This window comes from Chelonia mydas, chromosome 23 (assembly GCF_015237465.2).
Source record: "Chelonia mydas isolate rCheMyd1 chromosome 23, rCheMyd1.pri.v2, whole genome shotgun sequence".
In the NCBI taxonomy this organism is placed as follows: Eukaryota; Metazoa; Chordata; order Testudines; family Cheloniidae; genus Chelonia; species Chelonia mydas.
In genome coordinates this window covers 5,498,318-5,635,214 of record NC_051263.2, presented here as the reverse complement: position 1 = coordinate 5,635,214, position 136,897 = coordinate 5,498,318, and the positions used below count along the sequence as shown (strand labels likewise).

Sequence of the window (136,897 nt, the reverse complement as noted above, 5' to 3'; positions counted from 1 at the left end):
CCAGCCCCGAGCTCTCCTGACCCAGCCGCTCCCTCCAGGGGTTCAGACACACTCTTGGGAGGACAACAGGGCAGGGCCCCAGCCCCAAATACCTCGGTGACAACCCAGCCTTACCACAATGTTTGCAGCTCTCATGGCTGGGGAAAAATGCTAGAAAGTGACGCAACACTCCAATGGAGGTTACTGGGGTCCCCCCACCCAGCGGGGAGAGACAGGTGTGATCCAAACCCAGTGGGGGTTACTGGGGTCCCCCCCACCCAGTGGGGAGAGACAGGTGTGATCCGACATCCAATGGAGGTTACTGGGGTCCCCCCACCCAGCGGGGAGAGACAGATGTGATCTGACACCCAATGGGGGTTACTGGGGTCCCCCCCACCCAGCGGGGAGAGACAGGTGTGATCCGACACCCAATGGGGGGACCTTCTAGAGATCAAACCAGGTTATTCTAGACACCCACCGCCCCACTACGCCCCCTGGGGAAGGTGGCCAATGACTGGATGAGGAAGAGCTGGGGCTGGTCCTGGTTCAGTGTGGGAGATGAGCCCCTCCCCCAGCCCAGCCCCACACCCGTCCCAGGCCCGCCATGGGGCCCAGGTCCCCAACTCCCCCCGCCCTCAACACCTTGATGGGGCCCAGCTGCTGCCCTTTCCAGCCCCACTACTGGATCCAGGCCTCACCACCCCCAGCCCCCAAGCACTCTGCCCTTGAATGCCCCACAGCCCCAACAGGTGGGGGGGAGCTGGGCCCTCCCTCCACTGCCCCTTACAAGCCTTGGGCTTCTCCCCAGCAAGCCCACCCACTCCAGATGGGGCCAAGGCTGGAACCACCCAACCCCAGCCAGAGGGAGCAGCCCTTCTCCATCCTGTGCCCTCCATGTCGCCTTGTGCCATCTGGGGACCTTTGTCCCCAGACCTCTCTGGGCCTGAGCCATGACCGCAGGGACAGTTTGCTTGGCAAACAGCGCCCACGCTGCCCCAGTGGGTGGGCGGCCCCTCGGGGATCCGCCCGCCCCAGCCTGTTTAATCACTAATCGCTGGGCACCCCAGCTCGGGGGCGAGATCTGGCCAAGGTGTGTGCTGGGGGAGGGGACGGCGGCTGGCTGAACTGGAGCCCCAAGGCCTAGCCCCCCTGAACCTTCAAAGGGGGTCACTTCTATCTGTGGGGTGGGAGTGACAGGGCCACCCTTTCCCAGCTCCTTGGGCATCTCACCAGAGGCTGAATCCGCCTTGACTAACCCCCAGTCCAGAGTAACGAGATCTGTCGGGGATCTTTACTGCCCCTATCTATCTATCTACCTATCTATCTATCCCCAGACACCCCACCTATCTATCTATCCCCACACACCCCCTCTATCTATCTATCTGTCTATCTATCTATCTAAGATCCGCTCTAGTGCACAGAGGGATTAATTCAGGCAGCTCCCTGGCTTGGCTTACACAGTGGCTCAGGCTAGGTGATGGCTGTGGTCCCTCCTGGCCTTGGAATCTATGAATGAATCTCTCCCCATATATACACCTGCCCCCCCTCCTGCCCCGCCCCGCAGTACTTGGTCTCTGAGTCACTCCCCGCACCCGCTCCGTGCTGGCTGCCCCGTGCCGTGGGCTGGCCAGGGACAAGCTGGCTGGGGGCTGCCAGCAGTGGCTGCTCGGGCCGGGGCGGCTGAATGGAGCCTGTGTGAGCGGGTGCCGACCGCTCTGCAATTCCTCGCAATGCTGGAAAAAACAACATGGCAGCAGAAAGCCCCTGTGTGATGATGGGGCTCCTCTGCCCACCCCTCCCAGCTCGGCCCTGCAGAGACAGGAGCCCCCAGGCTCCCTCCCCATCTTCACCCCCGTCCCCTCCTCCTCAGCTCCCCACACTGGCACTCCAGTGGGCCTGAAGGTGGGTGGAAACAGACCCCTGAGAATCTCTCCTGCGCAGGGGGTCTCCCCAGTCAGTGCCCAGATGGTGTAAGGCTTCTGTTCCCAGTCCCTGGCAAACAGGGCAGATTGGGGGTGTGGCTGGAGCACCCTGCACTGTGGCTATTCTCTTGCCCCCAGGGCCCATGGGGTGAAGCATGTGTTGGAGCAGCCCTGAGCGTGGTCTAACTGACACCAGGAGCTGGGCAGGCCCCAGAATAGAGGCAGGCCCCATAGCACAGGACGGAGGAGCTGGCGATCAGGCCTGGCACTGGCGTGAGCACAGGAGTGCAGAGCGGAGGAGAAAAGGCCGGGGTCTCCAATCCCACTGGGCTTGCAAGAGCTCCCTTGTCATCTGTGTGTCCCCGCTGAGCCCCCAAGGTGCTGCCAATCTGGGTCATTTAACGGGGTCTTTCTGCCACCTGTGGAAACAAATGTCGTTTGCTGCTGGAGATGAAGTGAACTAACTTCCTTTGGGTGACAGCGAGGTCTAGTGGTCAGGGATAAGGATTGGGGGGTTCCACCCTCATCACTGGGGCAGGGAGTGGGATCTAGTGGTTAGAACAGAGGACTGGGAGGCAGACGGCTGGGTTCTATCCCCAGCTTGGCCCCCGTCTTGTGACCTTGCAGCAGCTCCCCCTGCCTCAGTTTCCCCCCCCGTGACCGATGGGGATCCCAGAGCTGGCCTCTCTGTCAGGGCAGCGTGAGGCTGTGCTAATGCCCATGCGCTGTCTGGACAGGATGGGCAGAGGAAGGGATTTCTTTTCTTCCCGAGTAGGAGTCGGAGAAGCCGGGCACGTTTGGCCACAGCCTGAGGAGCCGGGTTCTGTGTCCCAGCCCCGCTGCCATCTAGGGCAGCCTGATCCAGGCACCGCGCCAGCTCCCGGCTGAGCCCCGGCTCGCCTGGAGCTGGGGGCAGGAGCCGGAAAGCTGCGGTTTCTGATGTTCCAACAGTGTGAACCCAGCAGGGCCCCTTAATTCGCTCTCTTCCCTCCCGGCTCTCAGCTCCTCGCTCCGGCCAAGAGTCTAAACATTCTGCAGGGAGAGTGGATTTCCTGGGGCTGGTGCCACTGAAAGGATCATTCATCGCTGTCCAGTGGGCCTGGGATCTGCCGGGCTGGGAGGCTGGGAGCAAGGGCTCTGGGGTAGGGATCGGTGATCTGCCAGCCAGTGGCCAGGCATCTGAACGCTGAGGAGCGGGGTCAGGGATCTGCAGGCTGGGGATCCACCTTTTACTCACGATGAGCCATCAACCCTGCATCTCCTGGCTATATTCCAACTCAGACACTCCGGTTTGGCCTCCCTAAAAGTCTCCCCCGAGGTTTCCGTTGCACCGAGGATCTTCCTTCACCGCCGGTCCTAAGCAGCTGTGTTGTGCTGCTGTGCAGTTGCCATGCCCCACCCCAGAGGTGGCTGCATGCCAGTGATAGGGGAAGCAATCCCTGGACTCATGGCCTGCAGAATGCTCTGGTAACCTGGGGCGGGGGGGGAGGGCGGTGGCAGATGTCTCTCTGACTTTCTAGGCCCTTGCATGGGCCCCGTCACCATGGAAGGATCTTAAGATACAGGTTGCTTTGGTGTTAGAAAAATGTAAAACGGGAGTGTTACCAGATTGTCGGGAACTAGCAACAGTGATTGTATTGCCAAGCTCCCTCAGGGGTCCTGAGTCCTGGATTGGGGCCCCGGCGTTCTAGGCGCTGCACAATCACATCACCAGGAGACAGCGCCTGCCCTGAAGAGCTGACCGCGGAGCTGATGCAGATGGCAGATGAGGAAACCGAGGGTAGAATGAAATGATTCTGGACAGTGTGAGCTCCTTACTGTCAGAAAACCCTGTGTCATTGAAATCCAAATGTTTTGCAGGACTGCATCCACTGCCACGAAATCTTCTAACGGGTAAAAGTCAAACTGGATCATGTCTGCTTTCTCGGGGCAGTTAACATGTTTTGTTGCAATGTGAGATCCCTCCGATTCCTTCCCCTTCGACTTCTGCATCCTCTGAATAGAGCAGCCGGAATATCCCACTCACATGGGTATGACAGCACAGGACGGATTGTATTTAGTAGTCTTTTAGAAGGGGTCGACGTTCTCGAAGCAAAGCGTTTTCACCGAATTGGAACAAAGAGCAGCAATCTGTCAAAAGGATTCGGGGGGTTCGTTCTGCGGGAAATTGAAAATTTCGGCTTTGGGGTGGAAAAAATTTCTCTTCAGAACAGAAATTTCGGTTTCTGACCACTGGTGAGCCTGTTCTATTCTGATCTATCCTGTTCTAACTAGCCCTGGTGAGTCAGTTCTAACGAGTGCTGGTGATTCGATTTCATTCTATTCTGATCTTACCCCACCTTCATCACCACAACCTCTGAGCATGTCTCAATCAGGCACTAAGCGACATGGCCAACATTTCTCCCAGCACATTCATTCTCTCTCCCGCGTGTGCTGGGGAGCAGTTTGTTTTGGTAGGGTTGGCTGTTTTGCAGTGTTTTGTTTCAGTGTGGTGCTGTTCTATGTCCCTATCAGAGCTTGCTGGCCAGAAGGTGGTCCCAGCTCTGGGAGTGGAAGGGGGAAGTTTGGGGTGGGGTTTAGTTCTGGTCGGGGTTTGGTCCAGGATTCCATGCCTGGGGGGAGTGCTGGGTCAGTACTGTGGCAGAAGGGGGGATCTGAGGGAGGGCAGTGGGGGGCTCTGCAGAGGTCTCTGAGGAGCTTCTCCCATGAATGGGAGTTGGGTTGGGAGACAATACAATAGGACTTAAAATTTAGTAAGTGGGTGATGATGGTGCACATCAGCGATTGACACCATCTGGAATCTGGCTGAGCTACAGATGGGATCTGGCCCCATTGACTCCAGTAGAGCTACGGCCGATTGACACCAGCTGGGATCTGGTGGTGATGGACTCCAATGGAGCTACGACCCATTGACACCAGCTGGGATATGGCCCAATTGACTCCAATGGAGTGACGGTCCATTGACACCAGCTGGGATCCGGCCCACTGACTCCAATGGAGCTATGGCCGATTGACACCAGCTGGGATCTGGCCCATTCACTCCAATGGAGTGACGGTCCATTGACACCAGCTGGGATCTGGACCCATTCACTCCAGTGGAGTGACGGTCCATTGACACCAGCTGGGATCTGGTCCATTGACTCCAATGGAGTGACGATCCATTGACACCAGCTGGGATCTGGCCCCATTCCAGGAGTGATGGTCCATTGACACCGGCTGGGATCTGGCCCATTGACTCCAATGGAACTACAGCCGATTGACACCAGCTGGGATCTGGCCCATTGACTCCAATGGAGCTACAGCCGATTGACACCAGCTGGGATCTGGCCCATTGACTCCAATGGAACTACAGCCGATTGACACCAGCTGGGATCTGGCCCATTCACTCCAGTGGAGTGACGGTCCATTGACACCAGCTGGGATCTGGTCCATTGACTCCAATGGAGTGACAATCCATTGACACCAGCTGGGATCTGGCCCATTAACTCCAATGGAGCTACGGCCGATTGACACAAGCTGGGATCTGGCCCATTCACTCCAATGGAGTGACAGTCCATTGACACCAGCTGGGATCTGGCCCATTAACTCCAATGGAGTGATGATCCATTGACACCAGCTGGGATCTGTCCCAATTGACTCCAATGGAGCTACGGCCGATTGACACCAGCTGGGATCTGGCCCATTCACTCCAGTGGAGTGACGGTCCATTGACACCAGCTGGGATCTGGTCCATTGACTCCAATGGAGTGACAATCCATTGACACCGGCTGGGATCTGGCCCAATTGACTCCAATGGAGCTACGGCCGATTGACACAAGCTGGGATCTGGCCCATTCACTCCAATGGAGTGACGGTCCATTGACACCAGCTGGGATCTGGCCCATTAACTCCAATGGAGTGATGATCCATTGACACCGGCTGGGATCTGGCCCAATTGACTCCAATGGAGCTACTGCCAATTGACACCAGATGGGATCTGGCCCACCTTCTCCAATGCAGTGACGGTCCATTGACACCAGCTGGGATCTGGCCCTCAGTCTCTTCTAACTGCTCTGGCCTGGTTCTGTGTTGCCTCAGCCCATCAGTGAGAGGCAAAATTCTACTCCTGGGTGCGTCGGCCTAGTCCTTAGACCTCAGGATGGAGCTGCCTTCAGTGACACTGCCAGCAGCAAAGCGATTTCCTCCGGCTGGAGGGGAGAAGGCAGGTGGTGGGTCTGAGAGCTGCTTAGATACTACAGTGGTAGATAGATAGACGGGGTGTAAGGAGACAGAGACAGAGACATACACCCCTATGTCTCTGTCTCCTTACACCCCGTCTCTGTCTCTGTCTATTGACCCCTGTACACCCCGTCTATGTCTCTGTCTCCATACACCCTATCTATGTATGTGTCTCCACAGGGTGTATAGGGATCAATAGACAGAGACGGGGTGTAAGGAGACAGAGACATAGACAGGGTGTATAGGGATCAATAGACAGAGACATAGACGGGGTGTAAGGAGACAGAGACATAGACGGGGTGTATAGGGATCAGTAGACAGAGACGGGGCGTACAGGGATCAATAGACAGAGACAGAGACGGGGTGTATAGGGATCTGTAGACAGAGACATAGATGGGGTGTACAGGGATCAATAGACAGAGACAGAGACGGGGTGTAAGAAGACAGAGACATAGACGGGGTGTACAGGGATCAGTAGACAGAGACGGGGTGTAAGGAGACAGAGACACAGACAGGGTGTAAGGGATCAATAGACAGAGACAGAGACGGGGTGTAAGGAGACAGAGACACAGACAGGGTGTAAGGGATCAATAGACAGAGACAGAGACGGGGTGTACAGGGATCAGTAGACAGAGACAGGGTGTAAGGAGACAGAGACATAGACGGGGTGTATAGAGATCAGTAGACAGAGACGGGGTGTAAGGAGACAGAGACATAGACGGGGTATACAGGGATCAATAGACAGAAACAGAGACGGGGTGTAAGGAGACAGAGACATAGACGGGGTGTACAGGGATCAATAGACAGAGACAGAGACGGGGTGTAAGGAGACAGAGACATAGACGGGGTGTATAGAGATCAGTAGACAGAGACGGGGTGTAAGGAGACAGAGACATAGACGGGGTATACAGGGATCAATAGACAGAGACAGAGACGGGGTGTAAGGAGACAGAGACATAGACGGGGTGTATAGAGATCAGTAGACAGAGACGGGGTGTAAGGAGACAGAGACATAGACGGGGTATACAGGGATCAATAGACAGAGACAGAGACGGGGTGTAAGGAGACAGAGACATAGACGGGGTGTATAGAGATCAGTAGACAGAGACGGGGTGTAAGGAGACAGAGACATAGACGGGGTGTATAGGGATCAGTAGACAGAGACAAAGACGGGGTGTAAGGCGATAGGTGCAGTGTCAGGCACGGGGGAGATTTCTGGAGCTCTCTTGTATCTCCCCATCGCTGGGATCCTTGCACTGAAGGAGGTGTCCGCAGAGAAGGACCCAGCAGCCCCTCTCCAGTGCCTGGAGTCCGGTCCAGCCCTGCCCCCCACGCCCGCCCGATGGGATGGGGCTCTGGGAGGGACGAGGATGGGACGTGGCTCCGTCTCTCCCTCCCCAGAGCTGTTGGTAGCTGTGTGCGCCCGACCAGAAAGGGCTCTTTATGTGCCCCCGGCTGGGCAGCCAGATGTCATTCCAGCGACACCTCCTGCATGAAAACAAGGCTGCTGGGGGAAGGTCACCGGCCCGCAGTGCACTCAGCTCCGGGCTGCCCGGACCCCCCCGCCGGGCGATTTCCATCAGGGAACGGAGGGGGAGGAGTGTCACGCTGGCACTAGGGCTGGACTGAGGCCTCCAGAGACGGAGGCACCCTGCGTGTGTCCCCGAAGCAGGTACAGCCCCGTGAGTACCCCACCCCCGCATGTGACACAGCCATACCCTGGCCAGGGGAGTTCGGTCCCCAGGGCCCAGATTCCCAGCTGGCAGTGGGAGGTGGCTGTTCCAGCCTGGTCATACCTTGGACCGATTCAAGTGAGATGTCTGGGAAACCCCACAGCCCAGGAAAAGGCCTTTCCTGATGGAGGCAGAAACCTGCTCCCAGAGCCCCAAAATCCGACACTGGCAGGGGCTTCCTGACAACGCAGCATGGAGGCCAAGGGGTTATGGCACCAGCCTAGGCCCCAGGAGACTGGGGTTCAGTTCCCAGCTCTGTGACAGATTCCCTGGGTGACCCCAGCTCGTCCCTTCTCTGCCCTCCACCTCAGTTTCCCTTCCCGAGCTTTGTCTGTTTAGACTGTGAGTTCTTTGGGGAACAGACTGTGTCCCTCCGGGTCTGCGCAGCGCCCGGCGCGACGGGGCCCTGATCTCAGTCAGGGTCTGTGCAGCGCCCGGCACAATGGCAGTCCATATCTCCATTGGGTCCTCCAGCTGCTACCGTAATACACCTCACAACAGACTGTGTGTGGCCAGCTCCCTCTGGGACGAGAGAGCGTCTCTGAGTCCAGGCCTGCCAGCGCCATGGCTAGGGCTGGGGGGAGGTGACAGTCCGAGGATAGCTCTGTAGTTCGGCAGCAAATCCCCAAGCAGGAACCAGCATCCTGGAAGGGCTGGTGACAAAAGGACCCCACCCGCTTTATGGCTGGGGCGTGAGCAGGCTGGAGAGCTGTAGGCGCTCCCCATACAGCAGGAGACCTGGGGTGGGGCAGGGAGAAGTGGCCCCAGCCCAGCACCCCCTGCAGTTCTACAATGACTTTACTCCACCAAAGGCCTCCTGCAGCCCCTGGAGGCCAGGCAGGGGCAATGGGGCCGCACCGCCAGGGCACGGTCCCAGGGAATCCCCTGGCATGGGGGGTCTTCGGCAGAGGGGGCACGGCTGGGCTCCTGGGCAAGGCCTTTGTCCATGGGGCCCCCTCTGGGTGTGCCAAGGAACCAGACACAGTGCCCTCATTTCAGACCCCGGTGTAGCTTTGAGCAGGGCCCGGCTGGTGCTCCATGTGGCCCCCAAGGGGCCCTCAGCCAGCTGGGGATTGCTGGAGCACAGTGCACACTGGCCACCCCCCACCCTGAGATGAGCTGCCCCTACCTTAGAATGAGTCTGTGTGTGTGTGTGTGTGTGTGGAGAGGGGCAGGTGCAGGGGCTGGCTATGCTGGCTCCATGCCAAGTGGGGGACTGAAGTCTAGTGGAGAGAGCATTGGACAAGGATTCAGGACACCTGGCTTCTGTTCTATGCCACTGACCAGCTGCATGGGTCCCTGCCGTTCTCTGTACCTCAGTTTTTCCTCCTGCCCTTTGGCTATTTAGACTTCAAGCTCTTTAGGGAAGGGACTGTCTCTCACTCTGTCTATGCAGCGCCTAGTGCGACGGGGCCCTGATCTCGGTCACTGTGTGTCTGGGCAGCGCCCGGCGAGGCAGGGCCCTGATCTCGGTCACTGTGTGTCTGGGCAGCGCCCGGCGAGACAGGGCCCTGATCTCGGTCACTGTGTGTCTGGGCAGCGCCCGGCGAGGCAGGGCCCTGATCTCGGTCACTGTGTGTCTGGGCAGCGCCCGGCGAGACAGGGCCCTGATCTCGGTCACTGTGTGTCTGGGCAGTGCCCGGCATGATGGGGCCCTGATCTCGGTCACTGTGTGTCTGGGCAGCGCCCGGCACGATGGGGCCCTGATCTCGGTCACTGTGTGTCTGGGCAGTGCCTGGCGTGATGGGGCCCTGATCTCGGTCACTGTGTGTCTGGGCAGCGCCCGGCGCGATGGGGCCCTGATCTCGGTCACTGTGTGTCTGGGCAGCGCCTGGCGTGATGGGGCCCTGATCTCGGTCACTGTGTGTCTGGGCAGTGCCTGGCGTGATGGGGCCCTGATCTCGGTCACTGTGTGTCTGGGCAGCGCCCGGCGCGATGGGGCCCTGATCTCGGTCACTGTGTGTCTGGGCAGCGCCTGGCGTGATGGGGCCCTGATCTCGGTCACTGTGTGTCTGGACAGCACCCGGCGCGACTGGACCCTAATCTCACCGAGGGCCTGCAGGCTCCGCTATAGTAATGTGAGTCCAGTTTATAGCCCCTTTGTGGTGCACACAAGGGAATCTGACCTGCGACAGCCATGAGGGCTCTGGGATCCCTCCCCCGCCCCTGCGCTGTGGGAGGGTCTGTACGAAAGGAATAAAGTTGCCATTTGGATCCCATTTTTTGGGACAGTTCAAAACAGCTCAGCCGGGCCAAGTGATGCTAAATTTATCGGCCAGAGGCGCGACCTGACTTCACCCCCCATTTCCATCCAAACCAAGAAACACTCCTGGTCCGTCTGATTAGACCCGCTCAGCAAAGCGGCGTTTATTCCCAGCCCGCCGGGGCTCACCACAGCCCTGCGCCGGGCCCGCAAATAAACCCCAGTCGGCTTCAGCCCTGGGCCGCGCTGCCCCCTGGAAACAGAGGCAGCTGTCCCGGCAGCCCCACTGGGGCGGGGAGCAGGGCAGGGCAGGGAGAAGGGGGGACGCCCGGCCGGAGAGAGGTGGAAAGGAAAACAAGCTACAGCCTGGAATGGAAAAGTACAGGGGCACCGCGGGCCTGGCTGGGGAGACGCACACCAAGACACTGGCATATGCACCCACATGCACAGCCCCACCCACAGGCCCCCCCCGGTAACGCCCCCTCAGCCCAGATCCTTTCGGTTGGTAGCACAACTCTTCAAAGTGCCCCGCAGTCCACACCCACACATGCGTGCTCACACACATGTGCGCGCACACAAACACACACATGCATACACATGTGCGCCACACAAATATACACGCACGTCCACAAACATGCACACGCACACACGCAGACACTCACACAAACGCACACAGCCTGCAGCTTATCTCGCCATAAAAGAAGCTATCACCTATTCTCCTGGGGGTCAGGGAGGGGGCAGGAGGCTGGGGGGGGGGGGGGGCAGGAAGGGGGAGGGGCGGGATGGCTCAAGGGGGCAGGAAGGGGGAGGGGACAGGAGGCCTATGGGGGGCAGGAAGGAGGGAGGCGACAGGACAACTTCGGGGGGGGGGGGAAGGAACAGGGCATTCAACATCTTAGACCCTAGTTCAAATCCTGCCCATGTCAGCAGTCAGAGGTGCCCCTGCCTGGTTTGAGCCCAGTGCCCAGCAGGGGGATGCCCCCAGCCCCACCCGCTTGCCCAGCATGAGGACTGAGACGGGTCCCCACTCTCCACATCTCTCCAGAGGGAAGCTAGCGTCGGTGGGGGGGGGGGGGGGGGCTGTGTCTGTGAACCCAACACCAGCCTCCTATGAGGAACCACCACAATGAAAATACCCCTCCCCAGTCACGTCTCCCTCCCCACAGCCACCAGGATGCCCCACATCCGGCTCCATGCGCTGGGGCTCACTGGGCCACGGAGGCCGATCGATCCCCGGCGCCCCGGGCCCAGCCCTGCAGGGCTTTCCCGTCATTCCTGTTTGCTTTGCTGCGAAAATTTCCTCCCATGCCTGCGCGAGTGCAAACAACGGATCCTGGGGAACGCCCAGCTACCCGGACTCACCTGCGTCAGCCCAGCCCACGGAGCCCCGGACCTGTGAAACCGGACCCGCCCCAGGCCAGCGCTTCAGGGCGGGGCCGGGATCCCGGCCGGGCTCTGACCTTTCACCCCCATGTTTGGGGCCCTGGAGCGCAGGGAGCCCACCCCAGCTCCACGCCCAGCCGGGCTTGGGACGCTGGCGGGTTTGCAGCTCAGGAACCACTGGACACACAGACACACACACGTACAGAGACGCACACGGAGAAACGTACAAAACATGCGGACACACACAGACTCAAGGGCAGAGACACGTACACACACAGACACACGTGCGGGGTCACAGACACACACACACGTGCAGACAGAGACACACACATGCAGATACGGATACACAGATGTGTGCGTACACGCCCACACCCACAATGCGGACCAGGTCCCCAGAGTGACACTGCCTAGCTGTCACGCAGCCCCGGGGCGATGCTCGGGGGGTTACTCCCAAATAGAGCGACCAGATAGCAAGTGTGAAAAATCAGGACGGGGATGGGGGGTAATAGGCACCTATATAAGAAAAGGTCCTGAATATCGGGACTGTCCCTATAAAATCGGGATATCTGGTCACCCTACTCCCAAACCCCAGCGGATTGTGCCCCAATGGGCCAGCCGTGCTTGGAGGGGAGTGACAGAGCAGCAGTAGCAGGGGCAGCTCAGCCCCCCTACTATCCGTGCAGCCGTCCTGGATCAGGTGAGTTTCCCTTCAGCGGTGGGGGGCGGGGGGGGGCAGCGGCGAAGTGGAATACCTGCCGGCGGTTATAAATAACCTACAGGATGGCCCGGCAGCCGGCTCCGCCTAGACTACAATGGCCCCTTTGAGGCTCCCAGCCCCGTGCCTCCGTCACGGCCACCCTAGCCCCGTCATTGCCCGGCAGACACCTCCTCCGAACGCAGCCTGGTTCAAAGGCCTCCGGGGCTGGCCTGAAAAGGCTCCCCCGATGCCTTCGCCTCGTCCTCCCATCTCTCTATCTCCGCTCTCCCCTCCAGCCTCCAAACAACCAGTCCAGCCGCCCCAGCCTTCCCCTCGAAGTGGGCCAGAGCCAACCCTCAGGGCCCCCGAAACATCAGAACAAGCGTCTCCCCTCCTGCCTGTGCCCCCTTTCTCTCAGTGGGACCTTGCCTTGCTCAGAGGGGCAGGCTGGACGGGGTGACTGCTAGACACAGCCAGAGTCCATAAACCAGAGCCACAATCCTTGCTAGTTACCTTCTGTCTATTCCATGAGCAGCTACAGTCCCCAGGTGAGACCAGGCCCCCGCACAAAAGGGTTACTGTGTTTGTGCAGCGCCTGGCACAGGCATACGGGCACTGATATCAGGGCCCCATTGTGCCGGGCGCTGCACAGACCCACAGTGACCGAGATCAGGGCCCCATCATGCCAGGCGCTGCCAGAACACACAGCTAGAGACAGCCCTGCCCTGAAGGGCTCACAGTCTGAGCAGACAAGACAGATTACTCCCCCATTTTACAGCTGGGAAGCTGAGGCCCAGAGAAATTGATTCATTTGCCCAAGATCCCAGAGGGTCTCAGTGACACACCCAGGAATTGGACCCCAGTTTCCCATACTCCAGCCCAATGCTGTGCCACACTGCCTGGACCTCTCTCTGCCCCTCAGTGTGTCTCTGATAGGCATTACTTGTGAACTGCGGCCAGCACAGCCGGAGACCTCACCCATCAGAGGTGCCAAACACTCACAATTCCAGCCGAAGCCAACGGGTGCCCAGCACCCCTGAGAGTGTGCCCCCCCCAAGCTGGGTCCCCAATATCTGAGGACACTAGTGGAACTGATGGGCCTGTGTTATTGCGAGAAGCCTCCCAACTGCCCAGAGCCCGAAGCCAAGGCAGTGACCCTCAGCCTGACTACGATGGAGGCGGTGGGACACAGCGCCCCCTAGCGCCTGCCATGGGCACTGAAAAACGGGGCATGCGTGAGTGGGGAGCACAGCACCCCCTAGCCCCTGCCATGGGCACTGAGACACGGGGCGTGGGTGGGTGGGGAGCACAGCGCCCCCTAGCGCCTGCCATGGGCAGTGAAAAACGGGGCATGCGTGAGTGGGGAGCACAGCACCCCCTAGCCCCTGCCATGGGCACTGAGACACGGGGCGTGGGTGGGTGGGGAGCACAGCGCCCCCTAGCGCCTGCCATGGGCACTGAGACACAGGGTGGCTGGGTGGGGAGCACAGCGCCCCCTAGCCCTTACCATGGGCACTGAAAAATGGGGCATGCGTGAGTGGGGAGCACAGCACCCCCTAGCTCCTGCCATGGGCACTGAGAAACGTGGCATGGGTGGGTGATGGAGCACAGCGCCCCCTAGCCCTTACCATGGGCACTGAGACACGGGGCGTGGGTGGGTGGGGATCACAGCGCCCCTAGACCCTGCCATGGGCACTGAAACACGGGGCCTGGGTGGGTGGGGAGCACAGCACCCCCTAGCCCTTACCATGGGCACTGAGAGATGGGGTGTGGGTGGGTGACAGAGCACAGTGCCCCCCAGCCCCTGCCATGGGCACTGAGACATGGGTCGTGGGTCAGTGCGGAGCACAGCGCCCCCAGCCCCTGCCATGGGCACTGAGACACGGGGCGTGGGTGGGTGGGGAGCACAGCGCCCCCTAGCAGCCTGCTGGGGAGCTGTTCCATGTATCACGCCCGGCTACGAAAACTAAACGACTAAATCTTTCCGGTCTCCTCGGCTCTGTCCTTCCCAGGAAGCAGCCATAGTGCTCGGCTCGGCAGCCGTGGGCCCCCCGTGAGGCCAGGCGTCGGGCCGCCCCTGGGCACGCCATGGGGCGGCTCGGCTCCGTCAGCCGGGGCCACGGGCGGGTGTGGAAAAAGCAGCCGACCGGCCCTTCTGCCGGGCGAAGCGCTGGGAAGCTGCCGATCCTGCCTTCCTCACATCCTCACGCGGCTTCCCTGAAAACATCCGTCCCCCGGCCTGGCTGCTGGGAGCAGTTTTATATATATCCATACATTCTTAAATCAACACGGGCCCTGTGTGTTTTCCAGGCAGCCAGAGCTGGGCGAGGCGGGCAGGCCGGCTCCGAACACATGGGCCTTTGTCTCCGGCAAGGTGGGCCGGGTGCGGGCACGGCAGCGAGTATAAAGATGCTCCTGTCAGAGCTGCCAGTTTCCTTCCAAGGTGTGAGACAGCGGGACACTGAGACAGGCAGAGGCTGGGGGAGGAAAGGGGGGGAGAAGAAGGCAGCAGTTGATTCCAGGGAGGTGGGTTTCCAAGCCTGGGGGTGGCGGGGGGGTGGGGTGGGGTGGGGGGGAGTTAAACTTGTCGTGTTTTTATTCAATGGACCTTTCACGCGTGATGGAATTAGCTCCTTCCGCTCGGTCGGGAGGAGGCGGCCCCAAGGGGACTGTGCCAGGGCAGCGTTCGGGGACAGCCCGCCACCCAGCCCCGGGGCACAGCCAGCCCCTGAGCTGGCTGCCTGGGCGCAGGAAAAGAGTTGGGGCGGGGAAGGCTAAATATCTCGACCAGTTCTCAGCCTGACCCTTCGCCCACCTGCCCGTCCTCCTGAGGTTTGTAGCTCTTAGAGGCAGGGAGCCTCTGTTCTGTGTTTGTACAGCTCCGAGCGCGGGTGCAGGGGGTTGCTGGGCCTTGCCTGTGATCACAGAAATGGGCTAGGGAGAGGGACACCAGAGTAGATCCAGTCTCTGACAGCGGCCTGCAGAGGCGGGTTATGCTGCCCCCCAATCTCCATCCTAGGTCTTTTCCTAATGATCCATCTGGAGATGGGCTTGAACCCCTAGCCTGGGGGTAAACAGGGGAGGAAGATGCGAGGCCCTGGAGGGAGGCGGTGGGCACCTCCCAGCAGTTCGGCAACCCCAGCGTGCCCCTGGGTGCTGGCAACGCCCCCAGCCAGAGCTAACCGCAGCAGGGTTAATGGTTAACCGGCAGCCGGGGAGCGTGAGCCAGGCTGGAGCAGCCTCGCCCTGCGGAGGGTGATGGGAGAGGAGCAGCTGTTTGCCTCCAGCGAGCGCCGGCCCCGCCGGCTCCCCCTCCATTGCCCCGCGGGGCCAGCGCTCGGGCACACAAGCAGGGGACAGGGGAGGAGGATGGCCAGTCCCCGGGAGCTGGGCACAGGAGCTAACTGGGTACAGAAACAGCCCCTTTGGCAAACATGCCTCAGGATTGGAGTCCCCGGGGAGCCCCCAAAGCCGCCCACACTTGTGCAGCCGCTTTCACCTGCCAGTCGGGGACAGGCCAGGGCATTGGCTCAGGAGTGTTGGGTAGAAACCCAGCCAGCGCCCAGGGTTCGTTGGGTCATGGGGTGGGCGTTTTGTTTCAGGAAACCCAGTCTATTCAGCTCGATTAATTCTTGGCTTATGGGGCTGCCATCGTGTTTTGGGAAAGCCAGTTAACTCCCATGATTCCTTGCCCCATGGGGCAGCCATTTTGTTTTGGGCAACCCAATCAACTCCCATGTTTCCTTGGCTCATGGGGTGGCCATATCTTTTGGGGGGGAAACCTAGTCAACCCCCATGATTCCTTGGCTCGTGAAGCAGCCATCGTGTTTTGGGAAACCCAGTGATCCGACATGTTTTTTTGCGTACGAGATGGCCATTTATCTAACCAAACCCAGCCAGCTCCCATGATTCTTTGGCATGAGCAGTGGCCAGTTGATCAGAATAAACACAGTGGGCACCCATATCTCTTGGCTCAGAAAACGGCCATTTTCCTTTCAGAAACCCAGTCACCTCCCCTGATTCCTTGGCTCGTGAGGCAGCCATTGTGTGATAAGGCGCCCAGTCAGCGCCTGTACTTCTCGGCTTGTGAAGTGGCAATTTTGTTTTCAAAGCCCGGCCATTTCCCATGAGGCCTTGGCTTGTGCGGCAGCCATCTTGTCCTTCCCCTGCTGCCCTCCTAGGATCACATGGGTGATCGTTTCGTTACTGACACTGCTGTGTGACGATGGGGGGCAGGCCCTGGTTTGAGGGCCGCTAGGACAGGCCTGAGGCACGTTGGTAGAAAGTGGTGGGCATGTGGGGGTGACCCGGCTGTGCCCACCATACAGGAGCCTGGGCTGCAAGGGACCGAGAAAAGGGACCTTGGTCGAGCCCTAAATTCACCGGGGCCACAATAGGGGCTGCACCTTCCCCCAGGAGCAGCACCAGCCCCAAGCCTCCAGCCCTGCCGTGGGATGGCCCCCTTTGCCGCAGGAAGCTCCCCGCCTGCTATCAAGCCTTTTATATCAGCAGCTGCTGTTTGTTCAGGGGGTGGATCCCCGGCTTCCATTAGCTCCTGGGAGCAGGATCCAGCCACCGCCACAGCAAAACCGGCCCCGGGCAGGGCCCGCCGATGGGTGTAGGCTGCAGGGTCCCGGTGCCCAGCAGCTGAGCAATGATCTGGGGGGCTTGGGCTGGGGCTGCGCCCTGCGACCCATCTCCCCAGGCCCCTGCTGGAGATCGGGGGGAAGCCCAGCACAGGGAGAGCTTTGCAGGAGGAGGCGTAGGAGCCTGTCCCTCCCCAGGGGATGCTGCATCGTGCTGTACCCGTCCCATCCCTCCCCGCACCCCCACAAGCCCAGCCTCTCCATAAACACCTGGGAGACATTTACAAGCTGTTTGCGGATGGCTTTTATAGGTGGTCATTATGCTATAAAGGGCCAGATCGCTGCAGACAGGAGCTGCCCATCACTATGCTCATGGGCACCAGCCCTTCCCTGCAGGAGCATCGCCCACAGCCGGGCAGGCTGCTACATGGCGTGGGCATGGCAGAGGGGCTGCAAGTGAGGATTCTGGCACTAGTGCCCAGGAGTGTCAGGCATCTGGCAGCCAAATAGCCCCTGGACCCCACGCCAAAGGCAGCTGCATCTCAGTGCCAGATGAGGGGTCCCTGTCTAAACAGCTTCCATGCCCCGCCCCAGAGGTGGCTGCATCTCAGCGCCAGGTGAGGGATCCTTGTATAAACAGCCCCCCTGCCCCACCCCAGAGACAGCCGCGTCTCATTGCAGGAGAGAGCATTCCCTGTAAATGTATAGTTTGTCGTTTCAAGAGGCACTCGGAGGCTTTCTGTAAATAATAATAATAAATAAATAGTTGACTTTAATGTGATGCTTTCCATCTTCAGAGAGACATTAACGCGCCCTTCATGCTCCCCTGGGATCCTTGTGACTATTTCACCGGGGGGGGGGGCGGATGAGGCCCAGTCTGGGGGAGTGGCCTTCCCACAGTAACAGCAAGGTGGGATGGCATTAGAACCCAGGTGTCCTGACTCCCAGCTCTAACCACTTAATCCCACTCCCCTCCCAGAGCTGGGGCTAGAACCCAGGAGTCCTGACTCCCAGGCCCTCCTGCTCTAACCACTAGACGGGGTGCTGCCCTCTCTCCCGCTGCTCGTTGCTGAGCTCTCCGTGTTGGAAAGCTGATTTCCCCAATGACTCCGCCATGTGATCGTATTGGCAGAAACCCCCCGCTTACCCTACCCCCACTGCCATGAGTGAACCTACCCCTCCATCCCTCGTGTGCTACCCACCTGGCCAGGCTGCTGTTTCCAGGCAGAGACGCAGAAGCCACGTCCTTTGCGAGAGCCGGCTAGGACCGCTCTGCACCTGGTCCGCAGCCTCCCCCCTCGCCCCGAGCCAGCACACCTGGAGCAAAGGTTAGCGAGAGGGAGAGGCCCTGCCCTTCCCTCACTCTGGCCAGACAGAACAGTGGAGGCTGAATTCCTGCCGAGCTCCGCCCGAGCGCCGACACCACCACAATGGCACTGAGCATTGAGAGGGCGCTGCTCAGCCCTGCACTGTGTGGGCAGGGCCCATTATCTCTCTGTTACAGGTGGGGAAACTGAGGCACAGAGCAGTTTTTTTTTAAGGCAAAACCTGCCCCCCTTGTGTTTGGGTGTCTCTTTATTCAGGGGGCTCCTCCGTGGGAGGACGGTGAGCTGCTGCTGAACACCCTGAATGCCAGTGGGAGCCGTGGGCACTCAGCATCCTCGCCCTCCCGGGGGGGCAATCTGGGCTCCTTTCAGGGGCTGCAGCTGTGTCCATGCAGCACCTCACACATCTCACCCTGAGGTCTATTCCCAGCACCTCCCCTCCCAACTGGGTGAAGCTGGGTGAGCCACCTTCCCCCGTGCCTCGGTTTCCCCATCTGTACAACAGGGCTAACAAGGTCCCTTTGTAAAGTGCTTTGAAATCTATGGATGGAAAGCCCTAGGGACTGGTACTGTTGCTGCCAGAGAGCTAGCGTGAGTTGGGGGCAGCAGCCAACTTCTGTTGCCCCTTAGGCTGAGCGGAGAGCCGACATGCCAGGGGAGAAGCTGGGGAGTGAGCTTCCAGGAATAGCGACGGGGCTCTGGTTCTCTGGCCAGTAGGCGGCATGCACAGCCCCCAGGTGGGTGTGGAGCTCCAATGCCTGTCTGTCTCTGAGCCCCCTGGCCACTTGCTTCTCCTGCTAGGCTCCTGCGGACCTTCAAGCCAAACCGCCTCCTGCAGCAGAACTCCTGGGCCCTCCCGTTCTCTGGTTACTTAACTCCCAGGTTTTAACACACCAGCCCCTGAGACACACGGTCTGGACCTCCGTGGGACTGGACACACCTTTGTAACGCAACCAGTTGCAATCAGCCGGTGTAAGACCCCTTCCGGGTCTGGAACGCCACCGTCCGACTCAGTTCTCCAGTCCTCCAGGGAGACTTCCAGGAAAATCAAGTCAGATGAGGCCTGACTAATGAACAGGACAGAATAAGCGCAGAGGGGGCCCCTCGGGGCTTTGTGAACCACCCTAAAGATTAAAAAACCCAACAACCCAGGGTACGAACTCCATTTTCTTTCCCGGGGCAGGTCCCCTTGAAAGGTGGGGACACAGTTTCCCGGCTGTTCATGGCTGGGTGTGAGCCCAGGCTTGTCAGGTGTTTGTTACCCTCTGGCCCAAGGGGTTGGATCTCTCTGCTCAGGGCGCTGGCGGAAGATTTAGCCCAAGGATGTAGGATGCCCCGTGCGCTCGGTCCCTCACGCTGAGCAGTTAGGACGCAACACAACCCTGGCCTGGGGGACACGATGGAATCAGGAAAGCACCTCACCCTGAGGAGAAGGTTGGCTGCACCTTGTCATTACAAGGAGCACCCAGGAGCCAATGATACTCCCTGGAAAACACTCCTCCTGCCTAGGAGGGAAGTGGGGTCTAGTGGTTAACACAGTGACGCCTAACCGTCAGGACTCCTAGGTTCTATCCCCAGCTTGGGGAGGGAAGTGAGGTCTAGTAGTTAGAGCAAGGCGGCTGGGTGTCAGGACTCCTGGGTTCTCTTCCCAGCTTTGGGAGAGGAGTGGGGTCCAGTGGTTAGAGATAGTTTCTGCCCGGAAGAATTTATGGTTTAACTAGAAAGCCAGAGAAAGGGTGGGAGGCAGATGTTAATATAATTCCATGCTATTGACTTGCAACAAGAAAGAAAATCAGAGTTGTAGTCTTTTGACTCCTTTAATTTTTTTTTTTTAACATCTTGCTGACATGTGGTGGATATGTGCTAGGAAATATCAGGACTGTCAAGTCTGTTCCTTCCCTGGTTTTCCAGCCAGGGTGGGCTGAGGAATAAGCAGTGAGAGATTGGTTGAATCTTTCACAAAGAACGTGTTTCTCCAAAGAGTTTCTCTGGCATTTGAGTTAAAGAACAGAGTTTTCAAGCAGACTGACTACAAATGAATACAGTCCTTCCTGTCTCAATGGTTGGCAGTTCGGTGGCGTGGCGTCTCTCATGCCAGTTCTCCAGTTGTCCGGACAGTCTTGTGGGGGAAGCAGGGCAATCGTAACAATAATTAATACCTAGCTCTCATGCAGGGTTTATTTACAGCTCAAAGCAGACAAGCCCTGGGGAGCGAATGGCAAACACAAGCAGAAAAAATGATGAGAGAAAAATATATGTGTTCCGCAAAAGAGGGCACTGAGCCTTTTCGTAGCATCACTGCTCCCTTGGCAGGCTCTCCCTGTTCGTGTGGGAATCACAGATCCTCAGGGAGATACCTAACTCCCAGGGGAGCCTGGCCTCGAAGCACTAGACCCTGAACACACACCTGGAGGGAGACAGCTCCTGCCCCGGAACAGGCAAGCGAGGATCACGATCCCCATGGGACAGATGGGGAAACTGATGCCCAGATCTCCAAAGGTGTTTAGGCACCTATCTCCCATTGGCTTCAGTAGGTGGGGAGCTGGGCCTAAGCAGAGAATCTGGCACCAAGCACTCCTAAGAGGCCAGCCAGGGCTTTCCCTGCAGCCCCACCCCTCCCGGGGAGGGCTCTCTCACAGCCAAGGGGGGCTGAGGGTTGTAGATGGAGGGATGGGAAAACTGGCCCCCACTGCCTTTCTGTCGGACCCCAGCCCTGCCTGAGGGCTGGCGGGGGACTCAGTGCCCAGGCTGGAGGCTGGCACAGTGGGCCCCGCTGCTGATGGGGATTATTTGGAGCTGGGCTGAGACCCAGAAGACTAGTTCCACCCAGAAGCCATCGCGTGGCCACTGCGTGGGACTGGCTCTGGGTGCCACCCACTGGGATTCACAGCTGGGACGCTCCTGGTCCCCTTCCTATTTCGCCAGGAGGCCTGGACCCAGGGCTCTGCTCTCCGAAAGGGTTAAATGTCTCTCTGCCATGGGATATGCCACAGCACGCCCTGCCCAGGGCCCTGGGCGAGTGCTTAGTCACGGCAGGGCTGGGTGGAGTACTGTGCGGTCAGCTCTCCTGTTCCCAGCACAGGCTGGCAGCCTGGACTCTGGGGTTCTGCCCCCAGCTCTGGGACAGGAGTGGGGTCTAGTGGTTGGAGGGGCTTAGGAGCCAGGACTTCTGGGTTCTGTAACCAGCTGTGGAAGCCAGTGGTTTGAGTGGGGGTGACTGGGCATCAGGACTCCTGGGTTATGTTCCTGGCTCTGGAAGGGCAGTAAGGTCTAGTGGTTAGAGCAGAAGGGATTAGGAGTCAGGACGCCTGGGTTCCATGCGCAGCTCTGTGACTCATTGGCTGGGAGGCCTCAGGCAGGTCACCTCTGCTCTCCGTTCCTTAGTTTCCGCTCTCTGAAGCAGAGTGGATTGCCCTGACCCACAACCCCCCCGCCCCCAACCCCGCACACACACACCTGGCGGTGGTGGGTGGGGTTAGCGAGCGTCCTCAGAAGGCTTTGGCCAGAGACAGGGCTGTGGATATGCAGGTGTGCTCCTGGGTGGATTCACAGCCCCCCGCCCAGTCCCTGAGTGGAGCTCCGTGAGCCGGGACACCCCGGCGCCCCCCTCCTCCGGCCGGCTCGGGCGATCCTTGGACACCAGCTATGGGCAGTTCTGCTTTTGTGCCACGCTCTGGCTGCTCCTCCCCTCTTATCGCCGGCGGGGATTTGCATGGACACAGCAGCCCAGTGTCTCACGGACCTGCTGCCGGCTGACCAGGAGGGCTGGGACATCACAGCCCATACTGGGCCACACGGCCGCTTGTGCTCTCACATGCAGGGGGCCAGGTGTGAGCTCCTGGGGCCAGACTGGGGGCAGTCACAAGCGGGGCTGCCATGGAAAGGCACTAGGAGCTAGTGAATAGAGCACTGGCCCAGGACACATGGGTTCTATCCCCAGCACCACCCCTAACTTACTGTGATACTGTGGGTATATTATATCCCCCTCCTGTCTCTCCTGCCACCCGTCAACCAGTTAGATGGTGAGTTCTACAGGGCAGGGACCATCTCTTGTGATGTCTGGGCAGCACCCAGCGCAATGGGGCCCTGATCTTAGTCACTGTGTGTGGGGGCAGCGCCCGGAGCGACGGGGCCCCAATCTCAAGTGAGGTCTCTAACCATTGCCATAATACGAATAATAATAACAACCTGCTAATTCAGTCAGTGTGGCACAAACACCTTGGCTTGAGGAGCTCCCCGACCAAGACTGGGGCCCTTCCATGCCAGGCGCTGCAGACACCCAGCAAGAGACAGGCCGTGCCCCAAAGAGCTTCCAGTCTAAACAGAGAGCCATAGGAAGGGCAGATGAGTCTGCCACAGGTGGGGAGGAGTCTGGGGAGAGCAGGGAACTGACCCCTGGACTCCTGAGTCCCAGCCAGTGCTCTAACCACAGGGACACGCTGCCTGTTCCCTGTATCTCTGCCTCTGACACCTTTCTATTTGCTTGCCACCAGTCTCCAGCTGGCAGGCTTGTGTCCATGTCTCCAAGCCCTATTACAGGGCATTATGGAAGCCAGTCCCTGGGCCAGTGATGCCAGCAGGTGCCACCCTGATAAGCGTCCCCTCCACCAGCTTTGTGTTGGCCTTTCTTCTCCTTTTTCTCTTTCTCGTTCCCCTGTTCGGTCCTGCTGCGTTTGGCGGCAAACAGGAAGTCCTGGTTAATGGTTAACACCGGCGGCACCGCACTGACAGGTGCGGGCCAAGGACATGGAGAGATAAGGGAACAGACGGTGGCAGCGGTGGGATCGCTGTGGGGACCCGCCCCTGCGATAGCACGGCGCTGCCCCGGTTAACTCTTCACTTCCCTGCGCCGAAAGGGCTGAGAGTGGGGAGAAACGGGCGCCCGGCTGGATCCGGCCCTAGCACTCAGGGCGGGATCCAGCTCTAGCGAGACGGGCACTAGCGCCAGGCTGGGCTGTTAAATGCATCAGATGGGTTAGCGGGTGGCCCCCACCTGCCCACATGCACCGGCTCAGCAGCTGTCACCAAAGGCTCCTGCCCTGCAATGGGCTATCGCCCCCTGGTGGAGTCAGGAGGGAACTGCATCCCCACACTCATTCCCTCCAGGGGAGCGGCCACCCCAGATCCCAATGTGCTCAGCTCACCCAGGCAAAACTCCCCCCGCCGCACCATGGCAAAAGCCGGCACAAGAGCCTGATGCTGCTTAGGTCCCATTTAAACCAGACGTGCCAGAAAGTCCCATTCAAGCAGTCTGCACCAGGCTGCATTTCCCCCCGACGCTGGTTATCTCAGCAAAGGTCTGAGTCCCCGCAGCACACAGCCCTGTGCCCAGCGACCAGGGGACTCAGCCAACCATCCTGCCAGGGGCCGCATCCCCGACTCTTATGGGTTTCATGGCTCTGTTACTGGGGGGTTGTTGAAAAGCCCCAGCTCCCGGATTCCTGGGATCCTGGGAGGGCCTGAGTCGCCCCTTTTTTAACGAAGGAAGTTGAGCAGCTCGTCAAAGTCCTGGGCCCTGGGGAGCTTCCAGCTGGCAGTAGAAATTGATGGAGTCTTGGATTTTCTTTGATGCAGCCTTGTTTTCTGACCGAGAACGTACACAGGCCTCTTTAGCGAACACCAGACCCAAAATCGCTCTCTCCAGCTTTTTCCAGGGTCTCTCTCTCTCTCTCTCTCACACACACACACACTTACCCCCGCCAACCTCAATGGGCGTCTAACCCAGCCCATAACAAGGATGCACCCAGCTCATAAGAGAAGATTCTAGTCTTGAGGGCTGCCAAGAAATGGGCAAATGGGAGGCCCCCGAAAGCTCAGATGACTTGGATCAGCTTGGGCAGCCCTGGATTTTGTTGTTACTCTCCTGAGGATTTTGGGGTGCAGCTCCAGAGTGGGGATGCCTGCGCCAGGCTGTGCTCTGCCTCACCCCGCCGGAGCTGGATTCGCCCTGTGGCGCTGACGGGCGGAAATGATCATGGGTGGAGCCGGTGGGTCTGGCTCTGGCGGGCACACAGGGAACAGAGCTGCCGGGCAGGGGTCAGAGTGGGCATCGGCCCCGCCTCGGTTGTCTCAGATTCCCGGCTGCGCGCCCGTGGAAGACTGAGGACTCACCTCTCTAGGCCAGCCAGAGGAACTCTGCTGGGCCGTCCAACACCCAGGCCTCTGCCGGCGAGCCGGGGGGAGCGTGGAACTGCGGGGATTTTAAAAACAGCCCAAAAGGGACAGATCAGGGAATGGAGCAGAGGAATTGCCCCCGAAGCTCTGTCCGTTCCCTGGCGGGGGGCCAGGGGGGGCTCGTATCCCACAATGCCCTGCATAAATCTCCCAGAAGGCAGTGCACCGGACGGCAATGGGGTGGCGACCCACAGGTCAGAGCAGCTTTGGCCAGCGAGGACGCTCAGGCTCAGCAAAGACGGCCGAGTGCCCTGCGTGCCAGGCACGTGGCAGTGCCAGTGCAGGGCAGTGATAGTCATTCCTCCGAGCCTTCCCTGCCCCGACTGTGTGACCCAGGGCTTCAGGCAGTGGCAGGGGAGCCAGGACTCTTGGGTTCTACTCCCAGCTCCGCCACTGGCTTTTTGCTCCTATGTGCCTCAGTTTCCCCTCTGCCCAGTGGAGGCTAACGCTCCTGGCCTGGACGCAACGCTGTGGGTGCTGCGTGGCTGAGCCGAGCAATGTCTACGCGGGGGGTTACGCTGGCCTGGCTAGAGCTGTGTAATGACTGTGGTGGATGGTTTCCCCCTGTGGAGCAGCCTTTCCCAATCTCGCTCCACCTCCCCACCCCCCCGCGGGGAGTGACCGATTGGCTGCCAAGTCCATTTCCAGGCATCAATTGTGCAAAAGATCAGAGGTGCTGATACCCACGGGGGTCTTCGTGCCTTAAGTTGGGGGGGGTCCTAACTGACCTTTGACCTCATACGTGTCGGTTGCCCAGGAGGGTCACCTCCAGCGGAGGTCAAAGGACAGCTCGGTTTCTGCCCCGTCGCTCTCCTGCCCCAGTAGATCCCTCCCCCTCCCACTTCAGTCACAGCCTCTCAGGGGCTCTGCAGCCCTGGGGTCGTGCTGGCCTATGGGGCCAACCAGACACAGATCAGGACCCCCCTTCCCTTGGTCAGGCTAAGCCAAACGGGTGCGGTTCAGGTGGGTGCTGGAGCTGGTCAGCGTATATCGGCTTCTTGGTGTCTAGTCACGATGTGGGGCAGTTGGTTTGTTATTGTAGGGTCTCGCGGGAGCCACGGGGGTGCTCAGGGGTCTGAGGTCTGTGCCTGCTGAATTGTTATTGTAGGGCTGCGTGGGGGGCTGGTTGTCGTTGTAGGGCAGCAGAGGGGCAGAGTACACTGATTTGGGGAGGGGAAAGGCTGTACACACTAGCTTGTTACTCTGGCCTTGCTGAGGGTTATGGAGGCTGCACAAAGCAGATTGTTACTGTAGGGTAGCTTGGGGACCGTTGACGTTGTAGGGTTGCTCGGGGGCTGTTGATGTTGGTTTGTTATTGTAGGGTTGCTCGGGGGCTGATGACGTTGGTTTGTTATTGTAGGGTTACTCGGGGGCTGATGACGTCGGTTTGTTATTGTAGGGTTGCTCGGGGGCTGATGACGTTGGTTTGTTATTGTAGGGTTACTCGGGGGCTGATGACGTTGGTTTGTTATTGTAGGGTTGCTCGGGGGCTGATGACGTTGGTTTGTTATTGTAGGGTTGCTCGGGGGCTGATGACGTTGGTTTGTTATTGGTTCACACACACTTCACACACACTCTGCACAGCTCCACCCCGCCCTTCACGCACACTGACATGCACCCATCCACAGGCCAAGAGCCCGAGCCAGCCCCGCTGTGGTGGGCCTTTGGGGTGGGGAGGGCAGGGGAGGATCATTCGCTCCCTGAACTGCCTGCCCACCAGGGGCTGCCACACAGTGTGGAGCAGCCCTGAGAAGTGAGGAGGGGTGGGGCAGCTGAGGCATGGGGCAAGGAAGTGACTCATTCATAGTCCCAAAGGGAATCTGTGGCAGAGCCGAGGGCAGAACCCAGGAGTCCTGACTCCAGCCCCCCTCTAACCACTGTACCCCACTCCCCTCCCAGAGCTGGGACTAAAACACAGCCCCTCCCCATCCCCGTTCTGCCCTCTAGACCCCACTCCCGCCCCTCCCAGAGCCAGGACAGAACCCAGGAGTCCTGCCTCCCAGCCTGCCCTGCTCTGACCACTGGACCATGCTCCCCCCACGACTGTCACTTTAGACAACTGCTTGAAGAAGCTAAAAGATAGGAGTTGGTTCAGCCCTTGGGGTGCCCCCCACTCCTCATGCCAAGGGAGGGATCTTATCTGGCGGGAGGCACCTTTCCCCTACTCCCCAGAGGTGAGTGACTGATTAGGAGGCTGGGGCTGGACTTTGGCCCCCCAGCCCAGGGGACGTGGGCTTCGTGTTTGCCTTCGACCCGTGCAGGGGTCAGCACCAGGAGCTGAGCCATTGGGAAAGAGGAGATGGCTGGGGGGGGGGGGGGGGCTACCCAGGGCACAGGGGCGAGGGGGGGTGGGGGGGGATGGTGTGCATGTGCACACATGCACGTGTCCCTGCTGCCCCCTGCTGGAGGGGAGGAGCCCTGCTCTGTGTGTGTGTGTGTGTACATGCCCGCTCTGTGCGTATGTGTGTGTGTCCCTGCTGCCCCCTGCTGGGGGGACGAGCCCTGCTCTGAGTGTGAGTGCACGTGTGATTGTGTGCACACGCTCTGTGGGTGTGTCTCTCTGTCTGTCCCCTGCTTTGTGTGTGTCTCTGTGTGTGTAGGCAGGGTTGCTGTGGCTGTGTCACTCCCAGGATATCAGTGGTTCTCCACCAGGGGTACGCCTACCCCCGGGGGTACACAGAGGTGTTCCGGGGGTACATCAACTGACCTAGGTATTTGCCTGGTTTTACAACAGGCTACCTAAACAGCCCTAGCGAAGTCCGTGCAAACGACAATTTCATACAGACAATGACGGATTTATACCGCCCTATGCACTACGCACTGTAATATAAGGACAAGATTTATATTCCAGCTGATTTATTTTATAATTACACCTCTACGCCGATATAACGTGACCCGATCTAACACGAATCCGGCTATAATGGGGTGCAGCAGCGCTCGGGGGGCGGGGCTGCATGCTCCGGTGGATCGGCGCGTCAGCGTGACTGGCTCCGACACGCTGCTCTGAGCGGCGTGTTAAGGGTGCTGGGCCGGGGCCGAGGGGTTGGATAAGGGGCAGAGGGTCTCGGGGGGCGGTCAGGGGACAGGCAGCAGGGGGGGTTGGATGGTTCGGAGGTTCTGGAAGTGAGGCGGTCAGGGGACGGGAAATGGGGGTGTTGGATAGGGTGTGGGAGTCCCAGGGGGCCTGTCAGGGGGCAGGGGTGTGGATAGGAGACGGGGCAGTCAGGGGACAAGGAGCGGCGGGGGGTGGGGGTGGGGGTTGGATGGGTCGGGGGTTCTGAAGGGTCAGTCAGGGGGCGGGAAGTGACTATTAATAACGGAAATGCTCGAGGCCAAAGCAAGTTCGATATAACAAGGTTTCACCTATAACGCGGTAAGATTTTTTGGCTCCCGAGGACCGCGTTATATCGGGGTAGCGATGTATATGGTTAAAAAATGAGAAAGTCAGCCATTTGTCCGTAACAGTGTGGCTGGGACACTTTTGCCTTTTTAGGTCTGATTTTGTCAGCAAGTTGTTTTTAAGTGAGGTGAAACTTTGGGGTACGCCAGACAAATCCGACTCCTGAAAGGGGGACAGTCGTCTGGAAAGGTTGAGAACCACTGGACTAGAGAGACAAGGTGGGGGAGACAAGCTTTCTCTGTTGGCGAGGGAGTCAAGATTTCAAGCCACACAGAGCTCTTCTCCAGGGCTGGGAAAGGGGCTCAGAGCGTCCCAGCTACATACAAGGTAGAACAGATGGTTTAGCGTAAGGAGTTAACACAGATTTCAAGGCAGATTTCAAGGCCCGTTTACACCCCTGCAGTCACAGGGACACAAAGAGGAGTGGGTGGGTTACTGATTGCTGGAATAAGCCAGTGTCTCTGCTCAGTCCAGGATTTCTAGTGGCTAGCTGTGTTAGGAATGTCAGGGCCTGTCTACACTGCACACTGAAGTGGACCTATGTTACTGCAGTAATTAATGTGGTGGGTCACGTCCACACTGCTCTCTGTCTGACGTAAGAGGGGCAGTGTGGGGGGCTGAGAGCCCAGGCTGTCCCCTGGGCTCTCGCCTCCCCACTCCCTCCTGGCGGGGAGCTGGGAACCTGGGGAGCAGCCGGGCTCTAGCTGGAGCCCCCCCCCACCCTCTGCGGGGTGACAGCCGGAGCAGTGAGCAGCTTTCTTGTCAATTCCCGACACAGAGCCGTGATATTGGCAAGAATGCCAGCCAAGGGCCCATGAGAGTAAGGCCCTGTCTACACAGACGCTGCGTGGCGCTAACGCCGATGGGAGCCCTACGCCTCTCGTGGCGGGGCAGTTATCAGTGTTGTAGGGCGCTGACGTCGGCGGGACACGGCCGTAGGGTGGACGCTGACATCATTAGGCAGCTTACGTGGCCCGAATGCTGGGGTGCAGCCCAGGCCGGAGCTCCCGGGCCTGCCGTTAGAAGGTGTTGTGCAGGTTTATTGGAGGTCGAGGCCGGAGAGGGCAGACGATCGCTGTGCGGCCAGGGCTCAACCCCAGGGGCAGGGGTCTGGCTGGTATTAGCCTGGGGGAGTTCACTGGAGAACGCAGGGGCTGTCTGGTTTCAGGGGCACTGATTGCACTGGCTGAGGAACACCACACGTTGGGGTAGGCACGGGTAAGACCCATGGAACTGGAATGGTGCCTTGCGTGGGGGGGGGGGGGTCGTAGGCATGGGGATATGGCTGTGGATTTTGCATCTGTTATTCTACCAGGACGCCTGGGTTCTGCCCCCAGCTCTGGGAGCAGAGTGGGGGCTAGTGGTTAGAACAGGGAGGCTGGGAGCCAGGACGCCTGGGTTCTCTCCCCAGCACTGGGAAGGGAGCAGTGGTTAGAGCAGTTACTGACTCCAGCTGAGACTGCGCCCCATGTTGCTGCTGCCCCTGCCAGGGCACCTGGTTGGAGGGGTCTGGGACATGTCAGGGAGAGGGACAACCCTGAATCCCCTCCCCCATCCTGCTGAGGTTCCCCAGGAGCACAACGGCCAGGAGTGATGGGGTGTTGGGGGCCTGGGCACTGGGCGTGGGATCCAGCCAGCTCTGACCAAGAGGGAATCACAGCTCCCCAGGGTTTATTGGGCAGTAATGGGGGGTGGGCTGTGGGCAGGGGGTGCCTCCATCCTGGCTGAGACCGCTTGGGGCTGGGGTGAAGCAGAGACTGGAAGGGCCTGGGGGCTGCAGGGGGAAGGTAGGGCAACACTGGTTCACGGGGGCTGAGGGTGGAGAATCGGGGAGACACACCGGCTCACTGGGAGAGGGCAGGGGGACACACTGGCTCACCGGGGGAGGTCGGTGGGGGACACACTGGCTCACTGGGGGGGTGAAGTGGCCCAGCCCCCTGTGCACTTTGGCCAGCGCTGTCATCACTGAGCCCCCAGGCAGCACAGCCCCCTCCCTGCCCCCGCCCTTGGCCAGGCTGGGGACAGGGAACCCCCACTGCATCCCCATGGCCTGGCCCCTCTAGCCTGCTTTGCACCGACAGCCCATGCCCAGCCCTGCCTAACAGGGCGCAGCCAGGGGAGAGGCGAGCACAGGACACTGCTCTGGCCCCCCAGGCAACACCCCCCTGCTCCCAGCCCCCCGGACAGACTCAAGCAGGGACACAAGGAAACCACCACATGACAGCCCAGTGCTGGGATCAAAGGGGGTTTATTGTCCCCCCATGACACAGGGCACACCCGCCACACAGCAGATATCCCAGGACTGGGGGCAGCTCCCCCATAATCAGGTTCCCCTTGGCAATCAGGCTCCTCAGAGCAGACCTGGATTTGACAGAAAGACAGATTCTGGTGTCTGTGTCAAACCAGAGTGACTCCATTTACTTCAGTGGACTGAGCCCAGATTTACATGGCTATTTCTGACATCAAACTCCAGCCCTGTCCCCATTGCAGTCAGGGGTGACTTCAGATTGACCACGCGGGGGCTGAAATCTGAATTCGGCCCTGACCCCATTGCAGTCAGGGGTGACTCTGAATTGACCCCACTGGGCTGAGATCTGAATTCAGCCCTGTCCCCAGTGCAGCCAGGGGTTGACTTTGGATTGACCCCGGGGCGGGGGCTGAGATCTGAATTCAGCCCTGTCCTCATTACAGCCAGGAGGTGACTCCGGATTGACCCCGGAGTGGCTGAGATCAGAATCTGATCCCTTGTGTGTCACAGACACAGGTTAGTCTAAGCCCCTGGCTCACCCCAGGTGGGGGAGACTTGGGAGGGGGTGTGTGGCAGGAGAGGGTAACGCCCGCTGAGTCCGAATCCCTTCAGTTCAAGCCAAAACCTTGTCCCTGGCTGAAGACTTGGCAGAGGCTGAAGGTCAGAGGCAGGGGCCGGGGGGGGGGGGCAGGGCGGCATCCTGCCCTTCCCCCACCCCTCCCCCCTATGCTCTGCACAGTCATCCTTTGCCCTTGAACGGAAGTTCGGGGCAGCGCTGGGGATGAGGCCCAGCAGGGGGCACTCCAGGGTAGAGGGACCCCAGGGTGGGCCATGGGAAGCCCTCCCCTGGAGTGCTAATTGCGTGGCTGGTTTTGAAAGAGAGTCGAGGGAAAGGGCCAGGCTGAGACCCCCGCCCCCCCCCCCCAGTTCGTTGCACAGAGGAGGCACCAAGCAGCCGGGCCAGATGGCTCCTGTGTCTGCAGGTGTCAGTCCTGCCCCCGCAGGCTCAGTCAGAGTTTGAGGTACTCATCCCAGCTGGGGGAGGGGGTCAAATTCTGGCTGAAGATTTGGGGAGGGAGGGGGACTAGTTTGCAATTGGGGGGGGCTGGAGTTTGATGGGTGCCCTGTAACAACAGGGTGGAGGAGGTGCACAGCCCATAGGGGGACCATCACCCCCAATCTGGGGGCCCCCCCAATGGCAACTCCAGGCCTCTTTGCACCACAAATGGCTCCGTTGCGATCAGAAGCCCGAGGCCACGGCGGCTCAAGGGGGCAGCGTCCTGGTGCTGCCCGGGCCTGGCGTTGGCGCCAGTCCGAGGGGGGCAGCATGGGCCGGCTCAGCCCCCTCCAGGGCAGTGCTGCTGGTTGGCTGCTCCTTCAGAAAGTCCCGCCTTTCCCGTGCCCGCCGGTTCTGGAACCAGATTTTCACCTTGGAACAAACAATAGCAACAGTCACCGCGAACGTGGCCCCCAGACAGACCGGACCGGACACCTCCCTGGGTGCCATCGGCCCCAGCGCACAGAGAGGGAAACTGAGGCACAGAGCCAGGGCCACACAGCAAGCCAGGGGCATAGTTGCGAATTCAGCCCAGGAGCCCTGATCCCCAGAGGCTCACTCGGGCCTTTTGGAGACCCTCCAGTAGGAGGCGCTGCGGGAGCAGGAAAGCTCATGCCTGCGAGTCACCAGGATCCTCTGACAGGGGTCATGGACAGGCTGGCTGCCCCAGGGCGCCCCCTGCTGGGGGATCCCGCTCACCGATGGGCCGGCTGCCCCCAGGGCTCCCCCTGCTGGGGGATCCCGCTCACCGATGGGCCGGCTGCCCCAGGGCGCCCCCTGCTGGGGGATGCACCGCACAGAGGGGCCGGCTGCCCCTCTGGTGTCCCTTGCTGGGGGATCCCTTTGCCGAAGGGCCAGCTGCCCCAGGGCGCCCCCCCACCAGGGGATCCGCATCGCCAACAGGTCGGCTGCCCCTCAAGCACCCTCCGCCAGGCCATCCCCCTCACCGATGGGCCGGCTGCCCCAGGACTCCCCCTGCTGGGGGATCCTCCTTTCAGAGGGGCCGGCTGCCCCTAGGACGCCCCCTGGGGGATCCCCCTCACCAACGGGCTGGCTGCCCCAGGGCACCCGCTGCTGGGGGATCCCCCTCAGTAATGGCCCAGCTGCCCCAAGGACGCCCCCTGAGGGATCCCCCTCACCGACAGGCCAGCTGCCCCCCGCTCTAACAGGTGCTGATAACTGAGAGGATCCGTCTGGGGTTAATTCCCCGCCCAGCTCCCCCAGGCCCTGCCCGAGGCCGGAGCCTCCTACCTGGGTCTCACTGAGCCCCAGCAGCGCCGCCAGCTCCCCCACCTGCCTGCTGCTCAGGTAGCGGGTCTGCCGGTAGCTGCCCTCCAGGACACCGATCTGGGCCGCGGAGAACGGGACGCGGGGGCGGCGGGGGGCCCGGCCGGGGCTGCCCCTGCACTTCGCTTCTGCGGAGAGGGGAGAGGGGAGAGGTGAAGCGGGGCCTGCACAGCAGCCGGAAAGGAAGGACCAGGGCCGCCAGCCCCCCTTGCTGTTAATATCAGCCCCACACCTTTCCTTCTGGAAGCCACAGCCCCAGTGCGGTGCTAGGGGGCGCTGTGCTGCAGGGGACGGGGGGCTCGGCAGGGGAAGCTCTCCCCTGGCACGCAGGGCTGGCCCCAATGGGGCACTAGGGGGCGCTGTGCTGCAGGGGGCGGGGGGCTTGGCAGGGGGCGCTCTCCCCTGGCACGCAGGGCTGGCCCCAATGGGGCACTAGGGGGCGCTGGGCTGCAGGGGGCTCAGCAGGGGGCGCTCTCCCCTCGCACTCTGTGTTGGCCCCAGCCTGTTGTCGGAGGGGCTGAGATCCTGCTCACTCAAGCTGCTGGGGGTGTCAGGGGGAGCCAGGGTGAACCCTCACCGTCCCGGCCATGCCCGGTGCCTCGTGGCGCTGCCATTCGTGGATGGCTGCAGGGCTTAGCCAGGGGCCCGGGCCACAGTGGGGCTCACCCCAAGGGCGCAGGAAGTGGTGGGATCTTACTTGCCAGACGAGGCGGCTTGAAGCGGGAGCAGTGGATCCAGGCGTAGCCCGGCGGGGTCACCCCCCACGCTGCAGCCCCCTTGCTGAGCTCCTCCTGGCGCCCCCCTTCCCCCATCCTCTCCGAGTCGCCCAGGGCCAGGAGGGAGCAGATGGAGAAGTCGGCCACCCGCCGCAGGGGCTGGGCTGGCTGGGCTGGGGGGAAGCCTAGGGCTGGATCCAGGGGTCCTGCTGGGGGGGCAAAGCCGGGGACCCCCTGTCTGAGGAGGAGGGGCCAGGAGGTGAGCACCCTGAGCTGGGCATAGTGCTCCAGGCTGCTGATGCTGAAGCTAGCCATGGCCCCTGTGAGTAGGACAAGGGGACGGCAGAGCCCGGGAGAAGGAGGGGGGGGGAGTAGAGACCTGGGGGCAAGGGTGTAAGTTGGGGAGTGGAGCCCTGGGAGCCAGAGGAGTGTGCACTGGGGGCAGGAGGGCCAGCCAAGGGAGTGCGGGGTAGGGGGGTAGCAGGGGGAGTGTGGGGCAGGGGAAGCAGAGCCCTGGGGTCAGGGAGGCCGGCCAACCAGGGGAGTGGGGGGCAGAGCCCTGGAGGATGGGGGGCCGGGAGGGGGAGTTGGAGGGTGCTCGAGAGGCACTGGCTGAAGCCCCGGCCCCTATTTAAGGGCAGAGCGCTGGCCAGAGGAGCTTTAGCGGGATTTACGTGGGACCAATCAGGGCGATAGGATCACCTGGCAGCAGCGAGGGGAGAGGAGGGGCCAGGGACACTGGGTTCCCAGTGTGGGGCTCCTGGGAGCTCTGGGCCTGAGCCCACGGGGAATGTGGTTCCCCCCCAAACCTCACAGCTGAACGCTTCCCCGGTGAGGGGGGCTGTGACAGCACATGGGGAAGGGGGCTGCTGGCATCTCAGCGCTAATGAGAGTCGAGCCCTGCAGTGAACTATGGATGGGTTTCAGGGATCCCTCGCCTGGCGCTGAGATGCAGCCACCTCTGGGGTGAAGCGCAGCAGCTGTTTAAAAGATGCAGCAACACCACACTGCTGGTTGGAACCGAAAGTGAAGGAGGATCCCATATCCCAGCTCACAACCCCCGCCATGCGTTTCTAGCCCTGGGCTCCCCGCGCAGCTGTGCCAATGAGCTTCACTCCCAACCCGCAGCCCCCTGCTAGCCCAGCCCTGGGTTCATCGGCTGGCATGTGGGGCAGGGGGTGGGGGTTGATAATGTGACAAGCTTTCTCCCATGAGAATGGGCTGAGAACTGTAAACTCATTGCCCCTCTGCCCCTGCTCCAACCTGAACTCCAGAGCTCGGGGTTCCCAGCACAGGCCCCCAGCCCTGGGGCCAGTGTGCTTCCCCCCTCCAGCTCCCACCTGCCCTCCCCTGGTTGTTTACCTGCCTTTGGCTTCGTCTCTCCCCAAAGGCTCCTGTTACTCTGCCACTTCCCCGGTGCCCCGGCCGTTGTCAGGAGAACGCTTGATCCAGCTGCTGGTTTCGGGATTAAGAAGAAGCACAAAAGAGTCTGCGAGCCGAGGGGCCACAATTGACTAATTACCTGCTCGACCTCTAATCCCCGGCGGGGAGTGCTGGGGCGTACGTAACCCAATCGCACCCCCTTCCCATTATACAATGGGGCTCCTGGGAGACTGACTGACGCAGGCACAGTCGCCCCCCCCCCCCCAGCCTCTCGGCAGGGAGAGATTTGCTGAGAGCAGAGGGCTCCCTAATCCAGCAGACAAAGGCAGAGCAAGATTGGATGGCTGGGAACTGAAACGAGAGAAAATCTGGCTAGAAATAAAGTGCAAATTGTACAAAGGGAGGGGAATTAACCATTAGACAGAACCCAGGAGTCCTGGCTCCCAGCCCTGCTGCTGTAACCCATTAGACCCCACTCCCCTCCCAGAGCTGGGTTCCGGGAGTCCTGGCTCCCAGCCCCCTTGCTCTAACCCACTAGACCCAACCCCCCTCCCTGAGTTGGGGGGAGAACCCAGCCCCCCCGCTCTAACCAATAGACACCACTCCCCTCCCAGAGCCCGGGTTAGAATCCAGGAGTCCTGAACAATGGGATGGCAGCAAACAGCATCTTAATTTGGGGGGGTGAGTTTAGTTCAGAAGGGATAAGTTAACTGCAAAGAGAAGGGAAGGGGTGAGGGGGCAGGGATGGGGGTGGAGGGGACTGAGATGAAGAAACGCTGGGGAGTGGGAAGGTTGGAGCAAACACCCAATCCACCCAGGGCAGAGAGAGCAACAGCAAAACTGCAAAAAGTTCTTTAAATCACAATTGGACGTCTCTTTGTAAAAGCGCCTCTCTAGCTCAACCACCAGATCTGGGCTGGCTGCAGGCCTGGCTGGCTAGCTGGATTCCCTGACCCTGGCCAGGAAGGCCTCAGGCGGGATGATCAGAATGATCCCTTCTGGCTTGAGAATCTCCGAGTCGTCCCACGCGCTGTGACCCAGGGAGCTGCTGGTGCCGGCTGGCCGCGGATCACAGGGTTCCCTGGGCTGGTCTCTGCATAGTTCCTCAGAGGGTGTGGTGTGAGATCTCTTCTCAAAGCCTGCATCATGACAGGTGCCATACTCACCGCAAAACCTGTGTATGGCTAATGCGCAGGGAGTTACGCGTCTGCAGTGAGTTGGGGCTGATCCCCAGAAGGTGATGAACAAATTTCTTTTGGGCAGGAGATGCTGATTTGTCTGCCTGGCTGCATGTAGCTTGACCTTCACCGTGAGCGCCGGCGTACAGGCTGAGCAAAGTGCGAATCAAGTGATGGCAAAGTCTACAAAGGAAAAAACAAGCTGCCCGGTTTACAAGTGAAGACAACAAATTGTTGGAACTACATCCGGGGGTGCAGAGGTACACCTCACTATTCTGCCCCTAGCTTGTCTTCTGAACAGAGGATCGCAGCTGGCCTGGTGGTTTAATGCTGGGAGAGACAGAAAAGCGGCTTGTTATGTGCAGGCTTTAGAATGGGGGTTATGATTTTATTTTATACGTACCCATTTGTTTCCATTAATTCTACTTGCTTCTTCTCAAATCTCTATTCTGCATTAAATAAACATATACCTGTTTTCTCTAAGACGTATCTAAGTGCTAGGCACAAGGTGAGGGAGGTAATATCTTTTACTGGACCAACTTCCATTGGTGGAAGGTACAAGCTTTCGAGCTGGTGGAATCAGGGAGCTGACCCCTGGCAGGCACACATAAGGTTTCCTCGCGCTAAGGACAGGTGGTAGCGAGGTGCCTCGCAACGCTGCGTACCCCCGGGAAGCATCAGACATGCATGTGGCAGAGATTGGCTGCAAAGCTGATCTAATACGTGGACAAGATTCTCGGGCTACAAACTGCTTTAAACTTGGGAGGGGAATATCTATCACTTCAGTGATTAAAAAAAACAAAACGCAAATCATCCAGAGGGGAATGTTTACTGTCCTCCGTAATCACCAACATCTGGACAGCGGGAAATTCAGTGGAAATTAAAGTGGAAGTTTCTGGTTAAAAAATAATAAAATTAGAAAATTATTTTTAAAAATGTACAGTTGAGGTCACCGCATTAATCTTAACTCCACCCCCAGGGTCAGGCAACCTTAACTCCATCCCCTCCCATGATACTTTCACCAAAACAATGGCAAGTATCAGATACACACAGCTAACTGCACCTGATCAACCTTAGCTTTGTGCTGCATTGAGTCAACCAGCCTTAAATCCACCTCCCTTCCCATCTCATCAAATAGCCTTAACTCTGCCTCTACTTCCTGTCTTATTGGAAAATATAAACAATGCACAGATCACCAGATCAACCTTAACTTTGTGACAAAACCCCTTTACTCTGTTCCTTTCATCAAACAGCCTTATAACTTTGGGGGCACTGTACGCAATAACTGAATTAACTTCCAGAATTAACACCCTCAAGAATGGCAAAGACGCCACTCTAGACGACATTTGTACTGAACAAATTAAACCTGTCGGACCAGCAACAAAAAACTAGTTACTTAAATTGTTTAACACATGCTCAGCCACATACAAAGTACCCAAGACCTGGCAACAAACACAGGTTGTGGCTCTCCTGAAGCCGGGGAAGGACGCAACGGAGCCGAAGAATGTCAGATCTCTTTCACTACTATCTCACCTCTACAAACTGTGTGTGCTTCTTATCCTAAACCGCCTATCATAATTTGCTGAAAAGCATCTAATCCCAGAGCAAGCTGGATTCTGCCAGGCAAGTCACGCACTGGTCAAGCACTGAACATCTCTGACTACATCACAGATGGCTTTGAAACGGGTCTGGTAACAGGTTCCATGTTTGTCGACTTAGCAGCGACATATGACACAGCGAATCACCGAAGGCTCCTCACTAAATACACAACATGACAAAAGATCACGCCCTCGCCTGAATGATACAATCTCTCCTAGAGACCCAACGTCTTTACATTGAACTATGCGGGAAGCGGAGCCGATGGAGGACAACAGAAAACCAGCCGAACTTGTCCATGTTAATGACACTAACATCGGTGCTGTCTGAGCTCTCAGTCTATTACACCAAGACCCAGTAGTGTGCCAACCCAGCCAGAACACAAGTGAGTCTCTTCCATCTGTGCAGTTGTGAGGCCGGTAGACAACTTAACATCTGGAACGGCGTATCACTTGCCCACTGCTGGACTCCTGTCTACCTTGGAGTGACGCTAGCCTGCACTCTCTCCTTTGAGGCACACATGGAGAAGGTAAAAGGCACCTGGCACAACATACCCAGGAAGTGTGCCGATTCAAACTGGGGAACCAGCCCAGCAGCAAACCACTGCGCTTGCACTTCGCTATTTAATGGCTGAATACACCTGTCCGGTTCTGGGCAAGATCGGCCCACGCACAGAAACTGGACCCTGCACTGAATGGGATCATAGGAGGCTAGAACCCACCAGGGTGAACAACCTTTATGTGCCTGCTGGAATGGCTGCTCTGGATGTCAGGAGAGAGGTTGCAAGCAACATGGAATGATTACGATAGGTCGACCTGCAGCCTGGAGAAGCTCGAAAGTCAGCCTGCTATTCTAGCGAGCCAGACGCAGGGGACTGCGGAGGCCCACGGACCAGCTGTTGACCAGAGGAGCCGCACACCATGGAAGATCTCGCCAGGGCTACACGCCGGGTCGTGTCAAAGTTTTGTTTTCTGGAAGGACACGAGCCAAAGACCCAAACAACCTCCTGCCCCCTTATGGGCTGGGCCCAATGGGGCCGCCCGCGCCGGGGTGTGAAAAGCTTTGGGAGGGGGCCGTAGCCCTGGCCTGGGGGATGGGTGCAAAGGTGGAGGAAAAACATCCGGGCCACGGGTGGGGTGAGATCCAGGGTCTATGTCCACTGGGGGTGGGGGTGGGGGGAGATCACTGAGATTGGGGCTGTGTGGTCAGGGATCAAAGGGCATTGGGGTGTTGCCGGCACCCAGTGCTGAGAGGCTAAACAACAGCTGAGGTTGGTTCGCTACCCGGTGTGCTACACCCAATAATCACAACGGGGTGGAGAAGCAGAAAAGTTTATTTGCAGCTGCAAAAAGGTACAGGGAGAGTAAGATCTCAAATCCTGCACACAGAACGGAAAGTTACACAGGCTTTTATACATCCTTTTCCCCAGCATACTTATCCAATAGCAAGCTGCCCTAAGTATCCATATAGCCAGCCAATCCAGTTCCCAGCTAGTTCCCTTGTTCTCTGTATCATTTGTTAAACCATACATAAAGCTGCTTTATTTAGCATTGTTCTTCCATATCTGCCCTGTTTGGCCTTGCTTAGTTTCAGGCAGTCTGACTCTGCAACATATTGTTGCAGATCCTCAGCATAACTGCTGCGAGTGCCTCCAGGCAGGGGGGCCAAGGACACTTGGGCCTAGTATGCAGAGCTGCTGCGAGTTCCTCCAGGCGGGAGGGGGGGCCACGGACACTTGGGCCTAGTGCGAGGGGGCTTCATCGACACTCGTGGTCTTCCATCCCCTCGAGTTACCTAGTGGCCATGCCCCAGTGTCCCCAACAGGGGAGTAGGGTGGCCAGACGCCCCGATAAAATTGGGACTGTGCCGATAATTAAATCTTTCTCCCGCGTCCCGACCAATGTATGACCGGGACGCCATTAGTCCCGATAGTGCAGGGTCATCAGGCGTCCGGTTGGTGCGGAGCCGGTCGGCTCCCTACCCGGCTCCACGCAGCTCCCCGGAAGGGGCCACATCTCCCTCTGGCTCCGAGGCGCAGGGGCGGCCAGGGGGGCTGTGCGCACTGCCCCCACCATGAGCACTGGCTCCGCAGCTCCCATTGGCCAGGAACTGGGCCCCAATGGGAGCTGTGGGGGCAGCGCCTGAGGGCGGAAGCAGCACGTGGAGCCCCCTGGCCGCGCCTCCGCCTCAGAGACTGGGACGGCTGCTGAGGTTGGGGTCAGGGGTCAAAGGTCATCAAAGGGAGGGTGCTGCGATCAGGGCAGTGGGGCCAAGGGTCAAAGGGCACCAGGAGAGGTCGCTGTGGCTGGGGTCATGGGTCAAAGGGCAGGAGGGAGCTGTACCATCCACCCCACCCGGCAGGCAGCCCCAGGCGACGGACTCGGTTACCCAGCACCCCCCGCGGCGGCCCCGCCACGGCCCCCCTTCACGCAACAGAACTACATGACCCAGGCGGCCTTGCGGCGCGCGCCTGCGCAGTGCGCACCGCTCGGGCCGGGGGAAGATGGCGGCCGGGAGGAGGCCGCGCGGAGTGTGAGGGGCCGCGGCTTGGGGCGGGCGGGCGAGTGAGTGAGTGAGCGCGGGGGAGGGGACCGGCGGGGGGGTTACAATGGGGAGGGGGCCGGCGAGGGGGGGGGTTACAAGGGGGAGGGGGCCGGCGAGGGAGGGGGGTTACAATGGGGAGGGGGCCGGCGAGGGAGGGGGGGGTTACAATGGGGAGGGGGCCGGCGAGGGGGGGGGTTACAATGGGGAGGGGGCCGGCGAGGGGGGTAGCGAGCCTGGAGGCTAAGGGGGGGCTGCCCTGAGGTGACGTGATCCCTGGGGGAGGCCTGGGGCGGTGATAATGGGGGGAGGGTGGGGCCGATAAGTATCCCATGGGGGCAGTGGGGCAGGCTGGGGGTCCTGTGGGGTAACAGGGCATCCAGGCCGGGGTGGTGTCAAGGAGGGGCTGGGGGGTATCTGGGTGTGGGGATGTTAGACTGGGGTGATGGGTGGCCTGGGCTTTCATGTGGGGGGGGGGGCTGGGGATTGTGGGGGGCAGGGTGCTAATTAGTCTCCTCGTTAGCAGCTTGAGCTGAGAGCCCCTGGGCCGGGAAGACAGAGCTGCCCTCTTGCCCGTCCAGTGCTGGGCACAGACCCCTTGGCAGGGGCATCCCGCTCTCGGCTGGGAACGGCTCGCGCGCCGGGTGCCCGCGTCACCATGACCAGCCGCGCAGGGGAGGGCAGCAACGCCCGCATGAGCATCGCCTCCCAATTCTTCACCCAGGAGGAGGGCAGCGGCACCGACAGCATGACCACCTCGGAGCGGGTGCGTGGGGCGGGGAGCGGTCGGTGAAGGCTGAACATTCAAGTGGGCTGGGAGTCAGGCCCTGGTCCCTTTTAGCCCTAGACCAGGAACAAGAGAGGTGGCTCTGATCCGGCCCCAGGTCTTGGGCACTGGCTGCCCAGGGAATGGGATACAGGGCCTTTCCCCTCTAGGGGTCACCAACCCCACACAGGCTCCATGGAGGGTGTCATGACTAGGATAAGGGCCTTTCCCTCTAGGGGGCAGCAGCTCTGTTCCAGCCTCCGGGGAGGGGGAGTGGCTGGCGCTGGGGTTTGTGGAACAGGTTACAGTCTGCTCACCTCTCTTGCCAATTACAGTCCAGTTTCAATGGGTGTCCTGAAGGGCTAACTGTTGGGGCCACGTGCCGTGCCCCTCAGTGATCCTTCTGTACAGGGTGTTTACTGGCTCTGTCTGGTTCTTGCGAGGCAGCGTAGTCTGGGGGCAGGGCTGGGACTTTGCAGACCTGGCATCTATCCCGACTCTGCCACTGCCCTACTGGGTGACCTTTGGCACATCCCTTCTTCTCTCTGGGCCTGGTTCCCCTCCCATCTTTTGCGTGTCTTGTCTGCACGGCTTTTATCCCAGGGTCACTAATGCAGGGTCAGGATGTGTTACTTTTCCTGGTATATTGCACTGGTGCAACCTGGCATGGACTCAGTTACTTTGGCATCAAAGAGCCTTATCCTGGAATTCCCCTTCCCCATACCAGTGTAAGCACCTTTATACTGGTACACCGGCATCCGCGCTGGAGGAAACTAGGTGTGGGTAAAGTCCTGTCTAGCTAAGGGTTTAGATTGGAAGCTCTTTTGGGCAGGGACCATCTCTTGCAATGGGTCTGTACTAGCACAATGAGGCCCTGATCTAGGCACTACCATAATGCAAGTGGGACAGGTGTCTGTCACCAGGGCAGCTGTCGCCATTTGTCGCGTACCCCTCCTGAGCTACCTGTGTGGAGTCCCTCTGTACCGGGCAGGACTTCTAACTTCATTGCCGTCCCTGCTTGTGGTGCTGCTTTGTGCCGCATGAGTGGTTAACTTAGGACTGTCCTGAGCTCCCAGCCTAGCTTGGCCCTTGGGTGTTGCCTCATTCGTCAGCTTGATCTGTCTTGTGAGAGGAGCCAGGCCAATCTTGAATTACTTGGTGCCTCCTCTCTCTGCAGGTGGTGGATCTGTTAAACCAAGCTGCCCTGATCAGCAACGACTCTAAAATCAACCTCCTCAAACAGGTGAGCAAAAATGCTGCTCCTCCCTGCAGCAATGGGATGACGGTGGGCTGGAATGCAGGGAGCTGGGAAGAGCTGTAGAGGGGCACGAGATCCCGTGCCTGCCTGTCAAAGGTGTAGACAGCAGGGCTAGGGTCAAATAGCATCAGCTTTTTTTTCATGCCTCCCAGATTCCTCCCTGGCCTTCTCATAAGGACCCACACCTTCCCCGTCTCTCTAGCCATTGGGCCCTCTCTGGCTTCCCTGGGATTCTCTGATTCCACCTGGCTCCTTGCAGGAACAAGACCTGCTGCTAGGCTCACATGGCTCTGTGTGGAGTTTTTTGGTGTCGCAGAAATGCTGGATAGCGGCTGGGTCCGTGGAGCAGGGTGCTGCGCTGGGGGGAGGCAGATGGGCGATGGCTGATGCTACAAACCCCTCCATCCGCCCGAGTCTCACCCCCTGCCGTTCCTCTTTCCCCACAGGTCCAGGAGCTAATTATAAACAAGGACCCCACGCTGCTGGATAACTTCCTGGATGTGAGTAGCCCTGGGCGCCACTTTGGGGTGCCGGGAATGACTCTGAAAACAGCCTGTCCTGACTCTCCTCGTGCCCATGCCAAGGGCCGGTGCAGTACGGTGGCGCTGCAGGCCCTTCACTCAGTGGCCCCCACAACCCTGTGACGGCTGAGTGAGGTGGAGAACTCGTCTGATTGACACAGAACATTAACTCCCTGCTCAGCAGGCCCATGGCTTGGGGGGCAGGGGGTGAGGTATGAGCGGCTGCCCAAAGGCTGCCTGGGTTTCCAGCTGGAGCCCCAGATGCCCCTCAAGCCTGGCGTGTCCTGGGCAGTGCCAGGGCTGGCGGCTTAGACTGCTCAGTGTCAAACACAGGCCCGTGGAGTGTGAATATTCTCACCTGGGCCTAACCTAAAGCTTTCCGCAGCCTCCTCCCTGCCCTGACTCGGGGGCACCCTAGCTCTGCCATGGCCCCGCTTCCCCCTCTCGGCCAGCTCCGCTGCCCGCTGGGCAGCTGAGGCCGGCCCTGACCGCCCGCCTCTCCGGCTGCAGGAGATCATCGCCTTCCAGGCGGACAAATCCATCGAGGTGCGGAAGTTTGTCATCGGCTTCATAGAAGAGGCCTGGTAAGGACAGATTGGCTGCTGCATCCCAGAGCCACTGGGTGTAATTCTCCTTCCCCCACAGCTTCCAAGCCCTCAGGGTGCTACAGGTCTGTACAGCACCTAGATGGGAGCCCCAGCCAGCCAGCGCTCCTGCCCCACGTCCCACAGGCCGCAGCCGCTGGGACTCTCCCACCCCGCTCCCTACAGCACCCCCTGCTGGGAGGGGCTGAGTCTGGGAGCTCCCTTCAGCCAGCACAGGAGCGTCCCAGCAGCAGCCTGCAGAAGGGAAGTCGGCTGCCTACGGACCGGTGGGACTGGGCTTTTCCCTGAGGCGGGGGGTGTCCAGGGTGGGGCAGGCGCTTATCCCTTGTCTCCAGCTAAGATCCCTGTTGTGAGCAGGGCCTGGTAGGTTACAACAGGGGCTGAGAAGAGTCAGGACTCCTGGGTTCTATTCCTAGCTGTGGGAGGGGAATGGAGTCAAGTGGTTAGGGCGAGGGGGCTGGGAGCCAGAACTCCTGGGTACTGTGCCTTGATCTGCCATTGACTCCCTGTGTGACCATGGCAACTCCCTCCCTCTGCCTCAGTTTCCCCACTTGTACAAGGGGTGAGGTTTCCATAGAAGCCAATTGCTCTGGTCCTGGATGAGGGTCTGGTTGCTGCAGTAGCTGCTTGCCCCACCTCCAGCCAGCTCTGTCTGTCTCCTCCCTCCCCCCCCCCCCCCAGCAAACGGGATATCGAGCTGCTCCTGAAGCTCATCGCCAACCTGAACATGCTGCTGAAGGACGAGAACGTCAACGTGGTGAAGAAGGCCATCCTCGCCATGACCCAGCTCTACAAGGTGGCGCTGCAGGTGAGCGCCCCTCGGCCAGCCTGCGCAGCCCACGCCTCTCCCAGCAGGGGGCACTGGCTGGGGGAGGAGCGCCTGGCTGCTGCAGCCCCAGCTTCTCCCAGCAGGGGGCACCGTGGAGAATGGGGTGGGACGCTGGCTGTGTGGGCAGTGACCGGCTACTCCAGGCCCGGCCTCTCCCCGCAGGGGGCACTGTGCTCCCCTCCCCAGCTGTCGGGGGCCATCAGTGCTCAGCAGCCGGCCTGGGCTCTCACCCCTCCTTTCTGGCTCCCGGCAGTGGATGGTGAAGTCCAAGGTCATCAACGACCTGCAGGAGGCCTGCTGGGAGATGGTGTCGGCCATGGCCAGCGACATCATCCTGCTGCTGGACTCGGACAATGACGGCATCCGCACCCACGCCATCAAGTTCGTGGAGGGGCTGATCATCACGCTGTCGCCCCGCATGCCCGACTCGGACGTGCCCAAGCGCCACGAGAACGACATCAGTCTCGACCGCATCCCCAAGGACCACCCCTATATCAAACACAGTGAGTGGGGGCCCAGCAGGGCTCTAGGAGCCGGGTCGGGTGATCTGTTGGGGTCCCACTGCCTGTCGGCACGCAGCCCCTCCACCACTAACAGCCGTCCCCCACCCAGCCCACGGCTTGCGGCCCGTGCCGTGACCCCACCCACTCCTGCCTTTCAGATGTGTTGTGGGAGGAGGGCAAGGCGGCCCTGGAGCAGCTGCTGAAGTTCATGGTGCACCCGGCCATCTCCAGCATCAACCTCACGGCGGCGCTGGGCTCCCTGGCTTCCATTGCCCGCCAGCGGCCCATGTTCATGGCTGAAGTGATCCAGGCCTACGAGACCCTGCATGGTAAGCACTGCCACCTGGCCGGGCTCTGCCTTGGAACCCTCCTCCCTGGCCTGAGCCACTGGGCGCAGCAGTCGGCCGGGGGCTTCAGCCAGGGAGCCCAAAGGGCTTTGTGTGTGTTAATGAATGAAATCCCAACACTTGTCCTGGCTCCCAGCCACCCCACCACTCCCTGTCCAGCAATAGAACCCAGGAGTCCTGCCCTTCCCCCACTCTGCACCCCGCTTCCTACCCAGGAGTCCTGACCCTCTGCCCTGCCCTGCACCCCACTCTCCACCCAGAGCCAGACCCCAGGCCTAGCCCAAGCCTCCATTCTACAGCGGGTCCCTTCTGGGGCAGCCCCCCTCCTGCATACCTGATGCCCCTTCCATGTCGCCCTCCCGCCAGCCAACCTGCCGCCGACACTGGCTAAATCCCAGGTGAGCAGCGTGCGCAAGAACCTGAAGCTGCACCTGCTGAGCGTGCTGAAGCACCCCTCGTCCTTCGAGTTCCAGGCGCAGATCACCACCCTGCTGGTGGACCTGGGCACCCAGCAGGCCGAGATCACCCGCAGCATGCCCAGCCTGAAGGAGCCGCGCAAGCGCCCGCGGGACGAGAGTGACCCAGCCTTGAAGAAGATGAAGATGGGTGAGCGGGCAGGGCAGGCCTCGCTCCACTGGGAGGCACCATTTAGCAGCAACCGTTTCTGGGGGTGGGGTGCCTTGGGAGATGAGGTGCAGGAAGCTGAGAGCTGTCTGGGTAGCCCCCTGTGCAGTGAGTTTGTCCCAGTTCCCAGAGGGAGGTGATCAAGGGAACAGCTCAGTTACTCCAGTCCCAGCCTCTCCCAGCAGGGGGCGCTGTGGGGAGCAGGGCAGGAGCTGGCTGTGGGGGGAGCTCCTGGCTACTCCAGTCCCAGCCTCTCCCAGCAGGGGGCGCTGTGGGTGCATGGGAGCACTGGTGTCCCAGGCATCATCTGAATTGGGCCCCTGGGTGCAGCCTGTGCAGCAAAGTCGGGGATCCAGCAGGCCAGAGGCCTGGAGCAGCCAGCTTGTCCTTAGAGGTCGGGTTTCTAAGGCAGTGAAATCCCTTCCCAGGGCTGGGTAAGGTTGGCAGGGGGCAGCGTGTGGGGCGGAAGCTGCCTCCCCTCTGCTGGGGCCGTACCAGCTGTGGACCCAAGGTTCTGGTCCCAGGGGCTGCTGGGAAAGTGAAGCTCTGTGTGCACACGGCATCTGCTCTGTGGCACCTGCCAGGAGCCTGCTCTCCGCTGCCAAGCCCGTGGTGGAGATGGTGCCAGTCCTGGCTGACTGGGGCTGGCAGTGCCCCTCGACTCTAACCCCAGGCCTCTGCGGCACAGAGCCACCCCTCGGGGAGGACGATGAGGATAAGGATCTGGAGCAAGCAGCTGCACCACCACCCAAGCCTTCTGCCCAGACCAGCACCCATTCGGACACGGACATCACGGCCGAGTTCCTGCAGCCCCTGCTGACGCCGGACAATGTGGCCAATCTGGTGGGTGAGGTTGGGCCCTGGCTCGGTGCTGGTGGGTCCCCGAGTCCCCTGAAATGCACTCCCCCCCCGCCCCCACGCTTAGACACGCTGCCCGGGGAGGGGTGTGTTGGGCTGCAACCGCCAGGCCTTGAGCAGTGGCTCCTGTTACAGCTCACAAGCTAAAGAGTGTCAGGTCTGCTGGATGGGAGACCTGTGAGGAAATCCAGGGGGATCAGGGAGCGGGACAGGGCTCAGCAGGGGGCGCTCTCCCCTCGCAGTCAGTGCTGACCTCAGTGCGATGGCGCTAGGGGACGCTGTGCTGCGGGGAGTGGGGCAGGGGGCTCAGCTTGCAATCCATCTTGCCTTGCAATCAGTGGTGACCCCAGTGTGCCACTGGGGGGCCCTGGGCTGCAGGGCGGTTGGGTGGGGGCTGAGCAGGGGGTGCTCTCCCTGCAGCGTGGTCTCTAACCTGCTGGCCTGGTGGGAAGCCGGAGAGGCCTCGCTGCTGGAAACGGCGCTGGGCCTAGAGCGCAGGGCCTGGGGCCCATAAGAGCACCGCCCTCTGCGGGGCATCCCCCGGCGGGCTGCATCACGGCCATGTCCTGGCTCTCCTGCCTCAGGTGCTGATCAGCATGGTGTACCTACCCGACACCATGCCCGCCTCCTTCCAAGCCACCTACACCCCCGTGGAGTCGGCTGGCACGGACGCCCAGATCAAGCATCTCGCCCGCCTGATGGCCACCCAGATGACGGCTGCAGGGCTTGGGCCAGGTACGTCTGCTGGGGGAGCGGAGGTCTCCCTTGTAGCACAAATAGAGCTCTGGGGGAAGGGGAGCTAGCGTCGGGGAGACCTCAGACTCAGTGCCATCTCCCCTGCTCGTCGGCTCCCTGCCTCTCCAGACTTCGGGAGCCCTCCCCATCCACAAGATTCCTCGCTGCCTGCTGGGGGTGAGTGGTTTCCAGTGGGTGGGGGCGCTGCAGGTCGGGAGTGCGGGGTACCAGCAGAGCTGGGGGGACTCCAGGGCTGGGCTGGCAGGGAGCTGTGGGTCAGGAGGGAGGGGCACAGACAGAGCTGGGGGGGGGCTGGAAGGGGGCTGCGGGTCAGGAGGGAGGGGCACAGGCAGAGCTTGGAGGGGGCTGGCAGGGGGCTGCGGCTCAAGAGGGAGGGGCACAGGCGGAGCTCGGGGGGGGGGCTGGCAGGGGGCTGTGGATTGTGTTTGAGGGGCCTCGGCAGAGCTGGGGGTAGCTGCAGCTCTTGTTTCCCGGCTCCTCTCTCCTTCCTCTGGGGCTGGTGGCCGGGGGCTGAATGGCTCTGCCTGGCCTCGCGAGGGCACCGTGAGTGAGTCGGCTCCTTGGCACAGGCTCCTCTCCCCGTCCCCCAGGCGTGGAACACACCAAGCTGCTGAAGGAGGAGCCGAAGGAGGAGAAGCTGGTGAAGCCCGAGAGCGTGCTGATCAAACGGCGCCTGTCCTCACTGTCTCAGGGGCAGGCCATCTCCGTGCTGGGGGCGCAGGGCTGCGTCACCATCCTCCTGGAGCAAGAGGCCCCCCAGGCCAAGCGGCGCCCAGAGCCCATCATCCCGGCCACCCAGACCAGGTGAGGTTTTTCAGGGGTGGGCCCTCAGGGTCTGTGCTGTGCCTGGGGTTTATAGTCTCCCAGGAGGTACCCCAAGAGGTCGTAGCCCTTTCCAGGGCAAGCTGGCGCCTCCCAGGATGGCTCTTCTGCAGCACCCCCTGCTGCCCGCTGGGAGCTCTGCCCAGCCAGTCTGACAGGCAGACTCCTGCTCAGAGAGGTTTTGCCCCATTGGGGATCAGTGCCCGTCAGTCAGTATCTGCAGCGCCACCAGGCAGCCCTTTACAAACAGGCTCCGAGTCCCTGCACCAGAGCATCATAGAATCGCAGGCTTAGGAGGGACCTCGAGAGGACAACTAGCCCAGCCCCCTGCACTCACGCCCGCCCCTGCCAGCTGTTTGTCCTACCTGCTCTTAAAAACCTCCAGGGACAGAGATTCCAAACCTCCCTGGGCAATTTGTTCCAGGGCTTAACCACGCTGACAGGAACTTGTTCCTAATGTCTGACCTAAACTGCCCTGGCTGCAATTTAACCCATCGCTTCTTGTCCTGTTCTCAGAGGTTAATGAGAACAATTTTCACCCTCCTCCTTGTAACAGCCTTTTATGTACTTGAAACTGTTATCATGTCCCTACTCAGTCTTCTCTTCTCCATACTAAACAAACCCAGTTTGTTCAGTCTTCCCTCATAGCTCATGTTTTCCAGACCTTTCATCATTTTTTTCATAGAATTGTAGAATATCAGGGTTGGAAGGGACCTCAGGAGGTCATCTAGTCCAACCCCCTGCTCAAAGCAGGACCAATCTCCAATTAAATCATCCCAGCCAGGGCTTTGTCAAGCCTGACCTTAAAAACTTCTAAGGAAGGAGATTCTACCACCTCCCTAGGTAACGCATTCCAGTGTTTTACCACCCTCCTAGTGAAAAAGTTTTTCCTAATATCCAACCTAAACCTCCCCCACTGCAATTTGAGACCATTACTCCTTGTCCTGTCCTCTTCTACCACTGAGAATAGTCTAGAACCATCCTCTTTGGAACCACCTCTCAGGTAGTTGAAAGCAGCTATCAAATCCCCCCTCATTCTTCTCTTCTGCAGACTAAACAATCCCAATTGTTGCTCTTCTCTGGACTCTCCAATTTGTCCACATCTTTCCTGAAATGTGGCGCCCAGAACTGGACACAATACGCCAGCTGAGGTCATATCAGAGTAGAGCGGAAGAATTACTTCCCGTGTCTTGCTTACAATACTCCTGCTAATACATCCCAGAATGATGTTCGCTTTTTTTGCAACAGCATTACACTGTTGACTCATATTTAGCTTGTGGTCCACTACGACCCCAGATCCCTTTCCGCAGTACTCCTTCCTGGGCAGTCATTTCCCAGTTTGTATGTGTGCAACTGATTGTTCCTTCCCAAGTCCAGCACTTTGTATTTGTCCTTATTGAATTTCATCCTATTTCCTTCAGACCATTTCTCCAGTTTGTCCAGATCATTTTGAATTATAATCCTATCCTCCCAAGCACTTGCAACCCCTCCCAGCTTGGTATCGTCCACACACTTTATAAGTGCCCTCTCTATGCCATTATCTAAATCATTGATGAAAATATTGAACAGAACTGGACCCAAAACTGATCCCTGTGGGACTCCACTCCATGTGCCCTTCCATTTTGATTGTGAACCACAAATACCATTGGGAGGGCTTTAGGTCAGCGAAGAGGATCGGAGGTTATGGCAGTTGGTCCTGGCGGGAGCCAGGCCAGGCTCCTGTGGGGTCCCTCACGGGGTCTCTGTGTTCCCATTGTCAACACACCTCTCTGCCCCCTCAAGTCTGTTGTCCTCCACCTGCCAAGCCCTGCTGAGTTTCTGGTCCTGCCTGAGCCCCCTGCGGCCGTTAACGCTCAGGCACTGATTTTCCCCAATCCCACATGACGTATGTTGAGTCCAGCCAGCTCCTGACGGCGCGTTCCCACCGCCCAGATGCCTGGGGCCTTCCCGCTGTGCCCGGTGGGTAGTGCTACCAAGCCAAATGGGTACCCTGAGGCGTGGGTGGTTCGTGAGAATGTTACACACCGTGTCCGCCTCCGGCGCTGAGCCACACTCTAACTCCCTGCTCCAGGCTGGCGGGCGCCGGCGGACGCAAGAAGGTTTTCCGCCTGAGCGACGCGATCAAGCCACTGACGGACGTGCAGATGGAGAAGCTGAAGCTGGGAGCCGTGAAGCGGATCCTGTGCTCGGAGAGAGCCGTCGCTTGCAGCGGGGCGGCCCAGGTAGGCACCGGCTCAGCCGCAGAGGGGCAGGGCCTGGGTACCGTCCGTGCCTGACCCTCCCCTCCCCTCTCCCCTCCCCACCAGGCCCGTGTCAAGATCCTCTCGTCCCTGGTGACCCAGTTTGACGTGCCCCTGAAGAGCGAGGTCTTGGCCTTCATCCTGGACGACATCCGCAACCGGCTGGACCTGGCCTTTGCCTGGCTGTACCAGGAGTACAATGCCTACCTGAGCACGTTCCCCGCCGGCTCCCTGGACAGCTACGACGAGTGCCTCATTGGCCTGCTCTCTGGCCTGCAGGAGAAACCAGACCAGAAGGATGGGTGGGTGTCCCCACTATGGGGGCTGAGCTTCGGGGGGGAGGAGCTGAGAGGCGGAGCCGTCCTGGCCTGAGTCACTGGTCTGGACCCAGACTAGCCTGGGTGGGGGGGTGAGCTTAGCCTGTGCCATGAGCTGCGACCCTGCTGGGATGTCAGTGCTGCGAGCTTCCTCCCAGTAGTGCCTAGCTAGGGCTCCAGTGCTGTGAGCTTCCTCCCAGCAGTGTCCTGCCTGTGGCAGCTAGGGCTCCCATCAGCATCACCTGCCTTAGACCAGCGCCCAGCCCGGATTCCTGTACCATAACTAACGCTCCTGCTGGGACCAGCTCCCTGCCGTGTCGTGGGGCTGCCAACCTGGCCTTCCCTGCCACGCTAGGAAGGTTTTCCAGGGGACAGGTGTCCCCATCACACAGCAGTGAGCATCCTCGCTCCATCCCAGCAGGGGGCACAAGGGCTGTGGAGATGGGACTCTCAGCTGGAGACATCTGCCTGCACTTCCTGTCCTAAACATCTCTTGCCCAGCTGAGGAAGTGACTTGGATAATGTCATGGGGCAGGGGTTCTCTCCCTTTTCCATCCCTGGCCCACCCCAGAGGTGGCTGCATCTCAGGGGCAGGCGAAGGGCCCCTTTTCAAAGGGAATGTTGGGGCCACAGCCTGGTGGTAATGGTCTGTGTGTGTGCGCCCCCTACAGGATCTTCACCAAGGTGGTGCTGGAAGCCCCACTCATCACAGAGAGCGCCCTGGAGGTGATCCGCAAGTACTGCGAGGATGAGGTGGGTTCGAGGAGCAGAGTGGGGAGAGCAGCTATTCAAGAGGCACCGTCCTTGCCTAAGAAGATCCTAACTGATCCCTCTTGCAGGGGGGCAGGGTGGGGCTGGTATCTCCCCATCACATGGTGTTTGCACCCAATATCTGCGGGCAGGCTCCTGTGATTCCTGCTCCACCGCCCGCGTCCCTCACCTGGCACTTGCCTGTCCGCCTTAGATCGAGCTCCTCCGGCTGAATGCATGGAGCCGATTCCCAAGCCTACAGTGGGGGGAGGAGGGATGCAGAGCCGAGCCCCTGGGGGACCATCTGCTCACTGGGGTCGTCTGTCGCAGAGCCGCACCTACCTGGGGATGTCCACCCTCCGGGACCTGATCTTCAAGCGTCCGTCCAGGCAGTTCCAGTATCTGCACGTGCTGCTGGACCTCAGCTCCCATGAGAAGGACAAGGTGCGTCAGGCAACCGGGGGCCAGTGTCTTGTGGTATCGTCCAGCCCCTCTGTGCATTCACTCAGCCCTGCTCATCCCCCCAGATACTGCATCAGGCCAGGCTCCCACCGCTCTGGCCACAAAGGCTCAGGAATCCTGCCGATGAGACCTGTAACTCAGCTCCTCACTGCTCCCCCAGCGTCCTGAGCGAGACGGAGGGTTCCCAGTGCTGTCCTAGCCAGATCCCAGGCCTCTGTCCCCCAGCAGCTAGCCAGGGGTATGATTCCCGGCCTGGAGCACTCGTGTGGCGTTGCTGTGCAGCTGTCTTGAGCTGCCCCTGCCCCAGAGGTGGCTGCCTCAGTGCTGGGTGAGCGCTCCCCTCACATGCCGCGTCTGCCCTGCAGGTCCGCCAGCAGGCGATCCTCTTCATCAAGCGCATGTACGAGAAGGACCAGCTGCGGGAGTACGTGGAGAAGTTTGCACTGAACTACCTACAGCTCCTGGTGCACCCCAACCCCCCATCTGTGCTCTTCGGCGCCGACAAGGACACGGGTAACAAGGCAGGGCCGTGCATGGCCGGGGGACAACCAATGAACGTGGGCTGCTGTCCCTGGGGGGCAGTCCTCAGTGTCGCTAGTTGGTGGGTCAGATCTCCCCTACAGTGCTGGCACCAGTCCCAGCCTGGTGCTGATGGCTGCTCCCCGCTCGGTGATCGGAGGAAGGAGATCTGTGCTCGTAGCCGCGGGGAATTCCTGGGCATCTCAGGCCCGTGGCTGGGTTCTGCCCGCGAGCTGGCATTGCCGTGGTTAGCACTCCAACCCCGCTGTGCTGGTAGCCGTCTGCTGCTTCCGTAGCCGCGGATCAGAGAGCCCCTCCTTAGAGTTAATCGGGCCAGCTGCTGGCTCTTCCCTGAAGTCTGAGCCTGTCCCTTGTCTCCCTGCTGGGCTGGCGCCCTGGGTGCGGGCTGGCGCTGGAGGTTGGGGCGGCTGCTGCTCTTCCCCGTGGTTCTCCAGCTGCTGCTGTTCGCTGGGAGCCCCACGACCGATCTCCCCCTCCCCCCCCCCCCCCCCGCCCTTGTCATGCAGAGGTGGCTGCTCCCTGGACCGAGGAGACCGTCAAGCAGTGTCTGTACCTGTACCTGGCCCTGCTGCCGCAGAACCACAAGCTGATCCATGAGCTGGCGTCGGTCTACACAGAGGCCATCGCTGACATCAAGCGCACCGTGCTGCGGGTCATCGAGCAGCCGGTGAGCAAGCCGGGAAAGGCTCTGCGGGGACCCCCTGCTTAGGGTACAGGGCTGTCTGTGCAGGTGGGGACAGCGAAATGTGGCTGCTGTAAGGCCGACCCCAAAGCAAAGGGGCGCTGGGGCCCGATGACTTGGAGCTGTCTGAGCCCAGGGCTGGAGACGGAATTCAAAGCTAGGCTCTTGGGGCAGGGGCCATCTGTACAGCCCCTAGCACTGTGGGGGGGCTGCTCTGTGACTGGGACTCCTAGATGCTCCCATAATACACCTAATAGCAAAGCAAAAGTACAGTGCCTAGCACAATGGGATCCTGGCTGTGACTGTGGTTCCTAGGCGCTACCGTAATACACCTAATAATGATCCAGGCTGATGGGTCACACTTTCTATTAAGGTTCAGGTTAGAAATAAAGGGTTAATGGATGATTGACAGCTGGCTTAAAACTGGGTCGATCAGCATGTTCTGGAGTCCAGAAATGTCCAGCTGGAAGGAGCCTCGAGCTCACCAAGCCCAGCCCCCTGCGCTGAGGCCGGGCCAAGTAAACCTAGACCAGCCGTGCCAGGTTGGTCAGCCTGGTCTTAAAATCCTCTCTGGACGGGGATCCCACAGCTTCCCTGGGAAGCGTGTTCCAGAGCTGAACTCCCCTGAGAGTTGGAAAGTTTTTGTCCTAATATCTCACCTCAGTCTCCCTCACTGCAGATTAAGCCCATAGCTTCTTGTTCGCCATGTCCACTGAAGGTAGGATGCTGGATCTCCATCCTCTATACCAGCCCTTAACGAATTTGATGACTGTTCTCCACTCCCCGCTCAGGCTTTTCTAAAGGCTAAACGTACCTGTTTTTTTTAACCTTTCCTCCTAGGCCAGGTTTTCAAAACCTTGGAGCATTTCTCTTGCTCTTCTGTGGACTCTCTCCACTTTGTCCGCATCTTTCCTGAAGTGCGGTGCCCAGAACTGGACTCAGCCCTCCAGCTGGGGCCTTCCCCGGTGCCAAGTACAGCAGGGTAGTTATGTCCCGTGTCTTTCCTGCGACGCTTCTGTTAATACACCCAGAACAATGTTCGCCTTTTTCACGGCTGCATCACGTTCTTGGCTCGCATTCAATTGGTGATCCACTCTAACGCCCAGCTCCTTTTCAGCAGTACGACCCCCTAGCTGGTCCTTGTTTTGTAGTTGTGCATTTGATATTTTCCTTCCTAAGTACCAGTACTTTGCGCCTGTCTTGATGGAATTTCTTCTTGCGGAGTCCTAACCCTCCAAAGTGCTCGCAGCCCCTCCCACCTGGGTGTCAGCTGCAGATTTTATAATCACACTCTCCACTCCGATCTCTGGGTCAGCAATGGAAATACTGAACGGTAGCAGACCCAAGGCCAGCTCCTGTGGGACCCCGAGAGACACATCCTCTCAGTTGGGCAGTGAACCATTGGTAACGGCATTTTGTGCCCCCACCTTAGAGCAATTCCACGTAGAGCACATTTCCCTAGTTTGCTCTGAGACTGTCAGGTGGAACTGTTCAACCCGACTAAAATCAAGCTGGATCCTGCCGACTGCTTTCCCCTACCTCTGAGATCAGTACCCCTGTTGGAGGAGGAAATGAGGTTGGTTTGGGATGATTTGTTCTTGACAAATCCATGCTGGCCATTCCTTATAACCCTGTTATCCTCCAGACTGCTCCTGCCTGTGGCTCAAAGCCATCTCTGGTGGGCAGCCAGCCTTGGGTCTGTGATCTTACAGCCTCTGTCCATCTCCCTTTGCCTTTTCTGAACAGAACCTAAAGCTGGAGTGTCCCATGCAGACTCCAACCTCTGGTGGGGGGGGGGGAGGTGCAAACAAAGAGCATTACCTGGCCGTGCTGCACAGATCGGGTTAGCCGGCTGCTGGGCTACCTTGCAGCAGGGTGGGGAGGGTCCCAGGAGCATGGGGGTTTGGAGTACTCGGCTGCGTTCCACTAGCTGGGTTCACTTGGGGCTTGGTGGGGAGGCCACGGCCCTGTTGCGTGTGCTGACTCGGCACAGTTGGTTCTTTCCCCCCCGCAATCCATGGTGATTCTGCTCTGAGACTGCCTCTTCCTTCTCTCCCCTCCTTGCCCAGATCCGCGGGATGGGGATGAACTCCCCGGAGCTGCTGCTGCTGGTGGAGAACTGCCCCAAAGGGGCTGAGACCCTGGTGACCCGCTGCCTGCATAGCCTGACAGATAAAGGTATCCCCACCCCATGCTGCCACTGTACCCCCCCCCCCAGTGGGCACTGCCCTCCAGATGGGTGGGCATTCGGAGGGCTAGAGCAGGCCTGCTGGCTTTTCTCCCTGGCTGTCTGTCCTGCCCTGTGCCTCAGTTTCCCCTTAAATGGGAATATTGCTTCCTCAAGCGTTCATCCTCCCCCCACCCACCCACACACAGAGACCAGCGCTGGGCTTCTCCAGCTGATCTCTAGTCCCTCCCCTGGCCTTGACCTGTGTCACGGAGTCCCCAGGCAATGCTCTGGAACTGCTCCCTACGAAGCCAGTCAGGACTCTGGGGAAGTCTCCTTTCGGTGAGCAGCCTGTCTTGAGGACACACAGCTCACACAGCTTCCACCTTCCTGGGTCTGACCTCGGAGAATTCAGCATCCTCTGCCCCTCCGTGCACGTCCCACAGCAAGTCCGTCCAGGCGGGGCTCCTGGGGAAGCCAGAGGGTCCTGCACCCCAACTTTGCAGTCAGACATGACTCTCAGCTAGCCAGTAAAACAGAAGGTTTATTAGACGACAGGAACATGGTCTAACACAGAGCTTGTAGGTACAGAGAGCCGGACCCCTCAGCTGGGTCCATTTTGGGGGACAGTGAGCCAGACAACCACGTCTGCCCTTCACTCCATGTCTCCAGCCAGCCCCAAACTGAAAACTCCCTCCAGCCCCTCCTCCGGGCTTTCCCCTTTCCGGGCCAGGAGGTCACCTGATTCCTTTGTTCTCCAACTCTTTAGCTCTCACCTTGCAGGGTGGAAGGGCCCAGGCCATCAGTTGCCAGGAAACAGGGTGTCGGCCAATCTCTGTGTCCAGACCCCTGCACACACCTACCCTCTAGGTGATCATACACCCTTACCCCACCCCCTAGATACTTAAGAACTGCCTAGGGGAAACTGAGGCATCCCCACACTATTCAGAGGAAACATTAAGAACAGTCCCACTTCGTCACAACCTGCCCTTGCTCTCACAGTGCCCCCATCTCCCGAGCTGGTGAAGCGAGTTCGCGATCTCTACCACAAGCGGCTCCCGGACGTCCGGTTCCTCATCCCCGTCCTCAACGGGCTGGAGAAGGTAGGACCCCATGGGGCCTGGCGGGTGCTGCTGAGCCAGGCAGGGCTCCTGGCAGCTTGCCTGGCCCAGCTGCTGCTACGGCCGGAGTGGGGGTAGTGGCTGGACAGCCACTGCCTAGGGGAGACTGTTCTTATGGGAGGCAGTAGGCTCTAGTGGTTAGAGTGGGGGTTGGGAGGGGGCTGGGAGCCAGGACTCCTGGGTTCCATTTAGAGTGGGGTCTAGTTGTTAGTGCTGGGTGAGAGGCTGGGAGCCATGACTCCTGGGTTCCATCCTCGGTGTGGGGGGAGGAGTGGCATTGAGTGATTAGAGGGCTGGGGCTGGGAGCCAGGACTCCTGGGTTCCATTGGGGGAGTGGGGTCTAGTGGTTAGAACAGGGCGGGGGTGGGGGGGAAGGCTGGGAGCCAGGACTCCTGGGTTCCGTTACTGGCTTTGTCACTGGCTCAGTGTGAGCCCCGAGTCAGCCCTGTCCCCTTACCATGCCTCAGTCTCCCCTGTGTTAAATAGGCTGGAGGGTCGTGTGGCATAACCAATATCTGCCAAGCTCTCCCTCTCTCTCCCCCAGAAAGAGGTGATCCAGGCTCTGCCCAAGCTCATCAAGCTGAACCCCATCGTGGTGAAGGAGGTGTTCAACCGCCTCTTGGGGACGCAGCACGGTAGGTGCTGAGCCGGGAGCTGAGCCGAAGGGCTGCGATTTCCCCGTTCTGCGGGGCTAGCTGCTGACATGATGCTGGGAGATGGGCTGGTGCCAACGGACCCTGTGGGGGGCAATGGTGCCATAACACTCAGTGGGAGGACAATTGGGGGTCAGTCCTGCCACGTCCATTCCAGGCGGGGGTAGGAGCTTCACGCCCCCTGGCCCAGCCAGGGAGAAGCCTGAGCATGGGAAGTTTCAGGAGCCCCATCTTGTCTCTCGTTGGGAGCCTGGGGAGAAACCGATCTGGGCAGCAGGGCCCTAGGCCGCCCAGTACAAGCCTCCCACTAGGGCACAGTGGATCTGCGCAGACAGCCCAGCCTCCCAGCTCAGCCTCCCCCTCTTTGCCTTGTGCAGGCGAAGGGAATTCGGCCGTGTCCCCCCTGAACCCTGGGGAGCTGCTCATCGCCTTGCACAACATCGACTCCACCAAGTGCGACATGAAATCCATCATCAAAGGTAAGGGGGTGCCGGAGCCCTGGGCAGACTCGGACAGCGGGGACGGCTGCGTCTGCTGGGCCAGCCCTTTGGCTGCCTGCGCCACTGTGCTGCCCCTTTCTCCTTCCCCTTAACTGGCCCACGGGTGGAAGCCAGGACTCCGGGGTTCTCGTCTCGTGCCCACTGGTGACCTACCCCCTGCTCTCTTCTCTGCCCCTCCGTGTGTCTAAGCCGCACCCCCGAATCCCCGGCAGCCTTGGCTGACGTCATCTCTTCTCCACCACAGCCACCAACCTGTGTTTCGGCGAGAGGAACGTCTACACGTCGGAGGTGCTGGCCGTGGTGATGCAGCAGCTGATGGAGCAGAGCCCCCTGCCTATGCTGCTCATGAGGACGGTCATCCAGTCGCTGACCATGTACCCACGCCTGGGTGGCTTCGTCATGAACGTCCTGTCCCGCCTCATCATGAAGCAGGTGGGAACCCGGCCCCGCGGCGCAGCCTGGCCAGGCAGCCTAGTGCTGGGACCCCGGCACAAGCTAAGTTGGGTTGGGTTAGCCCCTGGAAATCCCAGGGCTCCTAAGGAGTGGAGCGGGGCGGGGGTGATCCACAGAGGGCGCTCTTATTGTTGAGGCCCTGTTAAGCTAGTGCCCCGGAGGTAGGGGGCTCTGGAGCTGGCATTGTCCTCTCCCGGCTGAGCCATAACCCTAAGATCCCGTCGCTGGCTTCTGTTCAGTCCACTGTCCTGGCCCGTTCCCCCTCTCCTTTCTTCGGCCTCCCTCAGCCCCCACTCCTTGCACTTAGTCTGCACTTCCTGTCCTAAACTGCCATGCGCTGGTGGCGTCTGGCTGTTGACTGGCCGCTGGGTTCCTCCCCAGAGGTGGCAGCATCCTAGCGCCAAGGAAAGCGATTTTCTCCAAAGTAGCTGGGGGCGGGGCAGCTCTTCACCTGTCCCCCAGACAGCCCAGGTCTCTTCATTTCTCAGCCCTGCTCCCCCTCGGGCGTGGGCTCCGGAGGTGCATGTGACAACGCCAGGCCTCTGCCCCGCTCCAGGTGCACCTTACCCCCTCGCTCCTCCACCAGCTGCCCTGGCTTTCAGCACTGCCTCTGGGTGGGCTTCTCCACCCCCAGTGTGACCTGCTGACACATGGAGGGCTGGCTGAATTCACTGCCCCTTGTGCCCATGTGTGGGTGTGCAGGGGAGGGCATAGTGAAAAGGCCACACTCTTAACCATCCCCCTTTGCCCTCCCAGGTGTGGAAGTACCCCAAAGTGTGGGAGGGCTTCATCAAATGCTGCCAGCGCACCAAGCCCCAGTCCTTCCAGGTCATCCTGCAGCTCCCTCCGCAGCAGCTCAACGCCGTCTTCGAGAAGTGCCCCGAGCTGCGGGAGCCCCTGCTGGCCCATGTCCGCTCCTTCACTCCGCACCAGGTACTGGCCTGCTCCCTGGAGGGCGGGGGGGAGTCATGCAGGAGATTGGGGGCTGAGGATATTGGGGGCTGAGTGTAATCTGGGGAGGGGGGGCACAAGTGATGGTGGAGTATGCAGCTGTCCTTCCCTTTAATAATGGGGACAGACTGCAGGGCCCCAGCATGCAGTGTGGGCCCCAGAGACTGCAAGTCCCCAGCATGCAGTGCTTCCCGTCAGTCTAACCAAGGTGGGGGTGTAGGGTACGGAGCTTTCTTTAGGGTTTGTTCTTACCCAGTTCCCTCGGGGCTCCAGCATCCCCCCCTTTACTGGGGCAGGTGGGCAGTCAGGCAATGTGTCACCAGCCCTCAATGGGAGGAGGAGGATGGCCCTAGTCACAGTGCCCCCTGGAGCCTGATGCAAGATTGCTCCCTAGTGTGCTGGGCTCTGCCCCTGTTTGGCTGTGTACCCCCAGCAGTGGGGCTCCCAGCTCTCCCCTAGGGGACACCACACCCCAGTCAGCCAGCCCGTGCTCAGCCTTTAAACTCACCTGCTGCGACTAGTGACTGCTCCCTAGGACAACTCTGCCCCTGTCCCAGGGTAGGTCCTTACGGGCCAGCCTCTCTCTCCAGTTGGGAGGGCAGGGGAGAGGCTGGAGCCCCGGACCCAGGGCAGCTGGCTCCCGCATGCCTCGCTCACCCGGCCCCTCTTTCCCCTCCCCATCCCGCACAGCAAGCGCATGTCCCCAACTCCACCATGGCCATCCTGGAAGCCAGCAGCAAGCAGGAGGTGGAGGTGAAGGACTCCCAGCCGCTGGAGGAGGTGAGCGGAGACGCCGGGGAGGGAGTAAGCCGGTACCTGAAGGTGCAGAACAGAGCTGTGGGCTCAGGAAGGTGCTGGGGGCGGGACTCTAGCCACAGGGCTGGTCTGAATGCTCTGCTGCAGAGGCCCAGGGTCTGTGGGACGGGCCTCATCTATTTCCCCTGCAGGCTGGCAGGGAGCGGGGTCCCCAGCCCAGACTCTCTGAGCGGAGTCCTTTGCTACCCCGACTCGAAGGGATGGGGAGGGGTCCCTTCCCTGGCTGACGGTGCTTTATCCCCGGGCAGGAGGAGCTGGAACCCGCGCCCCTCCTCCCACGCATGTCCCAGGACATGATCGCTCTGCGGCTGGCCCAGGAGAAGGCACTCAAACGCCAGCTGGAGGAGGAGCAGAAACTGAAGCAGCCAGCCAGCCAGCCGCGCCCTGCCCATGCCCTGGCACCGCTGCCTGCTGAGGAGCCTATGGACTTTCGGGAGGAGGGGCCCGAGGTGGAGACGCCCACCATCTTCATTAGTATGCAGGAGGAAGAGGAGGGTTCAGGCGGAGATGGGTCCCTGTTGGACTCCAGCATGGAGGGGCCCCTACCTGCGAAGGTACGTTCTGGGCACAGACGGGCGCTTGGCAGAGCTCGTGCATAGAGTCAGGGCTGCACACAGCCAGGGTCCCATTAACCCCTCGCTGGCCTTAGAGCTTCCTACTTCTTCTTGGCCTCCCAGTGTCCCCTCGCACAGAGGGGGGTACGGAGAGCTCTGCCGGCCACCAGATGGCGCTCCCCAAACACTGCAGCATCAAGGGCCCTGCCCCATAGTGGCCAAGGTGGCTCCTGCTGCCGAACCCCTGTGCAGCCAGTGACCCTGCCCTGCTTGCCGCTTGAGCCAGTCTGCCCTGGGGGCAGGGCTGCTCCACCCCCACTGGTCTGATTGACCAAAGCATGGAACCAAGGGCCAATCCAGTGCCTTTGGCTCCTCCCCTTCCTGCCTGAGGCCGGGAAACCAAGGCTGATGTAGAGATCTTGGGGTGGGAGTGCCCCAGGATAAGTGAGGGGCCGTTGAGATCTCAGTTAGGGACATGATCCCCTCTTGCGGGTCAGGGTGGCAGTTAAAGCTAGAATCCAGCTCCGCAACGGGTCCTGTTGGTCTGTCCGGCTGCAGGGCTGGGGTGTCTCCATGAGGCATCTTGTCTGCCCCCTTTCCCTGCCCCCTACCAGGAAGCGAAGAGCAAGGAGGCGGGAGCCAGCAGCGCCGCGGACGAGGGAGCGGAGAGCAAGCCCGAGAGCCTCACGCCCGACGAGCCGGCACCCGGCGGGCCCCAGGCGGTCAGCCAGCCTGAGGAGCTGCCAGAGCCCGGCGGTGGCGGCGCGGAGCAGGAGCAGAAAGCAGAGAGCTGATGGGGCGGGGCAGAGCCGGCCCCTCGAGGGCAAAGACACTCAGGGGGGAGGGGGGAGGAGCAGAAACTGCACAGCTAAGGGCCTGGCTCTTGGCCAAATAAAGAGGCCAAATCAAGAGTCGCTGGTCCTGGGCCTTTCTGCCTCCCTGTCTGCGTGGGGCGTGTCCCTCCCTGGGGTGCGGCTCATCTCCCTGACCCTCCAGAGAAACCTTCTGGTGGGGGGGTGCGGGAGGGAGCAGTGGGTGCTGGAGGGGAGGGGCAGTGGGTGGGGGGGTGAGGAAGGGGAGGGGCTGAGGGGGAGGGGAGGGAGCAGTGGGTGGGGCCTGAGGGGGGGCTGGTGGGAGGCTGCTATGGGTTGGAACCTAGGGAGGGGCGGAGCCCGGTTGGGGTTGATAAGGGGCGGAGCCTAGAGGGAAGTCCGTGGGGGCGGAGCCTATGGAAGGTCAGGGAGGGGACGGACCCGGGTTGGGGGTGGCTAAGGGGCGGAGCCTGGAGGAAGGTCGGTGGGGGTGGAGTCTCGGTAGGGGGCGGAGCCTGTGGCCAGTCGAGAAGGGGGCGGGACCGTGTGTGGTTGCTACGGGCCCAGCCCGCGTTGCTACGGCCCCGCTTCCGGGGGCGGGGTCAGAGGTGGCTTCCGGCGGGAAGATGGCGGCGGTGGCGGCTCCCGACGGGCCCCCCGCGCTGCTCCCCGAGCTGAAGAGCCAGTTCCGGACCCGCGAAGGCTCCTACCGGCTCCTGGCGCCGCCGGGGCCCGAGCCCCGCAGCCGGGGGGGCCCCGCCGCCGCCGCCGCCGCGCCGCCCCCCGGGGGCCCCTCCCCGCCCGGGCCCCCGGCCGCGCCCCCGCCCGGCCCCGCCGCGCCCGCCGCGCTGCCCCCCGGTGCGGCTCTCGCTGGTGCGGCTGCTGCTGCCGCCCGAGGGGCCCGAGCCCGCCGAGCCGGGCGAGCCCGCCGAGCGCAGCCGCCTCTGCTGCAACCTGGGCCGGGAGCTCTACTTCTACTCGGGCTGCGGGCCGGGCCCCGGCGGCCGCGGCAGCAGGCGGGTGAGGGGGGGGCGCGGTATTAACGGGGGGTTGGGGGGCAGGACGGGAGCACCCCCATGTGCGGGGTACGGGGGGGGCTGGGAAGGGGACCTGGGCGAAGGAGGGGACTGGGGAAGTGGGTGGCCCCGGGGTGAGTGGGTAACGGGGTGTGGGGGGGAGCCCCGAGCAGAGGGGGCTGGGAAGCGATCTCTTGAGGGGTGGAAGAAGGGGTCGAGGAGAGGGAGGTAACTGTGGGAGGGGCAGGGGAGTAAGCGGATGCCAGGGGCCCCGGGGGGGGGGAACTGGTACAAGGATTGGGGGAGCAATTAGGTCATGGGGTGCAAGTAAGTTGTGGTTGGATCTGGGGGGCCTGAGGTGAGCACGTTGGTAATGGGGAGAGTGGGAAGAGTTGGTTTTTAGGGCTGGGGGGGGGAGCTGGAATCAGCAAATCCCCAGGGAAGGAAGAAGGTTCCCTCCAGAAGCAAGAGCTGCAGGGACCCCCAAAGTGAAGAGGGAATCTGGGTGCTTGTAGAGGAAGGGAGAGGGGGAGCCTGAGGCTGGAGGGGAGGGAAACCCCTAAGGAGAAGAGGGATGGAACCAGGAATCCTGAGGGGGGCTGGGGAGTGTGTGGGGGTCCTTCCCCGGGGAGGGGAGGGGGTTAAGCTCCTGCAGGGGAGCATGTGGGGTTGGATTCCAGACAGAGGGAAGAGCCTCCACTGAGGGGGTGCTTGGAGGCCCCAGTGTTCGTGCGCTGAGAGGCGTGCAGGCAGTAAGAGTTTAGGAGAGAGTGAGCTGTTCAGTTCCAGTGAAGGCCAAACATGGCAGCGACAGGCGTCTGTCCTGTTCACTTTGGGCATCCGCCCTATGCTGTTGCTTTCAAACAGCTGCACAAACAAGCTACGCAATCAACCCCTGCCGAATTCTGTGTTGGTGCTGGGTGCCGCTTCGCTGCTCTGCAGTCCCCCATTTCCACAAGATTTAGCAATAGAGATGTTGCTGCCGTGAGTCTTTGTACTGCCACTTCTCTGACATACACTCCAGTGCAAATATTTGTACAGCAGCAATTGGGATGTACAACCCTGGGAGGAGGATGCTGACTTTAGATCTCTGAGCTTTTAGTTGACCGTAAGGTTGTTGGAGATGTGAGGGGTCTGGGCCCATTTCCAGAGAGATCTTGGCAGTTGGGGCCAAACTGTGGTATCAGTTACTGAGCCTGACCAATCAAAGTATATTTAATGATGCAGCATCCTTGTGTGTGTTTGCAGCGTGTGTTAATGGGCTGTCTCCAGCTGTGCACACAGGACCATGGGTGAGCATGGTGCTTCAGACGGATAAGATGATTGTACACCTGAATTTAGCATCTTAGCTGAAATTGGGAGCACTAAGGTTCTCGATCTGTCACCAGGGCAACTAAGGGAGGCTGTGTGGAGACTGGCACTTACATGGCTGGCACTCTTCCACATCAGAGCCCTCGCTGTGCCAGTTCTCTCTCGATCCTCCCGGGGGAGGGGCAGGGAAAGCGGAGCCACTTGAAAGGGGAAAGTTTTAGCCTTCTTTAAAAGGCTTGTTTGGCATCTTGTGTGGGTTGAAGAGGGTGGCGGGGGGTGTTGTGGAGAAGCCTTCTGGGGGTTAGATGTAACTGGGGGTTCTCTCTAGGGGTTGTGTAAGCAGTTAGGAAACTGTTCGAATCTTTACTGAAATGTGATTGCATCACTGGAGATGCAGATCGAAATGGTGTGAGAGCAATTGCTGCTTACAGCGAACAGTTGGCTGCTTAAGCCTTAAAATAAGTTTCAGAGTAGCAGCCGTGTTAGTCTGTATCCGCAAAAAGGAGGGGACGTGTGTTAGTCAGGCACAGCTGGTTGTAATCCCTGTCGCAGTCACGTCAAAAATGGTCAGGCTTGGGCAGGAAAGAGGGGTCTAGTGCTTAGAGCAGGAAGGAGCTGAGAATCGGGATTCCTGGGTTCCATCTCCAAGCTCTGGGAGGGGAGAGGGGCCTTGTGGTTAGAGCAGGAAGGGGCTGAGAGTTGGGATTTCTGGGTTCTGTTACTGGCTCTGTCACTTCTTGACACAGAAAAATCGCTTCCCTTCTTTGCCTGAATTTCCCCATCTGTAAAGTCAGCAGGATGGTACTGTCCCGGGAGGAAGGGGCTGGGCCTCCGTAACCGATGTCTGTCCACACTCTGAGACCCTTGGCAGTAGGGCGCGGCAGGAGGGAGGGGATTCGCTGTCCTGAACAGTTATTGAGTTCAGTTGCTTGCCTTGGGGATCCTACCCTGAACAGGAGCAGCAGCGATATCCCCTGTTCCTGCCAGCACCTCCCACCGTGCCATAAAAACTCCACGGCCCACCTGGGCCACAACAACTCTTTCTGCATATAAAAGGCAGGGACGGCGTTAGGGGGTAGCAAACAGGGGGCCACGTGAAGCTAAGTTGCTGAGGCTTCAGGTGGCGGGGCTCAGAGCCTGGGGCTTCAGCTTTGTGTCCTGGGACCCAGTGAGTCTAATGCTGGCCCTGCTTGGTGGATCCCCTAAAATCTGCTGGTGGCCCTGAACCCCTGCTTGAGAGTCGTTGCTCTAGATCCAATTCTGCAAAGTGTGTAGGGTTACCGGGGGGGATGTAACTGACATTTCCTCTTTCAAAGCCAGCGGCTTCTCACCCCTCCTGGTGTTGTTGAATTCCAGTCCCTCGATCTGAACAAGCCCATCGACAAGCGCATCTACAAAGGCACTCAGCCCACCTGCCACGACTTCAACCAGTTCACAGCCACCACTGACAGCATCTCTCTGCTGGTGGGCTTCTCTGCTGGCCAGGTTCAGTACCTGGATCTCATCAAGAAGGACACCAGCAAGTTGTTCAATGAGGAGGTGAGATCCCCGCTAACGAGCCTTTTGCTCCCTCCTTAGCCTGGGCAGGATTTCATCCAGCCTCCTGAGCCCTGCTGCCATTATGGGTCTTGTAACTCACCACCTTCCTGTTCAGAGCCCAGCTGTGCTGGTCCCCAGACTGGCCGCTAGAGAGCAGTGCAAGGTTTCCCATGCTCCTGGCATCACTTCACATTTCACAAGCTAAGCAGGGTCGGGCTGGGCCAGAGTTTGTGGGAGGCTCTGTTAGGCAGTTCTCTTCCCTTTGATTCGTTACTGAGCCCTGTGTGTTTCTAGGGGTCACTGGGCGCTCAAGGGGAGCCTGTCATTATAAACCGTCCTCTGAGGTCGTTAACGTTCTGTCGGTTACCTGAAATAACCCCAGTAGCAGCAGCAACCAGAGGGGGACTTCACAGCTGCTCTTGTTTGTGTGGGTGATGTACTTTGCTGTGGGGGTTGCGCCTGACTCTCAGCAAGCAAAACACTCCCCTGCTGCAGCCTGGGCCTGCTAAAGACTTCCTGCTGTAGATGGCAAGTTTCTTGTTTAGCTGCAGGGGTTTTCAAATGAGGCTGCGGTTTGCACGGGGAAGGGTTAATGGTGAAGCAGAGGGATGGGAACGGGATACAGGCCCTTCAGCCTGGAGGCTTCTGGTTCAGGTCCAGCCCAGTTTGGGACGCAGTTGCCATCTGTCCCTTGGTCTGTATGCAACGAGTTGGGGAGTTCTCAGTCTAGGGCCCAGCAGGCCACATCACAAGCTACTGTCCCGACCAGCCCCAGTGGAACGGCCGAGGACTGGACAGGCCCCTAACCTGAATTCCCCTCTCCGCCCTGGGGGGCTCCCCCTAGGGAAGGTCACCTCAGTCTGATACCTGCTCTCTGTTTCACATTGCCCCAGCGGCTCATCGACAAGACGAAGGTGACCTATCTGAAGTGGATCCCGGAGACAGAGGGCCTCTTCCTGGCCTCCCACGCCAGCGGGCACCTGTACCTGTACAACATGGAGCACCCGTGTGGCTCCGCCTCGCCCCAGTACACCCTCCTCAAGCAGGGCGAGGGCTTCGCCGTCTACGCCTGCAAGAGCAAAAGCGCCCGCAACCCACTGGTGAAGTGGGCGGTGGGCGAGGGGGCCCTCAACGAGTTCGCCTTCTCACCCGACGGCCGCTACCTGGCCTGCGTCAGCCAGGACGGCTGCCTCCGCGTCTTCCACTTCGACTCCATGCTGCTGCAGGGCATGATGAAGAGCTACTTCGGGGGGCTGCTGTGCGTCTGCTGGAGCCCCGACGGGCGCTACATCGTCACTGGCGGCGAAGACGACCTGGTGACCGTCTGGTCCTTTGCCGAGGGCCGGGTCATCGCCAGGGGGCACGGGCACAAGTCCTGGGTCAACGCGGTGGCCTTCGACCCGTACACCAGCAGCGTGGAGGAGGAGGAACCGCCGGAGCTAAGCGGCAGCGACGAGGAGCCCCAGGAGCCGGCCCACTTTGGCCGGGTGCGGACTAGCAGCACCCTTTCCCGCCTCTCCAAGCACAGCACCCAGAGCTCCCCCTCGGTGACCTACCGCTTCGGCTCGGCCGGCCAGGACACTCAGTTCTGCTTGTGGGACCTGACGGAGGACGTGCTGTACCCCCACCCCCCGCTCTCCCGGGCCCGGACTCTCACAAACACCTTCAGCTCTGGCATCCCCTCCTCGGTGAGCGGCGGGAGCAACCTGGCTGGGGAGCCGGGGGTCAGCAGCGGGGGGTCCATCCTGCCCCGCTCGCTCTCGCGCTCCAACAGCCTGCCCCACCCGGCCGTTACCAGCGCTGCCAAGAACCACGTGGCGGACAGCGCCGTGCCCTTCAGCATCGGCAAGTTCGCCACGCTCACCCTGCAGGAGCGCCGGGACAAGAACGCCGAGAAGGAGCACAAGCGCTACCACAGCCTGGGCAACATCAGCAAGAGCAACGACAAGATCAGCGGGGCGCCCCGGAGCAAGCTGGACACGGCCAAGGTCTTGGGCACGGCCCTCTGCCCCCGCATCCACGAGGTGCCCCTGCTGGAGCCCCTGGTCTGCAAGAAGATTGCCCACGAGCGGCTGACGGTGCTGCTCTTCCTGGAGGACTGCATCATCACCGCCTGCCAGGAGGGGCTCATCTGCACCTGGGCCAGGCCTGGGAAAGCCGTAAGTACAGCTGCAGGGCTGCCCTGGGAACGGGGAGGCCTGCACATACTGATCCCAGAGCGGCCAAGGCTTCTGCTTCCCCTCTGGCGCTCGTGGAGCCCTGCAGCCTGTGGGGAATGGTTCCTGGCTGGGGGACCACACAGGGGTAGTGCTCTGAGGAGAGGGGAGGGAAGTGGGAAAGGCTGTTGTACTCAGGGGGGCATTTGGGACAGCAGCTAAGAAATTAGGGAGTGGGGTCTAGTGCCAAGTCGTGTCAGGACCTCTGGGGTCCATTCCTGGCTCTGGGAGGGGAGTGGGGACTGACTATTGGAACAGGCTCCAGCTTCTATTCAGTGCCCCAAAACTTTTTAACCCAGAGTGAGGCTGACTGCTGCAGAAGGTCAAGTGCCTCGACGTAAACCCTGCAAACGGGCCAGCTCAGCCCCCCAGCTCTAACTCTGCTCTCTGCGAGAGGGCCACCACGCCACCCTGCCCTTCCCGACGGTATGCAGTGATGTGGGGACGCTGCACATGGGACAGAAGGAAGCTGTCTGAGCGTGTCCTCACTAGGGGAATAGGGCTGGCTTACGACCACCAGCTATGCCGGGGTTGGACTTGCCTACGCTGCACAGACCACTCCGGATGCTGCTCCCCCGGGCCTTCGTCCGGGGGATTCTGTTGGGCACGTCCCCTGAACGGGGCCTAGCAATCTTCCAGACAGTCTGAGTGAGCAAGTGGATTTTAGAGCTCTTAGAAGAATCAGCTGTTAACAAGAGTCAGCCTTTGCTGTAGGGATGCTGCTGGCCCAGGTGATTCCTGTCTCTGCCGCTAACTCGCTGGTTTGGTTTTCAACCTGGGCGCAAATCACTTCATCAGCCTCCGGATTGACTCTGTTCTGGAGTGGCAGTGCGGCCCTGCCTCAGAAGCATTGCGGGAGGTGTCCAGCAATTGCTGGGTGCCACCTGCTTTGAGATCCTCTGTCGAAAGTTACTCCAGCAGGGGACCCCAAAAGGCTCAGACACCAGGAGGCTAATGAACCCCTCCCACACTGTTATTTTAAAAAAATCTCAGGAGGTTGAAGCTAATCTCGTGATTTGTGGGGGCAGGTTTCTGAGCACTTGGGGTTAACTTTGCCCTTCCCTGTCTCCGCAGTTGGGGTGGCATGTCTTCCACCTTCCCCCCCACCCTTTAACTGGTGCCTGGGAGCACAGAGGTGTGAAATCAGGGATACCTACAGTTCCCCCCCCCCCCCCGCCGACACAGCCACCCCCAGCGGTTCTGTGGCAGGAACGCCCAGCTGCTCACGCTGACTCATCTTCCAGCTCCCCTTGGGGCGCTCCTTCCCCGCCCCCGCCACCACACACACACTTTGTGCTGCTTGCTCTGAGACAATCCGTGCTATTTGCCTTCTCTCGCTTCTCAGGCTGTCGGGCCTGAGACAAACCATCCTCGCTGCCCCCTGCAGCCGATTTCAGGAGCGACCCCGAGACGCGGCTAGTCCAGAACCAGCCCGGTCCCGTGCGTGGCAGAGAAGCAGAGACCAATGGGGGGGTGCCTTTGGGTACGTCTGGACTGCAGCTGGCAGCGAGCCTCCCAGCCCGGGCTGACATTCGCGCCCTGGGGAGGTTGCAGCTCCGGCAGAGACTCAGGCTCTCCCGACCTCCTGGCCGGCCCAAATCACCGCTGGAGCCGCAACATCCGCAGTGCTGGGCATGAGCCCCACTAGCTCAAGTCGTGTGGAAGTGAGGCCCTGCTGCATGTTGGCCCTAGTGCAGTGTGTTCCCCTCTGGCCCAGACGGGGCTGGGTCCTGTCACTAGTGTGGGAGGGGGTGCCCCTTTCCACCCATCTCCATGGTGGTTGTAGCCTGCAAGCAAAGGGTTAACACGCCAGGCTGCTGGCCTGTCACTGACTGTGCCGGGAAACAGGACAGATGAGTGATGCGCTTAAAACCCAGCAGGACCTGCCTGTGTGCCCCGGCTCTGCCTGCTGTCAGTGAGGGCATCGGGGTTGCATGATCCCAGGGGCACCTGGCCCCTCAGCTGCCCTTCTTGAAGTTCTTTAACTTGCTCCTTGTCGTCCCTCAGCCTGAGCCTTGGGACCCCCGTCGGAGCCGGGCACCCTGTGTCCCGGAGACTGTCGCTGGCTCTGAATCAGGCACGTGGGGGGGTCGTGTGGACTCTCGTTAGTGCTCGGAATCCCTTGGGCTGCAGCTGCTTCTCTCTGGAGCCGCCTGGCCCCTCTGTGCTGCGGGGTTGTTGGCTTCTCCCCAGATCTTGCCCCAATGGGATCCTGCGGCTAGAAAGCTTTGGGTGCACAGGGCAGCCTGGGGGGCCGAGCCCCGTTAACAGGATGGGGGGTGGGGGAGGGGATGGTGAGCCCTGTCCTGCCGATACAACAAGGGCTTCACAGCTGCCAACTCAGCCCTGATTTCACCCAGATGTCCCAGCGGCTGGCGTGTCCGCTGCCTCCCCGGTAGAGGTGATTCCAGTGGCTTTGTGGTGCCTGGGACCGGAGTGGGGGCTTGTTCAGCAGAAGAGCTTAGCCTCTGGAAGGCAGTTTCCATCCAGCCCCGCACCTCGTAGTGCCCGCCCCCCCCCGTGCTGGGACTCCAGATGGGCTCACGAACAAAGGCAAGCAATGGGATTTGATCCCTGTCACCAGCCCTGACAGCTGCTCCAGGGCTCGGCGAGGGGAGCAGGGGGCTCTCTCTGTCTCACCTGTCTCCACCAACGGAGGTTCTTCCCCCTGCGTCAGCGCCGCGCTGCCGCCCGGACGGCCCCCACCGCCTTCAGTGGATACGCCCCTGGATGGGGGCTCTGGGCTTCGCTGCCGGGTGCCCTTGGGCAAGATACTTCCCCTCCCTGTGCCTCAGTTTCCCCACCTGTGCAGTGGGGCTAATGACACTGACCTCCTTCGTAAAGCACTTTGAGGTGGATTGCTGTTGTGGTTTGCGGGGGTGGGCATGTTGTGCCAGGTGCTGTGCAGACCCAGACAGAGATTGGGGGGGTGTGCAGGGGGAGAGACTCCCTGTCCCAAAGAGCTCACAGCTGGAAAAAACGTAGTACCCAGGCAAGCTCTGCACCTGCCCACTGCCTCCAGGTTAGAGGGTGGGGGGAACGGGAGCAGGTCTGTGATGGGCTGGGCTGGCAGACATCTGCTCTTGTAGGCCAGGAATCAGGTGCAGGGACCGGCCCCTTCTGGCTCCGCTGCTGCAAAGGGAACCAAAGAGGTGGGGCCCAAATCCTCCAGCGTGGTTTGGTGCCTAGTTTCTGTTGGTCCAGGTGGAGTTTGGTACCTCGATCCCTTTGCCGGGCTGGGCCCTGGTTGGTGCCTGTGTTTCAGGCCCTGGCGACAGGGCATCAGCCTGGGGTCCTGGGACTGGGGAGGTGCAAAGTCTTCTGACTTTTGGGGCCCGGTTTGCCCCGTTGCAGCCTCTCGTCCCTATCTGTTATTGTGTGCTGTGTGTGTCCCCCACCCCCGGTTCTAACTATCTCCCCCTTCCCTTTCAGAACCTCCCCTCTCAGAACGGCAGCTCGCCCAGTGGCACTGTGGTATAACCCAGGGACCGCCTGCCCCCCACTCGGTGCCAGCTTGGCCGCCTGGCACTGTCCAGACTCCGGGCCCTCGTTATTTAACGCTAATTGACGCTGCGTGGACAGACACTTCCCGTGGTGGTGAGCCGCTAACAGAGGTTTAATATATAGATACCCGTCTACAGAGCACAGGCCCCTCCACTGGCCTGGGCCACCCTGTCCCTTAACGTATTAATGGCCCCTGTTTAAAGCTTTGTGGAACTTCAGCCCTGGAGTGATGGGTGCAGAGCCGGTCTCCCCAGAGCCCTCACTTTGCACAATAGCCTGGAGCGCTGGAGCTGCGAGCTGCCCAGGGGTGGGGGGGGCTTTCTGCGGCTTCAGTTTCCCCAGAACACACTGGAGTGGCCAGAAGGGCCCCTACAGGTCGGCACTACCTGCACTTCCTCTGCCAAGAGACAACCACCCTGGAGCATACGCAGTCCTGGAGGCAGCCGGAGACCTGGCACCCTGCCCCCACATGGGCACAAGCTACCGCCGGCGTCCTCGGCACCACCTGCTGCTGTCCTAGATTCCTTGCAGGCAGGCTGGGCTTCGTCCTGAGCCAGCAGTCGCTCTCATGGTCGAGCTGAGGGGGGGCCTGCCTGTCTCTGTCCTTGCCCCGCAGGGCTTCTGTGCCCGCTGTTACTACTGATCCCCGGCCCCAGAGATGGCAGGGCTGAGTGGAAAGGTGCCCAGAGGGCGGCAGTTTGGCAAATGCCTCCCTCTCCCCTCAGTGGGAGCGACCCCCAAAGAGAAACTCCCAGGCTGCTGTGCCAGTATCCTGCATTGTACCCGCTCTGGCCATCTGCTCTGTGCCTGGGCAGAGCTGGGAGCCAGCCTAGTCAGTCCCCGCCCTCCTCAGGGGCAAGGGCACTGCCATGCACCTTAGCTCTCCCCGGCCTCCCTGGAGCTGTGGGTGCTCACAGCACTGCCTGGCTACCGGCCCCTTCTTCCTGCAGCTGGCCACAGCGACTACCCCTTCCAACTCTTAAAGTCTGGGCCGCCAGCTCCAGCTGGGGTTGGACACAGCTGCCCCTGTGCTCCGCTGAGCCCCTCTGCCTGGGAACGGCCACCCTGGGCTCATGTAGAATCACAGCGGGGGATGCTGGGTGGCACTTGGCCCCAGCTGTCTGAGCGACTGCCACTGCCTCCCGCCCTGGGGGAAGGCTGCCAGGAGATGCACCTTTCGCTGGGCCGGGCCCGGGGAACTCTCCACCTCTGGAGCCGCCGACCCTGGGAGCTGACCAGAACACAACGTGCATCCCTCCGGCTTGACTTGTGCTTGCCCCTGCTCGTTCCCATACCTGCTGGGATGGGGGAGAGCCCAGCCTTGTACACCCAGCGTGGGCACTGGGAGAGCCCGGTCCGCACAAAGAACAGTATTAGCCTTGGTATCCCCTGCCCCATGGCCACTCACCTGTGCCCTCTAGCCCACTCCCCTGCAGGCAACCCTCTGGGGCTCTGTGCAGGCACTGCGTCGCCCTACTACTGCTGGCCCGAGGGTGCCTGCCCACTGGATGCCCCCCAGCAGCCCACGCCCCTTGTCCACCCCTGCGTGGGGGGCAGGGCCCGCAGGGATTGGGTACCCCTCTGCCGTCTGTTCCCCTTGTGGCTGAATGTCTAAGTTATGGAGCTGCGGATCTGCAAGTTCTTATTTATACTAAAGAAACGATTTTCACACCCCTGCCCCCCTGCCTCCACTCTGTCTGCGCCTCCAGTTGGGCTCTGCGCTGCCCATGGGGCGACACCAGCATGGGGCAAAGACAGGGCTGCTCCTGCCAGCCGTAGCATGCACAGCCCCAGCTCCTCTCTTGGTACCAAGGTGGGGAAGGCTGGTGCCATCTGACCACCTTGCTGCTTAAAATAATTCACTGTGTGTCTTTATAAGCCAGCTGCCAACCAGGATCAGGGCCCCTGTGTACCTGGCTCTGCCCAGACACACAGTGACCGAGGTTGGGGCCCCATCATGCCGGGTGTGGCCCAGACACACAGTCACTGAGATTGGGGCCCCTCAGGCCAGGCGCGGCCCAGACATGCAGTGACCGAGATCAGGGTGCCGGGCGCGGCCCAGACACACAGTCACTGAGATTGGGGCCCCTCAGGCCAGGCGCGGCCCAGACACACAGTGACCAAGATCGGGGCCCTGTTGCACCGGGCGCTGCCCAGCATAAGAGCATCCCAATCCCAGAGCTCCGGCTGAGCAGGGGGCAGGGACTGGCCAGCCCATTGCACTGGGTTAGCTCCAGTTGCTGTGAAGTGAGAGGGGGCAGGCTGGGGAACAAGGTTGGCGCCATTTCTAGCAGGGCAGCCAGCACTGGCACGAACAACCATTGTGCCCACGTGTGAAGTAGTCTGAGGGGGGCCACAGCGGCCTTAGCACCAGCTGAACTTAACTGGCTTTCAACCCCCTGCTGGCTGCAACCTGGCCAGGGCGACTGGGGGACCTGAGCAGGGATGTGGGGTGGGGGTAGGAATCGAACCTGCCTCTGAGTCCCAGGCCAGGGTCTCCGCTGGGCTTTGGAATCGCAAAATGCATCTATGGGGTTTTTTCAAGTGGTAGGACAGTGCCTAGGGATCTCTGCCCCAGCCACTGAGATGCAGCCACCTCTGGGGTGGAAGACGGCAGCTGCTGTAACAGTCACAAAACAACATGGCCTGCCAGGCCAGGATGGGCAGTGATAATGTCTGCGCGTGTTCAAAGCCATGGGGGCCGTGAGCAGAGCTGGAGTTCAGCCAGGCCTCAGGGTGAAACGGCTTAGTACAGGGGCAGCATGTGTCCTGGGCCCCCCCCAGTGCTGCCAGCCCCTCCCAACCTGGTGCCCCCTGCCAGCCCAGCCGGTGCCCCTCACTCCTGACCTGCAGCCCCCTGCTAGCCCAGTTCTTCTCCAGCATCACCACCCTGCTCGTGTAGCCCTGCATGGGGCTGGCAGCGTGGTCCGTTCTGGCTAGGCTGCACTGCAGTGGCTGCTGCGGGGCCCGGCAGGGGCAGCTGCAGGGCACCCCTGGGCTCACCCCCCCCCCCCCCCCGTGGAGCCTGACTTTGGTCTCGGTAGCCTGTGCCAGGCAGGGCAAGGGGTGATGTGACCGGAGCCTGTTCATGGTGGGTGGGTGTGCGTGCTGGGGGGGGGGGGGGGGCAGGGTGGCTGCGTGCTGCAGGGGGAGCTGAGGGGGTGCCTGGTGGGTGAGTGGCAATTGCAGGTGCATGCGTTGAGTATCAAGGGGGTGGAGCATATTGGGGTGTTGGGGAGGGCTCAGTGTGTGCACCTGGGCCATTCGTGTCACTCAGCTCCTGGCTGGTGCCCGCTGCCCATGGGCCTGGCCCTGAGGCCTGTTGCCTGCCCCATCTGCCTTGCTCTGTGTGTGGGGCGGGAGGGGGCGGTGAGTGCCCCTTGCTGGCCTGTTCCCTGCCCCCTGGCGCAACCTCCACCAGGCCGCATTTGGCCTGCGGGTAAAGCCCCATCATCCCAACTAGGCGTCGCTTGCTTGGGCAGCCTGCTGGGGCGTCAGCCCCTCTGAGCGGAACCCCCCCAGTGCAGGGCAGAGCTCGGCCCCAGTGGTGTTGGGGCCCCAGGGGCTAGAGCAGCAGCATCGCGTTCAGCCAGGAGGGGGCGCCCCTGGGCCAGCCAAAGGTCCGGTCGCTGAGCCCCCACAGTGACTGGCCAGTGGGGGCCATGTGGGGCCCGGCTCCCCAGCCTCTCACCACATCCACCATGTGGGGGCGCCCCAGGCTCAGCTCCCCCCGTTGGTGCTGCGGTGGGCGGCGCTGATCTCCCCCCCGGCCCCGCTCATACACGAGGCTGGCGCCGGGCTCCCCGCCCCGGGCCTAATTCAGCTTTTTTATTTCCTCTCCACAGTTCAGACAAAGCCTCCAGGCTGGGTCCCTCGTCCCGCCTCCGACCCCCGGGCCCGGCTGGCACCGAGGGCCAATAAATACATGGGGGGGCAGCAGGTGGCTATAAATTAACCGGGTCAAAGTGCAAAACTGCGGGATTCCCCGCCCCGGGCAAAGGGGCTTCACCCCCTAAGAGCCTCCGCCCCAGATGTGCACTGGAGATGGGTGGTTGGGTGGGGGAGCCGGTGGGCTGGGTGTGGGTCAACAGGGAAGGGGAGATGTCAACACTAGAAATAAATTACTAGCTGGGGGTGTTGCGGGGGGGGGGGAGTCACTGGGGCCCCCCCATGGCGGAAGATGGAACGGCAGGTGATGGGTGATTTTAGCAGCATAAATTCAGCCTTTAACAGCGGTGCCACCCCTGTGCCTGGGGCTGGCACCCGCTGGGGGTCCCTGGTGCTGCCCGGAGCCCTGCTGAACGGTGCCCGGGGCTGGCACTGTGGAGGGAGCAGGGCACCCTGGGCAGCAGGCCCCCACTGGCTGTCGCCACCTTGCGGCTCCCTTCGGGCAGGGAAGGGCATCTGTGGGCTCCCTCGGTTGCGTCTCTGCAGGTCCCAGCCGGCCCCTCCGCTGGGCCCCTTTCCCCATGGAGTGGGGCGGGTGGGGACAAGGCCCGTGCCAAGGACCCAGGATCACCGGGGCAAAGGGAGCTGGGCCTTTGGAGAGGCAGGGTGCCAGGGCAGGGGGCACTAGGTAACACCAGGCTCCTGGGAGGCGGGTGTAGAGGGTTGCCCAGCCTGGCACCACCCCGTGGCGTGACCATCACTTCACCCCCCAGGGACTGGGGCCCAGTTCCAAAGTGACATGCCTCTTAGAACGACCTGGGGGCTAGTGGTTGGGGTGGGGGTGCTGGGAGCCAGGACTCCTGGGTTCTATCCCCAGCTCCGGGAGGGGAGTGGGGTGTAGTGGTTACAGCAGCGGGGTGCTGGGAGCCAGGAGTCCTGGGTTCTATCCCCAGCTCTGGGAGGGGAGTGGGGTGTAGTAGTTTAAAGAAACAGGGGCTGGGAGCCAGGACTCCTGGGTTCAGTTGTCAGTTCTGCCCCGACTCACTGTGTGCCCTTGGGTGACACTCTTCCTCTCGCTCTGCCTCAGTTTCCCCAGCTGCCAAACGGGGCCATGGGGTGGCTACGTGGGAAGGAGTGGAGCTGGGGCCGGGCAGGGCAGAGGCAGCCTGCCCCATGCAGAGGGAGCTGGCAGGGGTCCACGATGGGGAGGCCAGAGGGCTGGCAGGCAGGAGCAGATGCACCCAGCCAGCAGCCCAGGGCCAGGGCAGGCCCAGGAGGGGACTGGAGAGATGGTCCCCTGACGGCGGGAGGGGCCCGAGCCACACAGCCTGGCTCCGGGTGGGAAGGGGCCCGTGGGCCTGGAGTGCTGTCATCCAGGCGTCCCCAGCTCTGGTCCTGGCTGGGCCCGGGGTGTGAGGCCTCCCGAGGAGGAGGGCTGACGGGCACCCCCGCGGTGCTGGCCAGGCGGTGACAGGGATGGCGGGCGGGGGCAGTGGGGCGAGCGCCCAGCCTCGCTCAGGACGGCTCGCCCGGGTCCTGGCCGGGCACCGCCAGCCCAAAGCCGCCGGTACAAAGGAGCAGGTATCCCGCCTTGGTGATGCAGGGCCTAGGTACCTGTGAGGAAAACGCACCGTCAGCAAGGGCACCCCCAGCGGGCAGAGGGGGCTCAGGGGCTGGGGGCTGCTCAGCAGATGCCCCCCCGCCCCCGGCTCATTTTTCCCCATTCCCCACTCTCCTGAGCCAGCTGGTCCCTGCCATGGGTCCAGATCAGAGCCAGCGCCCCTAGAGGGGAAAGGCCTCATGTCCCATTCCTTGCCCCCCTCACCATGGGGCCAGATGGGAGCTGGTGCCCCGTAGACGGGCCCTCGCCCGCCCCCCACAATGAGACATGTTCACTATAAACACCCGCCCCACGGGGGCCGAGCAGGGCTGTTGGCAGATGCCTGGCGGGAGGCCTGGGGGTCCCAGGTGGGAGGGTCACACTAGGGTGGGGGGGCTGGAGCTGATGGGGAAGAAGCCCCCAGCTCTGAGGCTGGCTGCAGGGGGAGCTGGTGGCCAAGTGTTTGCTGAACCCCATAGCCTTGGGCGCCAGGTCTTTCCCCTGTCCCGGCTGGGACGGGGGGGTGGGGGCACAGTTGTAGGTGCTGGCAGACCAGGAGCCGTGACCCTCCTGCTGGGCGAGGACTGACCTCCCCCGCCCCATGTGACATGGGGCACCAGGGGCACCTCTCTTGGGGTGGGGGGGGTCTCAGTTTCTCCCCCACCCTCCCTCCAGCTGCAGTCTCCAGGACGCATATGTCCCATCGCCCACCCCAGTTCTGTCCCTTGGTGGGGGCTCTCCAGCCCTGGGCTGAGGAGTGGGGGGGGGCTCTTTGTCTCCCCCCCCCAGCTGTGTGTCTCCACAGGTCCTCCGCAGGGAGGAGAGGTGGTGAGAGGGACGGGGGCGGGGACAGGACCAACCCTCACGCAAGGGCCATCTCGGTGCTGTCCAGCAAGGGGCGCTGGCAGGGCCCAGCGGGGTGACACACGGGGTTAGTTGGGCGGGGGGGGGGGGGGCAGGAAAGCACCTTAAGCAAAAGGTTAAGCAGGTGGGGACCTGGGGGGCAAGCGGAGATCAGATTGTCGCGGCCACCAGCACAAGTTGGCTTGAATCATAGAATCACAGAATATCAGGGTTGGAAGGGACCTCAGGAGGTATCTAGTCCAACCCCCTGCTCAAAGCAGGACCAATCCCCAACTTTTGCCCCAGATCCCTAAATGGCCCGATCAAGGATTGAACTCACAACCCTGGGTTTAGCAGGCCAATGCTCAAACCACTGAACTATCCCTCCACAAACCCCAGCCTGAGCCCCAAAGGTGGAGCCGGGCAGGGCGGGCACAGAGCCAGGCACAGAGACCGAGGCACAGAGCCAGGCAGCCGGGACAGAGATTGGCACAGAGCCAGGCATGGGGCATATATCTGGGCACAGAACTGGGCAGGAGGCACAGACGGCTGGGCACAGGGCAGGGTGGGTGAGGAGCCGGGCGGGGGGCAGAGCGGCGGGTAGGGCAGGTGAGGAGCCAGGCGAGTGAGAAGCCGGGCGGGTGGCAGGGCAGGTGAGGAGCCAGGCAGGGGGGTAGGGCGGGGGGCAGGGCAGGTGGCAGGGCAGGTCAGGAGCCAGGCAGGGGACAGGGCGGGTGAGGAGCCAGGCGGGGGGCAGGGCAGGTGGCAAGGTGGTTGGGGAGCCGGGCAGGTGAGGAGCCGGGTGAGGGGGCAGGGCGGGTCGCAAGGCGGGTGAGGAGCCAGGCGGGGGGCAGGGTGGGTGGCAGGGTGGGTGAGGAGCCAGGCGGGGGGCAGGGTAGGTGAGGAGCCAGGCGAGTGAGGAGTCAGGCTGGTGAGGAGCCGGGTGGGGGCCGGGCGGCTGAGGAGCCGGGCAGGGGCAGGGTGGGTGAGGGGCAGGACGGGTGAGGAGCCGGGTGGGGGGATAGGGCAGGTGAGGAGCCAGGCGGGTGAGGAGCGGGGCGGGGGCCGGGCGGGTGAGGAGCCGAGCAGGCGGACAGGGCGGGTGAGGAGCCGGGCGGGTGAGGAGCCGGGTGGGTGAGGAGCCAGGCAGGAGCCGGGCGGGTGAGGAGCCGGGCGGGGGGCCGGGCGGGTGAAGAGGCGGGCGGGGGCCGGGCGGATGAGGAGCCGGGTGGGGGGGCCGGGCGGGTGAGGAGCCAGGCAGGGGCCGGGTGGGTGAAGAGGCGGGCGGGGGCCGGGCGGGTGAGGAGCCGGGTGGGGGGGCCGGGCGGGTGAGGAGCCAGGCAGGGGCCGGGTGGGTGAAGAGGCGGGCGGGGGGCTGGGCAGGTGAGGAGCCGGGTGGGGGGGCTGGGCGGATGAGGAGCCGAGCGGGTGAAGAGCCAGGCAGGGGGGCCGGGCAGGTGAGGAGCCGGGCGGGTGAGGAGCCGGGCGGGGGCTGGGTGGGTGAAGAGGCGGGCGGGGGGCCGGGCAGGTGAGGAGCCGGGCAGGGGCTGGGCGGGTGAGGAGCCGGGCGGGTGAAGAGGCGGGCGGGGGGCCGGGCGGATGAGGAGCCGGGCAGGTGAGGAGCCGGGGGGGGGGCCGGGCGGGTGAGGAGCCGGGCGGGGGGCCGGGCGGGTGAGGAGCCGGGCAGGTGAGGAGCCGGGTGGGGGGGCCGGGCGGGTGAGGAGCCGGGCGGGGGGGGCCGGGCGGATGAGGAGCCGGGCAGGTGAGGAGCCGGGTGGGGGGGCCGGGCGGGTGAGGAGCCGGGCAGGTGAGGAGCTGGGCGGGGGGCCGGGAGGGTGAGGAGCCGGCTGGGGGGCCGGGAGGGTGAGGAGCGGGGCGGGGGCCGGGTGGGTGAAGAGGTGGGCGGGGGGCAGAGCGGGGGTAGGGCAGGTGAGGAGCCAGGCGGGGGGTAGGGCGGGGGGGCTGGGCGGGTGAGGAGCCGGGCGGGGGGCCGGGCGGGTGAGGAGCCGGGCGGGGGCCGGGCGGGTGAGGAGCTGGGCGGGGGCCGGGCAGTTGAAGAGCCGGGCGGGGGGCCGGGCGGGTGAAGAGGCGGGTGAGGAGCCGGCTGGGGGGCCGGGAGGGTGAGGAGCCGGGCGGGCGGGGGGCCGGGCGGGTGAGGAGCCAGGCGGGGGCCGGGCAGGTGAGGAGCCGGGCGGGGGCCGGGCGGGTGAAGAGGCGGGCGGGGGCCGGGCGGGTGAAGAGGCGGGCGGGGGCCGGGTGGGTGAAGAGGCGGGCGGGAGGGCTGGGCGGGTGAGGAGCCGGGCAGGTGAGGAGCCGGGTGGGGGGGCCGGGCGGGTGAGGAGCCAGGCAGGGGCCGGGTGGGTGAGGAGCCGGGCGGGGGGCCGGGCAGGTGAGGAGCTGGGCGGGAGAAGAGCCGGGCGGGGGGCCAGGCGGGTGAGGAGCCGGGCGGGGGCCAGGCGGGTGAAGAGCCGGGCGGGGGCCGGGCGGGTGAAGAGCCGGGCGGGGGCCGGGCGGGTGAAGAGGCGGGTGAGGAGCCGGCTGGGGGGCCGGGCGGGTGAGGAGCCGGGCGGGGGCCGGGCGGGTGAAGAGGCTGGCGGGGGGCCGGGGGGGTGAGGAGCCGGGCGGGGGCCGGGCGGGTGAGGAGCCGGGCGGGGGCCGGGTGGGTGAGGAGCCGGGCGGGCGGGGGGCCGGGCGGATGAGGAGCCGGGCGGGTGAGGAGCCGGGCGGGGGCCGGGCGGGTGAGGAGCCGGCTGGGGGGCCGGGCGGGTGAGGAGCCAGGCGGGTGAGGAGCTGGGCGGGGGGCCAGGCGGGTGAAGAGCCGGGCGGGGGCCGGGCGGGTGAAGAGGCGGGTGAGGAGCCGGCTGGGGGGCCGGGCGGGTGAGGAGCCGGGCGGGGGCCGGGCGGGTGAAGAGGCTGGCGGGGGGCCGGGCGGGTGAGGAGCCGGGCGGGGGCCGGGCGGGTGAAGAGGCTGGCGGGGGGCCGGGCGGGTGAGGAGCCGGGCGGGGGCCGGGCGGGTGAGGAGCCGGGCGGGGGCCGGGCGGGTGAGGAGCCGGGCGGGCGGGGGGCCGGGCGGATGAGGAGCCGGGCGGGTGAGGAGCCGGGCGGGGGGCCGGGCGGGTGAGGAGCCGGCTGGGGGGCCGGGCGGGTGAGGAGCCAGGCGGGTGAGGAGCTGGGCGGGGGGGCCAGGCGGGTGAAGAGCCGGGCGGGGGGCCGGGCGGGTGAAGAGGCGGGTGAGGAGCCAGGCGGGCGGGGGGCCGGGCGGGTGAGGAGCCGGGCGGGGGCCGGGCGGGTGAAGAGGCTGGCGGGGGGCCGGGCGGGTGAGGAGCCGGGCGGGGGCCGGGCGGGTGAAGAGGCTGGCGGGGGGCCAGGCGGGTGAGGAGCTGGGCGGGTGAAGAGGCGGGCAAGGAGCCGGGAGGGTGAGGAGCCGGGCAGGTGAGGAGCTGGGCGGGGGGCCAGGCGGGTGAGGAGCCAGGCAGGGGCCGGGTGGGTGAGGAGCCGAGTGGGTGAAGAGGCGGGCGGGTGAGGAGCCGAGCGGGTGAAGAGCCAGGCGGGGGGCCGGGCAGGTGAGGAGCTGGGCGGGGGTTAGGGCGCGTGAGGAGCCGGGCGGGTGAAGAGCCGGGCGGGGGGCCGGGCGGGTGAAGAGGCGGGTGAGGAGCCGGCTGGGGGGCCGGGAGGGTGAGGAGCCGGGCGGGCGGGGGGCCGGGCGGGTGAGGAGCCAGGCAGGGGCCGGGTGGGTGAGGAGCCGAGTGGGTGAAGAGCCAGGCGGGGGGCCGGGCAGGTGAGGAGCCGGGCGGGGGGCCGGGCGGGTGAAGAGCCGGGCGGGGGGCCGGGCGGGTGAAGAGCCGGGCGGGGGCCGGGCGGGTGAAGAGGCGGGTGAGGAGCCGGCTGGGGGGCCGGGAGGGTGAGGAGCCGGGCGGCTGGGGGGCCGGGCGGGTGAGGAGCCAGGCGGGTGAGCAGCAGGGGCCGACGTACCCTAGAAAAGAGCAGCAAGTGGCGGTACAGAGGTACCACAAGCGGGTATTCACAGAGTCGCGCTGCCATGGTGCCGCCTTGCTGGAAAGAGAAAGCAGAGATGCCCCGATCAGCGGAGTCGGCCGGGGGGGCGGCACTGGGGCTGGACCCAGGCCAAACCTCCTCCCAGACCTGCCCCGGCAGGGGGAAGGGGACCGGGCCCTGCTCTCCACCCCAGCCCTGGCACAAGCGGGCAGAGCCCCCCCTTGGCTCCCCGGCCACGCCCCCTGCACATCCAGGCTCCCCGAGCTGCCCACAGCCGTGACCTATGCTCCATCCCCCCACCCCCTGGGTGTGGGGCCCTGAGTGTCACAGTTGGGTTGTAGCCTGGTGACCAGCCCCGGTGCTGAGCCCCAGGCAAGCCCCACTCCAGACGGTGCCCCCAGGCCAGGCTTACATCAGCGGGGTGCTCCGTGCGGCACGGCCAGGGGGCACCGCAGCCGGGGGGCCGCCCCACAGCAGCTGCAAGGAAAAGAGAGAGGTGGGACCGTGCGCGGCCCGAGGAGGCCAGCCATGCAGGAGTCACCGCCCCACAACCCCAGGGCAGACGGGCCCCCACCACCCAGCCATGCAGCGGTGACCCCCTCCACCTGCAGGGCAGACGGGCCCCCACCACCCGGCCATGCAGAGCCACAGCCCTTGCCGAGCTTTGTGGGCACCAGAGTGCCCGCCCCAGCCATGCACAGACCCCTGTCTCACAGCCAGGCTCAGCCCTAGGTGAACCGATGCCCCCACCCGCGCGGGCACCAGGGGGCAGCACATCAGCTCCCCAACAGGTCTGGCCAGGCACGGGGGCTGGGTGCGTGTATCCTGCCCCACGCGGGGCTGTGCCCAGGGCTCTCGGGCCGATTCCCGGCTCACACTCACTGCTGCAGGGGGCAAAGCCCAGGCTAGCGCCGGGACAGCCGGACGTCACCAACCCGGAATGGTCCCTGCTCCCCGTCCCGCCCAGTTAATTACAGTCCTGCCCATCTCTGGCCCCTTGCATCAGCCTCAAAACCCCCAGCCCCCCCCAACCTCCTGGAGGTCAGGCTGCTTACAGGGGGACCCCCAGCCAGCACCGAGATGTGGCCGCCTCTGAGGAGGGACATGGCAGCTGATTAAGAGCCACACGAGGCGGGCACAGGGGGCCTGCCACAGGCCGATTTCCCCAGCACGGGGCTGGGGCAGGGGAGGGGAATCGAGGGGAAAGCGGGGGGGCTGGGGGAGGAGAAAGAGGAGGGTGCAGAGAGGGGAGTGAAGGGGAACGGGGTGCAGAGCAAAGGGCGTGACACGGGTGGAGAGGGAGAGACCCTGGGGGGAGGGGGGAAAAGGGTCCAAGGGGACAGGCCTGGGGCAGGGCAGGGGGGCAGGCGGCGAGTCAGTGGGGGCAAGGGGGGTAGGGGGCCCGGGGAGGGCAGGGGGGCACTTGCCTTCCTCCCCGGGTGGTTTCATCCCCTCGATTTGTGCCTCCAATCGCTTGATTTGAGCTTCCAGTTCCAAGTTGCGGCTCTCGGCCTCCTGCAGGCGGCTGGGGGGGTCGGGGGCACGTCAGGGCAGCCGAGTCCCAGAACCAGCAAATCCCCCCACCCCCGCCCATACAGGCCCCTTCACAAGGGCACCGCTAGCTGGCAGGGGGCACTGCCACTCCTCGGGGGGGGCAGCATTGGAAACCCACCCCCCAGGCAGTTTCAGGCCTCTGACCGCCCTGCCCATGCCCCCAGCTCTCCCCAGGGGTCCCTGCCCCCCACTGCCCATGCCCCCAGCTCCCCCTGGGGTCCCTGCCCCTCACCTGGCGAAGGTCTGGTTGGCCACCTTGACCATGCTGAGCTCCTGGCGCAGCCCCTCCCGCGTGTGCAGCTCCGACTCGAAGGCCGCCTGCAGCTCCAGGAAGGCGGCGAGATCCAGCTTCTGCCCGTCGGGCGCCTTGCAGGCCTGGCCGGGGGAGGGCGCCCGTGAGGGGGGCGAGGCTGGCTAGCAGGGGGCTGCGGGTCGGGAGTGAGGGGCACCCACCGGGCTGAGGGGAGCCCAGGGCTGGGCCAATGCCCCTGGCTCTCCCCTGGGGTCCCCCCCCACTGCCCATGCCCCTGGTTCCCCCCAGGGGTCCTTGCCCTCCCCCCACACGGCCCATTACATTTTTTAAAAAAAAGTCCTCATGATTTTTAAGCATATCTCGTGATTTCGGGGGAGTGGCAACACTGAGAAGTTAAGGATTATTATTTAGCATTTACATTACGGTAGGTTTTGGGCCGGGGATGGGTGGGGGGGAACAGGACTGGGACCTTGTCTTGAGCTTTACAAATCAAGATACATGGAACGTAGACTGGATGGGGAGAAGTCTACGTAACTCATGTAGTTGTTGATACACGTGTGGCCTCAAATATTACCAACCCCCCCCCCCTCCCAAAAAAACCCCAAGCATTTCCCCAACAGACCCACAGTCTGGAAAGCATTCGTCCCTCATACTGTTGAAAAGACTGACAGCAGAAAGAAGGATCCCAGCTTCTCAAACAATCTTCTAGCACAGGGGTTCTCAAACTGGAGGTCGGGACCTCGCGGGGGTCACAAGGTTATTACATGGGGGGGGGGTCACGAGCTGTCAGCCTCCACCCCAAACCCCGCTTTGCTTCCAGCATTTACAATAGTGTAAAACTTATAAGGGGGGTGACACACAAGAGCCTTGCTGTGTGAAAGGACCCGCCAGTACAAAAGTTTGAGACCCACTGCTCTAGGAAGACAAAGAATCTCTCATCTAGAGACTCACAAAACACTCCCAAGAAATTGTAACCAAAGGGCCCGCCAGAGATTTCAGATTTTTCAACTAAATCAGCTTTAAAGAACCCTCATCCCAGCAAAACTCTTGCTGTTTTTCTGACCAGAAGATTCTCCCCAGAGAGAGTCACTACAATACAAAGTTGATGCATGAGGTGGGTAGAGCAACCTCCTAGCCCAGCCCCCTGGTCCAAAACCCAATTTAACGCACAGTCCTAGGACAGGACTGATCCAAGATTACACCAATAAGACCAGAAACGATGCTTGACCTCAGAGAGCGGAGAAACAATAGTGAGACTCTGTGACGCACGCCCATCCCTGCACCCCATGCTCTCTACCTCACCGTGACCAGCTCCCAGCCCCGCAACAAACACCATCGCTAGGTGACTCCACGTGAGGTCACTCCCCCGACATGACTCCAGGGGCAGGATTCAAAGCGAGAACCCTGAACACACAATTCTGTTCAAAGACAGACAAGTCTTGCAGCTGCCTTCCTCTGGCTGGTTTCTCTGTATGCTCCTAATTTGCATAACCCCGCCCACTGCCCTGTTCACGCTTACAGCAAACCAGGGCAAAGAAAGCCCATGCCAGCGTATACCGCAGCCCCATGCTCTTTTCTGCTCCTTCAGAACCAGCACCGGGTTGCCAAAGGGGCCCCAGCCCAGCCTGCTCTCAGGGCAGGGGGCGGGGCAGGGGGCCGGGAGCACCCCACAATTCCAGCCCACACCCCCAGCCCCCTGCCTTAACTCCTGCACTGGCGCACCCCCTCATCCCCCCAGCCCCCTGCCCTCCCTGACTCCTGCAACCCCCCCAACCCCACCTGCACCCCTCGCACCAAATGGGAGTTGCCCCAGGTAAGCGTTCCACACCCCAACCTCCTGCCCCAGCCCTGAGCCCCCTCCCGCACCCTAACTCCTGGTCAGACCCTGCACCTCAACCCCCAGCCTGCTCCTGCACCCTAACTCCCTCCCAGACCCTGCACCCCCAGCCCTGAGCCCCCTCCCGCACCCTAACTCCCTCCCAGACCCTGCACCCCCAGCCCTGAGCCCCCTCCCGCACCCTAACTCCCTCCCAGACCCTGCACCCCCAGCCCTGAGCCCCCTCCCGCACCCTAACTCCCTCCCAGACCCTGCACCCCAATATTTTCTTAAGGGCTCTTATCCAAAGTGCTTTAAACTAGTTAGCTAACGGTACAAACAATATTTGGAAAGATCATTAAGTGGTTCGCCGAGACCTCCAGCGATTTTCAAGTGGTCTGTGGAGAAATAAATTAGACTAGAAAAACTGTCAACTTTACTTTCATTTACTTGCTATTACTTATAGGAGGAGGAGGAGGATGAAGGAAAAAGGGGGGCCGATAAGAGAGAATGTTTTTTTTCTTGGCTGGCCCCCAAAATGAAGCTGAGCACAGGGCCCCACTAACTCTGAATCTGCCGCTGGGGGGTACTAGCAGAGCTGGGGGGAGCCCAGGGCTGGGCTAGGAGGGGGCTGTGGGTTGGGACCCCACAGCAGGAAGTCGATTGCGCCCCCCAAGTGTAGCCACTTACCAGGTCTCCGGGGGGCAGGTTGGGGGGCTGCTCCTGCGGGGGGCGGCCCCGGTCGCACTCCAGCTCCATGGCGATTTCCCGCCCCCTGTCCCCCGGCTCATTCTGTCTGAGAGGAGGGAGAATCTCACGGCCCCGCCTGGAGCCCCAGGGCCAGCCCCCAACCCCGCTGTGCCCCCTACAGCTGGCCCCAGCCCCCACTGCACCCCCTCAGGGCTGGCCCCAGCCCCCAACCCCACTGTGCCCCCCACAGCCGGCCCCAGCCCCCAACCCTACTTCGCCCCCCCTACAGCTGGCCTCCCAGCTCCCCCCAGCCCTGCCAGAGCTGGCCCCAGCCCCCAAACCCAATGTGCCCCCGCCACGGCCGGCACCCCAGTACCCCCAGCTCTGCAAGGGCAGCTCCATCCCCCTCCCCCATGCCTCCCAACTTCCCCCAGCTCTGCCAGGGTCACCCCCAGCCCCCAACCCCACATGCTCCCCCCACAGGTGGCCCCTCCCCCCCCGCGCCAACCCGGTCCTGCCAGGCCAGCCCCAGGCTTCCACACCACCCGACCCAGCCTCCTGCGCCCCACCCCAACCCTATCAGGGTTTCCTGCACCCCTATACCCTGACAAGCAAACGCATGCTCTGCCCACCCCCAGCCCCCACCATGGCTCCCCCCACCACCAGGCCTCAGTCCCGGGGGGAGGCCCCATCACACCCCCCGGCCCCGCCGCACCCCCTAGAGGGGACAGGCCCCATGTCCCCCTCTCCCGTACCCCAAGCACCCCCTTACTTGAGGCTGGTGCTGGTGTAGGAGAAGCCCACGAAGGGCAGGTGCACGCCCAGCGGGGAGCTCTCCAGCACGTCTGACAGCGTCTCCTGGGGGGCGATACCAAGGGGGGCCCTGAACTGGGGGGGGCCGTGGCTCCGCACCCACCCCCGCCAGGGCCTGCCCCATGTGCCTCCCCATAGCTCCAAACTCTGTTGGCCGACACGGCCCTGCCTTCCATGCCCTCTGCCGGCACTGGGCCAGCTGTGTTAGCCATGCAAGCAAAAGCCAGACACGTGTGCAGGTGATTCCTGTCTCCATGTGGACACACAAGAGGTGGGCGGGGGTAGGTTTGAGGGGCAGGCAGGGGACGACTGGGGGGCTGGCGGGCGGTAGGTGGGAGGGGCTAGTCGGACGTGGGAGGGGTGGTGGATGGGGGCCTGGTGGGCTGGAGAGGCGATGGGGGTGATAAGTGGGGACTGGGGGGGCAGGGGTGGATGGGGAGTAGGTGAGGGCTGGCGGACCGGGGGGCTGGTGGGTGGTAGGTCGGGGCAGTAGGTGGGGGCAGGGGGTGGATGGAGGCAGTAGGTGGGGGCTGGGGGGCACAGGGTGGATGGCAGGCAGTAGCTGGGGGGCTGGCGGGCAGATAGGGAAACTCTATGCTGGCTCAGTGGGGAAAGAGACGGGGGGGGTCTGGGAGTTCATGTTATTTTGCCCCCTGGGGCAGGCAGCGAGGGCAGATCTCAGCCTGCAGCAGGGCAGGGGACCCCCCTTCCCAGGGGGCACCCAGGGTCTCCTGGGCCCAGTCCTCTGGCACTCGGCCCCTGAGCACCAAGGAGAGAACGAACCGCCCTGGGAGCCCCGCCCCCGCCCCACGCCGGGGTCAGAGCCGGCTCCAGGACGCGGCTGGCGACTTTCCCACCCGCTTGGCACGGCCGCAAACGGCACACGAGCCGGGGCAGGTCGCCCCTCCCTGTGCGCAGGCAGGAATGGGGGGGCTCAGTTTATGGTGGCAGCTGCCCTCAGACCCTGGCCTCAGCTCCTGCAGCCTCAGGGCTGCTCTAACTCATGCTCTGCCCACTCTGTGCCACCCCCACCCCCAACCTCCCATCCGTCCTCTATGGGCCCTGGGGGGCAGGGAATAGCCACAGCGCAGGGCGCCCTGGCCACACCCCAGGGGCTGGGAGCAGGACCCTTACGCCAGCTCCATGCTAGCCAGTGGCGGGGATACTCAAGGCGCGCTTCCCCCCACTTTAGGGCCATTCTGCAGTGCCAGGGGGCCTGAGCGATGCCAGGCCGAGGGCGCTGCACCGGCCCGCGGGCACGTCCCACCATTGCACGCCCAGACCAGGTGGCCCAGCCAGGGGGCATGCAGAGACAGCCCCCGAGTGACAGTGGGGGCAGCCCAAGGTGAGAGGGGGGGACGCAGCGGGGGAGGGGCGGCAGCCATGCGGGGCGCGGATGCGGGGTGGGGGGCTGAGAAATGAAAAGTCACGTACCCCGCCCCCGCTCACCATGTCCGTCAGGCAGTCGTCCACCACGTCGAAGTTGGAGGTGTCGGTGGCATTGGCGAACTCGGGGGCGAAGGGCGGGGTGAACGCCCGCAGCCCCTCCCAGTCCACGCCGGCGAAGAAGGGGTGCTCCCGGAAGTCCCGCACCCCGTTCCGGCCCAGCCGCGTCTCCCGGGGGCAGAGCAGCCCTTGGATCAGGGCCCGGGCGTCGTCCGGCACATCCGGTGCCGAGAGCGGGAAGCGAAAGTGCTCCTGAAAGGCAGGAGGCGGGGGGCTCAGGGGCGCGGGGTGGGGGCACACGGGGGATGCTGGGCGTGGAGATGGGGGACAGGGTGGGTGGGTGGAGATGGGGAGAAATGGGGGTGCAAAGCACTGGGCAGTAATGAGGGGCAGATCACTGGGGGTGGAGATGGGGGGCAGGGTGCTGGGGCAGAGATGGGGGGAGCGGGGAGCTGGGGTGGGGCTGGGGCAGAGATGCAGGGCAGGGCACTGGGATAGAGATGGGGGGCAGGGCACTGGGCCAGAGATGAAGGCAGGGCACTGGGGTGGAGAGGGGGGGCAGGGCTGGGGCAGAGATGGGGGCAGGGCGTTGGGGTAGAGATGGGGGCAGAGATGGGCAGGGCACTGGAGTAGAGATGGGGGGCAGGGCTGGGTTGGAGATGGGGGCAGGGCACTGGGGTAGAGATGGGAGGCAGGGCTGGGTTGGAGATGGGGGCAGGGCACTGGGGTAGAGATGGGAGGCAGGGCTGGGGCAGAGATGGGGGCAGGGCACTCAGGTGGAGATGTGGGGCAGGGCACTGGGGCAGAGATGGGGGCAGGGCACTCAGGTGGAGATGCGGGGCAGGGCACTAGGGTTGAGATGGGGACAGGACACTGGGGCGGAGATGGGCAGAGCACTGGGGTGAAGATGGGAGGCAGGGCACTGGGTCAGAAATGGGGGGCAGGGCACTGGGGTAGAGATGGGGGGGCAGGGCTGGGGCAGAGATGGGGGGCAGGGCGTTGGGGCAGAGATGGGCGGCAGGGTTCTGTGGGGAGGCGAGGGGACGCCTGGCAGTGGATGGGGACTCCTAGGGTTCCAGGTACCGGTGCCGCCTCCCCGCCCCACTGCCCCCCCACCTTGAAGTGGATGATCTTGCCGTAGGTCTCAACGATGGAGTCGGCGAAGAAGGGCGTGTGCCCGAAGAACATCTCGTAGGCGAAGACGCCCAGGGACCACCAGTCGCACTCGGTGCCGTACGAGTGGCTCCCGTCCTCCACAGCCTGCAGGATCTCGGGGGACAGGTAATCAGGGGTCCCCACTGCCACCGACGAGCAGATCTGTCGGGGAGGGGGGGAAGAGGATTCAGCAGGTGGGGGGCACCAGTTTGGACCCTCCTCTTGTTTTCGGTGCCGCAAGGCCCATGGCATGGCAGGGTCTCTTAGCCCACCGCACACCGTGTGCTCCCTGCATAGAGAGGCAGAGCCCTTCCTGCTGACTCACCCGGACTCCCGGACCAGCTGTGTCCTAGCTGCTCAGTCCGGGAGCATGGCAGGGTGAGGCAGCGTGAACTAGAAGCAGGGAGTGAGGACAGGGAGTCCCCCCACCCCAGCCGTGGCAGAGAGGGGTTTGCCAGTCAGCAGATCTCCAGCTGGAAGCTGCGTCGTTTGCCCCGGCGCTGTCGCCCGACGCGACCAACTTTGGGGGGCGGGGGGAACTGCACTCACCGTGCCGTCCTCCCGGAGCTTGAGGCAGGAGCCGAAGTCCCCCAGGCGGATGTGCCCACAGCGGTCGAGCAGGATGTTGTCGGGTTTGATGTCTCTGGGGGGGGGGGGGGGGCAGACAGAAAGAGGGTGTTGGAGCGGGAGTTAGGGAGTCTCCCCGTCACTCCCAAGTGACATTTGCTTCCCCCAGCCCTGAGCCCCGGCAGCTTTGGGACAGCACAGCAGTTTGAGACAGGAAGTGGAGGAGCACTCCCACTCCCCGCAAGAAGCCATCGGGGCCCAGGCTGCCACATAGCCGGGACGCCGGGAGAACGTTCCAGCTCCTGCCAACAGGACCCCGGGCTCGTGAATACTCCCGACGGCACGTTCAGCAGCACGGCGCCCCCTGGTGCCAGGCTGGGGCACCACTGACCGAGGGGAGAGCGCCCCCCTCCTGCGGCTTCACCCCGCTCCCTGCGGCACGGCGCCCCCTGGTGCCAGGCTGGGGCACCACTGACCGAGGGGAGAGCGCCCCCTCCTGCGGCTTCACCCCGCTCCCTGCGGCACGGCGCCCCCTGGTGCCAGGCTGGGGCACCACTGACCGAGGGGAGAGCGCCCCCTTCTGCGGCTTCACCCTGCTCCCTGCGGCACGGCGCCCCCTGATGCCAGGCTGGGGCATCACTGACCGAGGGGAGAGCGCCCCCTCCTGCGGCTTCACCCCGCTCCCTGCGACACGGCGCCCCCTGGTGCCAGGCTGGGGCACCACTGACCGAGGGGAGAGCGCCCCCTCTGCGGCTTCACCCCGCTCCCTGCGGCATGGCGCCCCCTGGTGCCAGGCTGGGGCACCACTGACTGAGGGGAGAGTGGCCCCCTCTGCGGCTTCACCCCGCTCCCTGCGGCACGGCGCCCCCTGGTGCCATGCTGGGGCACCACTGACTGAGGGGAGAGCGCCCCCTCTGCGGCTTCACCCCGCTCCCTGTGGCACAGCGCCCCCTGGTGCCAGGCTGGGGCACCACTGACCGAGGGGAGAGCGCCCCCTCTGCGGCTTCACCCCGCTCCCTGCGGCATGGCGCCCCCTGGTGCCAGGCTGGGGCACCACTGACTGAGGGGAGAGTGCCCCCTCTGCGGCTTCACCCCGCTCCCTGCGGCACGGCGCCCCCTGGTGCCAGGCTGGGGCACCACTGACTGAGGGGAGAGCGCCCCCTCTGCGGCTTCACCCCGCTCCCTGTGGCACAGCGCCCCCTGGTGCCAGGCTGGGGCACCACTGACCGAGGGGACAGCGCCCCCTCCTGCGGCTTCACCCCCCTCCCTGCGGCACGGCGCCCCCTGGTGCCAGGCTGGGGCACCACTGACCGAGGGGACAGCGCCCCCTCCTGCGGCTTCACCCCGCTCCCTGCGGCACGGCGCCCCCTGGTGCCAGGCTGGCGAGAGCACCACCTCACTCCGCTCCCCTCCCCGCGGGTTCTGCCTGGACGTTTCCCATCCCAGGCCAGGCCCATGTGCCAAGGTCCCTGCAGGACACCAGGGGCCCAGACGCTCCCCTTCAACCAGCGCTAACGCAGGGTCCTCCCCAAACCCAGGCCCCGGGTCTCCCTCCCCGGCCGTCTCCAGGCGCCGGCCTAGGATCTGCCTGCCTGTCTGTCCATCCACCCCGTCCGTCTGCCCATCCATCGTGCTGGCCGGGAGCTCTCTGGCCCCTTCCCATCTCTCCAGCGCGCCTCCCCCGATTCTCACCCTCTCCCCCTCCTCGGGGGCCTTCCCGGGCCCTCTCCCTGGGCCCTGAACCTTCCCAGGCCTCGGTGGCTCATGTGATTTGGAGCCGGGCCCAGCCGAGATGAGTCTGAATCTAGGACAGTGTTTATGGCTGGGGGCAGAGCCAGCATCAGGGGCTGGGGGGGGGCAGGGGACAGGGGTTGTTGCAAAAGCCAAGAAATCCGACCTCGTTTGGTACCCTGGGACGCTGGCTGGCTGGCCCGGGCCCTGTGCACCCCACGGGGGAATGAGAGAGCTCCCACGTGCTCCGGCCCCGGGGGCTGCAGGTTGGGGAGCAAAGGGCTGATCTGATGCTCTGTCCCGACAATTAGCAGCCCCCCGGGGTAAGGGCCAGGGGGTATCTGGCTGGAGAAAGGGATCTGGAGAGACAGGGGGTGTCTGGCTGGAGAAGGGGGGCCTGGGGAGGGAGGGAGTATATGGCTAGTGAAGGGGGGCCAGGGGCAGCAGGAGGTGTCTGGCTGGAGAAGGGGGCCTGGGGGCGGCAGGGGGTGTCTGGCTGGAGAAGGGGGCTGGGGGCTGGAGGGGGTGTCTGGCTGGAGAAGGAGGCTGGGGGCTGGAGGGGGTGTCTGGCTGGAGGTGGGGGTGGGGGAGGCAGGGGGTGTCTGGCTGGAGAAGGGGGGGTTGGGGGAGGCAGGGGGTATCTGGCTGGAGAAGGGGGCCAGGACTCTGTCTGCCTGAGGCTCTAGGCGCTCTGCTGCCCTCCCCACAGCGCAGGTTGCCCCCTCTGCTCGCAGTGCCCCGCTCTGCCCCCCAGGGGCACCCTACCTGTGCACGTAACCCAGACGGTGGATGGAGTCGATGGCCATCACCATCTCGGCCAGGTAAAAGCGGGCCATGTCCAGGGGGATGCGGTCCCCGAATTTGCTCAGCAGCGTCAGGAGGTCACCCCCCACGTAGTACTCCATCACCAGGTACTGCGGGAGTGGAGACGAGGTGTGACAGCACTCCCGACAGGCCACCTTCGAGGGCAGCCCCCCACGGGGGGGGCAGAGCAGCAGGGGAGAGACTGTGCTGGCAGCATGGGGAGCTCCAGCCCTTGGCATGACCAGCACCCGCTGTGTTAGCTACACTAGAGCCCCCGCCCCTCCCAGAGCTGGGGATAGAACCCAGGAGTCCTGGTTCCCAACCCCCCCATTCTAACCACTAGACCCAACAGCCCTCTCTGAGCTGGGGATAGAACCCAGGAGTCCGGGCTCCCAGCCCCCCCCCCCCCCCCGCTCTAACCACTAGACCCCACAGCTCTCTCTGAGCGGGGGATAGAACTCAGGAGTCCTGGTTCCCAGCCCCCCCTCCCCCGGACCCCTCAGGGTGCTCTAATCTCAGAGCTGGTGGCAAGAGGTCCAGGAGATGTCTCATTCATAACATCCCATGTCAGGACACGGGGTCTCCACTCTGTCCCCTATAGACATGCCAGGCTATAGGGTCTATAGGGCCCAGAGTGGCTAGCCCCCAGTGTGTCCCCCTATCGAAATGTCCAGAATGGCCCTTTCCCTATGTGTACCCCCCATAGAGATCACAGGCGAGGTTTCTATATGGTCTGGAGTGGCTGTTCCCCAGTGTGGTCCCTATGGAGACCCCAGGCTGCCCGATCTATAGGGTTTGGAGTGGCCCATCCCTAGGCAGATGGTCTGTGAAGGGGGCAGGGCGGGAAGTGCTGGCAGAAGTGTCCTGCCCTCCCCTGGGTGTGCCCCCTGCCCCCCCCATGTGCCCCCTGCACCCCCTGTGTGTGCCCTGGCCCCCCCCGTGTGCCCCATGCCCCCCACCCGCAATGCCCAGCACCGACTGCTCACCAGATAGTTCTCGTCCTGGAAGGCGAAGTGCAGCTGGGTAATCCAGCGCTTGTCTCCATTCACCAGCACGTCCCGCTCCTCGCGGAAACAGGACACCTGCCCCCACAGGAGAGATGCTGAGCCTGGCTTGGGGAGGCCACCTGGGCCCGGGGGACCGGGGGTGAGAGGGGCCAGCCAGGCTGGGCGAAGGTCTGGGCCCCACAACAGGGCCCCCAGCTCCTTGGGACCCCACAGCGCAGCGAGGGGCAGCTGGACAGAGGTAACGGAGATGGGGAGATGGGCCCAGGGCCCTGCCACGGGCAGGGGGGAGGGCAGTTGAAGAGACGGGGCAATGCCACGGGGAGGCGTGTGCAGAGAGAGGCTCGGGCCAGGGGGGTGGGTAGATCGGGTGCGGACATAGGGCTCTGATAGGGCAGGACTCAGAGAGTCTGGCCTGGAGAGCCCGAGCCCAGAAGGGACCATTGTGATCCCATCTCATCTGATCCCCTGGATACTCCAGGCCACAGACCTGCCCCCACTGTCATTCCCAGGGCAGGTTGTTTACAAACACCCCCAGCCTTGACTGAAATGTGGCCAGTGCTGGAGAAGCCACCGCGCCCCTCGGGAAGCTGTTCCCAGGGTTAATGACTCTCCCTCTTAAAAACTGATCCCATATTTCCAGTGTGAATTTCTCTGCCTTCAACTCCCAGCCCCCTGATCGTGTGAGACCTGCCTCTGCTAGGCTGGAGAGCCAGGGTTCAATATTCGTTCCCCACGTCGGCTCCGATGGACAGGACTAAAGTCCCCCCTTAACCGTCTCTTTGTTAAGCTAAATACATTGAGCTCCTGGCATCTCTCGCTGCAAGGCAGGTTTCCTAACCCTTCGATCCGTCTCGTGGCTCTTCTCCGAGCCCTCTGCAATTTGTCAGCATCTCTCGAGCTGTGGGCCCCAGAACTGGTCCCAAGATCCCAGCAGCGGTCGCACCAGGGCCACACACAGAGTAAAGTCACCTCTCTGCTCCTGCTGGAGATTGCCCTGGTCATGCTGCTGGGACACAGGGGCAATGCTGGAGGGGGCAGCGCAGAGCAGATGGGGCAGTTCAGGGGCTCTTACCCTGCAGGCGCAGACACAGGGCAGGCCCCGGGGGTGGAGGGCAGAGGATCTGGGACATAGTGGGGGTGGGGGTTATTGCTTGGGGGCAGACAGATGAAGACACTGTCCGGAAGGAATTAGTAAAATGGCATGCCATGGGTGCGGGATGACAACTGGGCCATGCCATCATGGGGGCAGGAATGGGGGTGGGTGGCTGAGCCATGCCATGGGGGGCAGGTGGGGGCACCCTTCCAGCCCAGGGTGGCCACGGATGGGCACCGGGGAGAGGCACTGGAAAGGGGGCATCCGAACCTTCAGGGAAGCCCGAGGCCCGTTTGGGATCAGCCCCCGGCACCCAGCGCCCCCCAGCTCCCCCACGTGACTCAAGCCTCCGACTCACCTCGCCCCGCTTCAGCATGTCCCACTTGTTCATGATCTTCATGGCGTACACCTGCGACGTCCTCTTCATCTTCACCACCGCCACCTGTCGGGGGGAGGGACATGGCCCATGGCTGGCACAGAGACACCCCAGCGGGCGGGGGCAGACTGGCTGTCTCCGTGCAGCTCCCAGCGGGAACAGTGCCCACCCCAGCACCAGCATCCACAGCCTGGGATGGTCACAGGGCCGGAATAACGCCCCTCCAGGAATCCAGGGTAGGGCTGGGGTGCAGTGGGGTGTAGGAAGCAGGGGTGGGGGGCTGCAGTGCCACCTCCCTGGGGGCAGGGAGCGAGCAGGGCAGAACCTGCCAGCTCCAGGGGGAAGGTTATGAAGTGGGTCACTGGTGGGAAATGGGGCTCCCCCTTACCAATCGGCCAGAGTGGCACTGACCACTCCACGCTGCCCAAGCTGCAGGGCAGAGACTTGACACCGCTGGTTCTGCAGCACTTGGTCCCTCTCCATCCCAGCAAACCTGGGGACTGAACCCGTATCCTTAGCGGGAAGGACAGGCCCTGACGCCCTGGCTCGGAGACCTTCCTCCCTGAATTGGGCAGGCTAGAGAGAACATAAGAGTGGCCGGTCTGGGGCAGGCCAATGGGCCAGCTAGCCCAGTATCCGGACCCTGAAAGTGACCACTGCCAGATGCCAGGGAATGACCAGAACAGGGCAATTACCAAGTGATCCATCCCCTGTCATCCAGTCCCAGCACCCAGCAGTCAGAGGCTTAGGGACACCCTGACCATCTTGGCTAACTGAGGGGCCTATCCTCCAGGAACTGATGGGCTTATCCTCTCATTCTTTTCTGAACCCACTTGTACTTCTGACTGTCCCAGCATCCCCCAGCCGTGAGTTCCACAGATTGACTGGGTGTTGAGTGAATGAGTCCTTCCTTTTGTGTGCTACTGACAGTTAGAGCTGGACAAACTTTTCCACCCCGAACCGGGTTTTTCTGTGAAAAATGCAGATTGGCCACCCCAGGACACACGGTGCATTTCAAGTGGCGGGGGGTGGGGGGGGGGGGGAATCAAAAGGTTTCGTTCCACCGTTTCCAAAACCAAGCGTTGCCCTTGGAAGCGACTTTACATTCCCAACTGGCCTTTTCTTTCATTTCAGGTTTTAAACATCAGAAAAGCGCCAAAAAAAACGAAACATTTTTTTTGGCCCAGAACTGGCGGGGGGGGCGGGGGGTGGGGGTTGGTGGTTTTTTTTTTTAACTTTGCAAGTCGCCAAAACAAAACAAAAAAAAACAAATTTGCCTTTTCGGCTCGACACAAACCCATTTTGCCTGGATCCCTTGGGCTCGCCAGCGACTGGTCAGCGCCGGCCCTCCTGCGGCTCCCTGGGGCAGCCCTCGGCACCCCGCCCGGGGCTGGCAGCAGGGGGGCCCGGGGTCCGGGCTGTGTTGGCTCAGCCGGACACCTGGCAGCTGCCCCCCGCCCGTCCCCCATGCACAAGGCCAGGGCTGGGATCCCCGTGTGACCCTGATGAAGCGTTACCCGGCTGCCTGGCGGCTCTGCAGCCCTGCCAGCTGCTGGCCCGGCTTCCCGGCACGCGGCCCCGTCTCACCTCGCTGAATGCGCCGCGCCCGATCACCTTCAGGATCTCAAAGTCATCTCTCTGCAGCTGCAGCTCCTTGATCCGGGCGGTCACTGGCTCGGCTGCAGGGGCACCGGAGGGACGCGGGTCAGTAAAGCTGGGGGGGGGTCACACTGCAGTTGACCCCTTGTGCCTTCCTCAGCACTGCCTTCCATCGGCCCCATGCGCCCCCCTCGCCCGCCCCCCACAGCCCTCGGTCCTGCACCTCCCCATCCTTCCCACAGCCAGCCCTGTGTACCCCCCTCGCCTGCCCCCCACAGCCCTCGGTCCTGCACCTCCCCATCCCCCCCACAGCCGGCCCTGTGCGCCCCCCTCGCCTGCCCCCCACAGCCCTCGGTCCTGCAGCTCCCCGTCGCCCCCACAGCCAGCCCTGTGCACCCCCCTCGCCCGCCCCCCATAGCCCTCGGTCCTGCACCTCCCCATCCCCGCCCACAGCCAGCCCTGTGCGCCCCCCCTCGCCCGCCCCCCACAGCCCTCGGTCCTGCAGCTCCCCATCCCCCCCACAGCCAGCCCTGTGCACCCCCCTCGCCTGCCCCCCACAGCCCTCGGTCCTGCAGCTCCGCATCCCCCCCACAGCCAGCCCTGTGCGCCCCCCTCGCCCGCCCCCCACAGCCCTCGGTCCTGCACCTCCCCATCCTTCCCACAGCCAGCCCTGTGAGCCCCCCCCCCACTCGCCCCCCACAGCCCTCGGTCCTGCAGCTCCCCATCCCCCCCACAGCCAGCCCTGTGCACCCCCCCTCGCCCGCCCCCCACAGCCATCGGTCCTGCACCTCCCCATCCCCCCCACAGCCAGCCCTGTGAGCCCCCCCCACTCGCCCCCCACAGCCCTCGGTCCTGCAGCTCCCCATCCCCCCCACAGCCAGCCCTGTGCACCTCCCTCGCCCGCCCCCCACAGCCATCGGTCCTGCACCTCCCCATCCCCCCCACAGCCGGCCCTGTGCGCCCCCCTCGCCCGCCCCCCCACAGCCATCGGTCCTGCAGCTCCCCATCCCCCCCACAGCCGGCCCTGTGCGCCCCCTTCGCCGCCCCCCCCAGCCCTCGGTCCTGCACCTCCCCATCCCCCCCACAGCAGGCCCTGTGCGCCCCCCTCGCCCACCCCCCACGGCCCTCGGTCCTGCACTTCCCCATCCCCCCCTCCAGCCAGCCCTGTGCACCCCCCTTGCCCGCCCCCAACAGCCATTGGTCCTGCACCTCCCCATTTCCCCCACCAGCCAGCCCTGTGCGCCCCCCCTCACTCGCCCCCCACAGTCATCAGTCCTGCACCTCCCCATCCCCCCCTCCAGCCAGCCCTGTGCAGCCCCCTCACCCGCCCCCCATAGCCATCAGTTCTGCACCTCTCCATCCCCCCACAGCCCCCATTCCCCCCACAGCCAGCCCTGCGGGGGAGGGTAGAATGGGGCCCTGGCACTCACAGGGATCCCCCATCCATGCACACCCCTTCTGGGGCTGGTCCCCCCCGAGATTCCCCTCTCAGGCCCCTCAGTCTCCGGGGGCTGATTGCTTGGTCCTGAATGCAGGCCAGGCTCGGGTCTCAGCGCCAGCCCCAGCCCGCTCAACACCCGCCTGCAGCCTGCCGGCATCGAGTGCTTTCGTTTCTCCTGGGTCTCCGGCCTTGCCAGAGCCCCAAGCGCGCCGGACAAATTCAACCGCAATGCAGCCACCTCTGGGGCGGGGCGCAGCAGCTGTGCCGAACGCTCACGAGGCGTGACAGAGAAGCCAGCGCAACCCCGAGAACGTGTCCAGTCACAGCAAAAAAAAAAAAAAAAGGTGGGTTTCTTGGCCCGGCTACCTAGCCAAGCAAGGGTTGTTTTTACCTGGCCGGCATGGACGGAAAGCAGCCCTGTCCCTTCCGGCCAGAAGGGCCTCTGCTGGCTGCCTCCAGGGAAAAGCCACAGCCCGGGTCCATCCCAGCACGAGCTGGACAGGCCACCAGGGCTCTGCGTGCGCACGGGGGTGAAATCCGGGCTGCCGGGGCAGCGCCAGGGGCCGCGGTGCCATCTAGGTGTAGTGCAGACAGCCCCCCAGGCCCACAGTGCACCGGCTGCTGGTCCAAGGCCCTAGCCGGCGTTTCCGATCCACACCCCCCTTCCGCGGGCGTTCTGCTGGGGGAGTGCTTCCCTGTCATTTTTCACTGGGGTCAGGGACAGCACCAGGGGCCTGGGGATCCTGCAGCCAGGAACAGCGTGCGGTTTCACCCCACGTTCGCTAACACCTGGTAAGACCCGAGTGTGGACAAGGCAGTTTGGTTCGCACCCGTTAGCCAGCTGCGGGAAACACAAAGGGGTCTGTCTACACTGCAGTGGCAGCCCTGGGCTCGTGGAACTGGAGTGAGCAGCCATCGGGTTTGTTACCCTAGGGCTTGAGCGTCAACACTCGTTGGTAACTTCTTGTTAGGAAGTGTTGAACCCGGGGCCCAACCTGGGGCTGCAGCATCTACACTGCCCCACCGAAACCCGAGCCCCACCACAGGTATCCCAGGCTTCCTGGCGTCCTCCCAAAATGGGGCCGCTCTAGCCCTTTGTGGTGCAGAGTAGAAAAACTTGACTGCCCAGAGTCAGTCGGCCCGGGGGATTGTGGGATACTTTTGGTGGACTCCCAGAACACAAGTCCGGGGGGGCCGAGTCTACACTGCAGAGCAACAGGACTTGAACCCTGGGTCCTGGCTTGACTCAGGCTTGGACACGCTGCCCTGTAGGGTCGTGGGAGGCCAGGTCCAAGTCCTGCGTTAGCACAGTTGGTGTGTAGATAGAAGGTGGTTTAGTTTGGAGCCTGAGTTCGAATCCTGGGCTCACGGGGCAGTGTAGCCCTACCCTGGGAGGGGAGCCTGGAGCAGCTAATGCATGGGGAAATTACAAGCTGCCCTTATCCATGCAGAGACTTTACCGCGTGTTCCAAAAAGCCCTTTGTCCCTAGTGTGGACGCAGCACTGGAAACGGTGCTGAACTGGGGGCAGTAATAACACCGGATCAACCCGGGGCTCCATGGACTCCAGTATCCTGCCTCCGGCCACACCGGATCTACCCAGGGCTCCATGGACTCCAGTATCCTGCCTCCGGCCACACCGGATCTACCCAGGGCTCCGTCTCGGCCGATATCCCACCTCCGGCCACACCGGATCAACCCAGGGCTCCGTCTCGGCTGGTATCCCGCCTCCGGCCACACCGGATCTACCCAGGGCTCCGTCTCGGCTGGTATCCCGCCTCCGGCCACACCGGATCTACCCAGGGCTCCGTCTCGGCCGATATCCCACCTCCGGCCACACCGGATCAACCCAGGGCTCCATCTCAGCCGATATCCCGCCTCCGGCCACACTGGATCTACCCAGGGCTCCATCTCAGCCGATATCCCGCCTCCGGCCACACCGGATCTACCCAGGGCTCCGTCTCGGCCAATATCCCACCTCCGGCCACACCGGATCAACCCAGGGCTCCATCTCAGCCGATATCCCGCCTCCGGCCACACTGGATCTACCCAGGGCTCCATCTCAGCCGATATCCCGCCTCCAGCCACACCGGATCAACCCAGGGCTCCGTCTTGGCCGATATCCCGCCTCCGGCCACACCGGATCAACCCAGGGCTCCGTCTTGGCCGATATCCCACCTCCGGCCACACCGGATCAACTCAGGGCTCCGTCTCGGCCAATATCCCACCTCTGGCCACACCGGATCAACCCGGGGCTCCATGGACTCCAGTATCCCACCTCCAGCAGCGGCCATAGGAAGGTCTCACACATGCATTCCCCTCCCAGCTGCGCGGTGCTATTCCATGGGAGCAGTGGCCTTCCTGACCCTGCCGGTGAGCAGCTCTCAGCTGAAGCACGAGGATGGGGAGCCCTGGTGCTTTCATCCCTGCCGAGCCGCTGGAGTCAGTCTACCCGCACCTGCTGCTGGCCTCGACCCTGCTGCCCCAGAGCAGGGCTGCAAGGGGGTCCCGGGGGATCCAGACCGAGACATACACCAGCCACCCCAGCTCTCCGGATCTCTGCTTCCCACGTCCGCCCTGGGGCCCGTCCCTGCCAGCACAGGACGGACAACCTCTGTGTTGTCCCATCATGTCTCGCATGGAGCTCCGCAGGGTGCGACCGGGGCGGGAGCCATCCGGAAGGTGGAACCTCTCCTTCCGGCAGCACTGATCCAACAGCCCATCGTGTGGCTGGGCTCGCCATCTTCTGGATGGAAAACTGAGCCCCTGACTGCCCCCGGCCCCTAAAGATCCCGGGACATTTCCAACAGGATAACGATAGTCCTGGCCAAAATCTATCATCTCCGTAAACTTCTGCTGTGTGTTAGCTAGGCCCCCTCCACTTCTGTGCTGCATCGTCGACAGGCAGCTCTTTAAACAGCTGCCGCGTCCCACACCAGAGGTGGCTGCCTTTTGGTGGTGGGGCAAAGGGAATCGAGGTGAGAAAAGATTATTAGGAAGCACAAGCTTTTGGCCCCTATTCTCAAAAAAGCCTGTAAGCAGAGGGGTCAGATCTGTCTGCTTGTTGAAGAGGGGATGGTGAGTTACGCTCCGTCAGTACGAGGAGAGGGCACCACTCCTGGAGAGGAAGGCAAGCAGCCACCTCGCACACAAAGTCCCTTGCCTACCATCACCAGGACTTCTGAAGCCGAGCTGGGACCAGACCTCCCACCCCCTGGCTCGTAGCCATGGGCATTAGCTCCTTGGGTCTCTCACTGTCAGGCAGGTTTTCTAATGCTTTGATCATTCCCATGGCTCTTCCCTGACCCCTTGGCAATTTATCAGCATCCTTGAATTGTGGGCACCAGAGCTGGACCCCAGATCGCAGCAGCAGTCGCACCCAGGCCCAATCCAGAGGGAAAATCACCTCTCTGCTCCTCCGCAAGACGCCCCTGTGGGTGCGTTCGCCTGTTCGGCCCCAGCGTCGCACTGGGAGCTCGTGTTCTGCTGATCATTCCCCGCGACCCCCAAATCTTTTCAGAGTCGCTGCTTCCCAGGAGAGCCCCCATCCTGTGAGCACCGCCCCCATTCTTTGTTCCCAGACATTTAGCCGTGTTAAAACGCTCTGTGTCCATGATCGGACCCCTTCCTTCCAAGCTGCTGGAAGCTTCCCCATCTCTGCCAGTCTCTCAAGGCGCCTGTCGCTGCATCTAAACATGGGTGAGGCGCTAATTCCCCTGTGCAGTCAGCCTCACGTTCCCCTGGAGCGGCTGCTTTACTAAGAGGATAACGGCCAACTACTGCTGCCAGCTGGCGCTCCTTTAGCTCAAGGCTCGGCAGGCTCACATCCTGCGGATCCCCCTGGAGGGGGAAGAGTATGGGAGAGTTGCCCCAACTCCCACATGGGAGCAGGCCAGGACTACCACGGAAGAATGGCCATCAGGCAAGCGGTGCAGGCCGGTGTCTTACCGGAGTCTGGGTCTCCCCCTACCCCAGCTCTCTGCCAGCAATTGGGGGCAGGAATCAGCCTGGGTCATGTCGGCTCCTTTAACCCCAGATGGGGAAAGAAGCTGGCAGGGCAAGTGTTGAAAGGCAAGGACAGGAGCTGTGGCCCAGCCCCTCACCGGAGCCCCCCAGCCCCTCTGGAGCGAGCAGGGGGAGAGATTTGGCCAGGCTGATAGGTGATGGATGAAGATTAATGGGAGAGGGGGGAATAGAGAGAGGGAGGGAAGAGACCACGGCAAAGGGGCAGGGCCCCATGCATGAAGGGGGCATATCACCGATGTCTCCCCCCCAACCCTGCATGGGACCCCCAGCCCGGGCATCTGCCCCCACAGCTGGGCAGGGAGAGGCCGTGACCCCTTACTCCCATCGTGTGTGCGAACAAAGGGGCCAGCCTGGGCTGAGTGGGGGATGGTCAGAGGGTGCTGGGGTGGGGGGGTAGCTAGCTGGATGTTGGGGGCCATTAGCCCCTGTGCAGGTGGGGGCCCCTCTGCTGGCAGTTCAATCACCTCAAGCCTGGGCTTGGCGGGGCAGGGGATGGTGGGTGCCAAGCTTACAGAGGCTCTCAGCCCCGGGGCGGGGGGCACGGCACACTCCTAACAAGCTTTGGGGGTGGTAACGATCGCTCGCTGCTAACACTCGCCCGTGCTCCCTGCCCGCAGCTGGGACAAGAACCCAGGAGTCCGGACTCCCCCCTCCCCCATGCTCTGACCACTAGATCTCCTAAGACCCAGTTCCCTCCTCCTGCCATGCAGCAAGCAAGGTCAGGGGGCCGAGGTGCCCTGAGCCCGGCACTCGGCCGCCCGCCTTCCCCGCCAGATGATTCTTTGGACACAGAAGTTTGAAAATAGCCCAAGGTCTGAACCGGGGGTGGGGGAGAGAGGGGAAGATGCAGCCAGGCGCGATCCAGAGCTAAATCCGTCCCCTTTGGCTGGGCAGCGGGCGGGCAGGCGGGGGCAGGTCGTGACAGTCTATTCATATCAGCGAGTGTAAACACCGCAGCGGGCAGGGAGGGGGCATTGTTTGGGGAAGTGGAATGGGGAGGGTCTGGCACCCTGGCCATGCCTGGCACGGTGGGAGAGACAAGGCAATGCCAGCTGTGTGGATGGGCAGCCCTGGGGCAGACGGACAGCCAGGAGCTGTCTCCCTCTGGGGCACTGCCCCAGGTGGGCAGGAATCTGGGCCGGATCAGAGCTCAGCGAGCTCAGAGCCCCACTAAAACCCCTGTAGCTCAGGCTGACTGACCCAGCGCCCACTCCTCCGGCCACCTCCCTCCGCGTCCCCCGGGTCCTTCTCCTCCTCCTGGCCAATGGCAACGCAGCAGCCCCCTCCCTGGACACCCCGAATCACCCCTTCCTGCCACGCCCCAAATGCCCCTCCACCCCCCCAGTGCCCCGCACACCCCTGTCTCTGCCACACCCCAAATCCCCTCCACCCCCACAGTGCTCCAAATGCCCCTGCCACGCCCTGCACGCCCCTCCATCCCCGAACGCCCCTGCCATGCCACACCCCAAACACCCCTCCACCCCCGCAACACCCCGACCACCCCTGCTGTGCCCTGCACACCCCTCCACCCCCGCAGCACCCCGCATGCCCCTCCACCCCCACAGTGCCCCAAATTCCCCTGTCCCTGTCATGCCCCCCACGCCCCTCCACCCCTGCAGCACCCCGCATGCCCCTCCACCCCCACAGTGCCCCATATGCCCCTGTGCCTGCCATGCCCCCCATGCCCCTCCACCCCCATAGCACCCCACATGCCTCTCCACCCCCGCAAAGCCCCAAATGCCCCGTCCCTGCCATGCCCCCCACGCCCCTCCATCCCCACAGCACCCTGCATGCCCCTCAACGCCCGCAAAGCCCCAAATGCCCCTGTCCCTGCCATGACCCCCATGCCCCTCCACCCCCACAGCACCCCGCATGCCCCTCAACGCCCGCAAAGCCCCAAATGCCCCGTCCCTGCCATGCCCCCCACGCCCCTCCACCCCCACAGAACCCCGCATGCCCCTCAACACCCGCAAAGCCCCAAATGCCCCTGTCCCTGCCACGCCCCAAATGTTTCACAGGCCGCAGCTTCCTAGCGAGTCGATGAAAAAAACCTCATGGAAAAATGGAGCAGAGCCAGCAGGCGCTGGGTCCGACCCGCTCGCTTTAGAGACACCTAACAAATCTAGTGGTTAGAACAGGGGGGCTGGGAGCCAGGGCTCCTGGGTTCTCTCCCCAGCTCCGGCAGGGGAGTGGGGTCCAGTGGTTAGAGCAGGGGGGGGCTGGGAACCAGGACTCCTGGGTTCTATTCTCCGCTCTGTGACAGCCCCTCCCTGTGCCCCACTCTCCTGCTGGTGGCAATGAAGGGGGAGGGCCAGGAAGAGGAATTATGACTATCACGCCTGCACCCCTGAGCCCTGGTGGGGATCAGCGTGCCAGGAGCTGCACAGGCCCTGCCCTGCGCTGCAAGGGCTGCCCCCCACCGAGGCCTGGCGCTGGGAGGAGAGCAGTGGCCAGCAACACTTTAGTGAAGACGTGGGGCTATTTTTGGACACTTCAGCCCCCCCCTCCCCCCCGCTCCCTCGGCGGGGGTGGAGGCAGCTTTGCGGGAGGCCTTGGAGCTCTGACAGGATCCCCCCCCCGCCCCTTCCTCCAGCTCCTATTTCGGGCTGCGGCCGGGTTGGGAATCTGGGCTCGCTGCGATTCTCAGATTCCAGCCGGGCCTAGGCGGGGCTCGTGCCCGGGCGGAAATTCCTGCGCCTGAAACTTTCCATATACAAGCTACGCCCCTCCCCCCGCCCGCCCCCCCCCGCGCGTGCCCTGCCCCCGCTAGTGCCCCACAGCACCCCCCTGCCCCACCCCCCCACTAGTGCATGACAGTGCCCCCCAGCTCCCCCTCCACCCCCTCTTCCCACCCCCGCTAGTGCCCCACACCACCCGCCGCACCCTGCCCCCACTAGTGCCCCACAGCATCCCCCGGTCCACGCCCCCGCTAGTGCACCACAGTGCCCCCAAGCTCCCCCTCCACCCCCTCTCCCCAGCCCTGCTAGTGCCCCACAGCACCCCCGCTCTACGCCCCCACTAGTACAACACATTGCCCCCCAGCTCTCCCTCCACCCCCTTGTCCACGCCCCCGCTAGTGCCCCACAGCACTCCCCTACACCCTGCCCCCGCTAGTGCCCCACAGCACCCCCCCCAACTCCTGCTCCCCACCCCTGTTAGTACACCACAACACGCCCCAAAGTATGACGGAGCCACTGACTATTGTAGCCACACGCTGGCCCCCAGGCCTGGTGACCAGAGCCCGGAGAACCGGGGGGTGGGGGGGAGCTGAGTCTACAGCAAGGGATCTAGTCAGAGCCTGACCAGAGCAGCGGTTAGATCACGCTCCCCTCCCGGCGCTGAGACAGAACCCAGGAGTCCTGGCTCCCAGCCCCCTGCTCTAGCCACTAGACCCCACTCCCCTCCCAGAGCTGGGGTTAGACCCCAGGAGTCCTGGCTCCCAGTCCCCCCCCGCTCTAACCACTGAGCCCTACTGCTGCTTTGTAAATGTCATGGCCCGTCCTTATTCCCTCCCTTCACTGAGAAGAGGAGACAAATCAGCCCCAGCCTCTCCCAGCAGGGGGCGATGTGGGGAGCGGGGCAGGAGCTGGCTGTGGGGAGTGCTCCCGGCTACACCAGCCCCTGCCTCTCCCAGCAGGGGGCGCTGTGGGGGGGCAGGGGAAGGGAACGCTTCTCCCAGGCAGGAGGCAGGGCATTGCTCTGATATTAAGGCTGCAGAGGGGGGGAGGGGGGGCTGGATCCCGCTCCCCTGAGATGGGCTTTTCTGGCTCCCCGTAAGCAGCGGGGCCTGGGCCTGTGTTTAGCCTGGCACTGAGCTCCCGGCGCAGAGCGACGGGGGGTGGGGGGGCAGTGGTGAGAGCCGCTGGCCTTTTATGGCATTGCACAAACTCCCAGCATGCAGACAACAAATCCCCCTGCGGCAGCGCGTGGCGCAGGCTGGGCCCGGGGGCAGGGGCGGCTCTGCCAGCTTGTCCACATAAGGAGCGGATCCAACGGGCCTGGCGGAGCGGTCGGGGGCCTCTGCCAAAACCCAGTCTCTTCCCGCCGGGATCCCGCTCGGGGACGAGGCTGGCGGGAGCAAGCACCGATGGGGGCCTTCCGGCTCTGGTGCTGTGAACTTCCAGGCAGCCGTGCCCTACTGGGCCCCCGGTGCTGCGGGCTTCCCCCTGGCATTGGCCAACTGGGACCCCAGTGCTGCGGGCTTCCCCACAGCAGTGCCCCATCAGCACAGCACTGGGGAGCTCTGTCGCTGTGAGCTTCCCCACAGCAGTGCCCCATCAGCAGCACATGGGGCTGTCACCCCTGGCCAGTGGGGCTCGGAAGGGAACCCACCACCCCGGGGCAGAGAGGGCCGGAACCCTGTGGAGCGAGGCCCATAGACTGGCCATTTCCCAGCTGGGTTGAGGCTGGGGGGAGGAGTTTGGTGGGACCCCACTCTGCCAGTGAGCCCCAGCTCAGCCCCACAAGGGCTTCTCTTTGAGGTGGGAGAGGGAAGCTCAGCCTGCGGCCCATTCAAGCATTGGCGTCTCTGGGGAACCAGTGTCAGGTGCCCATGAAAGCTCCCCGGTAACCCCATTCTACCCCCTCTTGCTTCCACACTGCAGCGCCTGGTGGCTGTTACACAGCGGCTGCGCCCCACCCCAGAGGTGGCTGCAATTGTCATTCCTTGAACACCTTCTGCCTGAGCGGCTGGCTGCTTTCTCCAAAGGTTTATTGGTGTCGCCGGCTCCATCGTCCAAACAAGAAACCAAATCCTGGATCAGGGAAGTGAGAGTCTGGAATAGAACCCAGGAGTCCTGGCTCCCAGCCCCATGCTGTAACCACTTGACCCCTCTCCTGTCTCACAGCTGGGAACAGGACCCAAGAGTCCTGGGTGCCAGTCCTGTCCCATAACCCTGACAGCAGGGATAATGTCCTGGGTGCTTTGAAGTCTCCAGGCCGGAGAGATTCAATTGAGAACGGGGCAATGCCAGCAGCCTGTGGGTACAACCTGTGCCCCTTCTCCCAGCTCTCTCAGCTGCCTCTGGGGACCCCATCACTGCCTTCCCAGGATGCCAACCCCGGGGACACAGGCTCAGCTCTGCCCAGACTCACCCCTCCCCGGGACAGCTGGCATGCCTGTGCCATGAGGCTCCATCAAGGCTGAACAATAGCAGCTGTGTGATGCTAATGGGGGTCTGGAATGCACAAGGCCTGGTGGGGAGAGGATGCCGGGGTGGGGGGCGGGGGAAGGCCAGGGGCTGGGGGGGTGCTTCTTGTAAGTTCCCAACCCAAGGAGGGAGCAGGGCAGAGGGAGTACAGCGAGGGGCACAAGAGAGAGTTTGGGGCAGGATGGGGAGCTGGCCTTGGAAGTTCAGAAAACTTTGGCGGTCAGTTTGGGTGGAGATCATTAAGCTAGTTTTTGGGGGGAACCCAAAGGCTGGGCTAGCAGGGAGCTGCGGGTCAGGAGTGAGGGGCACCGGCAGAGCTCGGGGCGGGGGGGTGGGGAGGGGAGCGCAGGATGGGGACAGCAGGGGGCTGCCCCCGGGCTATGAGTCTTTTCCTTTCCAAGGCATCACCGAACAGTTCCAAGATTCCTCCACTTCAGAAGACAACGCCGCTGTTACCCCCCCAGTCCAGCCCCCACCTCACCCTGCCCCCGCTAGTCCAGCCCTGGGCTCCCCCCAACTCCGCCTGTGCTCCTTGGCCTACATCCCGCCTTGTGGGTGTGGGGTGAGGACTCAGGCCCCCTGGGTTCTATTCTCAGCCCTTGGATCTCAGGGCACATGTCCAGGACGCCTGGGTTCTCTGGTTGTCATGTGGCCTGGGCAAGTGGCCTCCCTGGGCCTCCTCATCCGCAATTCATGGCGAGGGAAGCCAGGGCCCCCCCAGCTCTTCAGTGGGCGGGGAGAACCTGGCAGACAATTCTCCTTAGTGCAGTAAATGGCTGAGCCAGAGCCCAGCCCAAGCTACCCAGATCCAGCCCCTACCCAGGAACACAGGAGCTGGATGCTAAACTTCCCCAGCTGGAAACACGCTGCTCCACTCCCCTCCTGGCTCCCATCCCCCTGCTCTAACCACTAGACCCCATTCCAGGGGAGAGAACCCAGGAGTCCTGGCTCCCACCCCCCTGTTCTAACTGCTAGGCCCCACTCCCTTCCCAGTGCTGGGCAGAGAACCCAGGAGTCCTGGCTCCCAGCTCCTCTCCTGGCCTAACCCCTGGGTCTGCCCCAGGGTGGGTGGGAGGGAGCATGGCTGCTGCCAGGTGGGCTCGGCCATCCCCTCTGCCCACAGCTGAGTGCTTGTCATGGACCTGCCTGCAGGCTGAGCCAGCCTGTCCCCTCCCAGCCAGGGACAGAGCCAAGGAGGGGCAGGGAGTGGAGGTCTAGGGAAGTATGGGCACCCCCCACCCTAGGCAAGTTCTCCCCCAAGAACTCCACCCTGCCCAGGAAGAGAACCCCGGGGTCCTGACTCCCCCCCAAGAGGTGTCAACCTCACTTGAGGTCAATAATGAACCTTCCGTGCCCTCCCCATTCACTGCCACCGGAGGGAAAGTGAATCACAGAGTGGGGAAGGGACTTGACTATGGACAGTGGCAGAGTAGAGACTAGAACCCAGGCGTCCTGACTCCCAGCCCCGCCCCACTCTAACCACCTGACCCCACCCCTCTCCCAGAGCTGGGGACAGAACCCAGGAGTCCTGGCTCCCAGCCCCCTGCTCTCACCACTAGATCCCACTCCCCTCCCAGAGCCCTCAGCACCAGCCAGTGTTCTTGGCCCAGCAGCCCCCTCTTCGTCCCCTGGGAGCCTTGAACACTGACTGGGCAGCATGGCCTGAGAGAGTCCTGGATTTGGAGCATCCCCGAGCAGGTGCTGCCCCCCTGCCAAGGGAACCCCACTCGGTGAGGCTCCATTTCCATGGGCCGGCCGGGGGCTGGGAGCTCACACGCCAACTCGGAACTGAGCTGACAGTCCAACAAACTCGCTTCACGGGGGGCGGGAGGGGAGGAAGGTTTTGGTCATCGGGGGCCAGATTGGAACCGCCATGGGGACCCCGCCGCCAACACCTAGTGGCTGCCCGTCTGATCTGATGATCGGTGGCTGGAGTCCCCCCAGTGTGGATCCCACTGGCTCCCCCCCTGCCCTGAGCCCCATTCCACGCATGCTGCAGAATCATCCGTGGGGTTCGGGGCTCCTGCCACAGCCCCATGGTGTAGGCTTCAGGCAACCAGAATTTCCACAGACACCCCCGACCTAGACCCCCAAGAAAGCTTGGATCCGCAATGCCCGGGTGTCCCCCTACCAGGCTGAACCAGGCCTGCCCCAGAGCTGGGCACTAGGGTCACCTGGGGCCAGCTTGGACCCCTTTGTCACTGGGCACTCATCGCTGATTTCACTGGGGGAATCTCAATACAGGCCCCTGCCCCTGGCACCTGAGGGACTCACCCCACACCTGGGAGCCTTCTCCCCAGCACCCGAGCCATTCGCCCCTCAGTGGGGGGCCCACTGTGCCTGGAGGGTGAGGGGCAGGGACAGCGGGGTCATGCCCCAGTTCCCCACATCCTCAGCGGATTGTCCAGTGCCCTGGGGCCTGCTGGGGAGACTCATCGGCTCCCCTCCATAAGTGGGGGGTCGGGGGGGCAGGGTGGGTTTATCTTTGTCCCTGGCCCATCCTGGGCCAGGCCGTTAGAGGGCTTAGGGGAGATGCCGAGGACGATGCTGCGAAGAAAGTGAGACCCCTCCTGCCCCCCCAAACTCATGGCACTGCCCAGCCACCAGCTCTCCCTCCCCATGGCCTGCCAGGCACCCCCAACTCATCACAGCACCCATGCCCCACTGCATCATCACCCCTGATATGCCACCCTGGCCAAGGAGGGACACAAGTGTCTGGAGCCTGGGGGGTGGCCAGGGAGGGACCCAGATGTCCAGGGTAGGGAGGGGGGCGGTACGCCCAGAGAGGGACCCCTGGATCCGGGGCGTGAGGGGCGGCCAGGGAGGGACCCAGGTGTCCGGGGCATGGGGGGCGGCCAGGGAGGGACCCCGGCGTCCGGCGGACTCACCCCAGCGCAGGAACTCCGCGATGTATTTCTCGTGGGCCAGGGGCGAGGCGCCCAGCTCGTGGGAGACGCAGAGCAGAAGATCCAGCAGCGTCTCCAGCCCCAGGAAGCTCCGGTCCAGCGCCAGCGCCTCCAGCTGCTTCAGTCGCACCTCGGCGGACATCGCGGACGCTCGTGGGGTGGGGGGACGGGCGGGGGGACGGACGCGAGCCCGGCGGAGAGGGGGGGGTCCCCCCACGCGTGGGTCGGCAGAGCCCTCGCCCCCTCCCTCACATCCAGCCACGCGCGCCAAAGCCACGGGGATGGGCGCCCGGCTCAGCGCCCCCTGCCCCGGATCGGGCTCATCCCAGCCCCCGGCCGGCCCCTGTCCCCCCGCGGCTCCCTGCGCCCTGCTCCGGGCTGGCAGCGCAGCGGACGGAGCCGCCCGGGCCAGGGGGCGGGGGCTGGCGGGGCCGCACCCACTGTCCATGTACAGCTCCCGGGGCGGGGGGCGCTTAACCCCTTCCCTGCCGCCGCGCCCTCCCGCCCCCACGGCTAGGCACCCTCCCGGCCACGGAGCCAGCCCGTCCGTGCCCGTCCGTCCATCCCCGGACACGGCTGTCTGTCCGCCCCCTGGACACCCGTCCTCCCGTCCGTCCGTCCCCATCTATCCATCCATCCACTCACCCATCCATCCATCCCCGGACCCAGCTGTCTGTCCGCCCCCCAATTCACCCATCCTCCCGTCCGTCCGCCCCTCCCCATCCATCCATCCCCGGACCCAGCTGTCTGTCCGCCCCCTATTCACCCGTCCTCCCGTCCGTCCGCCCCTCCCCGTCTATCCGTTCCCCCCATAACCATCCACCCGTCCCCCCCCCCCATCTATCCATCCCCGGACCCAGCTGTCTGTCCGCCCCCTGTACACCCGTCCTCTCGTCCGTCCACCCATTTATCCATCTATCTATCCATCCGCACACACCTATCCATCCATCCCCACACAGGCCCCATCCATCTGTCCAGCCCCATATACACTCATCTATTCCATCCATCCCCATACACCCCCCTCCATCTAATCTATCTATCTATCTATCTATCTATCCCCATACACCCCCTCTATCTATCCCCACATACCCCACCTATCTATCTATCCCCACACACCCCATCATCTATCTAATCTATCTATCTATCTATCTATCTATTCCCATCCACCTCATCTATCTATCTATCCACATACACCTCTTCTATCTATCTATCTATCTACACCCATCTATCTAATCTAATCTAATCTACCTATCTATCCCCAGACACCCCCTCTATCTATCTATCTATCCCCATACACCCCACCTATCTATCTATCCCCACACACCCCCTCTATCTATCTATCTATCTATCTATCTATCTGTCTATCTATCAGCATCCACCCCCTCGATATATCTATCTATCCCCATCCGCCCCCCATCTATCTATCTATCTATCTATCTATCTATCCCCATCCACCCCCTCTATCTATCTATCCCCATCCGCCCCCTATCTATCTATCTATCTATCTATCTATCTATCTATCTATCTATCTATCTATTCCCATCCACCTCATCTATCTATCTATCTATCTATCTATCTATCTATCTATCTATCTATCTCCATGCCTTTATCCAGCTAGTTAACCCTTCACCCGCTCTCAGTTAACCCTTCAGGGCTCCATTCCCTCCTGTCGCCCCCGCATGGTGGTGAGACCCCCCCGCAGTGGAGCGGGGGCAGAGTGGGCAGGCGGGTGGCATTAAGAGGTCAGTGCCTGGGCCCCTCTGTGTGGTTGGGCAGTGTTGATTCCCCCCAGCTGTACACAACTGACTAGGGTGAGGGTGGGGGGGGAAGGAGAAATGAGATAGCATTATAGAATAGAACCCAGGAGTCCTGAGTCCTAGTCCCCGCCCCGCTCTAACCACTAGACCCCACCCCCTCCCAAAGGCGGCGATAGAAGCCAGGAGGGAGGAGGTTTGGCCAACTAGCCAGGTCTGTCACTGCTGGCAGTGCCCAGCACCAGCCGCTTCAGACGATGGTGCAAAACCAGCTCTAGTGGGCACTGCTGGGTGAACTGGCCATGGGGACGTTACCTCCAACCCCCCACCTGGCTCAGTGATGGGCCCTTCTCTTATTAACCCTCTGTAGCGTCGCTTTGCATGTCATGTAAACAGCCACTCCTCCGTTTGGATCCTGCACCGCTCGGGGGGCTTTCTGACATCCAGTGGTGGTGAGTTCCACCGGCCCATTGCGTAACCAAGTCCTTTCCTTGTATCATTCGAGAAGGGTTTTCCATTCAGCGTCGCCGCACGGCCCTCGTCCTTGTGTCGTGGCTCATATCACAGCACCTTTCTCTGCCCCATGCCTTAGTCCACCTCCTGCCAGCCCCTCTTACCCACCCCTGCCCTAACCGGTCACAGGACCATGGGGCCTTCCCGGCTGGATCTGACCCTAGCTCCCTCTACCCTGGGAACCTGCCTCCAACAGCGGCTGGCTCCAGATGGAGACGCAAAACAGCTTCTTCAGCCCTAGGAGCCAGAGCTTACCTGAGCCTGAAGTGTGAGGTTTTTATCTCCCTTCTGACAAGTGTTAGCATTAGCTGTTATAACTGGGGCTGGAGCTGGGATCCATCTTCCCACCTGGAATCTTGTGAAGCTCTTGGCTTCAGGGATTTCATGGGGCCGGGAATTCCACAGGCTAATCGCGTCGTGGGTGGCAACCTCTTTCCTTTCATTGCTTTGGAATTTGCCACCTTTTGGTTTCACTGACCGTCCCCTTTTTCTTGTGCTCTGAGACGGGGGAAGCAGAAGCCCCCAGTCTCCCAGGCACAGCATTACAGACCTACCCTGTGCCCTCTTCTTCGTCCCTGGGCTAAGAGACGGATCGAGTCATGCTCCAATTTGCCCTCGGTCAACTCTGAACTTGCCCTGGGCCGTGGAACATGAGGTGACCCGCACAGCCCAGGGGGTCGAGACAGGGCTGCCCCCTTGGTTCCCAGAAGATGGGAGGATTTTGCCCAGGGTTCATGTTAAGGCTGGCTGCCTATTGTGGGGGAGGGTTGCTGAGCACAGGCCTCCAGGAGCTGGGGGCCCTGACTGACTCTGGGCCTGATGGCTAAGCTGGCGGGGTGGGGGGTGGGGGGAGCTGACAGAGGTCAGTCTGGGCTTGGCCTTGCAGCCAGGGTGGGGCTGGCACCCTAGAATGTGTGTGCCCAGCCGCACCCCCTGGGCAGAGCGACGCCCGCGCACCACAGGATCCCGGCAGGTGCAGGGGGGCAGGGCAAGGGCAGGGCCAGAGTAAAAATAGCCCCCAGCTGCTATGAGCAGCAGGCCCCCAGGGAGACGCAATGCAGCAGGCTGGGGGGTGCTGCTCAGGAGTTCGTGGGGAGACCCAACTCTGAATGCTGGTGCTGGGCTTTGGAGGCTCCGAGTTTTAACCAGCAGGGAGAGGAGGGGGCACAGCTAAATAATCTCATGCTTATCTTGTGGAGATATGCTGGGGATGGAACCCACAACCGAGGAGTCCTGGCTCCCAGCCCCCTGCTCTAACCACTAGACCCCACTCCCCTGCCAGAGCTGGGAATAGAACCAGGGTGGAGGAGGGCTGGCTCCGTAGGCTGCCCCCCGAGGGACAGAGCAGGGTGCTAACCCTGTATCCCGGGTGCACAGTTCAGGCCGCAAAGCCTGACCCACCCCGCCCCTTCCCCTGCAGCAACAGTGCCCCCCTGTGCCCTTCGGGGGAATTGCAGGCTCCCCAGCTCCCTTAAAGCCCGGGCCACCAGAGCTCACTCCCCGGCCTTGCACCTGCTGTGAGACCTGCCCCCCGGCTGAGCGAGCGACCCCCCTCCCCACCCAGGGGGCATCAGAACGGGAGAGGCAGGCAAGGAGACTGCAGAGGAGGGAGGTGACTTTTTTGCATCTGCTTCTGTTCCCGGGCAGGGACCTACCCAGGCCATGAGCAGGATTCGAACTAGGGCCCCTCTGATCTCGGGAAGGGGGTCATAGGACTGCCCATCACCGTCTTGTCTGGGCACCTTCCCTGTAAGATCAATAGAAAAGTCCTCTTGGGTCCCATGGGGTCCCCAGGGTGAGACCCCTCAGGGCTGGGTGTGTAAGTTCTGTTCATTTACTCGGTGCGCCAGGGTGATTTGTTTCAGGAGTGTTATTATTGGGAGGGTCAGTGCTGAGGTTTGGGGGAGAAGGGGCAGTGTTGGGGTTTGAGGGGAAAGGGGGCAGTGTCAGGGTTTGGGGGAGAAGGGAGCAGTGTGAGGGCAAGGGGGCAGTGTTGAGTTTGAGGGAGAAGAGGCAGTGTGTGGGGAAGGGGGGCAGTGTAGGGGGAAGGGGGCAGTGTTAGGTTTGGGGGAAAGGGGACAGTGTAGGGGGAAGGAGGCAGTGTTGGGGTTTGGGGGAGAAGGAGGAGTGTGGGGGGAAGGGGCAGTGTCGGGGTTTGGGGGAGAAGGGGCAGTGTGGAGGGAAGGGGAAGTGTTGGGTCTGGGGGGAAGGGGCAGTGTGGGTTTGGGGGAGAAGGGGGCAATGTTGGGGTTTGGGGGGAAGGGGGCAGTGTGGGGGGAAGGGGGCAGTGTTGGGTTTGGGGGAAAGGGGACAGTGTAGGGGGAAGGGGGCAGTGTTGGGTCTGGGGGGAAGGGGCAGTGTGGGTTTGGGGGAGAAGGGGGCAATGTTGGGGTTTGGGGGGAAGGGGGCAGTGTGGGGGGAAGGGGGCAGTGTTGGGTTTGGGGGAAAGGGGACAGTGTAGGGGGAAGGGGAAGTGTTGGGTCTGGGGGGAAGGGGCAGTGTGGGTTTGGGGGAGAAGGGGGCAATGTTGGGGTTTGGGGGGAAGGGGGCAGTATAGGGGGAAGGGGGCAGTGTTGGGTTTGGGGGAAAGGGGACAGTGTAGGGGGAAGGGGGCAGTGTTGGGGTTTGGGGGAGAAGGAGGAGTGTGGGGGGAAGGGGCAGTGTCGGGGTTTGGGGGAGAAGGGGCAGTGTGGAGGGAAGGGGAAGTGTTGGGTCTGGGGGGAAGGGGCAGTGTGGGTTTGGGGGAAAGGGGACAGTGTAGGGGGAAGGGGGCAGTGTTGGGTCTGGGGGGAAGGGGCAGTGTGGGTTTGGGGGAGAAGGGGGCAATGTTGGGGTTTGGGGGGAAGGGGGCAGTGTGGGGGGAAGGGGGCAGTGTTGGGTTTGGGGGAAAGGGGACAGTGTAGGGGGAAGGGGAAGTGTTGGGTCTGGGGGGAAGGGGCAGTGTGGGTTTGGGGGAGAAGGGGGCAATGTTGGGGTTTGGGGGGAAGGGGGCAGTATAGGGGGAAGGGGGCAGTGTTGGGTTTGGGGGAAAGGGGACAGTGTAGGGGGAAGGGGGCAGTGTTGGGGTTTGGGGGAGAAGGAGGAGTGTGGGGGGAAGGGGCAGTGTCGGGGTTTGGGGGAGAAGGGGCAGTGTGGAGGGAAGGGGAAGTGTTGGGTCTGGGGGGAAGGGGCAGTGTGGGTTTGGGGGGAAGGGGGCAATGTTGGGGTTTGGGGGGAAGGAGGCAGTGTGGGGGGAAGGGGGTGCCAGGAGTCCTGGCTCCCAGCCCCCTCCCGCTCTAACCACTAGGCAGTACGCTTCCCTGCATACCTATCATGGGCGTCTCGCATATCTGCAGTTCTACAATCAGCCACAAGACGGCGCCCCCAGCTCAGGCTTATCCCTTGTGAGGGGCGGGGCAGGTGGTTAGGCGAAGCAGCGTGGGCCTCAAGGGGATGGGGAGGGGCTGCTCCCCCTCTCCTGACTCTCTAGGAGCTTTCACGGCTCCTTTCCTTGGCACTGGGTGCAGCCCACGGGGCTGCGTGCGAACCCTGGCTCTGGTGCTTGGTGCGTCGGGTGCCGCACTGGCACGCCAGGCTCTCGATTGGCCTGAGGGGCCGGCACTGCTCCAAGGAAGCTCACAGCCTTGGAAGTTCCCACCTTTGCTGGTTACAAACACAGGCCAGACACTGGCCCTACAAACGACTGGGCTGGAGCAGCAGGTGAAACCTGTCCCAGCCGAGGCCTTGGCCAGGGAGCGTGTGCCAGGCGGGCAGGTCTCTAAGCCCAGCTGCCACCATCTCACCTGAGCCTTTGTCTGCTCCTGTGATTCCCCCACCACAACCTGCCAGGCCAGACACCCCCCCCCCCCCCATCCGGGATATCTGCTCCCCTGGTGCCCGACCTGGGTCCCCTCTTGTCCCATCAGTGCCCGCCTTCCCTGGCACTGAGCTGTCCCACTCGGAGGCACCTGCTTTGCGCGCCAGCTCCTCCCCCACCCTATGCCCAGCACCAGGCTGACTGGGGCTGCAGCAGGTGGGCCAGAAGCGGTGAACCCTGACCCCCCGCAGCAGTGGAAATGGCTCCCAGTCGGTGCCCGGGAAAGCCCTGGCACAGGTGGGTTACAGAGAGCATCATCGCCTCCTGGCATTGCAGATTCCCAGCTCCGGCTCAATCCCAGGGATCTCGGGACGGGGCCTGGTGCCGGAGCGTTTGACAGCCCAGCGCCCCGGGCTGGGTGTGCCCATCCTGGGGCCAGGGCGGCGGAGCACGCGACATCCTGCCCCTGCGTCCTGACTCCAGAGCCAGGCACAGCCGTCCCAGACCTCCATCCCGATGCCAGGCGGCTCCATCTGAGCCACGGGCCTGCGGCTACAGGACCCGGCAAACCACAGGGCTGCGGCCCCAGGGAGGAGCCGTGATCCGGCATCGCTCGAGGAGGTGAGACTGGCCATGCGGCTGACCTGGCAGCTATTGCACCCCAGCGGCACCCAGCGACCATCGGCCTGCGTCAGGCACTGGGCAAAGCGCCAAGCAGAACGGACAGGCAGCATCACAGTGGGCAGAGGCTCTCGCCCCGAGTGGGGCAGCTACGGGCCGATCTCATGGTCCCCGGGCCCTGGGACAGGCTTTGCTCACGTTCTGCCCGGTGGGATGCAGCCGCACCGAGAATTTAACCGCCTGCTTTACGGGGCAAATAGCCACCCCACAGCAGCTCTGGATTCGGTCGCCCGCTTAGCACTTCGCCTGGCAGTGAAAGAAGCTGGTGCCCCAGGTGTTCGGCTAAATCTGGCACGTGATTTTCACACCCGTACCAGAATGTGTCCCGGCTCCCGGCTCTCACCATGTTTCTACACAACCCTGGGGGCGCAGCAGGGACGCGTTCCCCCCCCCCACCCGGCCCCGGTTCTGTTGAGCTGGCGACTGGCTAGTTGGACTTGCCAGGCCACTCATCGGAATCAAGGCTGGTCAAGACGTGTTCACCGACCGGGCGCTGCCTGGCTGGTGGGGAAGTCAAACAATTTCCGCCCCACCCGCCACACTGTGGGGTCGGACGTCTCCGGGCAGAAGATGAAGATCCAGACCTGGGAGCTGGGCCAGCAGAACCCCGGGTGCAGGTGGGGTTGAGCGCCATGGAGAAGGGGGATGAGTTGGGGGGAGGGATAGCTCAGAGGTTTGAGCATTGGCCTGCTAAACCCAGGGTTGTGAGTTCAATCCTTGAGGGGGCCATTTAGAGATCTGGGGCAAAAACTGGGGATTGGCCCTGCTTTGAGCAGGGGGTTGGACTAGATACCTGGCCCCTACACAGGCAGATCTGGAGCGGCTGGAGGCTTTCCAGACGTGCTGTCAGTGCCAAATAGGCATAACGTGGTCTGACTATGTGTGAAATGTCACCGTCCCACAAAGGCCTGGCCAGCCTCCAGTCGCCCGTTAGATTCAAAGGCCGCATGGCAGGTTCTCCGGCTACATCGCCAGGATGGACAAAAACACTCCAGTGCACCGTGTTCTCCAGCGCTCCCAGCAGGGGGTGCTGTGAGGAGCAGGGCAGGAGCCTCCAGTTACTCCAGCCCCGGACTCTCCCAGCAGGGGGCGCTGTGGGGAGCGGGGCAGGAGATGGCTGTGGGGGGAGCCCACACCTGAGTCCCAGGTTCTGCCCATGTCTCACTCCCCGGCTGAAGGCTGGGTGCTTGGATACAGGCCCTGGTGCTCGCCCAGGCCCACATGCTGCTGCGAGTTCTCTGGAGGGGGTGATCAATGACCCCGGGGTGGGGGGGGGGCGACTTTGGTGGATCTGGGCCTGATTTACTTCTGACCCTTGGAGGCGAGAGTGAGGAGAGCACCCAGCCTCTGCCAGCCCCCACCCCAAGCCAGAGAATCCCAGCTGCAGGGAGGGTCTATGACACGCTGATGGGCAATTCTGATCCTGCCCAGCAGAGGACAGCGGATTAGAGCTCCCCCCGCCCTCTGGCTGCCCCCTCCTGCCCATGGCACCCTCCACTGCTGGGTCTGCACAGCTGACACCCCCAGGGACAAGGCAGAGACCACTGGGCTCCCTCCAGCCAGAACCCGGCTGGGACGTGCAGAGCTCCAGCCCTACCAGTGCTTGGGGCCCGGGCCCGCTCTGTGTGGCCCCAGCTCTCTAGGGGTGGGCTGAGACGTCCCATAGGCTCAGCCGCTCCCCAGGAGCGGAGGGCTTTGCAAGGGCTGCCTTTGCCATGGACCCTGGTAGAACTGGGGCGGGGGCGGGGGGGGACGGACCCAGGGCTGGGCTAGCAGGGGCCTGCAGGTTGGGAGTGAGGGGCACCAGCAGAACTGTGTACTTTGCTAACCCCTCTTCTGCTACCCCAGCCCTATGGACCCCTGCTGTCCCCGCCTGTCCCCATGGGCTGGGGCTGTCCAGCAAGCCAAGGGGGGGCATGGCTGGTAACCTGACCCCGGGCACAGGTATTAAGCCATGGTGGCTGCTTCCCACCCCGTCCGTGCCAGGCAGCTGTTCCTGTCTGTCCCCAGGACTGGCCCACCCCGTCCTCTCTGGGCTCCCAACCTGGCCCGCTCCCAACCCAGCTGTTCAAAACGTCTCCACCCTGAAACCCACCCTGGGACCCCAATGCCACCCCCGGGGTGACCAATGCTTGGGGGACCCAGCCGTGGGGCAGTCAGAGCCTGGGGATGTGGGGGGCGGAGAGACACAAACCACAAGCACAGTGACACACACACACAACCCCACAACCACAGCCTGACACAAGTGACAAGCACAATTGACACGTACAATTGACCTGCACTGACCACCCACTGCAGCATCTGAACACACTGACAACCCCGCACAAGCACCAAAACAGCCGCACTCAAGAACGGATACACCCCCGGCATGGACAGCCACCCAGACGCCGACAACCACATCCCACACACATCAACCACACTGTAGGGAGTGGGTCAGAGGCGCTGGCTGCGTGGGGGGGGGGCACGAAATGAAATTAGTAGGCAGCAGGTTTAAAACAAACAAAAGGGGGTATTTCTTTACACAATGCACAGTCAACCTGTGGAACTCCTTGCCAGAGGATGTTGTGAAGGCCAAGACTGTAACAAAAAAGAACTAGATAAGTTCATGGAGGAAAGGTCCATCAAGGGCTATTAGGATGGGAAGGGATGATGTCCCTAGCCTCTGTTTGCCAGAAGCCGGGAACGGGCAACAGGGGATGGATCACTTGATGATGACCTTTTCCTTCCTTCTGGGGCACCTGGCATTGGCCACTGTCCGAAGACAGGACACTGGGCTAGATGGACGTTTGGTCTGACCATTCTTATGAGCTCCTGGCTACTCCAGCCCTGGGCTGGCTCAGTAGGGGGCACTGTGAGGAGCGGGGCAGGAGACCGGCTGTGGGCGAACCCCCAGCCGAGCCCATGGCTCTTCCATTGTCCATACCAACCCCTGCCGCGCCCACTGCCCTGGGAGGAGAATCTGGGGTGTATAGGATCTGGGGGGGGCCCCCCAGAGGGGAAATGTATAGGTTCTAAGAGTTGTAGGCTCTGGGGGGTCGTAGCAGAAGAGGGTGTATAGAATCTGGGGCTGTTCCTGCAGGGGGGGGTATAGTATTGGTGTGTAGGGGGGGTGTCGTTGCAGAGGTGTAGGCTCTGGGGGCTGCACAGGATCCAGAGAGGTCCCTGAAGAGGGAAGATGTACAGGATCTCGGGAGTACAGGGCCCCAGAAACGCCCGCTGCAGAGAGGGGGCTTTACAGGCTTTCGAAGTGGGGGCGGGAGCGAACAGAGTGAGCTGCAAAGTCTCGGGGGGGGGTTCTCTCATGGGAAGTGGGGGTGCTGCATGGGAAGTGTTCCCTGCAAAAATTTTCCCGTACCGGGCTCTCAAGGGAGAGGGTGTCCCGCACCCACAGAGGGAGGAGGTTCCTGTGCGGGGCTCTGGGGGGAGGGGAGCTCTGGCCAGGCTCTCAGGGGATCCCTGCAAGTGTGGGGGCTGTCGGCGGGTGGGGGGATACGGGCTCGGGTTCCCCGCAGAGGAGGGGGGCTGTCCGGGCTCCCGGGGGGGGGCCTCGGGCTCCCCGCGGGGGGGGGGGCTGTCCGGGCTCCCGGGGGGGGGCCTCGGGCTCCCCGCGGGGGGGGGGCTGTCCGGGCTCCCGGGGGGGGTGCACCCCAGATTCTCCTCCTCTTTCTGCCGGCCCCAGCCCGGCCCGCCGCAGTGACATCCCTGCAACCGGGCCCCAGCGCAGCTCCACCCGCGGGGCCCCACCAAAATGGCAAGACATTGGGGCGGAGGGGGGGTGGGGGTGGCAGGGGAAGGGTGTAGGGAGGGGGGGGGTTATAAGGGCAAAACTTCGGAGCCACCTTTTGCTGGAGAGACGTTGGAGCCCCGGATGGTGGCCTGAGCAGTCACCAGGCTCAGAATAGTCCCGAGGGTGGGTTCGCCATGGACACCGCCCCCACCCACCCACCCACCCCCCCAGCCCCCGGCTCTGCTCCCAGCCCCCCAACCCCCGGCTCTGCTCCTCCCAGGCCCGCTCCTGGCTCCCCGCCCCGCGCACCCAGACCCCGGCTCTGCTCCCAGACCCTCCCCCCAGCTCCCCCCGGCCCAGAAAGCCCAGGCGCTGCCCACCCCGACCCCGAGGCCGGACAACAACGGCCCTGCCCCTCCCCCCGCTGGCTGCGGCCAGTCGCCTGCCCAGGCTCGGCCTCCCGCGGAGCAGCCGCGTCTCCCTGCGCCCGGCGGGGGAGGGCGCGGCTCGCTAGGCCCCGGGGCTGGGGCTGGGGCTGGGGCGGGGGGGGAAGGAGCCGCATCCCACCAGCAGGCTCCTGCAGACACTCGCCAACTTCGGCCAAGCGGCGCGAGCGCCCCGGGATCCGCCCCCCTCCCCGCGTGGCAACGTGTTTGGAAACTTTTGCAAAGTGGCGGGGGCGGCGCCGGGAGGAAGGGGGCAGATGGGGGCCGGGGACGGCGGGCAGAGCTGGCCGGGAGGCGGGGGGAGGAAGGAAGCTGTTTTTTGGCGACGCTCCCTTTGTGTGTGAACGGGACAAGCCAGGCTGGCGCTTTGGAAGTGGAGGAAGAGGGGGCGGAGCCGAGGGGCAGGGGGCGGAGCCCGGGGAGTGAGGGGGGGCTGGGGAAGGGGCGGGAGGGGGCGAGTGAGAAGGGGGGACTGGGGAGGGAGGGGGGTCGAGGATTGGGGGGCGGCGACGCGGGGAGGAGGGGGGGGAGAAGAACAGAGGGGGAGGGGACGCGGGGGGGGGCAGGGCGGGGGAGGAGGCACCCGAGCCCCGAACATGGCTTCCTTCCCTGCGGATCCCGCCGCGCCCGGCCGCGGCCCGGGGGGGGCCCCCCAGCCGCCGCCGCCGCCCCCGCCGCCGGCGGGCGAGTCCCGCCAACTTCTGCCAACTTTAGCGGCCGCCCCCCCCTTCCCCGCCGCCGGCCGCCGCCGCCCCCCCCGCGGGCTCCCCGCCGCCGCCGGCGGCCCCGCCGCGCTTCTCCCCGGAGCAAGTGTCGTGCGTGTGCGAGGCGCTGCTGCAGGCCGGCGACCCGGGCCGGCTGGGCCGCTTCCTGGGCTCGCTGCCGGCCGAGCCGGAGCCGGCGGCGGGCGGGGAGAGCCTGGCCAAGGCGCGGGCGCTGCTGGCCTTCCAGCGCGGCGACTTCGGGGAGCTGTACCGGCTGGTGCAGAGCCGGCCCTTCGCCGCCCCGCACCACCCCTTCCTGCAGGACCTCTACCTGCGCGCCCGCTACCGCGAGGCCGAGGCGGCCCGGGGCCGGGCGCTGGGCGCGGTGGACAAGTACCGGCTGCGCAAGAAGTTCCCGCTGCCCAGCACCATCTGGGACGGCGAGGAGACGGTGTACTGCTTCAAGCGCCGCTCGCGGGCCGCCCTGCGCGACTCCTACGGCCGCAGCCGCTACCCCAGCCCCGAGCAGAAGCGGCGCCTGGCCCGCGACACCGGCCTCTCGCTCACCCAGGTCAGCAACTGGTTCAAGAACCGGCGGCAGCGGGACCGCAGCGGGGGAGGCGCCGGCACCCCCAGCAAGAGGTAAAGGGGGGAGGGGATCCCCCCCCTCCAGACCGGACTCCCCCAGAGAACGGACAGCCCCCCCCCGCAGCCTCTGGGGGGAACCCGCCCCCCCCCCCCGCCAGCCCGGACAGCCCCCCCGCAGCCTCTGGGGGAACCAGCCCCCCCCCCCCCCGCCAGCCCAGACAGCCCCCCCCCGGGAGCCCGGACAGCCCCCCCCCCAGCCTCTGCGGGGAACCCGCCCCCCCCCGCGAGCCCAGACAGCCCCCCCCCCGGGAGCCCGGACAGCCCCCCCCCCAGCCTCTGCGTGGAACCCGCTCTCTCCCGCGCGCCCAGACAGCCCCCCCCAGCCTCTGCGGGGAACCCGCCCCCCCCCCGCGAGCCCAGACAGCCCCCGCCGGGAGCCCGGACAGCCCCCCCCCGCGAGCCCGGACAGCCCCCCCTCAGCCTCTGCGGGGAACCCGAGGCCCCCCCCCCCCGGGAGCCCGGACAGCCCCCCCTCAGCCTCTGCGGGGAACCCGAGCCCGTATCCCCCCACCCGCCGACAGCCCCCACACTTGCAGGGATCCCCTGAGAGCCTGGCCAGAGCTCCCCTCCCCCGAGAGCCCCGCACAGGAACCCCCTCCCTCTGCGGGTGAGGGACACACTCTCCCTTGAGAGCCTGGTACGGGAAAATTTTTCCCATGCAGCACCCCCACTTCCCATGAGAGAAACACCCCCCCTCCCGAGACTTTGCAGCTCACTCTGTTCGCTCCCGCCCCCACTTCGAAAGCCTGTAAAGCCCCCTCTCTGCAGCGGGCGTTTCTGGGGCCCTGTACTCCCGAGATCCTGTACATCTTCCCTCTTCAGGGACCTCTCTGGATCCTGTGCAGCCCCCAGAGCCTACACCTCTGCAACGACACCCCCCCTGCACACCAATACTATACCCCTCCCCCCCGCAGGGACAGCCCCAGATTCTATACACCCTCTTCTGCTACGACCCCCCAGAGCCTACAACTCTTAGAACCTATACATTTCCCCTCTGGGCCCCCCCCCAGATCCTATACACCCCAGATTCTCCTCCGCAGGCACCCCATCCTATACAGCCCTCTCCTGCAAGCACCCCAACCTGATCCTACACACCCCAAAGATCCTATTCAGCTCCCCCTGGAAGGATCCCCCCTCAATCCTATTCACCCCCTCTTTGGATCCCATAGGCACCCCCTACAGGGACCTCCAAAGGAGGTTGGAGGACGGACCTTGACCTCTTGCAGGCGTCCCCTTATAGGGTGAAGGGAACCCCAGCAAGAGGAACCTCCCCTCTGCAGGCATCCTCAGCTAGATGTGAGGAGATACCCCAATATCTCATCCTGCTGCAGGGAAAGGGGGACCCCAAGAACCTATAGGAACTTCGAAGATGTGTCCCCAGGGAAAAGAAGAATCTCTTTTGGTGAGAGGGGATGGGAAGCCCCAGGATTCTGGAGGGATCCCCCAAAATAACACAGCCCCTGCAGCAGGAGGGCACCCAGTAATAGACACAGGAAGCGTCCTGTAACAGCACCTCCAAATCACCCAGGCAGACCTCATTTTGGACTGGGACCACTCAGCAAGAGGGACAGCTTCCCTCCCCAGATCTCACCCCTGGGCAGGAGAGGAGCTGGGAGGGTGCACCCCAAAACCCCATGCACCCCTCCCATTTCTCCCCAGGGACAGGCCAGCAACCCCAATAAGAGGTGTTGGCAGCCCCCACGTATTCATAGACACCTCCTCCTACAGGGTCAGGAGTCAGTGCTGGGAGCCCCCAGAGAAAGCTAGATGCACCCCAAAATCCGATGCATCCTGACCCATCCCCCACAATGCTCTGACTCCCCCCATGAGAGCAAGGTGCACCCCCAAACCATATGCACCCAACTCATCCCCCCACAGTGCTGGGACCCATGGCAAGAGAAGCGCCCCCTCCCCACACCGCTCCCGGGGGAAGAGTGGTGGTGGGGGATAGGCCCTTACCGATACACCCTCAGTACAAGAAGTGTGTGGGGAGGTGTCTTGACTTGGTGTCTTCCATCTCTCCCCATGAGGGGAAGGGGGGCTGTTCCCAACTCTCTCCCTTTGTTGTGAAATGTGAGACCCCCCTTCCTCCACCCCCAGCTCTCTGGCATCCTGGTGATTTCACCTTCCAGCCCGTGCTGGTGTCCTCCCCCGGCTGGGGCCTAGGGAAGCTGGGTCCCGCGAGGCTGGGGCCTGGTGCAAACCCGCGGGGCTGGAGACGTGGCCTGGGACGGCCGGATCTCTGTGTCGCAGCTCCTTGTATCCCTGCCGCGTGGTGTGGGGAGGCCGATGCCTGACTGCTGGGGGTGGGCGGGTGACGACTCTGAGACCCCGCAACGAATTTCGCGCTGGATCTCTGCTGCCTTCCCTCGATCTGTGGGGCCAGAGCCTTGGCTGAGGGAAATCAGCGCAGCCCCAGAGTCTCCAATGGAGCGAGGATGATTGACCCCAGCTGGGGATCTAGTTCATGGCCTGTGATGTAGGTAGTAGAGTTGCGGGGTCTCCAGCTCTGGCCATGTGGGCTTGGAGGACCCCCCTCTGGCTGGAATCAGTCCTGCTGGGACTCTGCCGGGGGGTGGGGAACTCTTGGGTTGCTGGGGAACTTTCCTATTTGTGGTGCAGCCTGCGGACCCCAGGTAGGTTTGTGTCACGAGGTAACTGAGCCGTCGGGAGGCAGGGGGGTCGGGAGCTTTCAACGCTGTCAAACTCACTGGCCCAAAAGATCCTAACCCGGCTCAGGCCCTGCCCCCAGGAGCTGGCAGTCTGACTATACAGTGGGGAAACTGAGGCATGGGGCGAGGAAGGCATTCGCCTAGCAAGCCAGAGCTGGGATTAGAACTCCGGTCTCTGAAGGCCCAGTTGGCTGCTCTACCCACTGGGCCATGCTGTCTCTCATTACTCTCTGGATATCAGCCCCCTTTATGGTGGGGGCAGAGGCTGCAGCTAGAGGGGGGGTGACAGCTCCGGCTAACCCCCCGCCCCTGACAGTCCCTCTCTCCCGGCAGCGAGTCGGACGGGAACCCCAGCACGGAGGACGAGTCGAGCCGGGGCCTGGAGGAGACTGAGCTGGCCGTGGGGACGCCCGCCGGGCCGGATGGGGCCGGCGCCTCGGGGAACCTCTTCTTGCCGGCGCCCGCCGGGGCCTCGTCCATCCTGCTCAACGGCAACTTCATCACCACGGCCGGCCCGCAGGCCATGCTGCTGAACAGCGGCTCCGTGCTCCAGGCGCCAGGCGGGGTGCTCATCAACGGGCTGGCGCTGGGCGACAGCCAGACCATCACCCTGAGCCCTGTGGCGCCCACCCCGCCCGTGCTCCTCAACGGCGCCGCCCTGGCGGGGGCCAAGACCCCAACCGGCACTGGCCTGGAGTCGCCGCCGGCCGCCTCGGCCAGGCCTGACATCAAGGCGGAAGCCGGCGAGGCACTGTCCTCTCTGGTGTTCAGCCCGGGCACCTTGGAGGTGAAGACAGAGGAGAGCCAGGCGGTCGGGGCCCTGTCCGAGGTGCCCACGTTCCTTCCCCCGGCCGCGTCCGACCCGAAGGGGGTGCTGCTTCCCGCGCCGGCCAGCTCAGTGCCCCAGGTGGTGCCGTCGGGCGAGGAAGCCCCCTGCCCGGCCCCGGCGCTCCCCCAGCCGGTGGCCTCCGGCTCCCAGATCGTCCCCCTCTCCCACGTGGTGCCCGGTTCTCAGCCTGGCCAGGCCCTGCCCGTGACGTCGCCTCCCCCGGCTGCCACCCCGCTCCTCCAGGGCTCTCCCCTGCTGTCCTTCCCCGCCCTCACCTCGCCCATCCCGGGGCCAGCTCAGGCTGCCCCGGTGCCAGCCGTGGTCCACGTCCCCGCCCCGCCCCTGATCCCCATCTCCCAGGTCTCGCCCCCCTCCCAAGTGGTGCCCCTGTGCCAGCCGGCCCCAGGCACCCCGGTGCTGTCCCCTCCCCAGACGGTGCCGCTCTCACCCACCCAGGTCTACTCAGTGCCCCAGGGGGCCCCCGCCCCGCAGCTGCTCTCGGTGCCCCAGGGCTCCCAGCTCATCTCGCTCCCGCAAGTGGTGCCCACGTCGCAGGTGGTGACGCTGCAGCAGGGGGTGGGGCCGATCCAGATCCTGGCCAGCGCCGCCCCGCTCAAGGTGGGGGCCCCGCAGGCGGCCGGCGGGACCGTGGGGCAGAGCAACGTGCACCTCATCAATGCCAACGTGGGTGTGACCACGCTGCAGCTGCCTGCCGGGGCGCCAGGTACTGCCGCGGGTGCCGGGCGGGGGGTGGGAGGGAGGGGCTGGCTGGCTGCGTTTGCCCTGGCCGGGGGAGCGCAGCTGGAATGACTGGGGGAGGATTGGGGCCTGTGCCCTGGCCAGGTGGATTTGGGGGCTGCGTGTGCTGGGGGGGCCCCTGGCCCACAGGTCGGGGTCGGGGGAGATCAGAGAAGTTCTAGAGGAAGGACCTGAGGGCTGGGGAGAGGCTGGGGGGAGGGGTGTGGACCTGGGCCCATGGGGAGACTATTTTGGAGCACCGATGAAGCAGAGGGAGTCCTGGGGCTGTGGGTGTTTGGGGGGGAAGGGCGCTGAATCTTAGGGCAAGGTTCCAGGGGGTTGGGGGAGTCCCTGAGTCCTTCCACCAAGACCCCATGTCTCTCCAAGCTCTGCTCCAGCACGGGTCCGGGTACAGGACTGGCTGTGTGTGCGGGGGCCGGGGGGTGTCTCTGGCCTGGGGGCTCGCTGGCTGGGGCTCAGGGGAGGGTCAGGCTGGCCCCTTTTAGCCTGAGACACGGAGAGCAGGAGGGGCTGACCCAAGTCCCCCAGCAGGTTGGTGGCAGAAGTGGGAATAGAACCCAGGAGACCTGGCTCCCAGCCCCTCCTACTCTAGTCAGGACTCCTGGGTTCTGTTCCCAGTTCTGGGAGGAGAGTGGGGTCTAGTAGTTAGAGCAGGGGGTGCGAGCCAGGACTCCTGGGTTCTCGTGCCACCTCTGATGACTTGCTGGGTGCCCATGGGCTAGTCCTTTCCGCTCTGTTCCCCTCAGCTGTACAAGGGATGATGACACTCACCCATCTGAGGCCTGTGGGTTCCCCCTGCCCCCCTCTTCTCCCCTCTGCAGGGAACTTCCTCCTGACGAACCCAGTGCCGGGTGGCGGCACCATCCTCACCGGCATGACGCTCCAGCAGGGCAAGCTCATCCTGACCGCCACCTTCCCGGCCACCATGCTCATGTCCCCGGTGCTCTCCGCCCCCGCTGGCAGCCTGGCCCTGCCCATCAAGCAAGAAACGGCGCCTCTAACAGCCACCAGCGCCCCCATCCCAGGGCCCGTGAACTCCGAGGGCGCCGGGGCGGGCCAGCCGGCCTTGGCTTTTGGGGCAGACGGTGTGGCTGGCCGCCAACCTGGCATCCTCTCGAACTTCCCCCAGGAGGGCCTGGTGCTGTCCCCGCTGCCTCAGCCGGCAGCGTGGCCCGGCTCGGTGGGCATGGAGATGCAAGCGGCTGGCACCGAGGGGCTCTTCGAGATGGAGAAGGGGGCGGTGGAGGTGCTGGACGGCACAGAGCCGAGTGGCCTCCTGCTGCCCGAGGGCGAGGGGCTGCTGCTGGGCAGTTCAGGCAGCGACCCCCTGGATCCCGAGGGTCTCGACTCGGACGAGAAGGTGCTGACCCAGCTGCAGTCGGTGCCGGTGGAGGAGCCCCTGGACTTGTAAGAGGCTCGGCGGGGGGGAGAGGGGGAGCACGGGACGGGACCAGGGAGCCGCCTCCTGGGGGGCCAGGTCTTGGCCCCTCCGTGCCTTCGCTGCCCCCAGTGCATCAGATCCAAACTCTCAGACATGTGTAGAGCCCCGAGCCCTCACCCCGGATCCTGCTGCCAGGGGGCCCTGACACTGCGGGCGCCTGAAAGGCTCTGGGCAGTTGGGAGGTGCCGGATCCGAGGCTGCATCTGGGGGGGGGCCCATGACCAAACACTACAACTCCAAACTTCGGGGTGGGGGGAAGGGAATCTGGCTCTTGCCAGGCAAGCTCCTAGCCCCCCAGGAAGGGGGTGTCAGCTGTTGTGGCTTAGAGGGGGCAGGACAAAAGCAGGCATTAATGGGCTTTGAGGTAATGAGCTGCTCCCTGCTCCCGCCCCCCCCTTTCCTAGAAACACTAAGCGTCTTCCCAGAGCAGGGTGTGGGAGCCATGCAGCGCAGTGGGGTCTTGGTGCTAAGGGAACGGGGTTTCTGGGGCAGCTGCTGATCAGACCCCAGGTCCCGTCGGTCGCTGCGGGAACCACTGACTGTTTTTTGGTGGAGGAAAATTCTGGGGCCTGGCTCCCTGTTCCCCTGTCCTGCCTTGGGGTTCCCCATAGTCTGTCCCCGCCATGCCCCTTGTGGGGCAGTGAATAGCCACAGTGCCCTGTGCTCCGGCCACACCCCCAATCCGCCCTCTATACCAGGAGCAGGGATAAGAACCCTTATGCCAGCTCCCCATACGCATGGGGGGGGGGGATTATTGGGGTCATTTCTGCCCCGGGTAGGCTGCCGGAGTGGCACCGATGGGGCTGCATGTGAATCTGACGAATGAAACCCAAAGTCATCCCTAGTTACTCCCCCTGAATTTCATGGGTCCCCCACCTTTCACTCCTAGACACTACAAACCAGCTCACCTGACTTCTTATTTTTTACATGAAAGAATTTTTATATATATAAAAATATATATTTTTAGAAGGAGCAAATCCTGCTACGTGATTCCAGCGTGCCCGGGACCGTCACCCCGGCGTGCCTCGCCCCACCTGTATTTAATGGTCTCACTGGTTTTTGAATCACTCTTCCAGCAGGAGGATAAACACCCCACGAGCTGAATCTTTTATATTAAAAAATAAAGTGCATTTAACTTTTGTAAACATTCACTACGTCGGAGCGGTGGCCGCTCCTGCCATGGCCAGCCGAGGCCATATTTCCCACCAGCCTGGTGGGGTTTGTTCGAGCGGGTATGTTGGACTGGTTGAAGGCTTTAGACTCCCTCAAATCTCACTACGGAGCTACCAGAGAGCCATTTTGGTACGGGGTCCTCTCCACACAGGATGCCTGGGTCCAGATCTACCACGGGACAGGATCCCTCCCCCTGTGGGACAACCAGGTTCTCGATCTGCAGCAGAATGGGACTCCTGTGTCCCAGATCCACACCAGACCAGATCCCAGCCTGACGGAGTAATCCGGTTCTAAATCTGTGCCAGGCTGGGATTTCTGCTCCATGGAGTAACTGGGTTCTGGATCCACACTGGAGTGGGATCTGTCTGCCACCATGGAGTACCCAGTTTCTAGACCTACATTGGGATAGAAGCTCTCCCCTGCCATGGAGCTAATGGATTCTAGATCCATGTCTCAATGAGAAACCTGCCTCATGGAGTAGCCAGTTTCTTGATCCCTGGCAATATGGGATCCCCCGCACAAGGAAACCACCAGGTTCTTGAGCCACACTGGAACTGGATCCTCAACAGTGCAACTGGAACCACATCAGAATGGGTTCCCACCCCTTGGAGCTTCCAGGGTTCTAGATCATCATCTGAATGGGTCCCAGCTTCATGGAGCTTCCAGGTTCTAGATCCACACTGGAATGGGTTCCCACCCCTTGGAGCAGCTGGCTTCTCTTGGACCCACCTCGGAACAAGCTGCTCTTTGTGGTTTTTCAGCCTTCGTTGTCATCTGGGACCGGCTCCCCTGTCGTCCTCTCTTCTTCCCCGGTTCCTCATCCTCAAAATCCAGAGCTTCCATTGTGACTCCTCGAAGTTGTCCCCACCATGGCACCCATGGGCTCCTCCGGCACCCTGGCCTCCCATGAGCCTGTTGGGTTTCTCTGGCTGTCCAAGACGAACAAACCGGGGGGCGGGGTCAGCTCTGTCTGGCGAGCCAGCGGTGTGGCACCGGTGGTTCCTTCCCTTCCCCCTCCACCCGTGCACCATGGTTATCTGCGGAGGGACCCAGACTGGACACTTGAATCTTGGGGCACTGCCTCCTGTCCCACCCTCCTCTCACCAGGTACTAGTGCATCTCACGATTATTATTATGTTCACCATTTTGCTACAATTTTTTTTTTTTGTGAGGAACAATCATTTCTACCCGATATTCTTTTTTTTAAGAAGCTTCTGTCCTCGTCATCCCTATACACTATTACTGTTGGTTGTTGTTTTTTTTTAACGTAGCGCTCTGTGTGTGTGTCTGTCTGTCTGTCCGTCCATCCATCCATCCTGGTACTGTATGAAATTTGTATATCCATAAATATATATTCTATATAACATGGCCTGCTGCTGGCTGGGGCTGGGAGCGTGGTGGGTGGGGGGTGCCAGGGAAACTGGCAGCAGCTGCCCCCTTGGGTCCCCTTCCACTGCCACGTGTGACCTCTCCCCACAGCTCAAGGGTGGCCAGGCTGAGGGTTGTCTCCATGGGGAGGGGCACCAGCAGGCCTGGTCCCTCAGTAACCCCCACCCTACCTCATGGCCTCCATCTTGTAATCCTGGCCATTAGCCCCCAGCTTGAGTGGCACCAAGAGACCTGGCCTCTTGCCCCCCGGCTGTGAGCTTCACCATCACACCTTGGTCCCACGTCACCAGCCTGCTCTGTCACCCGGGCCGCGTTGCCCGTGCCTCACCCTGTTTGCTGAGCTGGTTGGGAGTTGCGGGACTTCATGTGGGGAAGGTGATGGAGAGGCTGGCCCTGGAGCCTGTGGCCCTAAATGTGTATGTAACCTCCTGGGCTGGGATGCTCAGTCTGGCTAAAGCATTTGGGTCCCCTATGCCCAGCACTGAGCCAACTGGCCCCACCCCAGCTGGATCTGCACCCGGCGGGCAGCGTCGCTGGGTGCCAGGGGCTGGTTTTGTTACTGCACAGAGCACTTCTGCTGAGACTCGCCCAGGCATATGTGTGGAGGGGGATCCGCGTGGGGGAAGCAAGGCCGAGTACTGCAGGCCTGGCTGGGCAGGGGCGAGATGCGCTCGCTGCCTCTGAGCAGCCCGGAGGTGAGCACAGCCTACTTGGTGTGGGGAGGCGCGTTACGGTAGCGCCTCGGAGCGCCAGGCGTGGAGCAGGCCCACCCCCATCGCGCTAGGCGCTGTACAAACACCAGAGCCGACGCTTCCGGCCCCAGAGCACCGACACGGTAAATCCGAGGGTGTGTGCGGTTCTCGGACTCCCTCTCCTCCTTGTCGCCTTCCTCCCGCTGCTCCACCTCGGCTGGCCACGTGCCTAGCACGCTAGGCCAGGACTTGGGAGGGCTGGTTTGAAGGCCCTGCTCTGGACTCCCTGTGTGACCTTGGACCCAGCTCCTCAAAGGTGCCTAACTCCCATGGGCACGGTCCCCAGTGCTACTGCAGCAGCCGGAGAGTCTGGGAGAGTTTCGACCAACCTATGCCCTGCTCCCAGATCAGCTCCGCCCTGGACTTCCAGGATAAAATCGTCCATCAGTTGTGCCCCATTCTCCCCCCAGTGCTGTTCGTTAGCCCTGCTCGACGCGTGGGCCTTTGCCCCCCAACTCCCGGGGGACTCCCTGCTTTGGTCTCCTCCCGCACTGGGGTGAGACGCTGCCGCTGGAGGGTTTGCGGGATGAACTGGGTGGGTCCAGTTTGTCTCTATTCTAATTGGCTGGGAAAACCACCGCCCCGAAGGCCAAGCTGGCTGTGGCCCTGATGCCAATGTTGACACAAGCCCTACGTTCCCGGGGGTGCGGGGGGGGAGCTGGATGCGGGGGCTGCTGAGATCCCTCTAGCCTAGCGTTAGCCTGAGGCAATGGATGGAGGCCAAGTTTGTGTCCTCTGTGTTTTCTGGCCAAACACTGGTCCCCTGGGTGCCAGCTAGCAGGTGCCACCCCCAGGTGGGATGGAACTGCCGGCTGCCTGGCTAGCACAGAGGAGGGGAGAGGGGTAATGGGAGGGAGGGCACAGAGGAGGGGGGTGCAGAGGGGAGCAGGCTGGGGGGTGCCAGGAGAGGGGTGCAGAGGGCTGAGATCCATGCACTGTGCCCTCCTGGCAGTGAGGGGGGAACCCCCAGGGCAAGGGTCCGCAGGGTAGTGCTGGTCCCGTGGCTCCACACTGGGGCGGCACAGCACCCAGAGGGTTTCCTCAGTCAAAGGGCAGAGGGCGCCTGGTGCAGGGGCATGGGGCTGCTGGGGCTGGGGGCAGGCCTCACGTCCCTCCCATGGGTGTCATCAGCACCTGGCCCTGCTGTGCCCAGCACTACCCACCTGCCCCTCAGGGCTGCCTCTTGCTGCATAGGCCCCAGCTGGGATTGTGCCAGCCCAGCATGGCCCAGCCAAGGGGCTCACAGCACTTCAGCGGGGAGGGGCTGGGGGCCAGGACTCCTGGGTTCTCTCCCCAGCTCTGGGAGGGGAGCAGGCTCTCCCAGACACCCAGCTCCTGTCCGACCTCTCTGCCCCCTTCCAGTTTCTCAAGCAGGACGCGCAGGCTCCTCTTCTCGGCCAGAGCAGACGGGCCGTGGGCCCCTGAGCCCTGCCGGGGACCTGGGTGAGAGCTGGGCAGCTGGGGACCTGAAATGCCTGAGTGACCCCTGCCCCCAGCCCTGCCCCCCGGCTGCACCCTCTAACTGTTGCCCTGAGTCTAGGTTTAAATGGGACCCTTGGCCCCCCTACTCCCCCATCCTGGGCTGCCCCTGCCAGGCCTGGTTGGGCTGGCTTATGGGATGTGGGCACTGGGAACTGAACTGACACACACACACACACACACTGCACAACTTCCCCCCACTGCATGACACCCTCCCACACCCCCTCCCATGCACAACCCCTGCACCACACAACACACACAAGATGCCCTCCACACACACCGCATGATACCTGCCCACACTCCCCCACCCACCCACAATACCCCATCCACATACACTGTTACCCCCAACACATACACCACACAACCCCCCCACAGTACCCCCCCCACACCACGACACCCCCCCCAATACCCCCTCCACACACATCGTATGCCACCCTTTGCACAATCCCCCCCCACACTCACCACACAACCACTACAGTTCATGATCCCCCACTACATGATACCCCCCCACACACACAACCCCCATGCACACACACGGCATGACCCCCCCACACCCACCTCACAACCCCCCCATGCACGCACTGCACAACCCATCCCCCAACTCTCCTCCACTGCACGACCCCTCCCACCCCCCGCGTGCCCACCCCCCCGCACGCCCACCCAGCCTTGAGCTCCGAATTGGGCTTGAGAACCAGCCAACTGCTCCCCAGCCCTGCCCCCTTGCACCTCCTGATCCACCCCAGGTAGCCCCCTTCCCGCGAGTCCCCCATCACCTCTCTACTGAGCTGCCCCCACTCTGGGCTCAGGCCCCTGGCTTAAGTTACAGGCCATGTGAAACCCAGGGCAATCAGCCCACAGTCTGGGACTCTTGAAACTGGGGCGTGTGTGTGTCATGTATGGGTGGGTACCTGTGTTTTGTGGTGCGTGGGGGGTTGTGGGTCCTTGGGTCTGTGTTGTGCGTTTCTTACAGGGGTGTGTGTGGAGTCGCAGGGATTGTGGGTACTTGAGTGTGTGTTTTGTGGGGGGTAGCTGTTGTGGGGATGTTGTATGCGATGGGGTGTACGGTGGATGTGCATGTGTTGTGAGTACTAGAGTTTGTGGTGCATGTGTGTCGTGTGGGATGTGTGTGTCGTAGTCCCATGGGGTTAGGTGTTGTCCATACACAGTGGCGTATTCTGAGTGGGGGTGCGTGTTGGGCTCTGTCTGGGCCCTGGATTTCATGCTGTGTTCTGTGAATGTGGGGTGTGTGTGTTGTGTTGTGGAGGGTGGGTTTGCAGGTGCCTGTGTTGGGAGGGGGCTGTGTGAGTTGTGTAGATGTTCGGGCGTATTGTGCTGTGTTGTGTGTGCGCGCTGTGAGTGCACAAGTGTTTGTCTTGCCATTGTGGGTGCCTGTGATGTGTAGGGGCTGTGTGGGTTGGGTGGAGGTGGGGCTGAGAGGTGTATGGGGGATATTTTGGGTGTATGCTCTGTGTTAATTGTATGGAGATGCGTGCACTGTGTGAGAGCTGTGTAGAGGGCTGTTTTGGGTGTCCACTCTGTGGCTGTGTACCTGTTGTGTGGGTCTGTGTAAGGTGGGGGAGCGTGCAGTGCGCATGTTGTGTGTGTGTATAGGGGATGTTGTGGGGTGGGGGGTGTTGTGGAGGTGTGCACATTTTGTGCGTGTGGGGGGGTATTGTGGAAATGTGTGTTGTGCGCATGTGGGAGTATGGGCAGGTACCTATTCTGTGCGTGGGGGTGTGCATTGTGTGTGGGTTGTGCAGGGGTGCGCATTGGCTGGGATGGTGCCGTGTGTGTGATATGAACCCCCCTGCCCCATACACCTGGCAGTGCCCTGCACCCACAGCGCCTGGGGCCACAGCAGGGTGGGCGCGTGGCCCTGGTGGCTCAGCCTGGCAGAGGCGGGCGGGGCTGGGAGCTGCCCATCATGCCCCTGTCCCAGCTGTGGGCTGGCCCTGGCCCTCGCGCCCACACCCGGGCTGTGCCCATCCTTGGATCCCAAAACATCACCAGCGGCTCCGGTTCATTTCAATACGGTACGTTACTCACAGCGCCTCCTCGTGGCTGCCTAGCGCAATACAGCTGAACATCCCATTCCCTCTCCCTTCCTACCACGTACGCTATTCACACCGTCACGCTGTCTGTGCCGTTCACGGCGGCTCAGGCTGTCACGTCTCTCTGAACCCTGCTGGTTTTCTAGTTACGTGACCCAAACGCGGAACCACTCGGCCACCTGGCCGGCCGGCCGTTGCAGCAATGGGCTGCGGTTGGTTTGGAAACCTTGAGGAGTCGTCTTCTTGTCCTGCAGCCGCCGTTGGCAGAGTTTGCTCTGCCGATAGCTCTTGCTGAGGAACTAACTGTCAGTGTTGACGGTGTCCGTTGACGTCTCCACTGTCGGTCTCGATCACCTCTGACCTGGGCGCTGAATTCCTTTTCTTTATGGCAGCTGGAGACGTCCATCCTTCTTCTCTACCCAACTGGACATGAACACGCTCACCAGGTTCTAGAGCGGGCAGTTCTCTAACTGAGTGACGTCTGTTATAAAAGCTCTTTTAGCCTTTTTATGTGCTTTGGCTACGCTCTACATGCCTGGCCACTTTGAAGACTGGAAAAGAACCTAAGCTGGAACAGTAACTCTGAGTTGTCTTCCCATCAGGAGTTGTGCTGGCCTGGATCCAGTAGCTGCTGGTGGTGTTGATCTGTAACGCAGAAGAGTGAGGAACGGATCGTCCTCCAGTAGGATTTCCTTGGCTGTCTGTCCAGCTCTCTCAGCCTCTCCATTGCTTGTGGGTAATGTGGGCTGCTCGGAATATGATTAAAATCATATTTCATGTGGAATGACGTACATTCTGCTGCAGCGCTTTGTGGTTCATTGTCTGTGACGTTCCCCTTTGGGGTTATCTGGACCAGTGATCTGCTAGGCTACTCCAATCCTTGACTCTGGGAGCCAGCCTGATCCTGCTCTGCTGTGAGAACCCCCACTCCTGGGCTGTTCACGCACAGCCTCTGGCATGTAAGCTGCTCCCAGCTACTTGCAAGCGAATGACACTAACCAATATCTCCCGTCCCAGACACAACCCTGGGAACCTCCATCTTGCAGGGTCCAGTTATGCCCGCTGGACGCTGGAAGTTTATATAAGTTCATCAACTTAACAAAGAAATTGATATGTACCAGGCCTGTTCTCCCAAGGGGAGCCTCTGACACACTGCAAACCAAACACACTGCTTCAGATAGAATAAACACACAGATTTATTAGCTGTAAAGATAGATTTTAAGTGATTATAAGTCAAAGCATAACAAGTCAGACTTGGTCAAATGAAATAAAAGCAAAACACATTCTAAGCTGATCTTAACACTTTCAATGTCCTCACAAACTTAGAGGCTTCTCACCACAGGCTGGTTGGTTGCCCTTCAGTCAGGCTCTCCCCTTTGATCAGCGCTTCAGTCACTTGGTGGTGGTGGTGTCTGTAGATGTGGATGGAAGAGAGAGCATGGCAAACGTCTCTCCCTTTTATCATGCCCTTTCTTTCCTCTTGGCTTCCCCCCCGCCCTTCAGAGTCAGGTGACCATTACCTCATCGCAGTCCCAAACTGCCCGAAGGAAGGAGGTGACTCCCTCGAGGGTCTAACAGATTCTTTGGTTGCTGCCTAATCCAGTGTCCATTGCTCCTTTGAGGCTGGGCTGGGTTTGTCCCATCCATGCCCTGACGAGGTGTGAACTGCCTCTCTGCTCTTGGAGAGTTTTTGTCTGGGCTTGCTTTAAGCCATGAGGATACATTTTCAGCCTCATAACTATATACATGGAAGTTATAACCTATAACCTCACTATAACATTACTGTAACAATTACTATAACATCACTATAACAACATGCTCAGTGCATTATGAGCCTTCCGAAGACACCCGACATGACTAACTTTGCATTGAATACCACACAATCATTTTATAAAGATGAACAGGGGACAGCTGGGTGTTCCCCCGAGGTACAGAGCGTCACATTGTCCATCGCTAGTTGTGAATATCAAAGGGAGCGAATGAGCACGTCAGTTTCTTGATAATACTGCGACATGTTACGTCTTCTCTCTCTATACCTGGAAAAACAGCCCACAACAACCACAAAATGCTATCCTCTAAATTTACATAAATCTGCAGCTAATCTCTTCCCTGCTCTGTCTGGTAGAGGTGTCTGTACACGGTATGGCTCAGCATTGTCTCTTACATTGATTTGTACTGGATCTCCTTTCAAAAGCCCAATATCATCAAATCCTCTGTCGAGTTCTTCCACCCTCCTCACTAGACCCATCGTGGCTGCCACGCTGTGATCCCCCTCTGAACACAAAGTTTTTGCCCCTGTAAGTTGTTTCTGTGGTGAATTGGCCCCTGCAGTTCAGAGCTGCGTCAGGTGACTTCACCTCTGGGAGGAGTCAAAGGTGATTTTAAGTCCCTTCTGAGAGGACTGTGAGGTCAGACCCTTGGATGCTGGGCTGTGGGGCGGGTGGAGCTCCTCTCCAGCCAGGAGTTGGGTGGCCCATGTGTGCAAGGCCATGGTCAAATTGTGGGTGCGGCACAAATTCCCCTTGCCCAGGGTCAGCTGAGCCAGGGAGAAGGTATGAGCTGAGCCAGGCCATCCACCCCAGCTGTGCCCTACTGCTCCTGGGGGCTGGGATGGGGCAACGAGGGACCCTGCCCCATGTGGGGATGGGCTAGAAGGATGGACACTGCTGGGGCATCTCCATCACCGCTGTGTGCAGCTCTGGGGGACGGCTATTTTAGTGCGAGCCCCAGAAACTCGCTTCTCCCAGGGCTGACCCACCCCACCGTCTTTTCCTGCTTCCTGTCCCAAGCCCCTTGCACATCCCCATGCTCCACAGGGAATGACACCAGCAGCCCCACCCGCCGATCCTGTGGATCCGACCAAGTGCCCTTGGGGGCCCCCTGCCCTCGCTCGCCATGGCTTGGGGCCTGCTGTTTGGCCCCGGGAGCCTTGTACCAGTGCAGAGCAGGGGCAGGAGGCTGGTGGATCAGAAGGCGGGGGGGTGGGGGCATCTGACACCTACAAGACATAATGTGAGGGGCAGGGCCATGGGCCCTGCTGTGTGGGCACTGGCAGGGTGAGGGTGTGCCAGGCTGCTGCATAGCGAGGTGCTAGGGGATTATACAAATGGGGGTGAGGCAGGAAGGAGAATCGGGGTGTCAAAGCAGCACCCCCACAACCATGTGCGGGCGGCTCAGGGAGGATTTTCAGCTCACCCAGCTCTTCACTAGA

At 62.5% G+C, this 136,897-nt stretch overlaps 4 protein-coding genes across 20 annotated transcripts; 3 read left to right on the top strand and 1 right to left on the bottom strand.

The window, feature by feature from the left end:
• Window positions 1-39,476: 39,476 nt before the first annotated feature.
• SYMPK (symplekin) lies at window positions 39,477-60,630 on the top strand. 11 transcript variants are annotated; one of them, XM_043534484.1, is made up of 27 exons: window positions 39,477-39,649; window positions 40,153-40,392; window positions 41,570-41,635; window positions 42,097-42,150; window positions 42,682-42,755; window positions 43,458-43,584; window positions 43,859-44,108; window positions 44,267-44,437; window positions 44,822-45,061; window positions 45,768-45,922; window positions 46,522-46,672; window positions 47,284-47,497; window positions 49,587-49,737; window positions 49,822-50,057; window positions 50,744-50,825; window positions 51,153-51,266; window positions 51,650-51,797; window positions 52,331-52,491; window positions 54,576-54,684; window positions 55,676-55,776; window positions 56,339-56,429; window positions 56,825-56,926; window positions 57,192-57,379; window positions 58,157-58,333; window positions 59,042-59,131; window positions 59,416-59,721; window positions 60,336-60,630. In XM_043534484.1, the coding sequence occupies exons 2-27, from the start codon at window positions 40,285-40,287 to the stop codon at window positions 60,513-60,515; spliced, it is 3,846 nt and encodes a 1,281-aa protein (XP_043390419.1). In that variant the 5' UTR covers window positions 39,477-39,649; window positions 40,153-40,284; the 3' UTR covers window positions 60,516-60,630. The 11 variants fall into 11 exon arrangements, with proteins under 11 accessions (XP_043390419.1, XP_043390418.1, XP_037740435.1 ...); XM_043534483.1 differs by having other exon boundaries at window positions 39,519-39,617; XM_037884507.2 differs by having other exon boundaries at window positions 39,519-39,617; window positions 47,263-47,497.
• Window positions 60,631-61,421: 791 nt separating this feature from the next.
• DMWD (DM1 locus, WD repeat containing) lies at window positions 61,422-71,790 on the top strand. Its single transcript, XM_043534494.1, has 4 exons — window positions 61,422-61,553; window positions 64,217-64,399; window positions 65,293-66,558; window positions 70,048-71,790. The coding sequence occupies exons 3-4, from the start codon at window positions 65,395-65,397 to the stop codon at window positions 70,093-70,095; spliced, it is 1,212 nt and encodes a 403-aa protein (XP_043390429.1). The 5' UTR covers window positions 61,422-61,553; window positions 64,217-64,399; window positions 65,293-65,394; the 3' UTR covers window positions 70,096-71,790.
• Window positions 71,791-73,932: 2,142 nt separating this feature from the next.
• On the bottom strand, window positions 73,933-109,521 carry DMPK (DM1 protein kinase). Of its 7 annotated transcripts, none has more exons than XM_043534489.1 (15): window positions 108,855-109,521; window positions 95,339-95,430; window positions 93,734-93,817; window positions 92,262-92,357; window positions 91,237-91,385; window positions 88,723-88,816; window positions 88,135-88,335; window positions 87,007-87,270; window positions 85,532-85,617; window positions 84,760-84,865; window positions 82,233-82,375; window positions 81,874-81,971; window positions 80,859-80,923; window positions 80,423-80,499; window positions 73,933-75,621 (listed from the first exon to the last, which is right to left on the bottom strand). In XM_043534489.1, the coding sequence occupies exons 1-15, from the start codon at window positions 109,495-109,497 to the stop codon at window positions 75,033-75,035; spliced, it is 2,787 nt and encodes a 928-aa protein (XP_043390424.1). In that variant the 5' UTR covers window positions 109,498-109,521; the 3' UTR covers window positions 73,933-75,032. The 7 variants fall into 7 exon arrangements, with proteins under 7 accessions (XP_043390424.1, XP_043390425.1, XP_043390426.1 ...); XM_043534490.1 differs by having other exon boundaries at window positions 87,022-87,270; XM_043534491.1 differs by having other exon boundaries at window positions 80,423-80,503; window positions 108,855-109,519.
• A 6,047-nt stretch (window positions 109,522-115,568) lies between these two features.
• Window positions 115,569-129,379, top strand: SIX5 (SIX homeobox 5). The gene is made up of 5 exons (XM_037884313.2): window positions 115,569-115,907; window positions 120,504-121,135; window positions 124,147-125,366; window positions 126,223-126,808; window positions 127,810-129,379. The coding sequence occupies exons 1-5, from the start codon at window positions 115,569-115,571 to the stop codon at window positions 127,943-127,945; spliced, it is 2,913 nt and encodes a 970-aa protein (XP_037740241.1). The 3' UTR covers window positions 127,946-129,379.
• The last annotated feature ends 7,518 nt before the right edge of the window (window positions 129,380-136,897 follow it).

Coding starts and splice junctions, on each gene's coding strand:
- SYMPK (XM_037884507.2), top strand. CDS start 39,528: ATGACCCAGGCGGCCTTGCGGCGCGCGCCTGCGCAGTGCGCACCGCTC. Junction 39,618..40,152: donor GGGAGGAGGCCGCGCGGAGT/GTGAGGGGCCGC, acceptor CCTCGTTAGCAG/CTTGAGCTGAGAGCCCCTGG. Junction 42,151..42,681: donor TGCTGGATAACTTCCTGGAT/GTGAGTAGCCCT, acceptor CTCCGGCTGCAG/GAGATCATCGCCTTCCAGGC.
- DMWD (XM_043534494.1), top strand. CDS start 65,395: ATGGAGCACCCGTGTGGCTCCGCCTCGCCCCAGTACACCCTCCTCAAG. Junction 66,559..70,047: donor GGGCCAGGCCTGGGAAAGCC/GTAAGTACAGCT, acceptor CTTCCCTTTCAG/AACCTCCCCTCTCAGAACGG.
- DMPK (XM_043534489.1), bottom strand. CDS start 109,497: ATGGGGACGGACGGACGGGAGGACGGGTGTCCAGGGGGCGGACAGACA. Junction 93,818..95,338: donor GGCGCGGCGCATTCAGCGAG/GTGAGACGGGGC, acceptor TCCCCCCGACAG/GTGGCGGTGGTGAAGATGAA. Junction 92,358..93,733: donor ACATGCTGAAGCGGGGCGAG/GTGAGTCGGAGG, acceptor CTGTGGGGGCAG/GTGTCCTGTTTCCGCGAGGA.
- SIX5 (XM_037884313.2), top strand. CDS start 115,569: ATGCGGCTGACCTGGCAGCTATTGCACCCCAGCGGCACCCAGCGACCA. Junction 115,908..120,503: donor CAGGTGTTCGGCTAAATCTG/GCACGTGATTTT, acceptor TGCCAACTTTAG/CGGCCGCCCCCCCCTTCCCC. Junction 125,367..126,222: donor GCTGCCTGCCGGGGCGCCAG/GTACTGCCGCGG, acceptor TCCCCTCTGCAG/GGAACTTCCTCCTGACGAAC.